Source organism: Marmota flaviventris, chromosome 14 (assembly GCF_047511675.1).
Source record: "Marmota flaviventris isolate mMarFla1 chromosome 14, mMarFla1.hap1, whole genome shotgun sequence".
Lineage (NCBI taxonomy): Eukaryota > Metazoa > Chordata > Mammalia > Rodentia > Sciuridae > Marmota > Marmota flaviventris.
In genome coordinates, this window is record NC_092511.1 from 49,372,878 (window position 1) to 49,517,056 (window position 144,179).

Sequence of the window (144,179 nt, forward strand, 5' to 3'; positions counted from 1 at the left end):
AGCCCGGCTTGCTCTGCCTTACTTTGTGCTGAGAATTCTTCCCTGATTCCATGTGAGCATGCTTGTTCTTGCTTCAGTCCATGCCTTCATTGTGAAATTCATCCCATGTTATGACCAAATGACAATCAACTAATATTATTATAGGACATTCCGGCAAACAAATCGCAAATAAAAAGCAACATAACACGATTTTTACAAATAGGAAAATCAAAAAATTCTTGAATCTTCTACCCAAAAGCCCATGGATCTGGCTGACCTACAAAAAACATACAGCTTTCTGTTCTTTTTCTAGCTGGGTTTATCATTCCGCTTTGAGACATGATGCTAAAGTGTTAAATGTTTGATGAGACACGATGTCTTCCTTTGTAATATAAAAATAGTCCACCTCTAGGATCTAACTGACCTGTTTGGGCCTCAGGGTCTGTATCTTCAGGATTCTGTTGGGGAGGTTTCTAACAACCATTAACCAATAAGAAAGACTTTCAGATGGCTTCTAAGGACAGTCTAAGATGAATCTATACCTGTGCAAATGGGGAATTTAGGTACAACTTCGAACACTGGAACTACTCTCTGTTTGAATGTGGCAAGGATAACTAAATAATTTGACTTAGACACCATACTTACAGCAAAGGTCTTCCTCTATGAAGGGCCAACACCCTCCACGATTAGCCTCCTACTGGTCTCTTGGCTTCCTTTAAGTTCCTCTTTAATTCATTCCATGCCCTGCTACCTTTGCCCTAAAACTTTTCTATGGACACGATTTTAAAACTCATTTATTGAGTATAAGTGTTTTTTTTTAATTTATTAACTATAGGATAAGATAAAAACCACTTAGCCTATCATTCAAGAATCTCCAGCTGGGTGAGGTGGTGCACACCTGTAATCCTAGTGGCTCAGGCTGAGGCAGGAGGATCATGAGTTCAAAGCCAGCCTCAGCAACAGCAAGGCATTAAGCAACTCAGTAAGACCCTGTCTCTAAATAAAAATACAAAATAGGGCTGTGGATGTGGTTGAGTGCCCCAGAGTTCAATCCCCTGAACCTGCCCCCCCCCCAAAAAAAAAAGTCTTCAGAATATGAACCAAGTCAGTTTCCAACATTATCTTTAATCAGTTTCCAATATTTTTATAGACAAATCTCTTTCTGTCACATTGCCCTCCAGTGCACAGTACTTCCTTGAACTAGTTTGCCCTCAGCCTTTCTCCCTATCATCTAAATCCTAGTCTACTTTTGAGGTGACGGGATTCTGGGAGAAATTACAAGCCCAGCATCTCTTTGGGCCCCAGAGAATGATATCCCCCTCTACATCCTTCCAGTTTGTATCTCTTGTTTAGGAATGAATCATCTTGCACCCCTAACCCTGGCTGTTGCATGTTTATATGCTTAAAATCTTATCCATCCAAGGAAGACTGACTATAATCTCTCTGAGGACAAGGATGGGTCCTGGACCTCCTACTAGTTCCCCAAGTGCCTAGGATGCCACCTTGTACATTGTTTGGTGGGAGAAATAACTATGTAAACACTGATGTTCTGAGACAGATTCTATTTCTGCACATGGGAGAAGTACAGATTTCTGTGTTGGGTTCCATTAGAAGGAACTAGCAGCAGGTAATCAGTTACAGGTCAACCCAGGGGGTTACAATACATGGACTTCTCCCCTGTATAGGTCACTTATCTTCAATCACAGGATGAAGACCATGTTTCTATTACCACACTCTTTATAAATCATCTAATGTTATTATTTACAAGTAGCAATGGGCCAAATACATGAGGAAACATCAATGTATACTCACCCTCACTATTTAAAAAACAACTTTTAAGTGTGCATCCTACTGATAAAATATAAAGAATAACATTCTCATTTATTCCAGAGTGCTGAAACCCCTTGTCTGGGACTGCTGTCTACATTGGCAAAGTGAATTATATATTAGCATTTTAAAAGGCCCACTGTTCTCACTGCATCAGCTTAACTGAGACCAGTTATTTAGTAGGATTCTAATTAATTTAATTCTCCACTGGTGGCAAGTTCTGATGGGCAATGACTGTGTCTTTTACCTCTTCACATCCCTTCCCCAGCACTTAACTCAGTAGGTTGCATATAGCAGGGACCTAATAAATATTTGTTGATTGAACAAATGGATGAGGTTTGCTGCAGATGGAGAAGATTCCCAAGTGAATTCTTCAGATATGCTTCACAGAATTGAAGTGGTCCTCCCAGCACAAGAATGGACAGAATCACAAGAGCCACTGGAAATCAGGACACCTGCCTTGCTCAATAGTCAATGGGACCAAACCTTCAAAGCAAAGCCACTTTGAATAGATTTCCTAATCAGTTTAGTTGGCATTGTTGTTAATATTTTTTAACATGGCACATTCAGCTTTTGGCATTACTAAGGGGGACAAAATTCTAGAAATCAATCTATACTCAATTTGTAGAGATTAGGAGTGAGGGTTCTGGAGCCAGATCACAGACAGTACCAGTACTAGGTTTATAAAGTTGGTTTATAAAATTACCAGTACTAGGTTTATAGTAGTTTATAAAGTGTCATTTAATCTCTCTTAAGTTTTTAGTGGAAGGAGAATAACAATAGTGACTATCCCATAGGATGGTTTATGAAAAAGAACCCAGAAGACACTTGTTTCTGTGCCTAGAATGTGGTGCTTTCTCACTCAACATTGGTGCATGTTATTATTTCTTTTAGCCATGTTTTTCCTCTTTACCAAGTTCTGGGCAGTCTGCCAGCCAAGGATGAGAAGGTTTATGTTCTCAGTCAGAGATGGCATTTTGGACACATCCTGGCCCTCCATCCCCCGGCAGCAGCAGATGTGTGGTGCCCTGCCCGCCTCAGGGAGATGCCCAAGGCCCTGTGGGAGAGCTCTGTTTTCCAGTACTGCACTTGTGCCACCCTCGCAGCCATTTTAAAAATGCCAGCATGAGGACAGCATTCGCTTCCAAATGAAAATCACTGCTGCTTTTTTTTCTGGGACATAAGCTTATAAAGAGTAAAAGTTGACTAGCCAAAAGCAAACGGAAGTCCACTAGGTTGGAATGGACCGCAACTTCACTTCCCCACCACCATCAAGACCCAATGGCAGTCCTCCCAACCCCACCCAGCATCCAAAACATTGAATGTCCATGCCATTGTAACTATCATGTGCTTCTGAGAAGCAGTAGGTAGCAAGGAGGAGCAGGCCTAGAAATAGATCAAGTACAGAAAGAGGGGACAAAAGTTATGCCTGCCTGGCAATGATACACCAGGATTGCAACCCTGAGCTTCAAGCTCAGAGACCAGCACCACCCATCCATCTGGACCATTAGAGTGCAGGAGGCCACCCCTGGCACATCAGCCTGTGTCCAAGGGAAAAGAAAACGCACTCACAAAGAAGGTGAAAAAACAAAAAAAGAGCCGCAAATAAGATATAATAACTATAGGTAAAGAGGACCACCATAAAGGAAAATCTCTTGTGTTCCTGAGTTCTGAGCTTTGGGTGAGTTTCTGAAGAGGAATATTTGCATTTTGGTTTTCCCCCCTTTGTGTAGTGAAGTGAGCAACAGGCAAAATCAGTCACTGAGAAATAGGGGCGTGAGCCACTCTCTGAAAATCCTAGAGCCCAGAAGAAGGAAGGTGGTCTTGAGTTCTGGGTTTGCTGTCTCCCTATCTGAAAGGAGAGAACAAACCAGCAGGGGACATGGGGTAAAAGGGACTGGAAACGCAGCAGGAGTTGCCTGTTTGTATTACCATCTAAGGAAATGCAGGGAACCATCACCAGGAGGGAAAATCAAGCAGCTTACTTCCTCTCAGACCATCCTCAGCAGGGACATTTGATTTGCTGTTGCCCAGCAAGGCTGCCCGCTGCTTTGCGCCATTCCAGGGTCAACTTTGCCTGTGCAGGCTCTAAACACCTGCCACGCACACCTGCAGCACCATCGGGGGCCCCTAGTCATTCAAAGTCCAACCGTGTCCTCTTCAAGAAGTAAATGTGAATCAAAGGGTGATAGGCAAGAAGAGAAATGACAGCGGAAGAGCTGAGCACAGCAGATCGAAGAAAGGGCAAAGCAGAATATGTACATCTCCAAACAGAACCAGGAGCCCTGATGGCAGGGGCAGGGGAAAGGAAAAAGGCTTCATCTTGCACAGAGAAAGCACGTGAGGCATAAATAAGTATGACAATCCTCACAACCCAGAGTTATAGGCCATTTCCATCAGCCCTCCCTTTAGTTCATTGCTATTTCATCACCTTTGAACTCAAAATGAAATATCCCCAGTAACAAGATTCAGGTCATGCTATTGGGGCTTTGGATTCCCTAACAGGATGTGATGTGGCCTCGAAATTTAAATTAGGTGGGTGTTTCTCTTAAATCCTGTCTAGAGAATGGAACAGATTGTGAGATCTATTTAAGTCATTTGAGATGAATCTGGTTTGATGAGTAGCTCTTTTTTATGCCCTTTTAACTTGAAAAGTCATCTCTCAGCAATTTTTGGTCCATAAGTTTATTTCTACCAGTGAAGGGGTGAATTAAAGAATCCTTCCAAGTAGTGGCCTAAATGTTCTCTATCACAAGGATACTACTTAGAAATCCTTGAAGTACAAATCAGACTGAGTGTTGCTCGCTAGGCTGGGCACCAACAAACAAGCTTTTGATTTATTCTTAAATCCTTCTGAGATGCACACTTTTCTGTCATTCTGGTTTCGAGTTTAGTAGGTCGCCAGGGAGAGATTTGCCACTTGAATTCCTTCCACTGGGGGTTTGGGTCCCAACTCTGGCTCAGCCACTAAGGAACTGTGTGGTCACAAGCTTGGCTGTTTTCCCACACCATGTGACCTTTCCCTTTATCTTTGGGCCTCTGTTGTCCCATCTGTGAAATGAAAGATTGTTCTGGTTCCTTTCAGCCTTAGCCTATTCTTTTCCTACCTCATTTTTATAGAGTCACAAGGAAAATGGATTCTATCTCCTATACCAAAGTGTTCTATAATCCTTACATATTCCCTTGGAGCATTTTTTAAAAATATATAAAGCAAGAAGAAAGGTAATGTAATTAGCGATAAAGTATTTTGATTTACAGGAAGGAAAATATCCTCTGCTTCTGGATTTTGCTGGAACAAGAAGTCCTTTGGCTTGTCACCCCCAGTGGAGTGCAAATGAAGAGTGTTGACCCTACTATGGAGTCAGAGGAGAGAAAGGCAAAGCCAGTTTTTTTCCTCAGACAGGATGAATTCTTGAAGAAGGAAGGTGTGCTTGCAAACATCTGTTGCTTCTAAACCTTCCACCAGACTCAAAATTCCTCAAATCTGTTTCCTTCAACCTGTATCCAATAAAGAGCCAAAGCTATGTCATGCACTCTGAGAACCAAGAACCTACAAAAATATTGTAATTCTAATCTTTTCTACGGCCACTTTTAGGACACTGGTTTGGAAAATAAGATTTTTAAAATAGGAACAAACATTAATACTGAGGTTTAAAAATTCTGTATTAATATTAATAATCTTCAACATTAACATCACTATCTGGTCTTCCAAATAAAATAAAATTAAAAAGTCAATGCACACAAATGCATGACTGCTTGAAACGCTTGGCTCTAATCCAAAAGCTCTTGAAAACTTGAAGCAAAAGAGCCCAGGAAATATTCTGCCAAGGTTTGAGAAACTCAGTTAGGCCTCAGTAGAATCTAAATTTGCTCTCCTTGTCTAAGATTTTTCTTTAAATGATCACTAGGTTTTGAGTCAATTAATTCTCAGTCACAGCCAATATTCCACAGGCTGGGTGCTAAGTGCTGTAGGGGCTCCAAGTTGCTCTCTGCCATCGTGGACCCCAAAGTCTTACAGACCTTTTTTTTTTTTTTAATGTGTGATAATCTGGGCAGATCACAAAATTGATGGGCATAGACCAAGATTAGGAGAGTAAGAAAAATGGCCCTACTTGGTCCCCCCCCCCCACCTGAGTAACTGGCACTGTGTCCTCTAATCTGTGCTCAGTGCATGCTGGGCAACCAATTAATCTCTCTGCAATGTGAAGTTCCACTCTCCAGAGAGGGCACAGTGAGGACCCCAGTCAGATTTGTCAGTCCCTTCCCCTGATTCCACCATTCTCAAATAACCATGACCTTGACATATTGCACAGAGATGACTTCCCAACTCATCAATTGTATGAGTTTCAAACCAACCCTAGCATAACACCATTTCATAATGAGTCCCATAAATGAATTTTTATTTTCTTTCAACTAAAAAAGGTATGAAGGAAGACACAGAGTGTTTTGTTTTTGTTTTTAGTGAAAGATGTTTCTTCTCTAAAGAGAAAAGAAGATATCCTTTATTAACTTTGGTTCCCTCCCCTCCAAAAAAACTCTACTTCTAGAAATACCCATTGATTTAGAAACTAACTCTTAAAAGAAATAAGAGATGCGGGTGGAAACACAGATCATATTTGAAAGTATAGAGAACAAACATCAAGTTCAGTTTCCAAGGCCAAAGTTATCTCAACCCCATGATTGTTCTGTTCCAGTTTGGGTCCACCTTTCAAAGTGGTACCATGTTTCCCAGGTATTAGCAAGGAGCTCAGCACATTTAGGGAGGATGCTTTCCTGGAATTGCTCTAGGTCCTAATTCTCAATGATACAGAGACAGAACATGAGGCAGGGAGAGAGTTTCTTTGTGAAATAATTTCTTGTCTGGAAGTCCCATCCTCACCTAGGAACTTTCAAAAATACATCAAGGAGAACTGTGCAGTCAGGGTTATTTACTTGTCATGGAAAAGCCACTGAGAAAAGAGATGGCAAGGGTGGGCCCTTGTTCCAAGTTCTTCAGTGCACACAGCTGTGAGTAGCAAGAAACAACTTTTGGTGCCTTTACCAATGGGCATCTTGGTCTCTGTAAACCACACATGCTTGCCTATGAACGTGTGTGGCCTGTGTGTAACAGAGAGAGGCACCCTAGAGAGAGACATTGCCTTTGATCAGTTAGAGTTCAGTGATCAGCTCTGGACTAGAAATCAGAAATATGGCTTCTCTGTTTTCCCTCTTATAATACGGTCTCCAGGAAGTCCTTCACCTTGGTGAGCCTTGGTCTCCTCATCCATACAGTGGAAGCAGTGAGATCTGTCCCAGTGAGGATCAGATGAATTAATGCCCCTGAGAGCACTGTGTAAAATCATAAGGTAGAATACTATTATTTATGATGAGTAAGCAGGAAGGAATCCAGATGCCAATTATTTTGCTATCTTTTCACTAGGCTAGGTAATCGAGCCAGAGGGTGGTTGGGTAATATTTTCCCCACTTAGGTTCACAGCCAATGTGTAATCTATTATACACAGGTATCTGAGTTCTATTATTTATAATATGTTCTATTATTTTTAATGTGCTCTATTATCTCTAATTCCCTTCTGAATCTCTAGGTAGTAAAACTAACAAACAGACAACCCCACCATATTGAGTAAAGGTTTTGACAAATTAACTGGGCCAGAAGGAATTTTTATCACCTGTTTGTAGATCTCACTGATTAGTGTCACTAATTTCTAAGGAAAGGGGCATTACTATGATTCCAATAGTCTATTCTGATGTGAACCTCTTTCCTTTTTGCATTTTTTCACCTTATAAAATCTGCCCCAAATGTCCTGATGTAAGTACTAAAGAAGTTTTATGTTTGTTTGTTTGTCTGCATTAAGATATATTTGCTGAAGGTTTGGGATCCTAAAATTAGAATATTTAATAAGCAACTCCTGACATTTATCACCTCTTTAGGATTTATCACTCACCCAGTGACATTATCTTTCTTGAGCTAAATTAAAAGACAAATTCAAATCCTGCACGGTAGCCACCAAAAGCATATATTTGAAAAACAGGATTCAGCGTGCCATATTATGCATTATTTAATGGTATGCAAATTATAAGTCAGACAGTTAGGAAAACCACACTTCAGCATTAATAAACAGCAACACTACTACTACATTAATTATGATATTGCTACGATTTATTCCCAAGCTTTGCATTCTGATTCTCCTTGAAAATGTATGCCATCTGATAAGCAGAAAGCCATTCCCCTCCTATACCTCCTGCCCATTCCTCAACTCTGTTCCTCCTACCCACCCGATGGGCAGCTGCAGGAAACAGGTACAGAAATACAAAGTCATAAGCAGCTGCAGTCTTCTGAGCATTAAAAATTAAAGAACAAGCAAACACCACCTAAAGCTCCAACATTTATTGTGTCAATGTTAAGCACACTTTTTAAAAGACAACAGAGAATGTATAGAAACAAGGGGTGGGGGGGCTCATGCTCATTTCCACAATACGGGTAATTAGGTTGGCTGGTTTCAAAAGGGCTTGACATCGCTTGGGACAGCGATGGTCCGAGGGCCCTCTGTATGGGACTGATTCACTGTTCCAATGGGGGTCTGTTTTTTTGTTTTTACTTTTTATTAAAAAATATAAATAAAATGGCACTGCAGGCCCAGGCTGGAAGGACTCCGCAGGATTCTGTCTTCGCACAACGGCTTCTTGGAGGCTACTGTCAGAAAACATCACAAACTAGCAGGATGACAGACCACGCTGAACGTCGGCTGGGCGGTACGGGTCCACCCCGGCCCTGGGGACTTCAAATTTTCTCAGAACTTAAGGGCTCTCGAGCTTCCATCCGAAAACTGCCACACATCTTGAGCTCTCTGGGTACTACGCCGAATGGGGGTGTGTGAAGAACCTAGAAAGAGGTTGGAGACAGAGGAGGGGGGAAAAAAAAGTACAGGTGTGACTTGGCCCAGCGATTTTCTGTTCTCTCACTAGCTGTTCAAAATTATGACTTAAATCAACCACAGGTCGAGCCACTGGCATCTTAAGCATGGTCTCCAACGCCATCTCCCCTCCCCAGTTATCTGACCTCTGAGTGGCTTTCCCACGCCTCCCACCACCTCTTCCCCCAAAGGACCCAGACCCCCCTACCCAGTGGTATGATAGCCCTACTAAACTCGGGACACACCTGGAAGGAAACACTTGCCCTTATGACTGAGAAAACTTAGTAGGAAAACAGTCCTTTGGTTGAGGACAGCAGGGGAGGGAGGGGGACAAGGGGGACATCTTCTTTAAAATAATAATAAAATTATAAAGAAACAAAAAAATCAAAATTGATGTAAAAGCAGCACAACGAAAACATGAAATGTCATCAAGTTCAACGTCAAAGCAGCCAACGATTTACAAGAGGCGAACAAATCTCTGAAGAGAAAACCAGAACCCAAAATAGTTGCTCTCAAATTGCACCCAAAACTGCCTGTAGTTTCTTTCAAACATGCAGTTTTTTCTTTTCCTTTTTTTTCCTTTTATTTTTAATTTTTTTTAATTGTTTTCCTTGTTTCTCAGGGGGGAAGGCAATGGTGAAGAAGGGAGTGGATATTTCCTCCGGGTTCCTCCCTTGCTGTGGACATTGACTTGAAGCAGCAGAACTGGGAGTCCAGATGTGCCGAGGAGGAGGGCTACCTCTGTGGCATTCCAGGCCTCGTTGCCATGGCGACCCGAAGCAGGGGCCTGGGGCCTCCTCTCCCCTGACTCAGCGCCGCAGGAGGCCTGGGGTCTGGGGCTCAGCTGCTCTCAGGCTTCCCCCCCTGAGCAGTGGAGACCTGAGCTGAGGGGCCTGCTGTGTCCAGGTGGGCTCTGGGGAATTCCATTCCCAGTCCAGCACTAGTCACTGTTGTTGAGGCCCCCTGAGCTGATATCCCAGTCAAACCCCTTTGTCTGACCTGCCACCAGTATTTAAAGCCCTAACAGACAAAGTATAGCATGGGCATGTACCACATTCAAGGTTATTTAAAAGCACAGCCCCCTAGGGATCTGGGGGCGCCGGTTTTAGAAGAAACTTTAGGGAAATTGCTTCATTGGCCTTTTCTGCTGCCTATATGAAAGACCTGAAAGATACATGTGCTTCCTTTACATAGTTTTTGACATGTTACAGAAAGGAAAAACAGTATTTGGGTAGACCGTTGAGTTGTGTTCAGCCAAGTTTAGGTACTTAAGTACAGTGACCCATGTGAACTGTATTGCTCTGTTTTCCCAATGGGAAGGGAGGAATTAATCATATTCCATGATCATTGATGACACTGGGAACGAGAGAGAGAGAGAGAGAGAGAGAGAGAGAGAGAGAGAGAGAGAGAGAAACAGTTTTGTCCCCCTGCAGGCCGATTCCCTGGCCATGAGCTGGAGTAAATGGTGAACAGCAGGCTAATGGGGCACCAAGGCGCCAGCAAGCACAGATCCAACCACTCGGGTCTGCAGCGTGAGCTCCAGGAGCCCTGGAGCAAACGTACTCAACCCCAACTCTGTCTATGTAATGTCCATTTCTCTAAAAATGCGTTCGTTTATTTTCCATCGGAAAGACTGACGGACTGCAGGAGACACCAAGGAAAATTTGCTAAGTGGCTCATGCCTTTTAAAAGTTAACCTTCTTTTCAAAACCAATTTTCCAACAAGGTTGAAAGAACATGGCCCATCCCATCCTCATATGGGCAAAATTCCCACAATCTCTTTAAGGGAAGTTGTTTTAAAAAAAAAAATGAGATGGATGCATTCTTGAACACCCTAAGCCCAGAGACAAAGGAGTGACAGATTCACAGTAGAGAATGCAAATGCAAAGTTCCTAGAGTCACCAACAATCATGTTTGTGTGTGTGTGTTCGGGATGGGTGGGGGGTTTAAAAGCAGAAAACACTGTATTTCCTCCCTTACTCACTCTCTGAGTAAAGTGCTAGAAGCAGGATAGCATTAGTAAGGCTTCTCAACCCCTTTTTGGAATGGTCCCAAATAATCTTAGTACCTTCCTGAAAACTTTTAGCGTCTATGAATAACCAACCTCTTTTTCTTATTTCTCCAATTGAAATCATATCTAAATCAACCCCTCTCTCTGCCACTTCCTTTTGAATTCTCACTTCAAGTACTATGGTTATATACAATATGGACTTATTGCATACACAAAAAAATGGTATTTAAATAAACAGTTCTAGCCACAGAATGCTCTGGGAAAAACTCAAACCACTTCACACTTCCTGCCACAGCTGGTACACATGAAGACCCACGTTCACCCCACCTCTTAGCAACCTTTAAGACATGTTGGTTTCAGTCCTTTTGCAGGTCCTGAATAACGAGAGGATAGCAAACAGGCTCAGAAAGGAGGTAGTATATGCCCTGGAAGAGCTTTGGGGTTCAAATCTGTGAAAGAGTATTTGCTGTATTCCTATTTGTTAAGTTGCTCTCAAAATGAAGATAAAAAGAAACATCTTAAGCATCAGGATTTTGAGTACATAGGGAACATTCCATCAGCAAGCGCATCAATAGTTACAAAAAATTAACTGAGAATTTAGGGGAGATATTACCGTTCTTAGTATTTCTTCATTTTAAAAATATATTAGGAATTCATCTTACTGTGGGACTTTTTAAAATATTATTTTATACTATGATTTTTAAATTTTAGGACTCCAGATGCAAAATGCCACTTACAAGTTTTATTTTTTTGACTTAAGTTTTCATGCTCCTATTGTTCAGTAAGCTTCAGAAATAATATTTTATCAGAAGGCTTCAGTAAGTCATGAGAAGTAACCTGAAGAACCTGTCTCCCAATAAATTTATTTAACTTTGGGACCATGTAAATCAAGCATAATCTGTGATTTATCATCAGATGTTTGCACCCCTCCCCGTTCCCCATTTGATTTAAGAAATCTGAACATACACGTATACCGTATCCACCATTAATTCTGTCTGTCAGATGCAAAACCTAATTACACTAAGAGCATCATATACTGAGAAATTAAAATGAATATTGTATATAAAACCTACACAGCTGCACTCCAGAGCTCCTAATAAAAGAGCAATAGGGACACACGGAAGTTTTATGGCCATTTAATATGGTGGAACAGAAGTCAGCATGTCTAAAACCGGCATGGCACCAGGGAATATTTCTATCTGTCTCAAACAGCATTTTGGATTCCATTTTGGAGTAACCTAATCTAAAACACACACATCTTTTTTCAGTTCACTGACAAACACCAAGTTCTCCAAGGTACTCTGCCCCCATCCCATCTTAGCTCCTGTGCAATGTTCTCCAAAATCCTCTTAGTGGACTCTGATTCACACCCAAACTGGCTTTAAAAAAAACAAAAAAAACTAGTTTCTCTATACTTTAAAAAGATAAAACTCTTCTTGCCTTAGACGAAAGGCATTACATGAAAAGACCACCTCAACTGGTACTAGGGCAAAGAACTGAGCAACAGAAAAAAAAAATGCTACCACAAGAAGACGACAGAACAGCTTTTGTTTTGGTTTTTACAAAAATAAGAACAATGTCGGATCCATTCATCTACACTGGGAACAGGGACACAGTATCACAGAGGCATGTGTTGTAATAAAGCAAATTGATGCTGCGACATGCAGTATTTGTAAAACCGACAACACAGATTGGTAAGAAGAGATTTTAAAAAATAGGCCTAACTTGCTTTTCAAAGGCATTGCATAAATCTGTTGGTTGGTCGAAAGATAACTGAAGGGTATTCCCACTCTCACTTGCTGCCAGCCAGGTAGACCCTAGGAAAACATGGAAACGATCTGTCGCACGTAAGGTCTGTGGGGTCTCAGAACCACAAAGCAAGCCACCCTCATCTCTAGAAAGCAGGGTCTGATTCCAGAATGTTGGCTCTGTCTGGCTACCCCTGGTCGCTACTTTCTGCTCATTTTTCTCCTCCCTCCTTTTTTGGTTTGTTTGCTTGTTTGTTTAGTTGATGCCTTTGTCTCTGGATTTTTAGGTCTGAGGGCTGGGGTCGTTCTTGTTATGAGGAATGACTATTAGGTAGAAACTAAAGAGCTGATTTCTTTTTAAAAAATCTTTTTTACATCACATTCTAAGATAGGACAATGATGGGAGAATAGAAAAGAACTTTTAGACAACAAGAACAGCAAAAAATCCAAAGGAAATAAAAGTTGAAGATGCTATTACCAGCAAGTTTTTCACTTAATAAGCTGAATGGATTTCTGCTAAGAGATGGAACAAAAGTTTTTAACATCAGACTGAAAACACCTTCAGTTTCTTGAAAATTATTCTAAAATTGTAAAGCCTAATAACTATATCCATGGTTTGAGATGTCTATTTTAATATAGTAAGTAAGTTCCTTTAGGGTATAAGACACGCATCAAAATGCCCAGAGAAATAATCTTGAAAAAGACTGACTGGCCTTCTCTTAAAACCTGTTATTTTCTTGAAGTAATTTACAGAGTGTGTCAAATGAGGACACAAGAAGCTTACATTGTGTACTTTAATTTTTTTTTATTTTTTTCAATAAAGGGACAAAATGGGTGTATGAACAGGTTAATGCAGACAACTGCCAAAAAAACACAGACAGTGGTTTTTCCAATAGAACTTAACAAAGACCAGAAACAAATACAATAAAAAGCCAGGTTGTAATGACCTTTGGTCATCCAAATAAAAAAAAAAAATAAAAACAAAGAAAAATAAAAGATCAAATTAAGTGCCTCTGTTTTGAACAGGGCACATAAGCAATAATAAATAGTGACTCCCATAGTAAAAGATAAAATTTCAAGTTACGACAAACAGCTTTCATTACAGGAATAGAAAAGGCCAATAACAAAATATTCTGCATTGCCATTTACAAAAAAGTATTGACTAAAGCGGGCTTTCTCTTTAATATGCTTTGCATATGAAATTCTTTCCAATCTAAATATAAAGCACCATTTAGTTTTTGGCAATGAAAAAAACTGCAAAACATTGGTTTTTTTTTTTTTTTCCTTTTTTTTTTCTTTCTTTCTTTTACTGCATATGAAGGTAAGATGCTGGAATGTAGGGTGATAGAAGGAAAGGGACAAAAAGCACACTACATAACAAACCAACGTTATTAGCTTGCAGTACTGCATACAGTATGGCAGCAGGAAAAAGGAACAAAAAGGATATGTACAACCCCTATGACAGCCATCTGTGTGACATTCTAGCAGGCTCCCCCAAACCGCCATTATATGGCTTCTCATCTGTACAATGTCACACTTTTTTGTTTCTCTTTTTTTTTTTTTTTGAAGCATACAAATAATTTGTACTATATTATCCTGCCAAATTAAAAAAATATACTGTGGCAGCCTGTCTTTTTTTTTTCCACTACCAAAAAAGGTACATTGATACCTTTTAAGAGAACAAGCAACAGTTAAAAATACAAGCTTCAATATAAATACTATAGTGCCTAACACTAGATGAACATTTAATTCAAATACCATTCTAGAAATACAGAAAAAAGACCATAAATGTGTTTTAGCATAGGAATCAACATGAGTGTGCATTTTCCTATATTTAAGTACTATATAATCTTAAACCTTTCCCCAATGTATGTTTTTTTTTTTTTTTTTTTTTTTTACAACCTGAAGAGCGGTGTGTAATCCAAGGCATAGAATTTCCACTACCATTTTTAAATGGATAACAAGTCTTGTAACACCACCAAGACAATGGAACCCTAAAATGCAGTTCCCCCCTAAACATAATGAAGTGTTTTTTTAAAAAATTTTTTTCTTAACATTTATATTTAAAAAAGTTTTGTACAAAAAAATCCTTGCACTGTAGAAGCGAAAGCAATCATTCATTTCTATGTTAAGTGTATTCTGTTTCCATTCACAGCGCTCGCAATGTTGCGTCCAAGTAAGTAAGCTCATTAGTCAAGTAAATGGCTGGCAAAGTTTTTTAGTTTTTTTTCTTTTTTTTTAAATGCTCATCAATGAGATTGTGTTCAATTTTTTTTCAGCATTCTTGCAACTTTTCCCTTAAGTATAGACCTGTAAACTGGGAAAATTGTACAGTGCACTTAATTGTCCTATCTGAGCAGATTTATTTTATACTCAACCTCTGTATCTCTGATTAGAGAAAAGATACAGGTATCACAGGCAGAGTCAAGTGCTATTTGAACACCAACTGGGGCAGATGCTAGCTTAATAAAAAAGAAAAACTTAAAAAAATAAAAAAATAAAAACAATGAATCCTCTTCCATGTTAACACAAATAGCACACAGTGTATGGAAAAGAAATGAAGTACAACTTTTAGGGAGCACAGACATATATACTGCTACTCTTAAAATTCTTTCTCTTCTTTTTTTTTAAGAATGTCACATTTTAACGCAAGTCTTTAAGAATTCATAGTTAATCATCATTGTATCAATATTAGCTTATATACCTGTTCTAGTTTAAAATGGCAAATAGTACCATGTTGTGCTAATAAATCACTTCTTTTTTTTCCTCTGTTCCCCTCTGTCAAACCTCATTGTCAGCCTCTTCTTTTTTTAACATAGTATACTAGGTTTTAAGTTTATCATGTGATTGTCCATTTGACAACCAAGTGGATCTGGATCTATTTCTTTTAGTGCCAGAATTTTTAAAAGATATTATTTCAAACAAGTATCTTCACAAAATGAACTCCTTACTAATGTATTTAATCACGTTCCGGGGCTTTTGCATGTTACACATTCAATTTAATCATTGTTTAAAAAAAATAAAACTTTGGGCAAAGCAGCCCATTTCTTTTAAGCTCTCACCAGGAGCAAAGTAGCTTTTATACTGGTATAATCAGTTTTTGTTCACAAAAGTTAAACTAAAGGGAAAATGATGATTAACTAGGACATAATGGGTTATATTTTTAGGTAGCCATTGTTGTGAGAAATACAATATAGAATTATATGCTAGGTCCTAGGGTTCATTACCTCACCCAACGCTGAATTAAGCTACAAGTTTATAACAAGTAAAAAGAACCATCAATGTGGTTTTAATAGATCCAAGGCACTCATATTTTAAAACCAAATGATAGAATAAACTTGTTCTGTTTTCTGTTAATTTGTCAATTCAAGGCCTTTCTTTCTCTTTCCTCTCCAATTGATTCATTTAACCCTTTAGAGACAGACATTTAGCTGATAGGTTTTTTTTTCAGTGCCATCTATTCTGTCTATAGAGGGTTAATCCAAAAGACTTTTTTTCCTTCTCACGTTATAAAATAAAACTGTACATGATATGTATTACAGAATGTATGCAGCATGGTCTTTCTCTCTCTCTCTCTCTCTCTCTCTCTCTTTTTCTCAGAACGGAACTGGAAACAGCAACATGTTTGCTCAGCAACGAATTAGGGACAATTTAAAATAGCCATAACATACCATACATGCTGTCTAAGTTTAAAAAAAAAAAACATACACAACATGTAAATTATTGCACAAGAGAAAGGCTCAAAGTTTGCGTAAAATGCAATAGTATTGCCCCATACAGATCATGCATTCAAACGGTGAGAACATAAAGAAAAAAAAAAAAAGGAAAAGAAAAAGGAAAAGAAAAAAAAAAAACAGGTGTGCTGGTGACAAGCACTCTCATATTCTTAGCTTCCGTTACTTTTGTTTATTATTTGTTTGTTTGTTTAAATCACATGGGACTAGAAAAAAATCCTACAGGGAGTGGGGCTGGAGGACTATGGGGTGGGGGGGGGGATGGTGAAAAAAGGAGGTGTCGGGTGGGAGTGAGGGAGGAGTATTAATATACCTCTATTCAGTTTTTATATCATTATTCAACACTCGATCACTGTGCCATTTTTTCATGTGTTTCTCCAGGGTACTGTACACGCTAAAAGGCATCTTACAAATTTCACATTTGTAAACGTCCTTCCCCACCTGGCCATGCGTTTTCATGTGCCTGGTGAGCTTGCTACTCTGGGCACAGGCATAGTTGCACAGCTCGCATTTATAAGGCCTTTCGCCCGTGTGGCTTCTCCTGTGGACAGTGAGATTGCTACAGTTCTTGAAGACTTTCCCACAGTACTCACAAGTGTCGCTGCGTCTGCCCTCTTTTGAGCTGGGCCTGCCCGGGCCCGGACCACTAATATGGGGCGTGCTCCCTCCACTTCCCGTGCCGCTGCGCCCCGAGATCCCTCCGTCCAGCTCCCCGGGGGGCGTGGAGAAGCGCAAGCTCCCGTTCTCCGAGGAGTGCTCCGATGAGGAGGCAAAAGGCGATTGTCTGGAGTCTCCGAAGCTAAGGAAGGGATCTTTGAGCTGCCTGGAGGCCGCGTAGCCGGCGAGCCACTGCGAGTACACGTTCTCTGTGTTGGGCATCGCGGCGGGGGGCAGGTCGAACTCCTTCTCGAGCTTGATGCGCTTGGAGAAGGGGCTCAGCGAGCTGGGGCTGCCCAGCAGCAGCTTTTTGGACAGGCCCCCTGAGGCCGACTCGCCTGGGGAGCAGCCACGGCCGTTAACAGTGCCATCGTCTATGCGGTCCGACTCGCCGGCCACCGAGTCTTCGTCGCAAGTGTCCCTGTGGCCCTCAGCCTCGGCCAGGTGGCCGCGCTTATGCTTCTCGCCCAGGACCTGGTGGAAGGCCTCGCTGAAGTGCTGCATGGAGCTGAGCACCATGCCCTGCATGACATCGGGCAGGGCGCGGCCCTCGTCGCCCACGCCCACCACCGCGCCCCGCGAGCTGTTCTCGTGGTGGCGCGCCGCCTCCAGGCTCAGCCCGAAGCCGTAGTCCACCCTCTCGCTCTCCGTCAGCTCCTCCTCCTCCTCTTCCTCCTCTTCCTCTTCTTCCTCATCGTCCTCCTCTTCCTCCTCGTCCCCATTCTCTGGGATCAGGTTGGGGTCATTCTCGCTCTTGAACTTGGCCACCACGGACTTGAGCGCGCTGCTGGCGCTGCCCACCAGGTCGCTGGTGCCGGGTTCCGGGGAGCTGGCGGTAGAGAGGCCGTCGTCAGACTTGACCGTCATTGGGGATGACTTGTGCATGTGCGTCTTCATGTGGCGCTTCAGCTTGCTGGCCTGTGTGCAGGCATGGTCGCACAGGTTGCATTTGTAGGGCTTCTCGCCCGTGTGGCTGCGCCGGTGCACCACCAGGTTGCTCTGAAATTTGAACGTCTTGCCGCAGAACTCGCATGACTTGGACTTGACCGGGGGCTGGGAGGGAGGAGGGGCGGATTGCAGAGGAGGGAGGGGGGGCGTCGCCAGGAAGGGCGGCTTGCTACCTGGCTGGAATGGTTGCAGTAACCTTTGCATAGGGCTGGGCCGGCCTGGGGACAGCGGTGGGCTAGACGTGTTCCCTGCCAGCTCTCTAAGTCTCCTAGAGAAATCCATGGCGGGAGGCTCCATAGCCATTGGATTCAACCGCAGCACCCTGTCAAAGGCACTCGGGTGATGGGTGGCCAGGGCCATCTCTTCCGCCCCCAGGCGCTCTATGCGGTGGGGGTCCAAGTGATGTCTCGGTGGTGGACTAAACAGGGGGGGAGTGGGTGGAAAGCGCCCTTCGGCCAGGCCGGAAGCCTCTCTGGATACTGATCCTGGTATTCTTAGCAGGTTAAAGGGGTTATTGTCTGCAATATGAATCCCATGGAGAGGTGGCTGGGAAGGACATTCTGCACCTAGTCCTGAAGGGATACCAACCCGCGGGGTCAGGGGACTTCCGTGTTCGCTTTCTAAGTAGATTCTTAATCCATGAGTGTTCTGTGCGTGTTGCAAGAGAAACCATGCACTGGTGAATGGCTGTTTGCAAGTTGTACATGTGTAGCTGCTGGGCTCATCTTTACCTGCAAAATAATACAACAGCAACATCAATGTTTAATCACCGAGGCGGCATCAGCAATTGCTTACTCATGTTCCACCCTCAGTTTTCCCTGCCGGCCCCTCTACCCCAATGCCTAAGCCCTCACAGACCTACCCCTGTGCCTACACGGTGCCTGGCCCATCTGGTGGTTGATGCCCAATAAATATATATGAGTCAGTCTTCCTGTCATTAAACTCTGTTCTAAGAATTCTGTATCCACACCCCAAAGCAGAAAAATTCCAACCAATTCAAGCTTGAGAATGAGGGTCCCTGTATTCTAGGGATCTTGGCAAATGTCTTATGAACCTTCCAACCTCGTAAGCTGTGATTGGGGGCAAACCATTTCATCTCTTTGTGCCTCTGTTTCCTCATCTGTTAAGAGGGACTCGGACAAGGTGACCTGAGGAAAGTTGTTTTGCTTCCCAAATCCTATGATCTTAGTCTATTCTCCTCTGAGTGGCAGGTGAATTTTCTAAATAGGCAATCATTCCATCTAGATGCCAAAAAGGAAGAAGAAGGTAAACTAACCGTCTCTGTAGCCTTACTGAGGCTTAACTTGAAATATACTAATTGTTGACATTGTAAAAATGAGAAGGGACTCAAAAAATTCTTCCACAGAACAAAGACTAGCAACATTCTCCCATCCCAGCCTATGTGCCCATGGGTGAGTTCTAATCTGGATTCTATTCATAATCCCCCACAGGGGACACCCATTTTTTAATCTCAAGGAATGTCATGAAAATCTCAAAAAGAAAAATTTAATTCAGATTTAACTGAAAGGCTGCACGAGATGCTTAGGAGTTGTCCCCCAGTGCAGCAAATGCAAGTCTGAAGAAGAGTTAGGAGGAGTGGCTGGTGCCAACTTCAGCAGACACAGCATCCTGGTTGAAGGAACAGTTAAGGCCGCCAACACCATGACAGGCAGCAGGCTGAGCAATGCTACACTAGCCTCCTCCTCATTATTTTGAGAGGCTAACAACGTGAACCAAATTATACAACATCCTGCGCCCTCGGCTGAGAATCGGCTCCAGTTGAGAAAGAAACAGAAAGATACAGTTCAGCTAGTCAACTCTTTGGCCAGTAGCCAAGCCGTCTGGAGAGGGGCCCTGCTTAAGTCACATTATTTCTCTCTTGCTGAAAAGAACCCGAGAGTGGTAAATGCCACTTTGGCAAAGAGGGGGCCAGCTTGACTTCATGAAATCATTCATTTTGGGAGATAGCTAAATTAAAATGTACATGTATGTGTTTTATATATATATATATATATATATATATATATATATATATATATATATATGCATATATATGTGTATATATATATATACACACATATATATATACGCATACATATATGGAGTAACTAACCAACAGTTTACCAGTCAACTGTAGCCTTAAAAAGGGCACAAGTGATGGTGGCCTAAGGATAAGGATAAGAATAATGGATAATGTCCCAGGGATTCTGAAAAAAGACAGAGCTTAAAATATAACTGAGAAATAAACTTTCTCCCTCTTTTAAAAGAGGGGCTAGCAGAGTTCCTTCAGCCCACAGCTAGCATTTGTCAGTAACTTTTTTAAAAGGACAGAATTCACCAGGGAGCTAAAGAGTGGGAATGAGGAATTCATCAATTATATGATTCCTCCATTTAGCAAGTCAGAAAAGCTGGCAGGGTCTTCTTAGGAGCCCCAAACACTCATATTCCAAAACAAGCCAGCCTTGCTCAAGCACTTGTCTAAATAATGGACTCCTGCCCTGACCTTGTAATTTACTTTACAATGCATTTATAATCTCACTCAATATATCCCACTCCTGGGTAAATCTCTTTAACAAGATTAGATGGTAAGATACCAAAATTAGGTTTCAAACATTTGTCTAATGTGGAAGGGGGGGGAGAGGGAGGCAGAAAGATTTTGAAAGAAAACGCTGACATTAGTATCACATTATCTGCCTATTTTTGTTTGCCTCTTTTCTTCAAAGGGAAATAAAAAGCTTCATTGAGAGTATTTTCATAAATTTTTTGTTGTTGTTGAACAATGACTTGGGTCCCAAATAGACAGGGACAAAACTATCTGGTTCCAAGTACTGTGACCCTCTGTGGCCTTCTCCTTTGCCCCCCTAGGACTTTGGGTTATTATTATACATTTAGCCTGACAATCAGAATTGGGGACATAAAAAGGAAACTTGTCAGCTAAAGCCAGCCCTTCACACTTTCACCACTTCAAGATGCCTTAAAATCATATTTTACCCTTATAATCTTCTCCTGAAACCCAGGACTGGACCCATAATTAGTGATGCTGGTTTCGTATGTGCCATGATGTTGCCACTGATAAATGCCGAGAGCTGTGGCATACGGCACTACGTCAAGAAGCTCATTTGTATCCTCTCCAAGAGGCTTCAACAAGAAAAGTCCATTTTATTTTGCTGTCCTGTGCTTCTTAAAATTTTTTTCAGAGCCAGTTATGTGATTATGTTACAGTATGTTAACACTATGATGCTATCCCTCCCCCTTTCATACATCAGGTCAGAGAAAATGGCATTTTATCTCATAATGAGGATACAACATAGAGTTTTCACTATCGCATTTTAGTATTCCCATCAACTAGATATTCTAGATCATGAGGGCAGCTAGTGTAATCATAATGTCAATGAGAAGGGCTGTTACGATTGAGACTAAAGATTACACGGAAAGAGCTGCTTTGAAACTGGTAATTATTACCAGTCCACTAATAGCAAATGATGCATTACAATTTCACCATATAATCTGTATTTCACTCAGCTCATGCCGGTGCCCCATATTATATTACAGTGCTCACAGATTCTAAATTCCTAAACTGCAGTCATCAATAAATGTGTTACTTGCCATAATTTGTGAAATTACTTTGTTCATAACATCTTTGATGGTTTAGAAAGACCAGAATTGATTTCCTGCGTGGCAAAATTAGGGCTACATTGATTTATTGACGTGTAAAATATAATAATATTCTTCATTTACTCTGATGAAAATCAACTTCTCGATTTGAGAGCCTCATTGGGCATTCACTGGGATTGTTTTGATTTGAAGCAATAAAGTGAGACCTGGCCCCCAAGCATAAGAACTCAAGGCATTGAAAGGGTTAAAGGCAGCTGTTAGCCCACCTCCTGGTTTTATTTTATTTTACGGGAAGGAATGACCCCCATTTCTAGTGGGTCACCAATACAAAAAAAGTCATGTGACTTAAGCCTCAAAATTTGGAAGAATGAGAAGGTCCGAAGTGGGACCTCTGGTTCTGTTATTTACTAGCTTGCGACTCTGGGACTGTCATTCAATTTCTCTGAGCCTTAGGACTCCTATCTGTAAAATGAGCATAGAAACAGTGCCTTTAAAGAACTGTTGTGAGGTTCAAATGACAGAACCATCTAAAAACCCTCTGTAAACCATCAGGTCCAACATGCAAGTGAGTTTTCATTCCTACCGGGTGTGATTAATCACTGAGGGTAATGACTAACTGCATTACATGTCCAGTACACTTGCAGAAGAAGGTCCCAGGGCAGGCCTACCCCAGGCTCTGGTTAGAGGGTCAGGCGGGGACAACTGTAAGTCACTCTTCCACTTTCACAACTGTGGGGGCCACAAAGCTGTGGGCTCTAAAAGCCAAGGGCAGCTGCTCAAAGCAGAATGGGGTGGGTATCAGCTTTGCCCTAGAACCCTCTGGAACCCCACAACCCATTTCCACATACCTTGTCTGCTCACTCCTAAACTGGTCCTGCCAGCCTGGGCATTGTCAAACTAAGGACTCTCCCTTTGTGGGTAGCGGGGAAAGTGCAGGGGTTCTATATCAGGCTCCCACTTTCCCACTCATCAGATCACACTCCCAATCCTCAGAAGACCAAGCTGAAGACAGAATAATAAACTGTTTCCCCAGCTAGCAGCCCTTGGCCTCTTAACTCCACCCTCCTCTCCATCTCCCCACTCCCTCGTTTCCCTTCCCTCGGAGGATGGCTCTGTTCCCACAGCCAAGTGCAGGCCCCAGGCACCCCCAGTAAAAGGAGTAGAGTTCTTCCCACCCAGCCAACATGTAGGGACTCGAAACCAGGAGTCCAACCCCTTAAACTCTCTGCAGTGTGTGACCTAACCCAGGCTAAGGCCCAGCTTGCAGGGAGGGCAGATGAGGTGCTGTTAACCCAGGCACCACCCAACCCTCAGGACCCAAGGGCTTCTGAAATTCCTATAATAACTCTTTGTTGCCTGGGATTACCTCGAGTTAACAAAAATAAACAACTGGCTTTGAATTTGGTCTCAGGGTGCATGCCCTGCCCTGCAGACACCATTCACAAGATGGGTAAGTCTAATTTCCCTCCTGCAGGAAAAACAGTTTCCTTTCTAGCCTTTACGAATATATCTTACTCTCTGTTACTCCCTTTCTATGATCCTTCCTTTTTTCCTTCCCATAGCAGGTTATTAATTTTTTTTCATGTACTTGCAAAATAAAAATTAGATGTCACACTTCTTTATTTCCTTGAATCTGCTTTTTTGGGAGGTGAGGGGTGAAATAAACCCCTCCCCCCAACATTCTAACCATGCATAATTCACACCACGTTTCTACATAAGATAGGCAAACTGTATTACCTTATAAAATAACGTTCAAAAAACATTTTCATAAATGAACACTAAATTTCAAAGGTCCCCACTATAAAAGTTAACTTAAACAAGTAAATTGGGCAATGGTGGTAGTGGTGATGGTGGTAGTGGAATCTACATTTTAACTACAGTGCTTGCATTTTCTTCTAAAACTAGAAGAAAAATAAGCAGAAATTATGTGTATGCATATATGTGCACATATATAAAATACTATATATATATCATGTTCAAATACACAAGTAAATGCATAAATAACATGAGTTAGAATAACTCAGAAGTAACTCTAAACTGATGCCTTGTGATTCTGGCCTCTGCTAAAGGGTATGCCATGGAATAAATTCAAAGTCTTCCATGAGGCCATGGGAATGAATGTTTAGCAATAAAATGGGCCCTGAACTCATGAGGTATCTAGCCACCAGCCATGGAGCCAGGAAAAACCCTAGGGAAAAGACTCTCAGAGACGAGAGGAGTGGGGGTATGGGTGCCAAGTGAGTAATGGAATAATATGTATGTGGGTGCCAATCTGTTTTAGATGTAACTCTGGTACTTAAAAAAGTAAAGGTGTAATTTCTAGAAACTCTCATCTCTATACACATAGACATTTATATAAGAAATAATGCTCAACTTACAAATACCCTGCGGGGCATATTCTGCACTCATCCCAGGCGTGGGGATTAGAGCTCCATGTGCAGAACGAGGGGAGGACAGGCCCCTCCAGTGCAGAAGTTTATCTGTGAAAGAAACCCAAAATCAAGCACTGCAGCCATAAACAATGTGCATCGTAAACCACAGGATATCACATTTCAATTCCATTAAAATAGATTAACATCATTACAACAGCCTTGCAGATAGTTAATAGGCCCAAGGCCTGAAACTAAAGGAAAGTGGTGAGTTGTTTCCCACCGTTTTTGTTTTGTTTTTTAATTTTGTACTTTTTGGACAAAAGGGAAAGGGTTTGTTTTAGGTATGGGGGTGGTTCTTAGGTTCAGTTGCTTGATTATTTGTTGTTATTTGTTTATTATTGCTATATAAATAGCAAGGAGAAAATTCATAATGTTACATATTTATGGCTGGAAAAAGGGAATTTATCTGCAAGGCTGGTTTACATGCATACATTGACTTGACTTTATAGATAAGCCCAAGCAAAAACCAAGATGCTAATAGGAAATGAGTGGGTTCATGAACCACTTTTATGGGATACTTTCACTCCACCTTCCCCATCCCACATCCCCCTCCCCATGCTATATTTACAATAGGACCTTCAGTGATGGGGAAGCCTCAGGCATTTCTGGACTTGGTTGGGCCACACTCTAAAATTCTATCAATGGGGTACCCTGTTGGCATGACTTCTCATCATGCAAAGCAGTGGAGAATGAAGATTAGACTTCTGGGACTAAAATAACTTTGGCTGGATCCCCACCTTGAAGGTGTTGGATCTTATCATTAAATGACAAGGAAAGAACCAGCATCCAATAATAGCAACATCCAGAAACTAGGGCCCACTTTCCCCATTCAACTGCATACCTGGTGGGGAAAAAAAAGGTAATTTTTCACACTAATAAACATAAATCTAGCAGTCAACCAAGCATTCCTAATGCTGATGTTTGTAAGAAAGGAAATTTGGTTTATGCAACCTGGGAATTATCTGGTTTCTGTGGCAAGTGTCCAGGTTTTCCAAATCTACCTTCAGCTAACTAATGATGTAGATATCCACCTTGAGACAGAGTGGAAGATAGATGGAGTAAGAGACGCTCCTCTAGAGGTTTGGAGTTTGTGTTGACTAGGGAAGGCAGGAGAGAAGAAAAACAAACTTTGAATGTGAGCAAACAGAGTATGTTTTGTATTAGCTTAATAATAAGAACACTTAAAATTGTTTGGGGGTATACTCTGGGATAGCAGATCCCAAGAGTGAAATATGTTCTATTCTCTTTGTGTTGACCACATGGACAAATGCAGCCACGGCAATTGGGACAAGGTTTCCTTTCATGGGGAACTTAATGTGTGGCTTGAGAAAGCTCTTACACAGATGGCATAAATCCATTGTCAGCAGGGTTCCAAAGGGAGGCCATCTAGGAGACGCCATCTAGCCTGAGACCATCTATGGAGACTTATCCTCCTCTCTAACCCAACACAAAATATAAACCACAAAATGAACCAACAAAAGTGGGAAGTCTGGACTTAGGAAAAACGTACGCCTAAACTTGCTTCCTTATGTTAAATGAATCAAGAGTTCACGATAAAATTTAGTCCTATCAATTTGCAAGAAAAACTTGAGATTCCATTTTTTTTCTTTTTTTGCACCTGTTCTTGCCTCAGCAAGTTTGTTGCAGAGACTAGAATCCTTTTCCTAGGAAACCCACACTACCTAGATATCTGTAACCCCAAGACAAAAGCCACAAGATCTTTGGACCCTCGAATGGGGAGAGAGTCTAATTTCAAATTCCCTGCCACTTATTCCAGAAAAAAAAAAAATGGGAGAATTGTTAGCCCATTCCCGGCTAGCCACTAGCACGTCTCTGGTTGGCTTGTCTCCTAACCCATTCCCACTAAATAAGCTGAGCCCAGAGCAGCAGCTCAGATCAAGGGGTTGAAGGGACATCTCATGAACTAGATTATCTGGCATCATGGTTTGTTTGGGGTTTTAGATTAAAAAAAAATACCTTTATTTTATTTGTCTATTTATTTTAATGTGGTGCCAGGGATCGAACCCAGTGCCTCATGCATATTAGGCAAGCACTCTACCACTAAAGCACAACCCTGGCCCATAGGGGTTTTAGTTTTTGAATAGTAAAAAAAAAAAATATTAGCAATTGCAAAGTCTGTGTTTCCATTTTATAGATGGGGGAACTGAGGCCTTGAGAAATTAAGTAACTTACTTGCCCATTGCATGGTCTTCAATGCCTAGAAACACCCACAAAGAGGGCTCTCCCGCACTGGGCAGCACTTAACAAACTCATGGGGGCAGCACTTAACAGCCCACAGGTATGAGGAGAGGGGCTTTCAAAAGGTCCCAATGAGCTGACTTGGTTTTACAACTGGCAAATACTGTCTGCTCTGAGCCTCTACCTCTGTTCACCCTCTACCTCTGTTCCCCTGAGAACTAGCCAGCTGAAGAGATACAAAGCATTGCTACCAGCCTAACACACTATTCACTTTAGAATGCGGCATGCTGTCTTTGTGCCAGAGACTTGGCCTTGCATTTCTCTTCCTCCAGGAAGAGGGTCAAAGCAGAGCCAACTGGGAACCCAGCTGATTTTGCTGCTTCTTCCACTAAACACGTCCATAATATTCTCTTTGGTAAGGAGAATTGACATTCCCACAAGAACTGGAAATGCTCAATTGTTAATAGCTTCCCTAGGGTTTAACTTCTTGCCTATGATGCCTTCAATTATTTCATCACAGCTTAGGCAAAGTAAAGTATCACAATTAATGCTTCTGAGCATCAAACCCAACAAGCAGCTCTGCCTTCCCTCGTTGAGAGGGAGAAAGAGCTGTGCTGATGGAAGGCTGCTTCTCTTCCCACCCTCCCTTCCATTCTCCCCAGACAGAGATGGGCTCCACTGCCAGCTGAGAAGGGGCGTGGTCTAGCTCTGCCCTCTATTTCTTTGTTGGCACACTCAGGGAAGCGATTCTCAATGCACAGAGTAGACCCAGCATCAGCACCACCCAGAAGCATGTTGGAAACACGAATTCTTAGGCCTCACCTGTGACTTACTGGATCACAAACTGCAGGAGGGTGAGGAAGCAGCAATCTGTGTTAAACAAGCCCTCCAGGTGACTCTGATGAGAGCCGTCAAGGTTAATAAGTCACATCTTAGATAAGGAGAGGTAAGGATCTGGGAGCTTTGATGTTCCCTGGGCAGAGATTCATGGGCCATGAGGTTGTCCTCCCCCTTCCACCAGGACCCACCTCCTTTAGGACAGGAAGAATAAAAATCAGGGTATCCCTAAGGGTCTCTCCATGTGGAATTAAGAGGTTCCACTCTCTATCCCTGGGTCGTTGTCGAGAACCAGGAATAGATCCAGTCTCTTCGTTAAGTAGTGCATCCTCTTAGCATAAGAAAATACCCAATGTAAGGTAGATGGCATCCTCACTACTGCATAAAAATTGAAATGTTTGGGCTGGGGCTATGGCTCAGTGGGAGAACACTTGCCTAGCATGTGTGAGGCCCTGGGTTTGATCCCCAGCATTGTTTTAAAAAAATCAAAGCTGAAATATTTGAACATGCTGCATGGACAGAGCAAGAACAGGAGTCCTGTCATCTTTCCAGACTCTAGACAAGCTACCTTCTTTGGAATCAGTCTCCTCCTGAGCTTTGGGTTCCCCTGATAGAAGGTGTGTCAGCCTGTTCTGTTTCATAAAGGTCTCTCTAGACCCATTCCACTTGGGTCTCAGAAATGCCTTTTGCATTATTAAATTGCAAAGTTCCCTCCTGGCTGAATAAAATGTAATGAAGCTTATTTGTATTTCATTAAAAATCTGCAACAAATCAGGTATGGTTTTGATTTCACGTTACACATTGGTCACTTTACATTTCTAACCTAATTTGGGTACCAACTTTTGACATAGTGGGATATCCCAGGAATTTAAGGTCATTAAATCAAGTTTTGGGGTTCCACCAGAATATCTTAGAGATTCCTCGACTATAACTTGCTGTTTGTTTCTGCAACTAATCATTGGGTGTGTAATATAACCACTTTAATGACTAATAATCGACAAGTAGTATTCTGATCTCCAAGTATGCAAAGCAGCTAAGATCAAAGCATCATTTCCAGCGCACTTAATGACTGCTTCAGGAGCCCAACTTCTATCAGGTATGAAAGGCCAGATCTAGGGACTAGGGATGTGGTTCAGAGGTAGAATGCTTCCCTAGCATGTGTGAGGCCCTGGTTTAATCCCCAGCACTACAACAAGGGAGAGGAATATCATTCAATCCCAAGCCTCTCCACAAGAATACCCAGACATATGCTCTTCATTGAAATGTGTGTGTATATATTTATTTTCTTAAACATGCGTTTTTAGATATATGTGTCCTCGAGTGGAAAAAATATATATCTTGCAAACTCTCTTTCACCTTAGGTCCTTGAGAGGAGAATGAAAGACAACCCATCAAGACCAGAAAGGATCTCTATATTGGGGACAAGCCAAAATAAAGGACTTGTACGTCCCTTTCAGCTCCAGGATTCTCAAGTCCCCCCATCCTCCCAATAGCCACCTTCTAGGCCACACTTTAAGTGCACACTACATGCTTGTAAAGTTCTCTGAAAAAATCAGTTCCAGTTCTCAAACCAATTGCTGGATTCCAGCCACAAAAACAACAGACAAGTGTAGCTTGTCTGGGCTAGAAGTTGCTTTATCTAACAGGAGAGTAAATCCCCCGAAATGTCCTTTCTGGTCAGCTGCTTCTACCTCTTGACCCTGCAGACTACCTTGATTACCAGCTCTTCTCTGAGGTCCTCTGACCAAGAGTATTCTAGAGTAAACACTGGCCATGCCTGTGTCTGGAGTTGTGTCAATCTGGACGGAAAATGTGCCAGCTTTATCACTGCTAACAGAATTCCTAATTAACCTTCTGATAGTGTCAAAATCACAGTCCCTTTTGTTCTAGAAATGAGCATTTACATGATCATTTTTTTTCCTTCATAGCATCTCTCTCTCTCTCTCTCTACTGGCTACTGTTTCCCCACATCAAAATGCTTTTTAAAAAGTATATTCTACAAAGGAGAAAGCAAGCAAAGATTTTAGATGCCATACCACAGAATTTCTTTGCTAAAACTTGTTCATGGTCTTTATATGACTTGATAGTTTACCAGCAACTTCAAATACATCCATCACTCATTTAAGTTCTTTTTTTTTTCCTGATTATATCCTCTCAGAGTCTTGATTATTCAAAAAACAGATTACTAATTTCACCTTTAAGAGTGCTCATCCTGAGTCCTCTCTCAATTGGGGGGAAGAAAAAAATGGCATCTTTCATGCCCCCTTTATCTATAATAATGAAAAAAGAGGGAGAGAGAGATACAAGGCACCAATCTGTCAGGCCTAAACAAAATTTTCTGCAATCTGTGTCTTTAACATAAGCAAAGCATATAATTCCAAAAAAGAAAAAAAAAAAGAGCTTGCTTTTCTGAAGAATAACTAAACCGAAGACATTGTGTTCCATCTTTGTGTTGAAATGCAGATTTCCCACTAAAAGGCAAATCCTTCATTTCAAAAGGTTGAATAGGATGGTACTTAAAAAAGAATTCCAGCTGGTTAAATTTAGGGTGTTGAAAAAAGTTCACTCCAATAATATTCTTTGGCTCTGGGCCCAAAGTATTTTCACTTGATCATGAATTAGATAAATTTTTATTACGCTTTAAGCTTTTGCCTTAGAAAGGAGGGACTTATCTAGGAGACTGGAAGGGCAGCTGCATAAAAAGACAAATTGTCTTAGGACAATTTTTTTTTTGTTTGTTTAACCATGTACCTTACTATGCAAAATGTGTGTTCCCAGGATAAATCCCATTCATTCATTCTTTCATGCATTTATTCAACAAATATTTACGGAGTGCCTACAATGCCCAAAGCAATGGGCCAGCCTCTGTGGGTAGCACAAAGAAAACTCAGAAGCAGACTTCCCCACAGGAACCTACATCTAGCAGAGAAGATAAGGCCTGCACAGAAATTGCCCTACTGCAGTGTAGAAAGTGTGTCATAAGAAAGGCACAGGAAAACTGCTATGGAAATTCAAAGAGAAATTACAGAGGGTCCCCAGTGTCCATAGGGGATGGGTTCTAGCATATCCCAATATGCATATTCTCAAGTCCCTCACTTGAAATGACACATTACATATGCCATGCAGTCCTCCACTTCACTTAAGTAATCTCTGCATGACTTATATTATCCAAAACAATGCAAATGCTAAGTAAATAGATGTATAGTCCAGGGAATAATGTCAAGAAAATATCTGTACATGTTCAGTATAGATGCCATTTTATTTTTTTCAAATATTTGCAATCTGAGGTTGACTGAGTCCTTGAATGCAGAACCCACTGGATACAGAGGACTGACCACATGTACTTCCCTTTGGAAGGGAGGGTATAGGCTTTAGGAGAGAATAACTTAAGAACTAGACCTAGAGAGCCAAAAGAATAACTTTCTGGACAAAAAGAAAAAGTAGGCATCAGTGCCCAGAGAGAAGCAAAACCCAAGATGTATAGGGGCTCAACAGGCAGTTACATTCAAATCAAAAAATTGCACACTCATTCATCCAGTTGACAGAAGAGGCTAAATTATCTAAATAAATCCTCTGAGGACTTTTGTGGAGTCTTTAGCTTTTGCAAGATCATATTTTCAAACACCACATTTTCTTAAAATAAGGGACACATGCTTGTGGATTATTGGGAAACTCTAGGAAAGTGCATCTGTCCTGTTTCATTTCACCCCCCACCTCGAATTTGCCTTCCCTGATGGATTGTGGGTGGTCTGCAGAATCCACTGTTTTATTCCTCTGAGTCAGACAAACAAGTGTTGATAGCCATGTTCTTCTTTTCAATACTGCCTCCCTGGCTTAAATAATCTATTTCAGATGTGTCATTGCCAGTTTAAGATGGGCTCATACTTGCTGAAACATTTTCAACAAATGACTGCAAGAAATGTTGAGATTTTCCTACACAGCTTTGTCTCTTCCATCATCAACTTGACCTTCCCTCCAAATTTCTCCTCATTCTGCTCTTCAAAGCCACCGGGAGGATGTGGGGGACACTTACCCCAGCTCTGAGCCCTTATCTGAGGATTCTGTGTGCACACACAAGCACTTTCCTCTATTAGAGGTATTTTTCAGGCTGTTTGGAGAAACTTGGGGACTAGTTTTAAAGATGCCTTTGCCCAAATGCCTTGAGTCTCACTATTGCCCCTCCCCAGATTCTTTTATTGCTGAAACAAAGCCAAAAATCTTGGTGTTTCCATTCTAACTGCCACCCCCTGGCCACTTCTCAATTTGAGTAAATTCTATCCACATTATGGCCTAAGTCTTCTCTTTTTCTTTTCTTTTCTTCTTTGTGGGGAAGGGTCATCAAAGCTGGATCCGATGGTGATGCCTGCCTCACTTCCCAGGCCTCTCTGAGCCTCAAAGGGCCATGAACCTCACCAAGGATGGGCCTATTCCCTGGGGACCTTGTGGGGATTAGAAAGGACCTATAAGAGAGCAGGGCTGGGCCTGAGCCTAGACCCTGAGCTAATTCCTAGATTGGGATGTGAGCCTGATGGTGAATTTCAATCTGCAGGGGCCCAGGCTTGCAAAATTCACCTGACTTAGCTTCAAGGAGGAAGCCTAGGTAAAGTGCTGAACCAATTAGAATGAAGGTCAGAGAACCAGGAAGAAACTTCCCACACACCCAGGCTAAATGTCAAGGGAAAAGGTCTCTGCAGCCAGTGCCAGAAGGCCAGTGGCAAAACTCGGCCTTGCGCCAGAGCCCGGTACCTACGCCAGAGCCCAGTACCTACTGTTCATGAGAGCATACCCAGGACTCTAAGAAATATAAGTCCTCTTCACAGCCATCTCCAACCAGGGCAGCAAAGCCCCAGCACCCTGTGGTCCCAGCCCTGGACTAGCGTAGAGGGTTCCTGAAAAGTCCTGCATAAAATGAATTTCTGTAAACTGAATCACATTTGCTAACCGACAGAACTTCAGAGAGGTTTCGTCACCCTCCCAAGCTCATCGAAAATTGGCAGGGCTTCTAACATTTTACCTTTTAAGTGCGTTCTCCACACCCCCCCCCCCCAACATCCTCTCTGTCAAGTAGTTAATGATCTGTAAACAAACACTTTAAATTCAGTGGGGGAGCTAACTATTAAAGGAACCCTGTGGTGAAACCTTTTGAAAAGTTAACAATCTTTCTGTAATGTGAAAAATCACCCTCTAATTTATCAGTTTCCATTGATGAGGTTTTGGTGTGTATTGGGCCTTCTGAAAGTGGGGCGCGCTTGCAATCAATGCCTCTGAGGTGAGAAGCTGCTCGCGACACTTTGCTTTTTCCCAGACTGTCCAGCGTCACACAGATGTGTTCACAGACACCCTGGCCCCGAAATGAAGAAGAAAATGGAAAAATCACAATCTCAGACACCTGGAAAACCTTGAAAACCACACAGGAGTGACGACAGCCCCTAGCCCCACCCACTTAAGCATTAGATGCCTGAGGGTAGAAGATGGAGCCAATGAGAATGACCATTTGCTTAGCAAACTTTTATTTCTGATAACAGCTGCCAGGGCAAAGGCCTTGTCTATCAAAGCCAACAGAACACACAACTCCCAAATTACTCTGAAGAGTCACCCCTCGCCTTTTTTTGTTATCTGTGTCAACTCAGAAAAAAGGTCATTTATGCCTCTATATCACCATTTTTTAAATTTTCTTTTAGTTGTAGATGGACACAAATACCTTTATTTAGTTTATTTATTTACTTATTTTTAATGTGGTGTTGGGATAGAACCCAGTGCCTCACACATGCTCAGCAAGCACTCTAGCACTGAGTCACAACCCCAGCCCTCTATATCACCACTTTAAAAAAAAAAAAATTATTTATTTGGTACCAGGAATTGAACTCAGGGGCACTCAACCACTGAGCCACATCCCCAGCCCTTTTCTGTATTTTATTTAGAGACAGAGTCTTACTGAGTTGCTTAGCGCCTTGCAGTTGCTGAGTCTGGCTTTGAACTCTCAATTCTCTTGTCTTAGCCTCCCAAGCCACTGGGATTTCAGAGGAGCGCCACCACACCGGCTGTATATCACGACTTTGATCAGTCAACTAAAAATATGAGAATAAGATACAGAAAACCAAACATGATGCTTACACAAAGACCACTGAGGTTTTGTTCTTGGCCCAATGGAGGAAGAGAGAAACAGAAAAGGGCAGATACACACAGTTGATGTAAGAAGGCCCAAGCAAGATGGCAGCCCAGCTAGCTGGGGAGCTTTCTGTCATATCTTCCTTGACTGATCTGTGCAACTCTTCAATGAAGAAGGGGGCCAGAAGAATGAGCAGTCCTGCCCAGGAAGACCCTGGCAGGACTCTTCCACTACTAACAGAGCCAGAGACTCCTGCCTCCCGGCCTTCTTAGGGAAGAATGTGCTGACCTTCCCCAAGAAGGAAATGGAAACTCTTAGAAGTATCCTGCTGTAAGCAGTGAGGGCACGATTGGGCCTTAGAACCTTGCCCCCTACGTGGGGACCACTACTCCTCACCACTCACCTCAGGAGCTCCCAAAGTGGGCCACTGGAGAATGTGTCATCACAGCCACTTAAGGGCAACTGTTTGCATTTCAGGGACTATAAAGTGGTCTGCATACTTCAAGGAAGGTGGGGAAGACCCCCAGTATGGAGCTATGACTCTGTGACATTCTTGGCTAAGAGAAACCGAACTGACCATTCTCCAGAATTAAAACCTATTATGTCCTATGGCTAACACAGAACAGCTTGGAAATTATGAGAACTAATTTAAGGTTTCAAAGCTAAAAAAAAAAAAAATGGTCTAGCAGGTCAGGCTCTGACATTTCTTCAGGAACAAAACTAGGCTGCCCTCTCGCCTGAGGTGAGGCTGAATCAAGGAGGGTTCCGGTGCTGGGAGGACAGGCCTTGTCCCATGACAGCGAGTCCTTCTTTCAGAAACAGGCCTTTGCCCGGGGCAGGCAGCAACTGCTACCGGTCTCCTCAGTCCCTCAGCACCTTCCCGCCTCCCAGGCACAGAGCAGCCCTAATCTCTCTGACAGCATCCCACAGAACAATAGACAGGCTTGTTTTCTTGGCTTCATGGTTATTTTCCTGGCTTTTTTATCCAGTTCCTAATCCTTCATTTATACCCCCAACCAATCCAGAAAGAGTCCCCTGAACAGAAAGGAGATGCCTGCAGGTAGAATCTGCAATCACTCAAGAGTCCCCAATCCATGGGGTGGGGTGCTGCTGGCTGCTCTGGGGGTTTATTAATTCTGCTGATGCAGCGGGAGTAACAGCCCAGGTTCCCAGATACCTCCAAGCTCCTCAAACCAAGGACACACCATTGTCAACACCTTTCTGTCCTTTGAGCCAACTGGGGACTCACGGATACCTAGCCTCTCTGGGGGAAGGGGCCATCATCCACAGATATCAAGGCGGGGGCTAAAGGTACCCCACAGGATCATTTTTTATTCTCAATCTCTCTGAGGCTGCTTGGGAAACAGGTTCCGGAGGTCCAGCATTCCCTGCAATGCTCCAGTTCCCCACGGTCCCAACCATGAGGCTGACCTGAGGCCACCAATGTCACGATCTCTCAGGTCTACTAGGAATGTGGAAGACTCAACTCTCCTGTAACAAGCCCCTCAGGCTGAAATCTTTTTGCTTCCACACCTCAATCTTCAACTGCCAGGTAAAAAGCCCCCTCTGTCACCGGCCCATAGATCTCCGCTGCCATGGTGCTCAAACCCTGTCAGGCGGTGGGGAGTATGGACAGCAGGGCTGACGTGGTTTCAAAGAGGCCGACCAGGCAAGAACCATCCTGTACTCCTGCCCCAGCTCTAACGCAATAAAATGTCTTTTATCAATGTAATTCAAGGCAAAGAGTCAAGGGTCTGTCACCATTTTAAAAAGGCTTATTACATGGCCACAAAAATTTGCCTCAGGCTCAAACCTGGCATGTAAGGTATCAGCGTGGGACAGGCTCTTTTGATTTGATTTTATTTTCTTACAAAATCTGAAAATGAAACGCTTCTGTCCCTCCCTTCCACCAACCGTTTTTTGATTTATGGAGAGGAGGAAAGAAATCTGAAGTTGACAGGTTGAGACAACTCCACTCAGCTTTCTCACTCAAAAGCTGCTTTTGTTAAATCGTACTTTGCACTGATGGCCTGCGGCTCTTGGCTGACTCTGGCGGCTCCTTCAGCTTGGAGCAGGCTGTGGACTTCCCCGGGAAGAGGCCCCACTAGGATTATTGCTCCCTCTGCACCAAGGGTGGGGCTGTGGAGGGGAGCAAAGGTCAGGGGGCTGCAGACACAAAGCCAACGGGTTAGAAAACATAAGGGGCTGCACTGGGTTTGCCTGTCTTCTGACCCTGGCTCTCCACTACATTTCTCTCGAATCCAGGACTCCAACTCACCAGCAGGAAACTATCATTGGTTCCCCAACTGAAGTTCAAGCCTTCTGAGAACCAAGACTACATCATCTACCTGTCCTGGCCAGGTATGCAGTGCTATGCAGTGAACTTTTCTTCCTGTTGGAGAGCTATTCTAAATGACCTGCTGGAAGGACCCAAACGTGGTCCCAGCGGTGACCAAGGGGAAACCTTCCTTTCCTTCCTTAATTCGTGGATATCTCCCTAGTAAATGATTCACTAACCAAGAAGCCTTCGGGTCAGCCTTGAACCAGGAGATGATTATAGCCCCTTAAAAGTGGCTTCTGGCCCACTGGTTCACTGTACTATTTTGGCAATCTCTAATTGTTTATTTACTCAATGGTTGTTATGGACAATCAGGTTAATAATTCACTTTCCAAATGTCATGTAATTACACAGTTAGAAGAGCCACAATGGATGTCAAATTTCCTTAAGTTTTCTGATGAATTTGTCCCAAATTACTAGTCTGGGTCCCTTTCCTTTCCCCCTTATCAAATTTTTCTAAGCATTCCTCTACGCTTTCCTCTATTCTCACTCCCTACCTCTACCCCTATCTTTCTGTCCCTAAAGAAAGAACAGTGTGAAGACCATCCATTCAAAAACTAAATAGTTTTGCTCTATTAAAGGGGCTTAAAATAAGGCCAGGAAGCTAGCTGTAGAAGTCACATTAAAGGTTTCCAGGCTGTGCTTAACTAACTGCCTCTCTGCCTCAGATGCAGGCAGGGCACCTGCAACAGCCCACACCTTGTCACCCAAGTTGCACCAGATTCTGGTGAAGCCCAGAAGTGACCATAAAAGAAAGAATGCAAAGCACTTGTGTGCTCCCAGAGGTCAGAGCTTCCCAGGCAACAACTGGCAAGGGGCCTGGAATAAGAAATCATGGCTGTGGACTTGAGGCCACCCAGGCCACAAGCGGGGGCGGGGGGGGGGGGGTGACAGGGACGACAGAGCTCTCCACAGCAGCCCCCTGCCCCCCACAAAGATAACTACAGCAGAAACAGCACCTCTTCTCCATGAGTACTCCACCCCACCGTCTTTTCTTCTCTACACTCTCTGGCCCATATAACCTGGGACTCCAGTGTTTCCAAAGGCTTCTATCCCCCGCCCAACCCCAGATGAGATTAATTCTCTAACAGACCCCACCACCACCGAGTGTGTTTTATGCTATTGGGGGGCGGGGATCTGGACCACCAGGATGCCCTGGAAAGATAAGAGCTCAGCATGCTGAGAAGTGAACTGAGGAAAGCCTCAATAGACAGATAGCCCTACAGTTCCTCAAACTCAGGAACCCCGCCCAGATACACAGACCTTCCATGGAACCTCTGGTCAGTTATAACCTGGTACCAAAAGGATAGGGATGGACTTTGGTGTCCCAGCTGAGCACATGGTTGTCACTTGCTCATCAGGGCACTTGTGACTTAGAAAGAGGCAGACGTGTTAAAGGGGGATTTCTACATGCTCAGTACATGTGGGGCCACTCTAGGGGGTTTTATTTGGTTGGAGTTTTTTGGGGTTGTTTGTTCAGGTTGTGGTTTCTCTTCCTCCATTTAAAAAAAAAAAAATTGGAGCTGTATTTCAGTTTCCTGTTCATGGAGCGGACAGAAGGAGGGTGTGCAGTGGAGGAGGTGTGTGGGGGGGAGACTGAGAGATGGAGCAGGGCCGAGAATATCCGGAACTGGAGAAAAGTGAGAAATGGAGCTTTTTCTTGGCTTCTAAACAGTTGTAATTTCCACGCCACTGCTTAGTTCCTGGGCACCCGGCATCGAGAGTGGGAAAGGGGCATGTGACAAGTTTGCCACAAATCAGGATTTGGCATTTAAATCCACAGGAAGCAAGAAGAATAGAGGGACTGCTTATTTATAGATTTGCAGATGAATTGAACAAGATAACCAAAATGTACTTCTTGTGTCTCTGAAGGAGCAATTCCATTTTCAGACTTGGAAAGTTCCCCATAATTGAGTATCACCTGACCCCAACAGCACACTGCATCCCAAGGTTAAGATCAGCTGCCTGAAAGCAGGGCAGAAGGCTGCTGCTTCTGTGGTAGCTCAAGAATTCTACTTTGAAGGACAGGTTGGTCCCACACTACATTTAACTGGATTCAGTTCATCTGATTATACAGTGCCTTGCTTTCTGGAATATGTAATCATCTCTTTCTGATGACATTTTAAATATCCAACTAGACAAATAATTGCCGCAATAATTGATAGCAGAGTCAAGCTGGAAGATCATTGATTGGCAGAGTCCCCACTGAAACAAATCTTTCTTTCAAACCTTACAGGAATGATGCTTAAATCTAACTTTTGCTGATAAAATGTTCAAAATCTGATTTACTGATAAAGACACTGCAAGAAAACCCGTATTTCAGCCTGTGATTACTTTGTGAGATGTTTGAGAAGAATCAAGTAGCGTGATTTATATTATTTTATTTCCCATGAATAATTGCAAGGATACTGTGGGTAGTTTGGGGAGAATCAATGCAGACAGGAGAGACACACTGCTCCTTAACCCTGCGCTTCCTGAACGATACTGGTCAACAGGGTTCACAGCCTTTTACCCTCTAACAAACATGCGAGAGAAAAGGTCTTGACAGGGGAAACACCCAGAAAAGAAGACACATAAATGATCAGCTTCACTCAGGCCTCTGAGAGCTAGTTTAAATCAATACCTTAAATCAGGACTCAAATGCAGCTGCCCTATGCAGAGAGCCAGGGCCAGGAGGCCTAAGTCCAGGCAAGCCCCAAATGATCTCAGGCAAGTCCCCTGCTACAGCTGCAGTTCCCTCCAACCCAGGTTTATTTCTCCATCCAAGGTAGAACCTGAATCAATTGTTGTCTCCATCTCATGTTTTGATTGTAATATTTAAGTTGGCACACCACGTTCAACAATTCAGACCCTGTGGAATGCTGCAGTGGTCAGAAATAACACAGAGGATGCTCGTCTCCAAGAAACGTCAAACGAATGAATTGGTATATTAACAGACATAGATTACAGTAAGGAAAATCTAAAACAGAAGATGTATCAGAATGCTTTGGCTAGCAACAAAGACAGAATTCAGTCAGGGGCTTTGAGCCTTCACCCCAAGCACTAGAGTGCAGATTTCTTTTCATTCTTCTTTCCTATTTTTTTTTCTAGTTCTTTCTTTCTTCCCTTCCTTCTTCCTTTTTCTTTCTTGGTTGCTTCCCCCCCCACCCTTGCAACTGAACCACATTGTAAGCGAGTTGGTCCCCATCGCTTCTGTTGAAAATCAGAAGCTTGTTAGATGTAATGATTATCTGCATCGCGACACTTACCGAGTGTGAGGGGGCTTGTCGAGCTGCTTTAGTCTCATTTAGAGCTCCTCCGTTAATTAGGAAGCCCTCGGATTTTCTGCAAATGCAGGTCACTATCGACAGCTCATGCTTGTGATGCTTCGCCTGTGACAGTTGTTGGGTGGCCCTTCCAGGAGCTGGCAGGGTTGTCCAGACTCTGCCAGTGTCAGAGAATTCAGCCACCACAGGCGCTTCATAGGAAGTTACAAGAAGGTCGGCACAGTCTGTTTCCCCATAGCCAAGGAGCCTAATGGAATCTATGCTCACATTCAGCTAAATATAGCTCAAATTCCAATGCTCCCTTGACCCCCTGTCCTCTCTCCTCCCTCCCCTTTCCTCTCCTTTCCACCTCTCTTTTCTCATCCTTGCTTCCTACAATCTCCCTTCTCTCACCCGGGTTCCCTTCCCTCCCCCGACAATCAAGGTCCTCTCCTATAGAAAATGGACACACTCACCAAAAGGGAAGTCGGTGTGACAGATAAACCAGGCTGCTTCTTACTGAAACAGTAGTGATTGTGGAACAGAAACTGGTCCCCCCACCTTCTCCTTTTTAAAAAATATTTTCCAGTTTTTTTGTACCAGTCAGCAGCTGCACCTAGGGAGGTTGAGATCAAGTCTATACTGCCAGCATGGCTCACATGTTTTGTTTTTTGTTTTCCTTATGGGAAAGGGGACCATGGAGGGACAGAAGAAAGGGGGAAGGTTAACAACTCAGGTAAAGTGCAAATGGGGCTGACGTTGCCCACCCTCATCACCATCCCAATGTAAGACCTCAAAAATTATAGGAATTCTCACTGAGGAATAGCTCATTATGGGATGTAATGGGGGAGGAGGGAGTATGTCCATGACCATGTATGTGTGAACTTGTATGCTCTAAATTTCATCAAGGTCAAGACAAAAAGAAATCCTCTGAGGCATTTGCTAAGGATGTGGCCCAAAGAGACCATTGTTTCAATCTAAATAGGAAATTGTAAAAACTGTATGCACATATTCCCGCTGACTCCCCAACCACCACCACCACCAACAACAACAACAAAGCCCAGTCCCCAAAGAGCAAACTAGCCCTTGCAGCCAGAGTTCCAGAGTTGACTTATCTCACCAGGCCAAAGCCTAGTTCCCTAAATAGTATCCCTTTCTTTGAGGTCCTTGTAAACAAATGGGAGTATGGCCTTATAATAGGTAGCTTATGACATGCAATGGGATGGGGTGGGATGGAATGCTATAGACCCCACTCAGAATGCGTTCACACAAAGCCAGAATTTTCTGTGGCACAGAGAGTAGGAAGGGGGAAACAAGGTGTCCCCAGCAAGAGTACTAAGGATGTTGTCAGCCACAGCTGCAGGGGGCCAGTAACCCCAATAGAGCCATGCCTCCAAAGACATCCTGATGCTGTCGGCTTGGCCAACGGCTTCCAGATGGCAGTCCCAGGAGAGCCATCCGTGACTTTAAGCTAACTGGAAAAAAAAAAAAAAAACAGGATTGTCCGAGTCAAGGCAGATCTCTCGTCACTTAGATCTTGCCTGGGAGGACAAAATCTAAATTTCTAAAACCAAAAAATAACATGAAAAATAGCAAAAACTGATCAATTCATTTAAACAGAATAACCCTCCATCCAACGTCACAAAGCTGCTGACTACTGGGTTCCTAGGAAGCTGTCCCAGCAACCTAGATATGAGAAACAACGCTTGCTATTCTGGGGTGAGAAGTGAAGTTGCCTTTCACTGGGGACTGTCACACATGGTCTATAAATATCAGCAATGCCCCTTGTGAACAATGGGCTGAGCTCAACCCAGAGAAGGCAAGTGTTTCCCTTCAGTCAAACAGCTATTACAGGTCCTCCAGGAGCACCCCTTCACCAAGGAGAGGGCTTTGCTGCCCTTGGAAATACATACTGTTACACCTGGGGCTGGGAACAAAGCTTAGTTGGTAGAGTGCTTGCCTCGCATGTACAGGCCCTGGGTTCAATCCCCAGCACCACAAAAAAAAAAAAAAAAAAAAAACTGATCCCATTTGCCATGTGAAGAGAAGAAATGAAATTGTTCATTGAGTATCTCCCTCCTCACCTTTCTTCTTCTGCTTCTCTTCTTTCTCAACAAGAAAGGGAGAAGATTTTTTTTTTTTGCATATTTATGGATCTATTTCTATAACTACACAAGGTTCTCTGAGCCCTTCTTCTATCAGCAGGGGAAGAGTAGAGAACTATGACAAGCTCTCTTCCATCCTGAGATGGACTTGACTGAATGGCTGCTGTACGAGGCATCCTGTGAAGACTAGTAGTGGGCTTCAGGGTCCTTGTTCTATGGGTGGACCATGATCCATTCCCCAAGAATGACTTGTGATTTGTTCTCTCCCCGACACATCAAATTAAAACACCAATCACAGTTCCTCTAGCCCACCTTGTCCCACCTCCAATTTGGCAACAGTGCTTTCTTCTCACACAATAAGGGAGAAGGGGTGGCCCCATTCTAGAGCTCACTTCATGCACATATGTGTAGTTAAGTACGGAAGTGAGAGACTGAAGAAACTATATTTAGACACACAGACACACACACACACACACACACACACACACACACAGAGTCCTAAGAGAGATAATTTCTAAAGAATATCAAACTAAGATACCAAAAGAAAATGGGTACATTCCAGAGAAGTCTTAACATTGTCCCTTTCCACGAACCCAGTGGCGGATGTGAATCCTTGGGCTTTGAAATAATGCACAGAAATGGTGGTAGCATGATGGATTGGCTGGTAGATTATGATCAGATACATGGAAACATCATCTCACATCAGGATTGACTAAGGTCTTCCTCAAGTTGACCAAAGCATGACAGTGTGACAGAGAAGTAGCCCACAACTTAGAATGACCACTCCCTTCCAAGTTTTGCAGCACCCTGGGACCACTCCTCACATGCAGCTTGAGACTGTGCCTTTTAAACCTGGCCACTGCTCTGCCCATTGCCCACGCCCCTTTTCCTTGCTGACAGAAATGGAATCTGAACAAATTAATACTTAATTTTGAGATGACTATTCTATCAGAATCATAAAGACTCAGGAAGTACCGAGCCAAGGCAAGCACCCCTTCTGGAACGCTCCTGGAAACCTCACTCGGTGTCCAGACATTCAGAGCTCTGTGAACAACAAGCTTCCAGGCTTTCAATTTGTTATATGCCACAAGGCAGGAGGGGAGCGACAGCACGACACCCCTAAGTGCGAAGTTCTAACCTTTTACCCATATAATGATCTACTTAATATAATATTTTGTCTTTAATCAGGGAAAGTGTAAGATAATTTGATATCCCATAAAACTCCCTAACCTATATTTTGCAAGTCAATTAGCCAAGTTCCTCATGCTAATGTCAGCACGGCCCAGGCTGTGCCTCCAGTCAGGCTTTTGGGTGTCCAGCCAGCCTTTGATTCTCACCGTGAGTATAAGAGGAAAACTCTGCAGTGGAAGTGCTGTAGTGGGCAGTTACTTTTTTGTCATCTGCATGGAGATTATCTTCCCATGGGATCCTTCCAGAAGACTATAAATAACAGAATACACTAATCAACGTTAGATACTTTAAAAGGAGCATAGATTGGGATTAAGGAAAAACTATACGATGCCCTAATGATATCCATAATAAAACTCCAAAAGGCATGAAAGAGGAGTCATAGCTGGTCCCCCTTGAGTTAGCCCTACTCTTTGGCAGCCAAACTGGCCTTTAATGAGGGCGTTCAAAGTAACCACACTCACTCCCTTCTTTATGAGCAGTGAATTGTAAAAAGCAAGAGGCTTAATTTTAATGCAATGATACTCCACATCAGCTATGCCATCTAAGGAAGCTGCAGAAGGGTGAAGGCTAGAAATTTATGAACCTTTTATGGGAAATCTAGACAAGAATTTGGTCCACATATATGAAGAGGAACACGGTCAGATAGCACAAACACAAAATACAGTTATTTCCAACTCCAGCTATCCGATACTGTCTGCCTTTGGAGGTTGTCTGACTCAATTTCCCCAGCTCTAGGATAGAGTCTCCTGAGTCTCAGAGAGCACCATGAAGAAGAATTAGATGCTAAACTCTCAGATCCTTCTCTTTGCTATTACTTTTAACCTTGGGTTTAAAAACACAATAATAACACTCATGATCCACTTCATTATGCAGGAACATTAAAAATGTCCTGGAAGAGTTTGTCTCATTGGCTATTGTTAAAAGGGTATTTCTTTCCTTCTAGGAACAACAGCAGTGAATCAATTGGGCTGTTTCATCAAAGCCTGTAAAGGATACTTGAGTCGTGATTTTCACTGAACAGTTTCTCCAAGAATTCGACCCTGAAGAGGGGTAAGAAGACCGTCTCTGTTGGGAACCGCCACAGCTCTCCCTGATTCCTCTCCTCTGTCCTTGGCAATCCAGTTACGATTTGACAGCATTTAAAGATGACAGTACTTGAGGTAATAGGACAATGCCATAACAGGATTACAGCAAATGTGAAAGAAAGGACACACGTAGGTACTGTCATTTAGGTAATGTCATCTATGATCAGTTTTTGTTTCATTTTTTTGCTGACACAGAAGTCGGTATCACTTATACACTTCATTGTAAACTCTGTTATGGCTGTAAATAGTTGGCTTCCCCGATGAAAGGGAACACTTACAACACTGCAGGGGGAGTCGTTGGAACTTTCTAGCTTCAGTTGATGTGAAAATAATAACAAAAAAGATCTCAAACCAATAGTCAAAGATTCAGAAATAGCCCAAAGTCACTACCTGCCTCCAAAATGAATTTATCTTCAAAGAAAGAAAAAAAAATGCTGTTGGTCACAAACAATAGGTTGGCCAAGAGATTTCTGAAGGATCTCTCAGACCCCAACAAAACTGCTGGTGTGGAGAGTCTGGGGAAGGTAACTGGAGACATGGGTGTACCTGCCAGTCACTCCCACCATCTTTCATCCCATTTCCTTTATTTCATTTTGCCCACAACACATCCAAATCCATATAGTACAAGCCCTTTGGAACCCTCTTCTAGTTTACATTCTAATTAACTTCTTTCTACCCCTGAAAGATGTCTCCCCCAAAGCCACCTAGTCTTCCAGAAGCCATCACTCCCTGCTGTGAACACATGCTGGCTGCTTCACACTGAAAGGGCAGGGCGTCATGCTACATGCAAGTGACCAACCAAACAAAAGCTCATGTGACCAATACCTGTGTCTCAAGAGAAAATTCGGCTAGAAGTGTGAAACTACCACAAAGGAGGCCAAAGAGAAGTTCTGACATTTTCAATGCCAACAGAGTCAAGTTCTCCTCTAGAACATTCTGGGTCACTAGGTTCTCTGTTTTCCTCATTCACTGGCTTATCTCCTAAGCCCCAGGCCCTTTTACCTTTCTAACTGCTTGTTTACTACTTCCTTTAGCAACCCTTCTTTTAACCCATCCAAGAAAGACCACTCAAATTCAAGCTAGTCTATCTAATAACCCTCAAAGCAAGAGGGTGCTGTTCAAAGGAGTTCACCAGCCTATGAATTTTGATACCTGCCTTGTTTCATCATCACATATCATCCAAAGGACAAGAGCCATCATGAAGAACTATCCTGACCCTGAACAATTCTCCAGCATGGATGGACTGGAGAAGAGGGACAGGGAGCCAAAGGGGAGCCCAATATGCTCATTCCTACCCACTTCCCCTTCCCAGCAGGGGCAAAGTGAGAACTTTCCCAGATTTCCACATTTTCTATATTAGTAACTCTCTCTACATTACTAACACACTAGTCTCCCACAATGGAGGCTCCATCCCACTTGGGAAAGGAAACCCTGCAATCAACCAGCTCTACTGTCTAGAGTCAATAGGGGCATTCTGGATATCAGCATGGGGGACAGCAGAGAGGATTTCAACCCCCACCTCAGTTCATGTCTCCTGGAGTGCAGCCTTTGTCCTCTGCTCAAAGCATTCAACAGCCTCTGGTGAGCTCCAGGATATGGACCAACTCCTCAAGCCACCATTCCAGAGCTCCAGAATCCCACCTCCAAATTTCTATTCCAGTCTTAGCTCCCTCTTCCCATCCGTGAAAATATTCCGCTCAAGTGAAAATCTCTTCCATCTTGGTTTCCTTTCTGGCTTTTCTTCTTCATCTCTCACTTCCTTCCAGGCCTTGCTAAAGTTCTACCTAGACACCTTTAGCAAGAAGAATCAACCTCTCCTTCTCTCAGCTCATGGAGTGCTCGGTCTGTGTATCACTCCCTATCACAAACCTAGGCCTCCCATAGCTCACCACTGCCTCTGCCTCTGGTTAATTCCATGTCTTCCCAATGTGCTTCCTAAAAGCAAGGACTCTGTCTTCTACTTGTTCTACTTGTTATTTAAAAGTGCCCACATAGCATGTGACAGAGGATATTCAGATATTCAAGGAATGCAATAAATTGGCCTTAAATAACTGATTTACCTTCTTAAAAGGGAAGTTGCTTTTCCAAATATCATTTCTGGTCAAAATGGTAATTTGAAACTTCTCAGCACCCACAAACAGTTCCCTTCTGATATCTGCTTGAACTCCCAGATAAAAAAAAGGCAAGTAGCGGTAACACGTTATGCTACCCAAAGATTAGTATTAATACCCACCCTCCTTAAACAGCCGCCCCACACCCTGGAGAAGAGCAAACATGAAGTTCTTGGGCCAGCCAAACCATGTTCTAGGTTGATCAGGTCTGACTGTCAGTTACCAAAAAATAACATCTTCTTTATGTGAAACCCATCTTTCTGGTAGTACAACTCTATAGCTGTATTTCAGCCATGGTCATCTGTAAAGAAGTTATATTCAAAGTGAGCACATCCTTGAATGCAAAAGCTAAATTTGAAAAATGCATGTTTAATACTTTTTTAAATCCATTACCATTAAAAAAAAAAAGACTTCATTTTAATGCCAAAAAAGGAGCAAACATGGACATTCTTGGTCCCCTCTAGCTACTGGGTGTGGACAAAGGGAAGCCCTAGCAAAAACTAAGATAGCCACTAATTTAACAATTATATAAAATGTTACATAATGAAAATTCTCCAGGATGAGCTGACTGTCCATATCGAAGCATCCTGGACATATTCCATTTTGAGAGATAAGACATGGAACAAGGATTGTGGCCAGGCAGAACCATGCACAGAGGTTTTTCATGTCAAGGACACAAATCTACAGAGTCCTTTGCACCCAGCCAGGGACAAAAAAAGGTACTTCACCCAAGTTTGCAGAATAATGAAATGAAAGAATGAAATAAAAAATGAAAGAAGTCCAGATATCACTTTTATGCTGTCTACTGTATGGGAGACACTTTGGAGAGGAAGATGTTTTTTTTTTAAAAAAAAATGTCACTTTACAGGAATTGAATAGACAGTTACACAGTTGGGACTCCACCCAAGGAGAAAGGGTATCTGAGTCTCACAGTCCCTCTTCTTTCTATTTTCTGAAGCTCACTGGATTTCTATGACATAAATCCCTCCTCGCCTCTTTCTCTCACACATTCACAAGCACACACACCTTCCTCACACACATGCAATCTCTGCTCACGATGGACTGCGCCCCCCATGGCCTCTGTCATTCTCCCATGGAGTTACCAACTTCTGTGAGGTCTCCTCGTAGAACCCCAAGGGCATTCTCATCTCCCTGAAATGTACCTGGGTGCCTCCTCAGAGATGGCTCGAGTCTTGAGAAGAGCAGAACAGTTAAAGGTCACAGAGAGAAAGGCAGTTTTCCATGCTGGTCCAATTCAAGTAGTGGTGCTAGATTTTGCTTTTTAAAAAATTTTATTTTACTTTTATTGAGGTATACTTTACATATAATAAGTCATTCTTTGTAAGCGTAAAGTCTGGTAAATTTTACTCTACAGTCATGTGACCTTCACAAAAATCAAGATGTAGAAAATTTCTGTCACTGTAAAGTTTCCTCATCCCTCTTTGCTGGGGATTCCCACCCACCACCCCAAGCCCTATCCCCTTATAAACACTCAAGTTTCTCCTGGCACTATAGTTTGGAGTCTTCTAGAATTTCATATAAATGGAATCATATGGGGTGTCGCCTTTCATATTTAACTTCTTTCATTGGGCAGAATAATTCTGAGACTCATCCATGTTTAGAGTACATTCCTACTTCATTCTTTTATTGTTGACATGTATCCCCTTGTACAGCTGTTTATTCATTCACCAGCTGATTGACATTGAGTTGTTACCACTTTTTGACTATGCAATGAACAATGCTACAATGAATATTATGCATATGTGTTTACAGGTGAGTACGTCTTCATTTCTCTTTGGTGGGTAAATACCTAAGGCATTTTGAACACAGAAAAGCTACTGAGTTTGAGTCTGTGGAGCCCCCATTTTGTCACCCTCTGTCTGCCCCACATCCACGCCATTCCCCAGGGAATTCAACTCCAAGGCCTGTGTTTCAATCATCTGTCTGGCTCAACAACCAAATGTCACCTTATTCCAAGCAGAAACCTCCCCATTACATTAATAAAATGATGAGAAGAGACCCCAAAACATCCTTAGAGTGGACACCATTTGACTGTGGCCCCTTCTGGGCTAGAGGTGACTATTTAATGTGATGTGGAGAGTTTCCTCACTGGGCCAGAGAGGGACATGGTTGACCTTACCTACTATCAGGAGAGTGGAACATCAGGATCCTGGAGATAACTTCTACCTTGCCAAAAGGCCTTGGGAAGGTGGACAACACCAAAGTCTCAGACAACACTCCTGGGGACCAGCTCCTGCCCCGTGTTGCAGAGAGTAAAGAATCAGTGCATCATTACCCCAGGTACATGTATGACTGCACATACGATGCAACTTTACATCGTACAACTTTTCAGAGAAATGAAAAGTTGTGCTCCCTTTGTGTATGAGGAATCGAAATGCATTCTGCTGTCATATATAACCAATTAGAACAACAACAAAAAAATCAGAGCAGGAAACTAAGATTCACCCCTCCCCTTCCCTCATCCACTGGGACAGTACAGGGCCCTAAAGGAGCCAGAGCCTCAGGACTAAAGCAATGGTAGAAGGGGATTAAGGGAAGGCATGGGGACCGGCAGGGAAGTGGACGAAAGAGGACAGTCATCTTAAATAGAAAGAAAAAAATACAAGAGGAAGAAGCTGAAGAAAACAGAAGGGAGACTGCTACTGGCAATAAACTTAGAAAGAGAAAGTAATTCCCCATGAGGGAGGCACACCTACATCTCTTAAGACACCCAGGGCAATAGATCTTTTAGCTAAACAGACTGAGGAAGCATGAGGAAGAGAGAAGATGGTGCCGACAGAACGCTGTGGGAGTGTGGGCAGCAATGAGGCTGGGAACTAGGGGTCTTGGCTTCTCATCTGTGCATTATCTGCAAACTGGCAGGTGACCACTAGGTCTTCTCATGAACCAAGATCTCAGACACCCCACTACAAACAAGGAAGTTGGAATAAATAGCATCTAATACCCTAATGTCTTGTAAATCTTTTACTATCTTTGCAGAATAAGAAGATAGGGAGACAAGGGTGGAAATGACCCAGAGCTAGCTGAGATGAGATGTGGAAGAAGAAGAAAAGCACTCATTCCATCTATCCAGTCTCTGATGGGCAAAGCCAGAGTTGGGCCAATGGGGACTGGTTCTGTGATGTCAAAAAACTCTGGCCTCACTCCTAACAAGTCACCACCAACTCAATTTCTCAGCTAGAGTATTAAAAAAAAAAAAAGATTCATCTATAAAATAATATCTGCTTGAAAAGGTTGTTATGAAAATAAAGCAAGTGCATATTCATGAAATACTTAGAGCAGAGTAAGTCCTCTGCACTGGTAAAATAAAACACATAACTTCCTGCTATTTATTAATTACATCTCAACAGAAATGCTGTCATCAACCTTTCTTCCAAAAGCAAGTTTGGGTCATTGGAAAAGGTGAGAGGAAGAGAAAGAAGGGAAAAAATATATGAGACTGGGGGAAGGAGTCAATCAGAAATGCAGACTCCAACAGAGTATCTGGTGCCTGACAAGTGCCTACATACAACGGATACACTAATGGACAGACAGATGGAACCGAGATGGGTAGTGATGCGGTGAGGAGAAGGCAGACCGGGGAAAATTTCACATTCTTTACAATTTGGGGAGGGATGATCTAGTCTACCTGGAAGGTCCTACAAATCAGTTTTATTCCCATCGAGAAATAAAATCCAATTCTCCACAGCAAAATAACCTCTGAAAAAAGCCACCTGAGCAAATGGCCATAGACCCAGAGATCTACCTCTTCTCCTTCTACCCCACCCAGGCCCCCACCCCAATCAGAGGCCAAACCCTTCCTTGGGGCCTAAGAAAAAAAAGGAACTTTAAGCCTGCACTAGACCACCTTTAAAGTTGTGTTGACCCTGGTGCACTGTGGCTATGAGTGGATGCTGTCCGTCTTTTCTGGCCAAGTGCTGGGAATTTGCTCTTGAATCAGCTCCTTGCTCTTGCTTATGCACACCTGGGGCAGAGACCACCCTGTGTCTCTCTTCAGGAATATCACTATAGATAGTCCCAAGTCCTGACTTCATTTCCTTCCTCATCACAGGAATGACATGCGGGCTCCATCCCTCAGAGCAGAACCCTCTAGAAACAAGTTCAACTCAGCTAGTGGGCACAGTCAGGCTGTTTCCTAGGCTGGGTGCAGACATTACATGTCTGTTGTGATGCATACACATCATATCAAAATTTATACATGTAGATGTTGTATGTGGTCCTTATGCTGTGAGACTTTGGGGCTTCCCTGAAAGTGGAAATAAGTGAAAGGGACCCTGAATCTGCATATATAGATAGAAGGCACCTAGAAAACTCCAATTCCCCTGCTGCTCCAACAGAAATGACTCAAGATATAGACCCCAACTCCACAGCCCAGCTGCCATGGGAGCCTGGGGGACATCTCCATGACTAACTGTCCTCAGTGGTGCTACCAAGTCTCTGAGTCTCCAAACTACATGGATGTTTTCACACTTTTTAGAATATTTTTTAAAACACCTAAGAAACATACTGCAGATCTGGGAAAGATTCCCCAAAAGGAAAGAATAAATCAAAGAGAAGGCCACCTTGGATGTGAAAACTTGATGAGGCTATTAGGGTAACATGTAGGAAGAGGACTGAACATATGCATGGAAAATGCATGAAGGAAATGGATCAGGGGAACGTGGACTTGCTCATGAAATTCCAAAACACCAGGACCTGGGAAAACCCTGGAAGCCAGAAAAACAAATCATGACCCCTGCAATTGAAGTCCCATCAACACTTACAGAATGCCTGGCCCAGGAGAGCAGTGCAGGCTGCCACAGACAGAGGGACAAGGCAAGGGTAGATCATCCCAAAGGTGTTACCAAAGGGGCAGGTCTGGGACAGAGGCAGAGTGCCAGGCTGGTGCTGAGACTCTGACAATAGGTCTGCCATTTTCCTTCTGGTCAGCTCTGGACATGAGCAAAAGTAAATCTAGAGGAGCTACAAGCAGGAGAGCAGGAAGAGAAAGAGAACTTCACCTTCCATACGACCCAGAACTGAGCCAGTTCCTCCTGGAAAAAAACAGGTTAATGCATGGCTTCCATCCTCTACAGCCCAGGCCTGGGCCACCTCTGGAGTGCAAATACTGACCACCCACTTACATTCCAGCACAGACAATTGGTAACTTTTCACACTCCAGATGCCATTATGAGCTCTCTCCATGCTCCCACGGAATCTTAGGTCTGGTGCTTCCTCAGATCTCCCTCCCTGTATGCAACAGGGATATTCCTGAAAAGCAGTGTAAACTGGATTTCCATACAGCAGGACCCACTTCCTATCTTCAATCAGGAGACCCGAGTGTACACAATTAGGCACCCAATGTCTGTAGTTGGGATTTCAAAGGGATCAAAAGTTCTCACGTGGAAGGGAGCATCCTCTCTCCTGCCCTAGAGAGTCCTCAGCAGACACCTGTTAGCCAACCGATTCTAATTTTCTTTAACCAGCCTCCCCTAAGCTAGAGTTGAGAACTACTTCCTTGTAGCTTTTCTCTTCTCTACCAAAGTCCTTTCACTGAGTAGTTAATGACCTGTAAACACTTAATGAGCTAGAGAAACAGTCCATGCAAAGGCAGACGACTGTGGATCCTTTTCTAAGATGAAGAAAACTCTTCTCTAAGTGAAACATCACCTTTTAACTGCTCTGTTTGATAAATTCAGATTTTTCAGAATATGAATAACTACCTATTTAAGTATAGATAAATTGTCTTCAAGTCGATCTCCAAAAACTAGCCCTCAGCTTAGCAGGCCAGGGAGGTATCAGAGAGCTTTAAAGTCTAGGCTCAAACCCCAGCTCTTGAATTGAATTCAAATGTCCCAGGTAGGCACATTCATGGCCTGTACCATCAGAAATGGGCTGGAAACTCAATCAGCACTCACCAGTCACCTCCGTCACTGCCACATCCTGTAATAGTGATGATAATGACCATTATGATGATGATCATAATAATAACAGCTTCCACGGATGGCACTTTGCAGCTTATAGAGCAATTTAACAACCTTTACTTCCTTTGAAGCCCTTCAAGACCAATCTTCTTCTACTCTCTCCCCTTTCTCTGAGCTACCATCTTACTGTCAGCACACATTTTCCCCCCAAAGGACTCTGGCCTCTTTTTGTCCATTTCTCTCTTTACTGATAATAGGGCAATGCTCTAGTAGAGAAATGATCAAAAGGAAGTTGTGCATTGTCCTAAAGGAAACCAATTTCCTTTACAGTACAGGAGAGGCCCAGGTGATAGAAAGGGAACCCTGGACCTGCCACCCCCTCATCCAAAGGCCACCAGGAGAACCCACAATGATGTGGGTGTCACAGAGATTGCTGTGCACAGAACCCAGTAGACCCAAGGAAGCAAAGGACTGAGGGAGCCATGGGGCCAACCCTAGAGAGTTGGGTCTGGTTCCCTTGGGGAAGGACATTATTCAGGGCTGGCATGAGTCCAAAGTCTGGGAAGGTGGGGAAAGGGGATTGGGTCACTTTTCAAGCAAGAGGGCCTCTGGGGAGAAGGGTGTGTGGCTCCTGGAGGGGACACCACAGCCCTGGGCAGAGAGGTGGTGAGTGCTGATAATGCCCACAGTGATAAGCAGAGAGCCCCAGCAGAAGAGGCCCTGGACATTACAGGCTGGGCACAGCCTCAGGGACAGCTCTCAGGACCTGCAGCAGTGTGCTCTGAGAACTCCTCCCCACCAGTGACCCCTATCAGTGCCAAACAAGCACACAAGATGCACGCCCAGGCTGGGCTGAACAGAGGGGTCCCTACAAGGTTGCAGGGCGTGCCCTGAGGAGGTGGGAGTTCACAGCCTCCAAACATTGCATCATCCTGGTACCAGGAAGGCAACCGACTGCCCCATACCCACTTCCTCTCCTAGAAGTGGCCTGGCACATTCATCATCTAGCCACCTCTGGCACTTGGCATTTCTTTTTCAAGTTTCAGCAGCAAATAGGTTAAGGGTGTTGAACATAACTGAGGAGTGATCTGTTCTCTCCATCTACTCACCAGCAGCTAAGATCAGCAAAGAGAGGGGAGCAGGGAACTGAGGGGAAGAGGCTAGAAGCCAGTGGGGGAATCTGCAGGTCCAGGATTGTTAGGACTCACCCCGTTGTTGGCCAGACTGCCGATTCTCCAAGCAGGCTACAGCCTTTGCTGCTTAGGAAAGCTTCTTAAATTTCTGTACTAATATGTATGTTCCTCATACATGTGTTCAAATCACCTATAATCCTTGGTCAAACTCAGATGACTGTCCAACTCACCCAGAGTCACACCTCTTCACTGGAATGGGAAGAACTAGGGTGGATGAGAGGCAAGGCCGGGGTCTCTTCCCATTTTCCCTTCCCCTGACTCTATCCACACACAGGCATTCAAAGGAAAGAATACAACAACTGCAGCCCAGCTATTTTTGCCTTTTCTGGAAAATGATCCTCTGATGTGTCCCTTGGTGCTCAGATTTCTAGGACTATCATTATCTTCTCCCATCTTTCAGGTCCAAGCCCGTGAGCTAGAGAATAATGGCCACAGAGCCTGGGCAGGCCAGGTGGAGCACAGCTCAGCCATGCATCAGGTGAGTAGACAGCATCCAGGGCCCAGGGGCACCCAGGTGTTCCCCTACCACACATCTGACCCACTGTGTTAGAGACTGAAGTCAGAAGACCCTCATGCCTCCTTCAGGAGCCCTGCCCTATAAAGAACCATATATTTTGTGTCACCTAGCAGTGATTATTTATCTGCACATTTCTTCCCAGAGACAAGAAAGAAACTAGCCCCATTTTATAGATTGGAGCATGAGCCTCACCCAAGGCCACCTGGGCTGGCAGGTCAAAACTCAGGGGTACCCAGCTTCAGAGCCCAAACTCCTTCAAGTCCTGCCTTTCTGAAGACAAGGTTTGCCACAGGCCAAGGCTGGCAAAGAGACCCTTCCAACAGCTCTGCCCCTCCCCATCAGCCCCAGGGAACACGAGCCCCCCAGGTCCAAAGGGGCAACGGTGGGGCCACAACCTGGTGCGGAGGGAACATGTTTTGAAGCTGGTTGACACTCTGCCCTCTCGGTTCTGTCTTCTCCTCCTTCCAACCCATAAGCAGCAGACTTCCAGACAAGCAGCTCCAGCAACTGGCAGGCCTAAGGCAGGACCAAGATTCAAGAGAACTGGCGCCAATCTGCCTCCTCCCAGGGCAGGCCAGCCTGGGCGAGCCCCTCCAGCCAAGGCACCTACCCCACTGCCAGGCTGTTTACTTGAGCTGGCTTTTGTCTCTGGTCCGCCCTGCTGCAGCTCCCTGCCCTCCTTCGCCTGCTTTCAGTCCTCTGCCCAGGCCTGCCTTAGGCTGCTTGCCAGAGAGATTGCATGTCAGGGCTATGCCCCAGGCACTGAGGGCTGCCAGGGTCCTGCTGCTGTGCCCTGGACTGTAAACCTAGAGGCCTGGCTCAGTCAGGGGGCAGCTCATAGGGAGCACAAGGGCTTTGTGTTAGAGAAGTGGCCCTGGGGTATGAAAGTCCCCAAGTCCAGCCTGGGCAGAGAGCAGGTAGGGGGCAGGTGAGGTTCCCTGAGACCAGTTCCCCTAGACCTTGCTGCCTCTGACTCCTCCGCCCCATGAACCACACCTCTGGGCTGACAGATAAGCTGGCAGAGCAGGACATGCAGTGGCTGGTGGCCTGGCCAGCACAATCCCCTTGGCAGGACTGGGTATTAGAGTGGGCACCCATGCAAGGGCCATAGAAGGGGGATGAGGCCCTGTGACTATGGGGGCAAGAGGCAGGGACAAGGTATAGCAGGGGATGAACCAGACACCCCATACTTCCCAACCCCTCAGAAGGAAGTCTAGAGCCTGGCTGGTGGCTACTACCTACAGAGATAGCACCTGCAGTCACTCAAGGTGTAAGACTGATGGCCTTGAACAGCAAACCTAGAGCTCAGAGTTGGGACACACTGCTTCAAGCCTTAGCGTGTCAGTTGGCTAAATACCCAGACTCCCACGCTGGGCAGATTAACTGGACACTTCATCTACTGCCACTTCCTGGTTATGGACTCTGAGCAATTCTTGAACCTCTCTGAGCCTCAATTTCTTCATCAGTCAAAAATGCATAACCCTATTGTGTTACCAGGCCCCTGTGGTTGCCATGGAGTGGATTTGAAGCATTCAGCCCTGTATCCACTTGAACTCAGGAACCTAGCTGAGTAGGCTCACAGGCACTCTGGTCATCCATCCTATATGTAGTATGGGGAAAATGGGAACTCCTCACCCAGTTCCTGGCTCACTTATTCCACAGCAGGCATCTCCAACTGCCCCACAAGTCCCTCCCAAATGAGATGCTTATGAACCATCTTCCCAAACAAGAGCTAGTTCTGAAAAGCGGTCAGTAGATACCCAACATTGCACTTAACTTCCACCATCATTTCAGAAACACTATCTTCATCCTGCCCGGTAGTCAGTGAAAGCCAATTTCATTCATTTACTTCAAACATGTGTTATTAATTGCTGGGAGAACAACATGGCAGGAGCCTTGCTGCTTGCCCTTGAGGAGCTCACAGTCTGGGCTCCGTCTTCCCCGATCTATAAATATGCATGTGAGTGTCCCAGGGAGCCATGAGTCCGTTAGGGAATTGAAGGATACCTCTGTAATTTGATTAATCACTTCCAGACAGTTTACCTGCTTTATATGTTCTCTTTCAAGTGCTCACCTGATACAGGCCTTCCAAAACTGTGACCATGCTCTGCTACAGCAACGTACTCGTCTCACATAAAAATTGAAGAAGAAGAACAGGAAGACACATTCTGAGAAGTTATCTTGGCCTCTCTGCCATCCAGAATGACTTCTTATTCCAATTATTTTTCTAGTGAAGGATGGAACAAAGTAATATTATGCTTCTTTCTACTTGTGTTGCCCTGGGTGAAATCGCAGGCTAACAGACCTTCAGGAGGGAAAGACCAGACTGAAAATAGAGCTCACACTGCAGAGAAGCTAGGCCACCACAAGTCCTGGAAATCTGACAGCTTTGCGCGTTTATAACAACGCAACTCAAGACTATCAGAATTATAAATATTTGTACAGACACTTATCTAAGCAACAATCAGAGATCAGGTCCCTCCACAAGTACTGATGGGCTCACAGTTTATTGTCCTGATTTGTAAAAGTCGGCAGAATGAAACGATGCACAACAGATTTGCTGAGCTCCGAAGCCAAAGAGTAGGTAAATAGTGCAATTGCATGGACTCCCTCCTTGGCTCTCGGAGCAAACGGAAAAATAAACCATCGGAAAAAGTCTCAGCCTAATAAAATTACACAGGCAGAGTAACTTCTTCGTGGAACTCTGGGGAGTAGCACAGTGGCTGTGCCAGCGCGTATGTGAGCTCTGCCAACACATGCTCTGTGCGCGGCGCCCTGGGTCTCAAGCCCTGCTCCGAATTTTCCCACTGGCTTCCTCTCTTTCTCCTCCTACAACAAAAATGATTCTTCACACCCAATCCTGTGCTCTCTTTTATGAAAATAGGAGTGTCAAGAAATACCCATTTAAAGAGTTATCTAACATGGCATTCTTTAATGTTCTAATGTTCTTTTGCTACAGCAATAAAACTTTGTTTTCAATCTTCATCATCAGATAAACAAATTTGGCTCTGATTGTGGCAACACAGTGGTCGACAGACATAAATTCCAGTCCTGTCACTCAGAAGCCAAGTGACCAGGACAAAGGCCTTATTCTGGGAAGGTGGGGGTGTCAAGTTTCACAAAGGTGAATGAGACTGGAAAGGGGTAAGAAACAGAAAGAATACAACCGTGAGGCTTCTTGCTTCCTCTTTCCAACAACCTACCTGTCTTCTAGTGCCTAGGCCTATCTAGGGTGGATGGCGACTGGCTTGGAGCAAAACCAATGCATCTTTCCTCTTAATGCACATGGAATATGTTTAAAGTGAGGCTCAAAGTCTGTTGAGAAGGTACTCACGGGGAGGTGCAGCGCCAGCCTTCACTGCACTTGCCTTGGCATTGGAGGCAAGGGAGGAAGCCACCTCCTCCAAACCTGGACCCTCCCAGTCCCATATCACCCCTGATGGTGCTGCCCCCATTCCAAAACCTCAGCAGTCTCCAAACAGCTGGGGGCGGGAGGGGGACACTAAGTCCAACCAGGAGACCAAAGACAGACTTAAGGGGCAGCTGCAAAGGAACCTCACTTCCCCAGGGATTCTGACTTCTTGTTAAAATCCTCACTCACGCCGCCCACCGCAGCCTGGGCAGGCATTCCAAGAACCAGGCCCCTCCCAGGGGGACAGCTAGCTCTTCCTCCTCTAAGCACTCTTACAGTTTTCTCTGTACCCTCTCCTGCATCTATTCCCGGGACAGGCATACAGTCCTACTTATGGGTCAGCCTGCTATGCACTGCCCAATTCTGTGAGAAAAATCTGGAGAGCTAGGGCCTGAGCTCCAACCAAGTTCCCAACACTAGCAGCAGTTTCAGGGTTTACAAAGCTTTAGTGGATTCCACACCCAGCAGTTCCTACCAGCACAGCCAGCCTTCTTCAAACACCCAGATGGCCCTTGTTCACCCTCTGGAAACCTATAGCTCCTGCCAGGAAAATGTGACACCTTGTGAGGACTAACATAACCTGTCTCGAAGATCTGGGAGACAAGATGCAAACCCAATGCCCACTGACCGAGACAATGTTCTGGATCTTTTGTCAGAGTTTAAGTACTTTTTATATAATTTTTGCAATTAAACTAGTTTGCATCCATCTAAATCTTTTGCAAATTGAAGAAAGGCTGCTTTATTGATTCTTAAAAAAAAAAGAAGTAGAAGAAGAAGCAAGGAAAGAAGGAGGAAGACAGGGAAGGAGAGAAAGACACTGAGCGTTTTAAGTTCCAATCAGACCAAATCCCACATTTTCCCAATACCTGCTGAAAGCATTCGTAGCTTTGGGCAGCAGTCTGAGAACTCTGGAAAGTATCATCCAGCCTACATTGCCCTGTGCCCAGGACCCTGGTCTCCTTTTGGTCTCACACTTGCCTGGCAGGACTCCCCACACAAAATACAAGTGCTCCGCTGAGATCAGGACAAGAGAACAGGGCCCAGAGCTCACACCACACGTGTGTTTCCCCGTACATGTGTGCAGAAGCAATTGCAATGAAGATGCACCATCTTCAGATCTGTCTGGATCCGCCTTTCCCTTTCTAAATCACTGTGGGCCCTCACCCAGCCAAGCCACCCACTACAAAGGCAGAGGAGGACAGGAATCTGAACACCAGGATATTACACACACTTGAAGTTGCCAGCCTGCTCTCCCAAGAAGGAAGGAATAAAAAAAAAAAAAATGGTGACCTCGGACTACCTGTGGTTTCTAGGTTTATACTAATGTTCCTCTTGAAATTGGAGCTCAGCATCCTGGAACCCAGGAAGCATGTATCTGCTGAAATGACCAACTGGGTCGGCCTCCCCCAAACTCTCCTATTGAAAGAGTCCTTGCTCAGCATTTCAACAAGACGGGAAAAAGCTCAAGAAACAAGTACTGCTTCTCACCTGGAAAGGTAGCTGATGTACTTACTGAGAGGCTTCTCCAAGTTAGCACTGGTGCTTAGGGACTACAGTGATCAAATCTTGAAATTATACAGAGAGGCTGAATGTCAGAGGTACATTTCTGTTTCCCCAAACCCTAAAAAGACCAAATTAAGTCTTATAACCAGCCTCCCCTCCCAGGGAGCACCCCACAAGCTTCCCCACTCCAAACAGCTAAAACGGCTATTTTATCAAAACTCAGCCTTCTGCTGGAATCCAAATCCACCCCTGCAGCTGTGTGAGACGACATGCCACTGAGCCTCTCTGGGCTTCAGATTTCACCTTCTCCTGCTTCTGCAGAAGGCAGCTCAGGAGGTGAGGTTCAAATATGACAATGCTCATCAAAGAGCTTAGTCAAGACCTATAAAACAACACTGTGATTTTATCTCTGGTGTTCATTACTAACAGCACAATGGACATTTGAAAGGGATGGGCCCAGTTTTTCATAAACAAACAAAAAAAAAAGTTAGAGGGTTGGAGAGGAGGCAAGGAGCAGATATTCAGAAATTGCTTTAAGGTTGTTCTTTAAGAGCTTCATGCTTCCAGATTCTTCCAAATGCCTGCTGCAGTAATAACAGCCCCAATAGAACACAGCACTTTGTCAGGACTTGTAGGTGAAATGTGCTGGAGCAGCTGTCAGCGTGGGGAAAATCACTCATCAGCTAGTCACCAGGTGGGGCTGCTTTCAGCTGGACACACACTGCATTTGAACGGGGAGCCCCAGCTTCCCAGTGCCTCCAGGGAAGCCAACCCAGCCCTCCTTTACCTTCCCATCTTACCTTGTGGGCCCCCTGCCCATGCTCCCTCCCTCCCTCAGCTCTTGTTCAGGGGACAGACAGGCCCCTAGACCACCAAGGCAAGAAGAGCGTTAGGAAATCAGGATCCCGTGCCCAACTCTCCCCACTTCCCAGGGGCAGGCGACACAAACTAGGCACTCTGTAATGAGAGTGGGGTTTAACACACCCCCTACACATATGTGAATCTATATATATATATATATTTTTTTTTTTTTTTTGTCGGTACTAGGAATTGAACCCAGGGCTTGGCACACACTAGGCAAGCGCTCTGCCATTGAACTGCATCCCCACCCATCCTTCATGGCTGACTCCTACACAGGGAGGGCCATGTCTACCTAAGGGAGGGGGCAAATACCGCCCACCCCCAAAAACAATGGTGGGCTGAAAATTTGCAATCAATAAACACCCAGGAACAACAGCAGACTCACCTGGTTTATCTACCAGACACTGTGGGGGTGGCAAAGTAGCATTTGGCAAATAACCCAAATTGGGTTCTGCAGGGTATGGAACACCATACTAGGCTTTGTCACCACCGGTGACACCAGGTGGTGTGAGAAGACAATGAATTACTTCTAGGCAAAGGATCTGTTGTTAGCACACCTAAAAATCCCTTTTTTTTTTCCCCAGACATAATTTAACACCCACCACATTAAATCACAGAGAGGTAGGGAAGAACATCTGGGCCCCAAATAGCTCATCATATTAGCCAAATGCCAAGCGCTCCCACTGTCTGAGGACATTAGGGGCAGGTGCTGACCAGTGGCTGGGGCTTCCGGCCTCTTCACTTAATTCCTTCCCACTCAAGGAAAAGTCACCTTCACAGGCAGGCTGTGGTCTGGCTTGCCACATCTGAAGCCACAAGAATCTGCCAGCAGCTTCCATCCTGGTTTGTAAAATCCCCTGGAACCTTGAGATAGCCTAGCTCAGAGTCAGGACAGAGCTGGCTTGGAGCGCCACAGGGGTAAAGCCAAGAACGCCAACACTTAGTCCCTCCAAGGTGACAAAGACCTCACTGGACTGTGTCTTTGTCTTTTCAGCCTCAGTGAGTCCACCTGAGTTGGCATCTCTGCCTCCCAGGAAAGCCCAGTGACAAACATAGCACCCAAAGTGCCTTTGTGTATTGCTGCTCAGAGAACCAAGGATAGAGGCGGCTCACTAGGGAAATGGTGCCCAGCAGTCTCCTGAACTAAGCAGGCAGCATTTGCCACAGATGAGAACACCTGCCCCCATGTTCTCCTTCTAAATGCCTGATATATATCCATTTTTCTGTCAGCAACCTCAAATAATGTCTATAATGCTGAGATTTATGCATGTGTACTTATAAATGTTATTTCATTATAGCCTCTGCAAAACTACCTTTCTGCCTAAACATTCAATTAATGTAATTAAATTGCTACCTGATGGCATTATCTAATTTAACTTGGGATCCAAACTATTGAAAAGCATGTGCCTTTTAACACCCTGGCTGGTAAGGCATGTGATGAACAGAGCTATAAACATGTTGGCGTAACTGAGCTGTTTAAAAATAAATTAGCAAACTATAAAAATAAACAGTAACATACATATGTACTCAATTATGAACTAACTCTAATTTTTGTTCTGAAATACTGTCTTTGACCTTAGTCATAAACAAGCACTATTAAAAAAACATAATATCCCCACAGACAGGAGGCCAAGGATTAAATGCTCTTCCAGTTCAGTAGAATGCAAAACAAGACACCAAAAGGAAAAAGAGACAGAAAAGAAAAGAGAAGGAAAATAAAAAAGCGCTTGTCTTTCCTAAAAAGCTGGGAAAATGTGTACAAAACCTACCAAGCCATTGCACTCTCTCGTTGACAAAGTTAAAACCTGGTGAAGTGCTTTTGCATTTTCAAATGTTTTGGAGGCTCTCAAGAAAAGAGGGCAGGCAAGGGGAAGAACTCTTTCCAAATGCAGCTGCTTCAACAGCTCACTGTCTGCATAACAGAGTCTGGGTCCTGCAGGGCCACCTCCCACCTGAACCAAGCTCCCTGTCCTAACTGTGCTGCTGCCTCAAGTCCTGGGCTTTTTCTAAGACCTATGGCAGAAATGTGGAAATTGTCTTTCAGATAGCACAAGACAGAAAACAGGAAGGGAGCGGGTCGAGAAGGAAAAGCAAGCTGTTGAAACTGTCCAAGGGCCATGTCTTCACACTAACCTGACGCTCCTATAACAAAGGACAGCAGACTATGGGATAATTACTATGGATTATAATTACAACAACAAATTCCACAAAAGACATAGGACACACGGGAACTTCTAAAGCTTTAAAATCCTCTGGTCTTCCATAGTTGGTTCCTATAGGGTTCCAGACAATGCCCAAACTAAAGCAGAACAGATACAAAGGCAAAAAAAAGAAATCACAATAAACCTGAAATTCTCTTATGTCATGGGGCTTACTGCCCTTTATTTCACAAACAAAAGTAGTTGAGCAACAGCTAAGTAATTATTCATCTTGAAGAACCAGCCTAAGATGACAACAGCCAGAGGGTTGTCCACCCCTTCCCCCAAGCAACAACAACAAATTAGACAAATAAAAACTAAGAGGAAACTCAACCGCATCCACACTTGGTTCAGAACTCGGAGGACACTGGGTGGGAAAGAGGAGCCAGAGAGAAGATTCTTGGTTCACAGGCTTAGGCCCCCAGCCCATGCTCACTGCAGTGACTGGGACAGGCCCTGCAGTCCAGCTGTGAGCCCAAGTCACAAACAAGGAGGTTGCCAGATGCTGCAATCAAAGTTCCTTTGCTTTGAAACAGCAAAATACAGCACTGAGCAGGCTTTTCCCTTTGTGAAGAAGAGTCGGCTTCCTCCAGGATGTGGAGACAGGACTGATGGGTGAGACATGAAAACTTATTTTAGGTCCCATGTCAACCTGGTCACAGAGACCTCACTATAAGGAGGAAGACAGCAGAAAAACATCTGGCTCAAGAAGATGCAGGCGCTTACCTACCAGGGACCATGGGGAGGACTCAGGCCTCCAGATTTCCCTGAGGGTCTTGTTGGTGACAAGGCTGGACCTGTGAGCTACAGCTGGGACTCTTCTAAGGGTTTTCCCTTGGGTCACCTGTGGTTCAAACAATTTATTCTACGTGTGGAAAAACCAGCACTATTGAGAGAGAAAAGCCAGGCCTAACTTGAGGGACATTAAACTTATGCTCTACACACTCCTATTTAAGGTCTTTCTTGAGAGAAACGAAAAGGAGCCCTCCCAAAAGGAACCTATCCTGGGGTCACCATTAATCCCCAAAGTCCTAAGAGGTTCAGACAGAAACACCAATTCCCATTCCTCATCAGACTCCTGAAGTCTCAGGCTTCTGGTCTGAAGATCTGTACTGAGGTCAGAACAAGAAAACAATTTGTTTGATTCAGGTCCTTGCAAATTACCCCCAAATAATTTACTTGATCTCAGCTTTGGCTGGCTTGAGTGCTGCGAAGATTCCAAGAATTATTTTACTTTTCCATTAGAGGGCTCTCCACTCTCCTTTCAAGGAAAAATGCTCTATCTGCCAGCCCTCCTCTTTCCAGGAATGGGGAAAGGGAGGAGGAGGATCTGGGGAAAAGAGGACAAGGGATTTCCACAAGAAATTCCAGCCCCTGAGGCCGACCAGCAGACCTGTGCCCAGCAGAGCCACCAAAATATCTGCAGACATACAAGACACAGTGGCAGCCAGAGTCCTGAGAAGCCAGAAAAAGATGTCGTTTTACACACTCATTTCCAAATCCCATGGAACACCAGCAGCCCCTGATGGTTCACCTGAGTCCTGAGGAAAGCTAAGTGAAGAAGAGCAAAAAATCAAAGCAGGTACTTCTGAGTCAAAAGATCAAGTTGTCTTCGATGGCTACAGAATGACAGAGAAGGAAACCCAACAAAAGATTGTGGAGTGGAGAACTGGCCTCCTCTCATAAACTGCAGTTAGATTTGACCTAAGTCATCTCAGCAGTGAGCAGTCAGCTGGAGGTCCCCTAATAGCCACATCTGAGGACCTCTCATTTTCCCAACAGGTGCAGAAGCCCAGAACCCACCTGAGATCTAACCTGCAAGACACACACCCATTCTCTTAAGCACCTCCTTGGCCTTCCAGGTCCCCCCAACACAAAAACGTAATTCTACCCTTCTAGTCACAGTCAAATATCTCAGGTCCACCTGTACTCCTCTCTTCCCTTCGTACCCCATGCCCCACCGGTGAGCAAGTCCTGTTGACTTTACCTTCAAAATATGTTCAGAATCTGGGCTGGGATTGTGGCTCAGTGGTAGACCACTTGCCTAGCACCTGTGAAGCCCTGAGTTCCATCCTCAGCACCACATAAAAATAAATAAAATAAAGGTATTGTGTCCAACTACAACTAAAAAATAAATATTTTTTTTAAAAAAAAATATGTTCAGAATCTAACCCCTTTTCAGATCCCCACTATCTGGGTCCAGACCTCCATGATATCTGGGTTTTGCCTCCCTATGCTTCTGCCCAACTTCCTATGTTCAAATCTCAAAAAGCAGCCTAAGGGACCATATAATGCCACTCCTCCTGTGGCTTCCATTTCCCTTGGAGTCAAAGCCAAAGTCTACCTGCCCAACAGCCTTCAAGAAGCCAGTCCCCCCCCCAGGCCCCTAGTGCCTCTCTGACTTCAGTACCACCCACCTCCACCAACTGGGCAGACTATACCCAACAAGGTCTTTGCATCTGCTGAATCCTCTTCCCCAGAAGCCACGTGGCACATTTCCTCACTTTCTCACAGCCTGTGCTTCTCAGGGGGGCCTCCCCAACCATCCTATAAGGAAGCATGTACACCACACACTCCCTTCCCCTCCCCGTCTTAGTTTTCTCCAAGACAGTTTGATTTGACATACTACATAACTCACATATTTATTTATGTACTAGCTGTCTCTCCCAGCCAGAATGGGGTTAACCAAGAGCAGGAGTTTTTAATGCTTTGACCACTGCTGTATGCCCAACAGATCACGGCACACAGCAGGTGTTCAAAATATTTGTTGAAAAATGAATGAGCAAACCTTACAATTCCAAACTGTCAAGAGGCTGCTCAACGCTGTATCTATAAAACTGTCAGGCAGTCCAACCTGGGGCATTTGGCTTTGGATTTTGGTTTGGGGCCAAATTCCATTTTCCCCACAGGCCCTGAGGCCTAGAAGGAAGAATATTTTCATTATAATATAAATGGCTACGTTCATCTGGTTTGGGAGAAAAAGAGTGGAGACCTTTGACAGAGACCAATAAAGAGTAATTAAGGTCTTTTCCCAAGGCTTATGAGGAGCCTTTAGGAAGAGAAGAGGCTAAGAACCCAGGGAAGAACTCACTCTAAGCACGACTTGGTGATCCCCACACATACCCTTGCAGATAAGAACTCGTCCTCAAACCCAATGCCATGCAAAGGACACTGGCCAGGCACAAACCCTGAGATGCCAGCTACCTAGCATTAATTTTCCTTCATTGATGCTTTTAGACTCTCCCTCCTCCTAGGAATGAAGCAGGGGAGAAAGGTGACAAAGTGAAGGGACAGATTCCTATACCCAAGAGCCCTGACGCAGCCAGAAGTGCTATCGTGCCCTTTCTTACCCCACCCCCACACCTTTTGACAGGTGAATAACTGCTCCCCAGTAGGCAACAGCAAGGAGAAGTCTGAATTAAAAGAACTCGCCAGTTTGGAAAGTAATGCCATTCTATGTGAGTCCACTCCATTCTACTACCAATAAAATACTTAAAGATGCTATTCATGCCGATAAAAAGTGCTAATGGCCACTTGTTAATATGTTTCATAATGCTAATATTTCCCTGATTTCCAACAATTCTGGGGTGGTTTTTTTCTTTCTTTCTTTCTTTCTTCCTTCCTTTCTTTCTTTTTCTTTGGGGGCAATTTTAAGTCAACTGAGCACTAATCTCATTTGAAACTGGAGATTTAAAGAGCTACACTCTACATAATGGTGCTATTAATGACAACCATTGCTTTACGTGTTGCACCATTTCACGAAAACAATCATCACTCAGTCAATGTATTTTTCCAATCCACAAAAAAAAAGCTGTAATAAGTTGGAAATGCAGTTGGCAAAGAAGCAGCTTATAAGGTAAAACACGTAGGGAGGGATGTCGTTCACTCTCCAAGCTTTAAGTACTATCGCTATGAAAGAAAGAGGAAGAGGAATGAATGACAAAGCAAATGGGATTAAAAAAAAAAACTTTTCTTTTTCAAATAAATAGATCAGTAAGATTGTGAGGTGCTTTCTCTGCTCCACCCAGAGGTCCAGGCACATGCACCAAGTTGGCCTTCTGACAATGGGGAAGAGAGATGTTCAAAGGCAAAAGAAAGGGAACAGCTCAGGGCTTGAACTAACTGGGCCAAACAAACTATAACCCTTCCCAGTGTCAGAGTAACTCCAAAATGGAGATGTGCAGCCACCTGGGCTTGCAACTTCCCGCCAACAACTTGACAAGCCAAGAATAGCTAAAGCTAGAGAGCTGGGAAGGACCCTTTGTGCTCACTATCCCCCAAAAAAAGCTGTCAAAAGAGGAAGTTTGCTTACCTAGGATATTTGAGAGGATTCAGAAGCATTCAGAGCCCCACCTATCAGTCTGTTGGGTTGCTAAAGGTGGCAGCCTGATGCACTCGAAAAAGCACGGGTTTGAGACTCAGAGTAATCCGTTGGGTTCAGGCTGAGTTCTGCCAGGTGGCTAGATGGCCCTGGCAAGTCCCTGTGTACTTTGACCCGTGTACTTTCACTTTTCTGGCTGCATGTCATGCTCTCAGGTGGAAAGTATCTGCCCCCTTCTATCCATCCCTGTTCCCCTATTCCTGCCAATCAAAAAAGTAGGCTTCAAGGGAGAAAGGCTGCCTCCAGTAACTTGGTTTATCTAATTTAAGATGGCTTCGAGAATGTCATTGTCGGGCCTTCCCTAGGTTACATGAATTTGGTTCTCATTCTGGTGATGTTCATGGTTTGGTGAAGGTGGTTTATTTTCATTCAGTTCCTCCTCTGTGAGTCACCTTTAATGAGGGGTGAGAGAACAAGCAAGTTTTACTACAATACACACCTAAAGTGAATGAATAAGTCTGACCACGTTGCCCACCCACTCTGTCTATCATCCTTTTGGATGATACAAGGAGAAAGACATTTTACCTCATAGACATCTCCAAGATTAATCTCACCCAAAAACAAATACTCAAGGTTAGTGAAGTCACATTGGACCACACCACCGTCCATGGTTTACCCATGAGAGATGACCACACTGAGGAACTCACGTGCTAATGAGGGTCCAGGTAAATCGCCATTGTGTCCCACTCCCCCATTTATGCAGCTGACACTGCTCCAAGGTGATGGAACAGGGCACAAGGAGGGGACAGGCATGTGGTCCCAGGAATGAAAGAAGAAATTGCCCCTGCTTCGACCGGTTCACTTCCTCACTGCAGGGTGGTGAGGGGTTGCTGCCTCTACCCACTCCTGTGAGGCTGTCTGCAGCAGAAGCCAGTGCCCCACATCCCAAAGCCACCACCCCAAGTGAGCACTTCACCAGGTGTGGAAGCTGAGGTGGCCCCTCTCCAGAACTCCTGCTGCTTCTCTCTTCTGGGAGCAGACCTTCCTATCTTGTGAGGAGCTTCCCATTCATTTCTGGATCCTCCCAGCCTCCCAAGAGTCACCCGCGTACTTAAGTCTCCCCACTCACACACAACAGAACAGATGATTGAACAGAAGAAAAGAAAGAGAAAAAGCCTCCACCACAACTAATACCCCCGTGGCGCCTCCACCTGAGGAACAAGCACTGAGACCTCGTTCTAGAGCTGAGCATCCAAAGGAGTCCCAGACTACAAACAGCCCAGAGTCTGAAGGAAAGGCCACCCCTCTTCCCAAGGAGCAGACAGGCACCTCCAGGGAGGAATGGCCATTCCCAGATTTGGTTGGGCAAAATATCATGGGCTATGTCAAGAGGCTTGGATTCTAGTTGTGCCATATGACATACTCCCAGTCCAAGGCCCAGCATTCCCAAAGAAAGGAAAGCAGATGGCTGCCTGAGCTCAGGCTAAGGCATGCACTGGGACTCCTGGTCACACAAGCCACCTCCTCCAGAACTTCCCTGACAGCACCTCACAAGCAATGGCAGAATTCCACGGTAGGGCACCTAGGACACTCCTACAGCTCTCCAAGAAGAAGGCTTTCAAGCTAGGCCACCTCCAACACCCAGGTGGAAGCAGGTAGAAAGGTATAGCTACACCAGAGGACAACAGGCCACCCTGCCAGTCCCGAGACAACCCATTTCTGCACAATCCTAGGACTTAGAGAACATGCCATTTAAAAGCAGAATTCAATGTAACATTTTGGGGATTTTGTGTTTTTGTTCGTTTATTTGGTTTTTCTGTCTTGGTTTGTTTTTGTTTTTTTGTTTTTTATCCTTGGGAAAGAAATCAGAGTTGTGCAAATAAATCTAGTCTGGCTGACTCTTTTCACAGCACACTGAAAAGGGTAACACACTGTAAGAGTCAGTGAATTCCATTGATAAGAGAGGATTTCCCTACTCAAATATCAAAGGTCTTGCATATACACACACACCAAAAAAAAAAGAGAGAGAAAGAGGACAGAAAAGAGAGAGAGAACCAGCTTTTAAATGCAATTCAGAGCCACTCAGCGCTGCCTAAAGGGAAGCAGTACACATTCCCAACTGAACCAGGACCACATTCCTCCAGTGAGGAGGGTCCTGGGCTGTGTGTAGGATACAGCTCCAGCTTCCTACACCCCCAGGGCATCCCCTGTTCCCCAGTGTTTGCCCAGCCCATAGATCCTTCCCCTTACGGTCTTCCAGATGGCAGGGGCAGAAGCTGCATGTAGGCCTCATTGCTTGTCCATGAAGGCCACAAAGACACCATCCACTATTCCAACCCAACCCGTTGGTCTTTTCCACAGAGACAAACGTGGGAAATAAACCTGCCCAGCCTCACATCATTCCATAACAAGGAGCCAGGGAATCCAGGGCAATACCTGGCCTTTCCATTCTCGTTTGCTTTGGAGAGAGAGCCTAGGCCCACATACCTTTGCTGTGTGACTGCTTCTCCATCTCCATGGGCCATTTTTCTAAGTAACTGAGAATGCCACATATGAACCAGCGTTATGTGAGGAGGCACCATGGAGTGCAAAAAATAAAATATGATCTCTGGATTCGTTAAAGGCTATAATTTAGGGAGAAGACTATATGAAAATTCATAAGGCCTATGAACGCTATTGACCCCCTTTGCTAGTCCCAGAGCAATGGCCCCTCCAAAGGGAAGGCTGTTGGTTGAGACACCTGGGCCACGCCCACCTGGCCATTCTCAGTGACCTGTGGAAGTGGCCTGTGGAGATGCAGAGGCACCTCAAGCCTAGCCCATTGCACTGAGGAGAGAAGGTAGCAATGCATGGTGGGAAAGCAGGGTCTGACCCAGGGTCCCTAACCAGGGTCCCACCCAGACGAAAGGGTCCCTAACCACTCCTGATTACCCAGCATTCCCAGCGTCTCCATTTCTGCTCCTGATTTGAGACCTGAGGCAGAAGTTCCCAGGCCACCCACGGTGAGGTCATCCTGTGGGGATTACCCAGTCACCTCTGAAGGACTTGGCAGGAGGGGAAGTGCGCAAGTCAGTCTGAGAAAAATCAGGGGATGTTGCCTGGGCGCCTCCGAGGCTGCACCCTCAAAGGGGTCCAGGAGTGAAAAAAAACCTTGGAGTGGGAAGAGCAGGTGGCCCCTCTTCTCACCACTTGAGTTAAATTGTCACTGAACTGGGGTGCAAGAAAAAAAAATGGAGGGGAGACAGGGACTGAAACTCTAGCCTTGTGGCTATCCGCCTGGGATTACTCATGCCCTGGTTTGTGTACTCTGAAATGCCTTCCTATGTCTGTAATGCTTTTCATATCATCCTACACACTCCTGGTCACCTCTCCTCACCCCAGCACATAGAAAAGATGTGCTTATTATGAGGACTTAGGTTGAGTTGTACTACTAAACACAATGACCAGTTCTTATTATTTTAACACAGATTTTGCTGGAAACTCAAAAAAGACTTGACTCCACTGGCTCGCAGGGAATCTGGGCTCCGCTCCTCCAAAACCTTTGTTCTCCAGATGTCAGTGGGAAGTTATGAACAGCTCTCCCCCTGAGCGAAGCTACCCGAAAAGTGAGGCAAGAAAGGCCACTCACTGTATTTCTCACCCTCGGCAAAGTTGTCACCGGGAGAGTTGCCAAGAGGGAGGAGGTGCGTGTCGAGACAGGATCATAACTCTACATCAGTCCGTGAAGCAGAGAGGTAGGCAGGGAACTTGTGTCAGCAGAGGAGAACCAAGTTCAGTATGGACAAGGACAGAGAGGAGATGTGGGAAGGGAGAAATGTGGCATCGATACAGTCGGGAGTGAAAGTTTAGCCACACTCCAAGATGGCTGATGAAGATCTAGGAATCCTAGTGGACATCAAGCTGAGCATGAGTCATCAATGAAGCATGGGTTTAAAAAAAAAAAAGCAAGCAAGATATAAGAATGCAGATGTAAGAGGAAGGCATATGGAAAACAGGTATCTTGTTATTATGCTCTGAAGTCATCAGACTAGTGTCTGAGTAAAAGATCTGGGAAACTAGCACGCTCTAAAGAAGAGAACAAAAATAAGAAATGGGTTAAAAGAAAACAGATCTATGAGTTCACCTTCGAGGGAGAGAGAGGACAGATACAGTGGCAGAGAGTAGAGCAAAGAATTCTAAAATACGAGAGATGTTAGACCACGCTAGTGATAAGATACTTTGTCTTCTCTGGGATAAAGAGGAAATGGGTTTAAACTGAAGTGTGAGGTATTGAAGGTAGACAAAAGGAAGGATTTCCTGCTATTGAGAGATGTCTTTAAAAATAGATCTGTGAGGTGAGGAAGAGGACAGGCTGGCTTGATTCTCAAGATCTGGCTGCTTCTGAAATGGTACCATTCCCCCACCATCCCGACACATCTACCTGGTATGCCCAGTGATCTGAATAAGAAAGTCAAGCTATTCTGTGGACATACTAAAAGTCTCAAAACCACCACCTCAGGACAGCCCTCTCAGGAAAGGTGGTGGGAAGGCTGACCTGAAAACAGGGCAGAGAAGTCAGGAAGGGAGTAGATGAAATGCAGTCACAAAGGAACAGGCACCAGTGGCCAGGTGTCTTGACTGAGCTTTACCAGGGGACCCTAGATGAGTGTGACCCTGAGAGCACCCAGTGCCTCAGAAGAGATGAAGTTCAGAGAAGTCCTCCAGTGTCACACATGAAAGTGTTGGCACAAGGGCCTCCGTGAAGCATGGAGGGAGGGGCATTCCCAATGCACATGGAGAGGCCCTGGGAGTTGGTCCTGCCAGGCAGGACACCAGGCAAGTGCAAAGCCCCAGGCACCAGGCTGGTTCTATCACTGCCCAGCCATTGGCCTCTGGAACATGCCTCCCCTCTTAGCCTCAGCCTTTCTCATCTATAAAATGAGAAGATTAAACAATACAACTTTGTGATTCTACATCTACATAAAAGATGCTAAAGAAATATTTAGCAAGTAAATGAATAAAGAAATATTTACTGGGCTCTTCTACTAAGGAAAACATCTGCGCTCAAAAACCTATACTTTCTTCCATGATTCCTCAGGTACTCTTGTCAATGACAGGAACAAGAGTCTTGCCCTAACAGTCAATTAAAAATAGGGGAAGAGAGAAAGAGAATTTTTTTTCAAACACTTTAAAATAATTACTAAGATTTAGCTATCTTAAGAATTAGGCCTTGATTTTTTTTCCCCCTTTCTCTACCCAGATTCCCTCCAACGAGCCTGGGCCTGAAATCATCTTATCTTGTTCCCTCCATTATCTGCCAAGCTCCCATACTGCATAAAACATGGCAGACGTAGGAGGTGTCAGATTGGACCTACAGTTCCACCTGGTGTCTTACAGCCTGTCGTGAAGTAGACCCATAGAATTTTGTTACTATTCAGTACGAAAGTTTAAAAACTATTTACTTTTTAAAGATCTGTGTTACAGCAGATTCTGGAGCATGTCTGTGAAATCACATTCCAACTCACCTGGCCTGCACTGTACCTACTTGAGGGGAGAGGAGTGGTGGGAACCAGGTGAAAAATATGGGGGAGTGGGCAACATTATGCCCCTGTCAGTTTCTTACACACATGGGCATGGGGAACAAGAAGCATGGTACTGGATCCAAGCATCATCACCCACCAGACGGGGGTGAGACAGTGCATGAGCCCATCAGAGAAGGTTGAGGGTCAACATACTCATCACTATGAAGTTCCCTCAAAAGTCCATCCAAAATCAGGACATGAGAGGGAACACCACAAGGATTTCAGCAGGGAGCACTCTATGGGTCCAGCAATTACTATTCAAGTTCAAGTTGAGCTGGACCGACCCACTGACATGCTGCTATTCAATGGGCAAAGACCATGATGCAATCATTCACAACCATATCTCCTAGGGCCGCTTGTTATGGCATTCTGTCACTTAAGTTGACACTTGAAGCTGCATTAGGCACCAAGTCAGCCTCCCTAGAATCTATGGCAATGGGAAAGTTCATTCTTTGAAAGAGTTGTGGCACATATCTCTCAGACCTTTAGAGAAAAATGAAGAGAAGCGAGACTGTTCAATCCTGTCACTTGCAGGAAGCAGGCAGTCTCAGGTAGATAGGATCAAGCAAAGAAGTTTCTTTTCAACCAGCCACACCAAGAGTTCCTCATAAATACAGGTGTTACCAAAAGAAAAAAAAGAAAAGAAAAAGTAGATGGGGAAGTGGGGCAAGAAAGAGAACCTAAGGACTTTGCATGCTCCATTGATGGGTAACAACATCTTTAAGGCATTTTGTGGTCTTTTTGATTCTATGCCCTCCATATTGAGAAACATAAAACACAGAACATTACACCTGTCAGGTGCTGCACCCTGAACTATCTCCAGGCAGCTTAAAAGTCAGTACATCAGACTTTTAATGACGTGAAAGTTAAAGATTAAAAACATGTTGGAACGCTTATTTTATTCTGTGCCAAAAATGTGTCTATAACTTGTAAAGAGAGATGGGTGTGGAGCATCCTAAGAGAAAGACGGCTGCACTCCTCATGCTGCCGGCAGAAATGAAGGTCCTTGTTTTCCTTCCTGGGGAAATTGCTGTTATCTGACATACTTTGCTCAAGAGAGTTAGGTTGGGGGGCTGGGGATGTGGCTCAAGTGGTAGCGCGCTCGCCTAGCATGCGTGCGGCCCGGGTTCGATCCTCAGCACCACATACAAACAAAGATGTTATGTCCGCCGATAACTAAAAATAAATAAATATTAAAAAAATATATATAAAAAAAAAAAAAGAGAGAGTTAGGTTGGAACCAGTGGAATCCCATGCAGATTTCTGGGTCCGATTCTCTCCTGCCAGGTAATGTTGGAAGTCACTGGTTTAGCCTCTCCTGTGGGCATGGGGACCTGTTTATTCAGACAAGGGCTCTCCTGGTCACATCCTGTATTCTCCTGAATTGCTCCAAAAACAATAAAAACCCACCGAAAGCAGAGAGAGATTTTCTTAGGATACTGTTATTTCCCAATCCATAACTTGGGAATTCATGGCTATGTTGGGTTTGCTCTCTCTGGACATGGAACATTAAAAGTTTGAACCTATTTATTTTCCTCTCTCTTGCAGGAGAATCTTGTCAGTGATATGCAATTATTGTACCTCCTTCAAACAATTCAGCCTAAATTTTCACTTATGGCTGTGTATGTCTCTGCATAAATGTGTACATTATGTAGGTTATGGCTTATTTTTCCATAAAATTGAAGAATTCAGAAAGCCAAAGTTAATGCAATATGCCATAAATGGCATATCCTATGGGTAGGAGCCAAAAAAACAAAACAAAACAAAAAAACTTACAAAATTATTTATGCAGGAGTATTAAAAATCTCCTCCAAAGTTCCCAGGCAAATGGGTGCCTCTTTAATTTTCACCCTTACAATAAACTCTTCTGCAGGTTTTGTTTATTTTGAGGAAACATTTCACTTTTTTTTTCCCCAAGACTTGAGGTGTGAATGATGCAAAACAGTATTTGGATATGTAAACTGAATTATTTGCATAATGCATTACTAATCAGTGAGTATAAATTCTGGAATCTGAAGAACTGAAATCAAGTGGCACAGAATTTTTTAAAAATCTAGATTATACAAGTAAAGAGCATTGCCCTTTGGTGGAATAACATATACATTTGCATTCCATTTAGAAGAAGGAGAAATTATCCCCACAGAGTTCTCTGAAGAATTTTAAATAAGTGGCCTTTGATGTCCACTGCTTTGCTCTAACTCAACATTATCAGGCATAAAGGTCCTAAATTCACACACTGAAGAAAGTAAAGGTAACTGAATCAAAAAGAGCAGATGTCCTTCCATCAGCCTCATGTTGGTCAGCCTGCTGGCCCTATAGGAATCTGCTGACTACACTACTGACAGACCAGAGAGCCAGTTCTACACAATTCTCCTGCTGATCTCTACTGGTGTTTGCATGCAAGCTTAGGCCCTTCTTTGCAGAAAAACACTAACAAGGATGTGCAAATAGTAGAAAGAAGACAAAAGAATTACTCCAGTTTTGATATTCCCCTCATCAAGCAATCATAAAACTGAACACTTTGGGGAAGCAATGAAATGGGAACAGAGAAAAAGGAGGTGTAGTCTAGTGGTCAGACCCAGACCGTGGCACCTTTCACATCTTCACACAGTGAGAGAGGCAGGTGACTCTTGGGAGGTTAGTCAAGTCCCTGACCTCCCACACGGGTTACCTGCATACTCAGAAGTTCTAAACATGCTCATGAGAGCCCACACAAGCCACCTGCACACACATACTACACACATACAGAGGTCCTTGAGGGTGCCAGGCTCCATTTCCACAACAGCTGCTCCTATTGTCTACTGCCAGTGCAGCCAAACCAGCCTAAAATTTAATTTAATCTGCTATAAGCCCAAGTGTCAGGCACTTAGATGGCAGCAAAAAGCACCACTCTCAGATAACTGAGTGACGCTTGCTAATAATAGCCTCTGCATGAAGTGAAAGCAGAAGCCGACATTTTGTACAACAGAAGGACCCAGGCCCAGGAAGGACATCGGGAGGCTGGTCTCAGCCTCCAGGCAGTGGATCCAGCAGAGACCAGGTCCACCTTGGCTCCCCTGTGTCTGGCTGTGCAAAGCCCACCAGCGGTCTGGAAAATGCCCCTTTCCAGGTCTTCAGTCACTGTCCTCTCCCTCTCCATCCTTCCTGGGCTGCGCCCCTGTCCTCCAAGAGGGATGCTGCAGAGACCTTGACTTCGCTCTTTGCCCCCTCCTTCTTTACAGTGAAGTCAGCTTCCTCTCAGGCAAATCATCTTTCTCTAAGGCTAGGGCTCAATTGGCCTTTGTCTTCATCAACACAGCCAGCTTGGTGGACACCTGCCCCTGATTTCTTCCCAACACCCACCACAACAAAAAGAGGCATCTGGGCTGAAATCCAGCCAAACTCCACCTCCAACTCCTCCTCAGGCACTGCAAAAGGCTCGGAGAATGGTGCACAGTGCAGACCCCAAGAGGGCCCCCTTAACAAGGAAGTTTCCAAACAAAGGATCAAGCTCACAGGTATTTTCCTCCTCACAGGACACCTGCCCCCTCCCTACCCTCAGCCATCCCTGAATGTAGAAACCACTGAGCAAGGCCATTCTGCTCCCTACCAGTCACATAGTACCTATATTTTGGGGGAGATTTCAATATACAAATATAGAGAGAATAGTCTAAGCCCGTTCCCGAGAACATATCATCCAACATCAGCCACTAGCAACTCACAGCTGTTCTTATCTATAACCCTATCACCTCCCCTGCCCACTGGATTATTTAAATTAATCCCAGACATCATATCATTTCATCAGTAAATACTTCAGTGTGTATTTTTAAAAGATAAGAACTTTTTATTTTCTCTTAAGCACAACCACAAAACCATTATCACACCTTAGGAAAAAAAAAAGAAAAAGAGTGAAAATAATTCCTTATCATCAAATAGAGCAGTCACTTAAAACTCAGAAATACTTTGCTTCCCATCTGGGTCAGGCTTCAGGGGATTCCTTCCACCAGGGTTCAAGACTGACGCTGCCAAGGAAAGCAATGGGGGAATCACACGCTCCAACAGAGCCACAGACCTTGTTTAAAGCCCCTTTGCACATCATATGTACAAAGCCCAAACTCCTGCCCCTTGCTGTCCTTTGCCTATTTAGGGCTTAAATGCACCCTTTAGGAGTCCTCTTTGACAGTCCTCACCCCTCTTCATAGCCCTGGGGGTCATGAGTCTTCCTCACACCCCACCACGTGGTCATGACCACATCAGATGAACAGGTGCACCCCCAGTGTTCACAACTGGTACTTGTTTCTCTTCTAAGAATGTTCTCTTGGACGGTTCTGCACAGAATTCATTCACAGAGCATGTCTTGGATCTACAGCTGACTAGATATGTCAGTTATGTTCCAAATGGGTTTTCACAGGTCAAGGTTCTGCAGGCAAGAGCAAATACTATTTTTAGACAGGATAAGGTCACAATGCTTTTAGAGACAGTGAGGTCTACAATAAAACCTATTGATCAGCCTCTGGAACTAGTGCTCCACAGAGACACAGAGATTGAAACAAAAATTGCCTGGCCATTTTTTTTTTTTTCTGTAAGCTTGGTGGGTAAAAAGCTTGTTGGACTCAATATCTTTCAGGATATAAAATAAGTAAGAAGTAACTGTGTACAGATTACTGAAGTCTATTTAACCAGATGCAGAGGCAGGTCACCGGAAACACACGGAAGATCTCTCAAGGAGGAAGGCTTCAACGCAACAAGTGTTGAGAGAAAGAAGAAAGACGAGCCTTCTCAACCCAGTGGAGGTGAAGAGGGCAGGCTGCCATGTTGGTCTTCTGCCTGGGACCCGGGTCCCTGCATTTGCAACTGTGACCCTCCATCCAGGGCTACATGAATAACAGACTGTCAGTCATAGAATACAAAAATGGGTTTGCCTAGGTTGAAATTTGAAGAAAAGCGGTGTTTTAACAGACAATTTTTAGAAACTTCTATTCTGACTTAATGGAATCGTGGTACATTCTAAAAAATTTCCGAAACATATACTTTCTCTCTCTCTAGATGTGTGTGTGTGTGTATATATATATATATATATGTATATACATATATACACACACAAACACTATACATGCATGTATACATGCGTATTATCTATGTATGTACATACAAGTATGCATATATGTGTGGGCATATATATATATACATATTTTGTGGGTATATATATGTATATTTGTGGGTATACATGTATATATGTATATATGTGTGGGTATATATACAAAGTATATATACAAAGTACGTACATAAATAATACACTATATATACATATATATACATATTTATGTGTATATATATGATTTCATGATGATAGTGTTGATGACTTCAAGGGTTTTTCCTCTGTGGGCACACCATACAAGACTTCTGGAAGAACTATCATTCATTGCCAGGTGGAACTTGAGAAATAAATTTAGAAATTGTACAAACACATGGGAGCCCAAATAAATGAATCACCGAGGCACAAACAGCCACTGTTAAGTCATTCATCTAGCCCAAAGATTCATGAATTGACCACAGCTTTATCAATAAATCCTAAATTATTTGTTTAAGTTAAATAGGAGCTTTAAGCAAAGGCATTAATGCAATGGATTATCACATCTTAAACTTGAGCCAGAGATCTCAAACTCTGAAGTCAATTGTGTCCCCATAAATACCTCTCCATTATCAAGGGTGCTTTACTATTTGGGAGACTCAGGACCACAGAAACTGGTGTGAAAACCGTAGGGTCTCTTCATTTATCTTCTGCTCCCATCTCACAGCCCAGTTCGCAAACAAAATATGCCATGGTAAACATAATCCATATATCACACTGTGACACAGCTGACCCCATTAGCAAGCCAAGACTGTCCTAGCAGCAGCTTCCTATCATACATTAACAATACAACGGCCGATACATTTGCACAGTACAATAGGTGTAGGAAGAGAAGAGAGAATATCAGGCTATGAAATCCTAAACTTCTTGTCCAAATACATATTCTGTCCCTTATCTCTTTGGCATGAATGTTCTCATGCTTTCTCTCAGATAATAACCAAAGGGGAAAGCAGAGCCTCTGGTAGCTGCCATTCAGTCCATAATCATATCTGGAGGAGAGTCAAGGCCAAACTTTATTCTCCTTGTTTTTTTTTCCCCTTGATTTTGGGGGTTTTGTTTATTTTTTACTTTTTTGCCAGATAGAGGATATGAAACAGCTCATGCCCTTACAGAGCACCTCTAATAAAAATTCCCAAAACATTATAAATTAAAGAGGCAGTAATTTAAATAAATTACTTTTTTATTGAAGCTATAGATCTCAAGAGTGCCTGTGTCCTGCAAGGAACACATATTTCACAACTGGTTCATCTTCCCCTTCTTCCAAGCACAAGGGATCATAAAAGAAAGTTTCAGATAATTACTATCCAAAGGATAATTTCAAATGCTCCTTTTTGGCATGCTTCTGAAAACATCATCTTATATCTAATTTAATGCCATGTATAAAATGGTATTTTCTGGACAGCATGGAAAACGGAAACATCCACACTAAAAGTCAATGGTAAGCACCAAGTTTAGAAAGTAGATTACAAAGATCACATGTCCTAGAATAGGCCATATGCTTTTACCTACATGAGGAATAAAAAAAAAGAACATTTTCTCTCAATTTATGTTGCCTTCCAACACTAACAGAGGGAGAGTTCTTCTAAACATGTTGCATCCGATGCCTTTAACAAGCAAGAATGTGAAACTCCAAGAACTCAGCATATGCGGCCTATGTCCATACAGAGAAACCAGCTTTTAGAAGAAGGAAGGAGGAAAGTATCATTGAATTCAGTCAGTTAATTGAATTTAAAATACCTGGTTGTTTGAATTCAACTGACTTCTTTTTCAAATGTATTTCTATTTTGACGTAGTTACAGTTGCCCCAAAAAAAAGAAAGAAAAAAAAAAAAAAAAGCAAGCTTGGAGAAAGTACACATTACATTCTTTGGAGTTTATCAAAAAAAAAAAACAGCTTGCAACAATTAAAAGATGAAGAACTTTTATGAGGCTGGAAACTTCTGTGAATTGTCACCATTCCATTACACCAGGCTTCAATTGTGCTTCCAGCAATTTGAAAGATGGCATTAAGCTTTCTGCTAGGGGATCCTGAACCCAAACCTTCATCCCCATCACAGCTTCTATCTATCTTCTATCAGAAAATACTCTGCCCTTTTTGCAAGTGAGCCCCATTTAGCAACTAGATTCCAAAAACAGGAGGGAAGACATTGGCCAGTGGTGTCCATGGGATGAGATCCACCCAGTTCAAATGACCTATTTTACAGATGAGAAAACCAAAATGCCCAAATGTAATGGGAACCCAAGTTCCCACAGCATGACACAACCAGAGTCAGAACTCAAATATCCTAGCTCTCAGATCATTGTCTTTCCTCTATCATTGTAAGTCAATATTTTGTTCTCCAAAAGCTGGAATGCCCAAAGACCACAACTCACCCCTACCTCCACCCAGTCTTAGTAACTTTTCCACCATTTTCATGGGAGGGTAAATATCTATTTGTAAGGCCTTTAGTAATTTTTACATGATCTCGTTCCTAATTTCTTGTTTGGTAACCAAAAATAGTTTTGTCATAAGGCTCTCAGCTGAAGTATCTTCACGTGACAGGCGGATACTGTTATTTTCTAGGAGAGGATCGCAGCAGGTTTGGAAAAAAGGATGCAGTTTCTCTAAACATTAGAGGCTTTTTTTTCTGTAACAATGATTTAACTTTCTAGGTACAAAACAGGCATGGTTTCTCTTACCCTCAACTCCTGCAAAATCTAGATTTGATCAAATTCAGAAAGTGGTGATTTGATCAAATGCAGAATTCCCCTATTTTAGGATGATGTGTTCTAGCAGAAAGCTATTGGTTGGCTATATTTTGCTCTTTCTTTTCCAAAAGATTTTTAAATAGTTTTCATTTTTAAAAGGATTTCAACTTCGGATTGTGCCAATGCCAAAGTCTCTATACATCTAATCAATCAATAAATAAGACAAACAAAGCAGCATATGTTTATCCTTTACCATTTGGGAAGTGTACATTAATTACCACAGATTGTCTCCTATGCCTCCTCCCCCGTTGCAGACAGCAGTGTTCAAAAGGGTCCGCAAAATAAAAATGTATGGGGTAATTAAATGGATATTTATAATTAGAACTTAATAATTTGCATCAGGGACAAATGAGCTCTGATTTTAATCTGCAGCGCATTTAGATTAGCCCGAAGATAGTGTAATTTGATGGTTTATAGGCCTCCTCTCGGATTATGAAACAATAGCAAGCCTTCGAAGGCAACACGTCAGTGTCAGGACTGTGTTAAAGAAGAAGATGCAATGAAAATGTTTGACAACGTGAAAGCAGCCATAAATTACATGACAACTGTGTAAAAGTCATGATGAGACAAATAAAGGGCTGACCTATAATGCGTCTGATTCATAGTGACACACACAACTCCCTGCACTAATCTCTGCCCGGCCAACGCATTCTTAAGCGGGGAACTACTTAGCGCCAGGAATGTTGTAAATTATCACTAGTCAACAGCATTGATTTTTAGTCGACATTTCAATCAGGTTGAAGTAGAAATACTACCCAGTTCATCCGACAGCCTCTTAACCAGTCCACTGCCCCTCTGAGGTCTCCTCCGTTATGGCTTTGTTAAATTTCCATTGCTCTCACCATTCGATATTTATTGTAGCTTTGCCACATCCAGGCACTTGGCCTGAAGGGTCACCAGCCTGCCTCTTGGGACATTAAATTCGTGCTTACCTTAACGAAGGCAGAACAGGAAAAAAAAAAAAAAGAAAAGAAAAAGAAACAAAAGGCCACCATCAGAGATCTGGCCTGATTTTTAAGGAAATAAAAGGAAAAATGGGGGGGGGAGGACTTTCTAAAGCAATAGCATTCCTTTTATCGTTTTGGCTTTCCAGTCTAGGAGTCTCAGCAAATACAACCCAAAGTTTATTTTCTGGGGCCACCAGGGAGCCCCACTCCACTCTTGAACCAGCTGGATGTACAGACAAGGAGGAGCATCAAGTGAAGAGGCAGGGAAGAGGCGGAGCCTTGACCACAGCCATGCAGGATAAACATGCCATCCCTGGGCAGATTGCAACTGACAGCCTGGAGCGCTTTACCCACATGTGTTCTCAGCAGCCACCTCCATCCCTACCTCCAATTCAGAAGGCCCCTTGGGTCCATGCAGATGATGACCTCTCAGTAGCAAATCTGAACAACCTCCCCAGGTGGAACAGGACTTTCCAAGCGACAGCACTCTCTTCTGCCAACCTTCCACTCCCCGTGGGGCCTCTGCACACAGTAGGTGTTTTCTAACTACTGCAAATGAATAAATGGATGGCAAATGGGAGGAAAACACAGACACTTGGGTTTGGAACACATTATGTTATCCCTCTGCAAGGAACCTCAGGTCTTGCTTCAGCAAATATTAATGGTGTCAGAGCAGCCCTTGGAATGAATGGGGGAGGGCCACCATAGAGCTGAAAACTTGCCTGGGGGAAAGCCCCATGTGGATCCTATGGAGTTGTTGACTGCAATTTCCATTCAAAACTGCCCTCAAGTCTGCTAGCCTGCCTGCCGGGTTTGCTCTACCACAGTGCTTCTTTGGATGGAAACAAAAACCTCCCTCAAGTAGATTACTGCCCCCAATACCCATTGTCCCCATCAGGCCCGTCCCCCCACCCACCGCACACTCCCACCGTCTCTCCTTCATAGGGTAACTCTGCCTCCATGCCCTTTAAAGGTGTGGCCAGAGAAGCTTGTGCCAAAGAGACTATGCACAGAACTGCTGAAAGCCAGAAAACCAGCTTGATTTCTTGGTCAGTCCACTGCTATCTTCCAACCAAAGCATCACAAAAATCCTCCCCCTCAACTTCACAAGACCCTCACCCAATTTCTGGCTCATTGGGAACACATGGGGAAGTAGTAACTACTTGCAAAGCAGGATTCCTTACATTGTAATTGTTCCAACTGCTCCAAGGCCCTCCAACGAGCGCAGGACATCCGCCCCAGGCTGGATGGGAACATTCTTCTCTTTCCCAGAAGACTGAAAAACTTGACCACAGAACCCACGGGAGAGCCAACCGAACTTCCTGTCCAGTGGGTGCCCCGCCCCACCTCAGAAAGCTGCAAACCTACCGAGAAGGTAGCAAAGGGTAATGACTGGAAGCCAAAGGACAAAATTCTTACTAACTGTGGCCCCTCAGGGAAGTCATCCCACCCCTGATGAACCTCAACTTCCTGGGGCTGCTGTGAGCACTTCCCTTCCGGGGTCGATGTGGGTGGAGTAAGGGTGCTTTGGGTGCAGACAGATCCCTACAGCCACTCTCAAGAGCATCCTGCCTGGCAGGTGATTTTATGTGCTATCATTTACCTCTCTCATGGACCCTGTAAGGTAGGGACTTTCAGTTGTCTCCATTTCACAGAAAGGTTAAATGATTTTGTCCAAACTCTCTTCAACCAGTTGGAGAAGCGGAAATCTGAATCCAGAGTGATGACATCACACCCCAAAGATGATGCTCCTTATAAGACAGCAGGTGTCTATGGGGAGAGAGGAACTCTATGCCCTCTGGGAGCTGCCAATGGTCCTGTCCTGGCTCTGTCCCCCATCATCCTACCTCAAAGGATTTGCTATCTGTCCCCACCCAAGGACTTATCCCCATAGCCTCAAACAGAAGGAGCCACCCCGAGGCATAAAGAGACTCTGGGTTCATCAGAACCCACATTTCCTGCTCTCCAATTACCTCAACCTAGCACCCAGCTCCAGCTCTTACAGGAGAAAAAAGTCCCAAATCATGAGTCAGATCACAATAATAACTGGCCCTTTGGTAAGTGCTCACCCTGGGCCCAATACTGAGACAGATGCCCCCAGAATTCTCATGGGACCTACAAGGTGGGTCCTAAGATTCCACCCACTTTATAGATGAGGAAACTGAGGCTTGGAGAGATGAAATCTACACAAGGTCACACAATTAGAAAGGGCAGCACCTCTTCACCCTCAGCCCAAACCCTGGTACTTCATGTAATCAGAAGCCAAAAGAGTTTTCAAAAGAAAGGAGATTGAATATATATTTAAGAGCTTAGTCCCCCTCTTTCAGCCTCTCTTCCCTTTCCTACCACCTCAGCTTACAAAGAACCCTAGGTGGAAGAGCAAACTGTCTCTAAGGCTGAGTTTTGTGCATTATCTGTAGGAGGAGCCCAGAGGCCCCCCAGTTTCCCAAGTTTCTATTGTCCCTAAAGAGGAGGCTAAAAATCTACCTCCCTTATGAGGCTTCGGCCTGGGGACAGAAACACGATTTTATCACATTTTGTACGGAGGTTCACTATGATGCCTTTTAAAGCTACCGTGGGGGTAGAAATGTATTACCGTGTAAATAGCATTTCGGACAGGTCCCCAAACCACTTGGAAGCCCTGGTGTTCCCTAGCTGGAATTCTACGAACCCAGCTTTAGCCCCAGCAGCCCCTCTGGTGGGAACCAGAACATGCCACCTGCCAGTAGTAACAGGGAAATTCAATTACCTCGCCACTGGTGGCAGAAGGGCTAGGACTGCACATTAAAAGAGCTAAAAATGTCAGGAAGTTATTGGGCTGATGACTCGTGCTTGCCAACACTCATATGTGGAATGCGTAATGTCACAATAAACTAAAAAACACAGAAACAGACCAAGAGAGATAAGATAATCAAGAACAAAACCAATCCAAACACATGGGTTTGCCATAATCAGCTCTGCGCTTCCCAGGGCCGCTTTTTCCCATCCCTGGCCTTTCCTGGGCCTTTCTTGAGTATTATCTTTCTCAGCCACCAACCGATTAATTCACAGGTCCTTTCCAACAAGTTAAATTTCAGCCATTTTAAAAAAATTTTGTGTTTCTTTCCACCAATTTCCTACCTGTACATACAGGCCCCACCAGCCAGGCCCTGCCCAGCTGCAGCCTCGAGCTCACACATGCTGGTCTCCTGAACATGGCCAACCCTTCCCATCCTGGGCCCTTGGGTTACTGGCGTTATCACAACTCTTTTTCTTTTCCCCTAGTCGCACGCCAGGAAAGATGATAGAACCCCGTGTGTCTAGCCAAAAGACTGGCCCCAACTGGTTCAGAGGAGAAAAAAATAATTGACCTGTCTTTTGATTTAATTTATTTATTTATTTATTAATTATTATCATTTTTTTTTTGCCTTTAGCCAAAAGACCTAAGAGCATTTGATGTACAGTCAGCAGGTATTTAAAAAAAAATAGAAGGAGAAGAAGAAGAAAGAAAGAAAAGAAGAAAGAAAAGGCGGGGGAGACACTGAAAAGGCTTGGCTGCACTGGGGCCCTGACATGCTCTCATCTAAAGCCTGGCCCTTGGCCAAGTTCATCTGTTAATGGACAGCCACAACCAGGGCCCGCACCTCCCCCACATCCCCCCTGCCCCTCCCAGAGTCTTCTCTGTTCTCCTACCTCTTTAGAGCTCCTAAAAACTAGACATCGATTATGTCTGCGCTTTTCCCTTTCTATTCAAGATAAACAAAGTGCTTCAAGTTCAGGGCGCACCCTGGGACCCTTGACAAAACAATCTATCATTCTGTCTGCTAAACCAGTCTGGCTACACCACGGCCAGGGAGAGCAACGCTCCCAACGTACAATTTTCCCTTTGTGCTCCTTCCCTCTTGCCACTAACCTCTTTTCTTTACCACCTTCTCCAGAGCAGATGGACTTGACCACTTTGCTTAAGCCCCTCCTGGCAACCTCAGAAATTAAAGAAAAGACGGGGGCTCCTGGATGGCCCTCCTCCTGGGCAGGTTTTCCACCCTCCCCCTGTGCCCCCACCATCCTGCACATACATCCCCAGATCCCCATTAGACCCTCCCAATCCCTCCAACCCTCTCACCACTGACACTCACCCAGAAAATAAATTAAATGCAGGGGGCTGCCCCCTCCTTTGCTCCTTGCAAGAATATTTTAAGTGAGTTTTGTTTTAAATCATATCCATTAATTTATCCTGACTTGCAATTAAATGCAAGTACACTTTTTACAACCAGTACGGAATGTATTAATTATAACTACAAATGGTCAAATGAGAGCACGGTCCCTCCTAAAAATATTAATAAAATACATAATAAATAATATTAATGAAACAAAAATAGATTCATAAGCCTTGGCCAGGGTTTTTATTATTTCACACAAGGGGAAATGCAGCCAGCGAAACTTGCTGCACACACTTTGGCAGAACTCTGAACAACCACCACCCATTAAACCCTCAAGAGCATGTTTGGGCCATGCCCTGGTGTGGGGTTCTGCACAGATGCCACCATGAGAAACCGATGGCTCCAGAGCCCAAGGTGGGGTACACAACATCTTACCCATGTGGCCAGGAAAAGTTAGCTACAGGCTACTTCCGCTTCCTAAGTCAGCCCCAGCTGTTATGTCAGTGTCCACCCGCCCCATGAAGGACAAATGAAATCCCGGCGCCATCAGCATCTGGCTCAAGGCACCCTATACTGCACCAGCGCTGGAAGCCGCCTTTGTTCCTGCCACAGCGCCTGGCCCTGCTAACCTGTCTCCAGTCACTCAGCCTGGGCCTCACCCCCAGCACTCCCTGCCCCCACCCCTCCCCCCAAATCCAACACATCCACCGCACAATCGAATCTAATTAAGATCAGGAAGAAATTTGCATTTTCTTTTCACTGTACCCCCAGTAATCACAGAAGTTCTTCAAATTTTGAGAATTTTGTTCCTCTGCTAATTATTTCCCTCGTTTTGCATTTCAAGGCACAAAGGCAGTCTATCTCACTGGTGGTCTATTAATAGTTTGAAGTTTTGAGCATCAGAAGGTAGTTTTTTTTTTTTTTTTTTTTCCTTTTAAAACTATTCTGTCATTTCCAGTTTTGTAAAAAGGGTTTTTTTTTTTTTTGGGGGGGGGAGTGTTGTTGTTAGTGGTAGTGGCGTTAATGCTTCTTTAAAACAACAGCTTCTGAGCCATTCTGTATATTAGGGTTTGGCCTCCCCCTTACAACCGTCATTCTGCCTGGTTTACTGATTTACAGAACCTTGGTATGTGAATGGTGAAAAAAAAAAAAAAAGAATGAAAGAAAGAAAATTCCTTGGCATAAGTATATGTTTGCTGATCAAATTTCACATCATGTGTTGTTCATTATTATGACTTTACTTGAAAAACAGTTTGCCACAGTGAGATGGATTTGCTTTATATGCTTTCTAGCCCTCCACTCCCTTTAAGTACTTTGAAAAACTACAATTTTTTTTAAAGGTACATTTAAAGCATGAACTGGTTTGGATTAAAACAATGTTTCAACGTCTGTAAATTCCCTCAAAATATGTTTCCAAAAGGCTTATGCAAAGCCACACGTGATTTGGAGGGAGCTAATGAGATTGTCCCCCAACAAAATTTAATGGTGATTTAAGAAATTCTAATACTTTTCATTTACTTCCTGTAAAATTATTTGTGTACTTGACATTTATACAGTTTCTCCATTATATAACAATCTACCCTGGGTACACTAGATTATGCCAATCTATTAGAGTGAAATTTGTACTCCATATAAGCAGAAGTTCCCAGTCGGTCTTGACTTACCATTATGTTTCAATGTACAGTGTTATTATAGCTGAGTATAAAGCACAGCTACTCCATGCTTGCGTTTTTAACTCTAATACTGTAATCTTTCTTGCTGCTTCGAGGGCTGTGTCAGTGTTTACATTCCTGGAAGTTAAATAAACCGACATGGCAAAACTCCTGGATAGACTGAATAATAAGGCTTATGATGACTAAATTGTTTACTTTTTACCTTGTTAGGATCCCTTTCTTGTAAAGTTTGGGGGAGAGACAGAGAGAGAAGGAATGAAGGGGGTTGATAGGAGATAGAGAGATTTATACACTGGCTTCCATATGTCACAAAGACCTTCTATCCACAGCCAACGTGGCTGAGGCAGACGCACCCTGTTTCAGTCAGTCCTGGTTGTTTTGTTTTCCTAACTACCAGGTCACCTGAACACCCCCCCTTCTCCACTCCCCACCCACCCCAACATAAAGTATGAAGATTTTTTTTGCCCATTTTCAAATAGCAAATTATCCATTAGATTTCATCATATCTTAGTAAAGCAATTACATCAAGAAAATGATAGTGCGTGTGGAATCAATTATGCATGCAGTTGGCCGGAGACCAAAGGCTGTGAAGTCGGAGAGGGCAGAATCGCTCGACACACACAAATAAAAAGCCCCTGGATCTCACAGATGGACCCCATCAGTTCATCTTACTGCCTAAAAAGTTCATGCACTTAATAATTTATTTGTGTTCTGGATACTGTTTCCCAGCTGAATATTAACAACTTTGAACTGAAGCATGCTTTTAGCATGGTATGGATGGAAGTCACGGTAGGGCAAGGCTGGGTCCCTTGGAGGTTAAAATTATAGTTATGTTTCTTACACACTGTTCGTTTTCCATCACAATTTATTTTCTTTCATTAAACATTCCTTTTAATCAGAATAGCAGTTTCAGTGTTCTGATTCTGCTTGTTAACCAGTGATAAACTCATAAACCAAAGACGAACATCAATAATGGAGCAGAGGCTATTCCACAGCAAACGCCCAAATCACAGGCTCTCCAAAGTCAGAAACCGTTAGTTAACACCTTGTTTTCACAAGCAGGGCACTGGCGTACCTTGAGAGAGGCATGGGGAGGAGGGGGGGCAGCCTGGGGACCATGATTTACTTTTAGCGACCAGAGGAGAATACCCTATAGTTCAGGGCAGGAAAACTTAACTGGACCTAAAAGATTAAAAAAAAAAAGAGTCATCCAAACCCAGGCCCAAAACATTGTTGAGGTGCTAGCCATTTAGTTTAAGGAACCCACAGCACTGTTAGAAAGGTTTGTAGCCTTCTCTCTTCCAAAGGAGGAGCCTGATGTCTTAATACTGGAACATCTAAGCCTTCCTGCCATCCTACTGCTAACAACGGAGCTGCCCAACAATGTCTGTGCAGGACAGACAGGCAATTCATAATTTCTGTGCATCTCATACTTAATTTTTACAGTCTTCCCAAATGAGAATGATTTCCAACCAACACGTCCACCAACTGTACTTAACATTAAAAGAAAACGGATAAAACATATGTAATTACTCAAGGTTAGACTTCTAATTCCTCAATTCACTAAAGGAAACTTGGCAAGAAGAGGCATCATTTTGCTTCTTTCTACTGGGGCATCTGAGGAGGAGAGCCACTGAGGCAGCTAATACACAAAACATGATCAAAAGTGATTAACAACAGCTTCATATGCAAATTGCATTAATGAAGGAGTGCAAAGTCATCATGTAAATTAAATATGTCAAATCTCTTGGTGAACTTTCAATCTTGAGAAGAAAAAACACTGCTTTAATTTTTTTACATCATCAATTTTGCAAGATTGAAAATCTAAGAATCTTGGTGCTATAAACAATTTTCACCTTTTTTTTCTCCTTCAGCAGGCTGACAGGCCAGCCTGATGTGCACCGAATGTACATGTTAATAGGCCAATCAAAAATGCAAAACAATTCGCAATTACTGGAAGGACCTAATGGTCATTAGAATTTACAACTAGGTAATGAACTGAAGTCTGCCCACACCATGCATATTCATAAAGCAATTTAGCCTTTGAAGATTAAAGAAGTGCTTAAAATTCAAATGAGCTTTAGCAAATTATCAGTAAGATTCATCCAAAAAGCAAAGGGTTTTTCTTCCTATGATTTCCTCATTTTTTTAATGCAAAATTGTTATATCTTCCAGACTGAGCTTAAACTAAACATAGAGCTTCTAGTCAAGCCAAAGGGGCTAAGAGACAGACAGAGGCTGCAAACATCGTTACGGACTTTGTTCATAAAACTAAGCCCTTAAGAGCCAAACCTATCTCTAAACATGGTAATTTATCAAAAACAGCTCAGAGTTGCTTATAGGCAATACTGCACGAGACTCCAACAGCACAGATTAACACGCGTCCCTCCACCCTCCCAGAATGCCTTTTTCCCCTCGAGTTGCCTCTCCTGTGTAAACATCCACTATGGTAGAAAAACAGCTTTTTCATCGGCTTGGAGTGGCATTAATTTTAGAAGTTTCTGTTTCCAAAGGGAAGAGCAAGAAAGGAGAGGTCTGCTTTACTTCTGAGGAGTGAAAATCCTGTCCTCTGCTATTTGTGGTCCTGATTTCCCCCATTCTGCTCTGACAGTACTTGATCCAAGAAGAAGGGGTCATGCAGGCATCAGCTGACATTCAGAAAGTTGTGATGTCCACCCACTGCCACCAGCCCACCCCAGTTATTAGAGAGTACCGTGGGAATTTGGGTTTTTGTGCTTCCCAATTACCAGTCCAGAGAAGAATCCTTTCTCTGAACGCTGACACCTTACCAACCTCCTGACATTTTGAAAAGTATCTAGTGGCAGAATTCCCAATGAACTCCTCCTGTCTCCCCACCCCAAACACCCCAGCCCAGGTGAAAGCATGCAAGTGTGTGGAAGTCCCATCCCAACCAGGGTACAAGTCAGACTGAGAAGAACAGCCACGTGTCCATGCTGAGAGCTCCACTGCTAGACCCCAAAGGCTCTCTGTTGTGGGGATTTTGTTTGAACTCCTATTGAAAAATATTCCAATAACTTCTTTCGGCCACCCTTCCCCTCTCCAGCCCGCAGGATCAGACTTCTTCTAGAGTTTATCTTACTGGAAATGTGGGTGCATCGAGACAGGGCAAAGAAAGAGAGAGAAGAAAACCTCCCAGGTACTATTCCTGATTTCCTGACTCTCTTATCCAAAGGCCCTGCTCAGAAGTGTGCCACATTTTAACATTTATTAGAAAGGATAGGATGCAGAACGGTATGGAACCTGCCTTCACCACCATCTGTATGAGCCACAGGTCCACAGTCCTGACCAATTCCGTTTGACACTAATGTTACTCTACATGAGTAGAGTTCAATGAGGGTTGATATGGGATGTGACAGGGTAAATCAGAATTAGATTAAAAACAAAAGTTTAGAAACTGATGCTACACTGCAGAGCAAATGGGACTTGAAGGCCAAATTTCCCCTAACTGCCTTCAAGTCATTTTCCCTATTAGAGCGTCTGCCTGCCACCCCCCTGCTGGCAATGCTACAGTCACATCAGAGAGTAGAGTGGAATGCCTATAGGAGGACTTGGGATATTCCTCTTTAAATACAATACCTATATATTTAATATATAGCAATTAACTTCTGGTCAGGAGTCTGCAGGCAGCAGGCTGCCCCAAGCAGATAGGAGGGGAGGAGGGCCCAGAGCTGGGACAAGCACAAAAGACAGGTCCAACAACAATGCCTGCTGTCAGCAGCTGAATTATTTTTATACAGGAATTTTTATCTCTATTGTACAAACAAGTACGTGTCTGTGCTGACTTGTTAAGCAATCCACTTGTATGTAGAATAAGATTTTTTTTTCTTTCTTGCTACCAGTCACACAGCTCCAAGATCAGAAGAAATACATAGTCTTTGAAGCTGCTCAAATGTTTTAGTTAAAAGGACAGCAGTTGTTTTCAAAGATCCAAGAGTATCTTTATCAGAATTAAATTTTTCCTTATTGATTTTTTCCCCTTAACATAACAAAAACATAACATGAGAAGGTTACGATTTATTATTAAAATTTTTTTCCACCTTTAAATCATTCTTCAGTAGCCAATGTTCACTTTTAAATGTAAAAGAATAATTTTTTTCTTTTGTTTAAGTCTTAAGGTGGGATGGAATAGGAGAGAGAAACTCCTGAGATTTCAATTTTAACATTGGTTAATGCATTGTTTTAACTGTGACCTCAAAGGATTTGGGGTAGAGGAGTTAAAATGGGCAGTAAATGGTTCATTATGGGCTTGCCTTTAAATGTAAATAAATCATGAAATCGTGGTATATCTGCAATTGGTGAAGGAAAGTGCTTCAGGTTCTGTTTTATGGTTTTGGGGGGTTTGTGTTCTTTTGCCCAAAGAGAAACTATATTTGAAACATAAAAGATCAGACTTGCCACGTAGTACATTGTGCTCCAACTAAACTAAGAATCCAAGATTCACCTTATTTCCCTAAAAATTAACAAATGTGACCCTCCTCAAAGCTTTTCTTTTTAATGCATTATTACATATCAAGAAAATGAACAAATGATGAATATACATTTAAATGCCCTGATGCTTGGCAGGACCCTTCCTGGTGTTTTTTAGAAAGTTCAAAAAAAGAAAATAGAAGGGGTTGGGGGTTTGTTCCTTCTGAAATCACCTTTGCAGGTTTCATAATAATCCCATTCTTTATGTTAATAGGAGTTTTTAATCAATGGATTTACCTCTATCTAAAACTGAGATCAAATTGTGGGTGTAATTGTTCAGCGCCAGTGCTAACAACAGTGAGGATACAAACAAAAACTCATTGTGAGTGACCAAAGGTCCCCAGGTATCCCCTTCATCAACATACCTGCTCCAGGTTCCCACTGGGAATTGCCTGGCGGAGAGCGATTCGGTTCTGAATAACACTCTGCCAACCCTATCTGGAAAAGGGTGTGGGAGGCGCCTTCTCGCCTCTTTTACAGGAAGTTTAAACCCGATCATCTCACCTTTAGGTGGATATAATTTGTTGTTTAGCACTCTTAAGAACTTGATATTTTATCTATATAAAGAGATCCAAAAGAAAAAAGGAGGGAGCAGAGGGAGCGAACCGAGGCCCAGCCTACCTCATGTGCACACGTCAGTAGCACACAGCTTTGCCTTAAGGAGCAACCTGCTCAAGTCCACCTCCCAGCAGCATTGCATCAGATCTGCTCAGATCAGTCTCTAGGGCAAACCAAGAGACTGAGCCACTTCAGTTCCCTGTCTGCAAACTTCTAATTTGCCAGTTCTTGGCACCTTATTTTTCCAAGTGTTTTGTTTCAGGAAACGTGTGTATTTTTCTTTATACGTTTTGTGGATTTACCACAACTGGTTCTGACAGCTGTTGATTCTGTTAAATGAACACATTATCAAAATCCTCTTTAAAACCTCAAGCAACAGCGGACTCAAAAATAAAATGGTAAAACATTTTAATGGAGTTCCAATTGAGAGTTGGTTAAAAAAAAAAAGTACAAATGAAGGTGAAGTCCTTTAAGTCAGCACTAGATTTAAACTGTGTGTGTATGTGTGTGTGTGTGTGTGTGTGTTTAATTGGAAAGAGGGGTGTTGCAAATCACCACAAATATTTACACTGTAATCCCTTTGTTCAAATCACATACTTTTAACAGGAAAAGCTGGAACTGTGGCTATTTAAAATTTTAAATATTCAAACGCCTGTAATTAACCATATGAAACAAATTATGTCCCATTTCTCCATACCAGCACATGCAAAAAAAATTCTGGTGGTAGATGGGAAGGTGGCAGAGTTGGGGAGACAACTCCAAGAGGAGGACAGGATGATGTTTTCATTTTGCTATAGATCAAAGGAGAACAAGATGGAAACTGTGGCATAGCGAGCATTCTTCCATTGCTGTCTTTCACACTGGGCTATCTAAGTTTATACAATTCCCCAGACTAGCTGCATATTAAGCTTGCTGTGTACAGCTTTATTATGGCGCGGTGGTGGAAGAAGCATTAATATTCCGGCTCCGCATCTGACAGGGCATTTACATGCGCCCATCTGAGCGGCACCTGAGAGCTCCTCCAAGGTGCAGTAACTGTGCGCCTATTGTAAAGGCAAATGAAGCTCACCTATTCCCTGCTGGGATCAGAAGTGACCTCACCACCCCCCATGCCTCAAATCCTTCCCTTGCCAACCTAACTCAATGCCATCGCAGAATGACGAATGAGCTCAGAAATAGACCCCAAGTTACTAACCCTGCTAAGAACAGCAAAAGCCTTTGCTGAAATGTTTTAAAAATGCATAGGGAGTGCAGCTGGCCAGTAAAAAGCAGGGAGACAAATTCCAGTGAACCCAATTTGGAATACGTTACATTCTAAAACTGATTAGAAATACAGCCTGATGTTTACTGGCTTCAAATTGAGTTTGGCATCAAGCATACTGGCTTTAATAATGCTGGCCTTTTTTTATTATTATTATTTTAAATCTGCCTTTGGTCTCTAGGAGCACATGTGGAGAGCTGAAGAATTCTTATTCGTCAGGTTACATTTCCTGGAAATTAAGTTTGTGACAGAAAATGACTCCAGTAGCAATAATATGGTTCGTGCTCAAATTAATTAGGTCATTGTTGTAAAAACTACATGGCAAATTACAAAGGTAAATTTACTGATATTGGCCAGTGCTCTATACCCTGGCAGTAAAGGGGAGAAATAGTTTAAGGGTGCTTATCTACCTGAGCAGGAAAAAAGACAGAGGAGAAAAGGATTCGATGGTCAATTTTCTAGTCATATTATAAATAAAAATACTAGTCATTCTCCTTTAAATTATATACTCTGGACATATTTTATGAACTTTATTAATGTCCTCCAAATTGACACATAAAATAAAAACCTGCTTGATTTAATATTAAAAGTGGGCCCTCAGTTAAAATCTTTTTTTTTTTAAATCCTTGAAATAACAACACTGCTGACATAGCCATGACCCAAATGAAATCTGAACAAGCAGAAAGGTACTAAAGATCCTTGGTGATTAAATCTCATGCTAAAAAAGTGGCAAGGTGCCAGGCTGGGTCCAGCTTGATGCTAAGTGCTTTTTATTGCACAAAGCTGGTACTACTGTATGTAAAAACAGACTTGGGCTTGGGGTAAATTTTGTCAAATGATTTCTTTGTGCAATAAAGGGTGTGAACAGACCAACCAAAGTGGATTAAATTAACATCAAGTGACGCAATCTCAGTGCATCTCCCTAGCTGGGCTTTCTACTTTCTTTTAAATTTAATATTTTCCCCCAAAGGAAAGACAAACTTTCTCCCTTGCTCACTGACTGGTGTGCAAAGCCAACATTCATCTCTTCTCCTTTATTAAACGCCTTCATTAAGAAATCATGAAAATCTGAAAAATGTTGCCCCAGGATTCACATGTTTGTTAGGTACCCCCATTTAGCCCTCCCACATTTACCAAACTACATGGAGACTGCAGTGTGAAATTAATGATTTTCCAGGAATCTAAAATGTGCCATTAATATGCATCCAACTCGCCTCTTCCCTGAGCTGAAGGTGCCTATCCTGACCCTGCCTACATGTTTCTACACCCAGTTACATTTTTCAGCCCATGGGCAGCTCCACAATTAAATTCCACATTCACTGGGAGAAAGGTGTGCAAAACATATTTCAGATCCTTTAAAGGAAAAGGCACAACCTGCAACACAACAAGGGAAGGGGTGATTTGAGAAATTACAGCACTGTTTTTTTTTAAGCTTTCACAGAATAAACACAGAGAATGGGAGGGAAACTTTGTCCCCCTCTGCTCCTGTTCTTGAAGTGAATACATATTTGTGTTTCCAATAAAAGGCCATTTTTACATTAACTGTCTGTAACAGCAGGAGACAGAAAAACTAACACAATCTCCACATCACACACAGGATGATCTTCGTATCACGTGGACCTATTCTCAAAACTATTATTTATAAAAGACAACTCAGAAAATGCACAATGCATCTTTTCTGTGCCACCAAAAGGGCACTGTCTGAAGAACTTTGGGATCTTTGGGATCTTACACATTTTAGATATATATATTTTTTTCTTTTTGGCTTTCCAAAGTAAATTTAGCAGCCATGCGGGCCACCGTGTTTAATTAAGCTTTCAAAAGTCCTCTGACAATGCCAACAATTGTAGGACACTTCTGCGGCTCAATCATGCAATCACTGTGACAGTTCTATTTACAATTTGTCTTAGAAAGAGTTTCTCTGACATTGTACTTTGACAAAACATCCAAGCTGCCAGTTCACAACCTTTCTCTGTCTTATTTACAAATACAGCTTGTATATAGGACTCCCAGTTTCATGAACATGAGTCTTTGGGTAGGGGATTCACAAACAGAGCTCCCTATGGAAATATCCTAGGTATTTATTAGAAAACAATATTCTCAACTCTCTGGATTCTGAAGGTAAATAAAATGTTTGCCAGTATATTGGTTGATTTTTTTTTAAGTGCTGATGTTTTGGTTTTTTTGTTTGTTTGTTTGTTTGTTTGTTTTAGCTGCCAGGCTTGAAAATTCACTTCAGAGGTCAGTAGTTTTTATTCAGAATCACACAAATGAAGAGAAATGAAAAATAAGTAGTTATAATAGGATACTATAATTTATACTCTCATTTACAATTATACCATAAAGTATACAAATACATCCTCCAGTCCGAGTTAGGAAAGAATTAAAATGGGTACAAAAAGAAAAGGCAAGTTGATTTTCTAAATTCTGAAAAGCACAAATACGTTATACTTGATTTACCTGTAAGCAACATGCTAATGTTTTTCCATTTAAAATTAGTATAACCCCCTTCATGAGAGTTTCTGTCTTACATATCATTATCTAGATATCAGCTATACTGTCTAGGCAAATATTTCCAATATCCTGATATGTTTATGTTCAATATTTTAAGGAGAAAACAATGTTACATATCAATAACACCAGACTTGACTGCACTTTATGGGATTTATTATATTTTCCCCATTTCCCTTAAATACTAACTTCTATGACAGTCGAACCCTAATTTAAAGATTCCTATGTGCAATAAGTCAAAACTCCAAATCTGACACTGTGGATTAATATTTTTGGCCTTCTCTGTAAGAAAACAGCAGTTTCACATCCACTAATCTTCGATGAATATTTCCCCCATTATAAAATAAGAGACTCAAAAACAACAAAATCCATATTGAAAGCTCTGACTGACAGTTAAAGCTGCTTGTATCTGATGGTGAGTACTTCCACACACATATTGACAGACTGGGCCCACACAATATAAGGTATATTTCCAGTTCAATTAATACTATTTCAGTGGTCTCTGTAGATCACAATCACACAATATGCCACATATCTGAATAAAATGGAAAAAGCAACCCTGACCTGGGCACAGGTAACACCTGCACGTGGATGGAGTGTGGGAGCACATACCATCTATTCACCAGGTAAAAAGCATCTTCCAAAAACCACTCAGCTTTGGGAGGCCTGAGCACAGTCAAAATGCACACTATTTTACAGAGCTTATGAACTCTACCTTATTCTCCTATTTGAAAGCCCCAAATTCTAAGCTTTATTTATCTGACGAAGATCTGTCACGGTTTTATTCCTGCTTTCTTTCTACAAAATGGCACAGAGCACACTATGAACTCAAATCCAACTTACATCAGTTTAATAAAGCCTTTCCTACACAGCGTGCTTAAATGACTACCTTTTATGTAGTTGCCAAACATATTCTTCCAGAGATTCATCAATATATCTCTTTCCTAATACAGACATTGCTTCTCCTTTCTTTTTGTGACACACAATTCAAATATCTACTGAATGATTACTGTTATTGTTTCCTTCCTCATCATAAGAAGGAGGAGGAGGAGAAAAGCAGACTTAGAATTGTGGAGATGTGCATTAGAGAAATGGGCTGGGAGTAACACAGCCGTCTTTCCAGAACTTCACTTCAGGGGCACCTGGGGGCCAGAGCATCATAATTTATGTGCATTGGTAGAATGTTAATTTCACCATAGGAAACTCTTAGTTCATTACTGTGAATTATGATAAGTCATGATTCTAGTTACTGACATCTCACTTTGAGATGTGACCATGCTATTTATGTTCAGCCAATTCCAGGGTGGGAACCGGTGATTAAACACAATGAAAGCAATCAAGACTTTGTAATTATTCCTGTTTGCAAGGTTTACCTCACCTGGGTCCAAGCACTTGTGCACCCATTGACTATCTTAGATAGCTTTCCATCTCAGTGCAACTATGTCGGATTAGCCTCATAAAGTATATCTTGAATTTGCTTTATTTGTTGTTGGTGGAAGGGACTTCTCTAGGCTCTGCTATTAAACCAGTTCCAAAAAAAAAAAAAGGAACTGAACCATTATGACAACCAGAGAATTAAAGCCAATTTCTTTCCCCATGTAAATTCACAACTGTAAGAGTAAAAAGCCTTAACTATTTATAAGGCCTTCCCCAGCCTCAGAATCCTCCTCTAAATACAGAGGTCCAGAATTTCAAGCTGGTTAATCTGAGACTGAATAACTATCTGGAACCTCAGTAAGAAGTGTGGTTTTAATTCTTGCCTGACAGACACTGTGTTTTGTCTTTTAAACGAGCAGCTCGATATGTAAATACGGTGTTACATCACGCAAGCGTTACTCCATATTTGGTGATTTAGCAAGGCTTTGGATCTCCAAAGACGACAAATCCCCTTCCGCCTGCTCTTGCTTCATTAATCATGCCTTACACTTCTGTTCATTTTCCTTCCAGTCACAAGACAGCACATGGAAATGGTCATTGCCATATCCTACTGTGGGGTGGGGGGAGATGAAAACCTTAACCTATGTGTCACATAAGCTAAATGTGGTATATTTAAGAAAAACACTTCACAAATGCAGCTTTTCTGGTAGCAGACTTCTCATTTCACTAAAGGAAAAGTATCTGAGTGTTACTACAGAAAACATTTTTTAAGAAAGAAAGAAGATGTCATGTTTGATTTTAATGATCAAATTGGGGGGTGGGGATTATATGACATTTACTCCTCTCTAGGCACTGACCTATTATGGTTTAACTCTGTGGTCAAACTATGTCAGAGAGACAAATTTCAGGGAATCCATTGATTGATTATATGCACTACCTTTCCTAAAACCGAACAAATCTTCTGCTTGGGGTGGGGGGGTGTGGAAGAAAGTGATCCATTCATTGATAGGCGTGGTGTTTCTCTCACCACTTGCTTTGTCTAATGTGCTAAATCAAAAAGTATCTTAAGGGTCACCATATAGTGTTGCTGTTTATCACTCAGAGTAAGGAATTTAAGTCCCTCTCTTAGCCTTTAATTACTTTCCCCTTGAGCTGCTAAGAAACCCACACATCTAGCTACCTCCCTGGTAAAATTAACCGAAGGAGAGAGAGCTGTTGAATATGTATATGTATTTTTTCCAAGAAAAATTTTACATTGTGTTATAGCAGAAACAGTGGAGTCTGGACTGGACATTTGTAAGGGTGACATGTGGTTGTGTAAACCACAAACAAAATCAAGATACATCTGTCAAAACCACATCAGAGACAAGAGAGAGCACAGAGAAGCATTTATCATTGAGCTGAGGAGGCAGGCTGCAGGGAGCAGCCGTTCCTGTCAAACCAACCTTTTGAAATTTCCAACATGCCCTTAAACTTTTCGAGTAAGCATGTCTGTGCGCTTCAGCAACTGCCCTCTCTACTCTGGCCTGGCCAGTCGAAAATGGCATCTTAAAGTCAAGGTCACGGTGTCATCCCACCACGGGGCTGTGTTTAATTACAGCCCCATACGGGCTGACAGCCAATATGGATCCAAGGCTAGCCCTGGAGCTCAGTTAACTCTTTCCATCCTCTCCAAGCCACCCTGACAGCCCACCCCACTTCAGGGAAGCCTTGAGAACTGACTGCACTCCTAAGGAGGCCCAACCAGGTATCCTGAGTCAGGCAGGTCATTGGCTGAACCACAAATGTCTATGTGGCCGCTTTGCCTCTGACAAGTCACCAAGGCCAGAAATGGATGTTGAAAGCTGGGCTGGGTGTAGTTAAGGTTCAACACTTTAAAATGAGAAGAAGGCAGGCATAGAGAAGGAAAGAAATTCAGAGTCAGCAGATCCATAGAGAGGGTGTCAGGTGTGTGTACCTATTCCACCTACATCTGACTCCATGAGGTGGAAAATATTTATTTTCTGTGTTCTGGACATATGCAATAGGAATGATTATTTTAACGTTACAGGGCTGTCATGGACAGTCACATGGAGATATACAGAAAGCACTTCACCACTCCTTACTGCTTGGCTACAGCGCCTCTGAAAATGAAAAGAAAACATGCAAACAGCTTTTCTCCTTGCTTCTCATTTACCTGCTATGTGTTCCTGTTTGGGGCAAATTCCTCTAGATGACGTTGATAAACAATCGTCATCCTCTGGCGTGACCTGGATGCCAACCTCCACAGGATTGGATGCTTTTTTCATCTCGATTGGTGAAGGGGAAGGTGGCTTATCCACAGCTTTTTCTAAGCAGAGGCTGCCATTGCATTGTTTCCGTTTGTGCTCGATAAAAATAAGAATGTCCCCCAATGGGAAGTTCATCTGGCACTGCCCACAGGTGAGGAGGTCATGGTCCCCTTCCGGCGCTCCCAACGGGCCGTGGTCTGGTTCATCATCTGTAAGAATGGCTTCAAGAGGTTCGGCTGTGGTTGGAAAAACAAAAGCACAATTATTAAAGTGCCAGAGGGGAGAGAAAAGGGGGAAAATACATTCTCAACCCCATCCCACCCTTGCACCTCATGTTAAGTGTTTCTAGATTTCTCTATGTAACAGAAAAATTTGAGCATGCAAAATGTATAACGATGTGGAGGTTATCAACAAGAAAGTGCACTTATCAATGAAGCAAATCATCATGTATTCAAAAAAACCTGTCTGACTTGTGTAACTCCAAAGGAAACACACACACACACACACACTTCAAATAGGTCTGGTTTATAAGTTTTGGAGGAATGTGACTTAAACAAATAGTTAACACAAGGAGCATAAAGAATGCTTAAATAATAACTACCAAGAAAAACTGGTAAAAACATGGATTGAAACCAAATTTGTTTCTTTTTATCCTGTACACCAAGTTGTTTATTATGCCAAAGAAAAAGAGAGGTGAATAAACACATATACTCTTTGTGTGTGAATGTATATACACTTAAGTATACAGACACAGTTTCATGAATAAGAAAGCTACTATAGCACAATGTGCCACATTTACACTGCTGTAACAAAAAAAAAACTACTGGATTCACCTGTGAAACGGATCTAAGTAATAATCATAACGCAGCATAATTCACTCTGCCAAAAATCTTTCTGATCCTACTCTCAGCAGTGTCACAAAATCAAAGAAATACCAAATTCACTGGCAATTCTTCTCAGACACATTAGCTAAATGGGATACTTTGAGTACTTAAGAAAATAAGCCAATTAGTCATTTTTTCATTCTGAAGAAAGGAAAGCCTAAAATATTCTAAACATGTTTGCACTTGGTGGCATCCATGACATAAAAATCAGAATGGTCAAGCAAACGCCACATTTCAGAAAAGGGCTGAGAAGTCCTTTCTTTAGACTTGAAATACTTCGCCTAATGTTGTCAAAGTTGACTAATTTTCTGAATGAGCTCCAAAACGCTTCATTATGGGACTATTTCTGCACACATAATCACCAGCGGATGGTATAACAAGGTAGACATGTCTTTCTGTCCTGTTTTTCTTTCTTTCTTTCTTTTTTTCCCACTTTATACCAAAATACTCCAGCATCTATTTGAACCGCTTCTATCATTTTTTTTTTAACCTTCCAGAGGGGAAAGGAGATCTGGGAAGTCTCTGCTTGTGAAACATTATGCTTGCTCTATCCCCCACAAAAATCATAAAATACAAAACACCACCAGGATGTTGCCAGTTAAAAAAAAAAAAGTGAAGCAGAAAATGTACAAGTCTTAAACAGTTAATCAGTCTGACCTTCTTTAGCAAGCTGCCAATTTCACATTTAATGAACTTAAAGCCACAGAGAATCAAAAAATAGATTTTAATTTGAGTGTAGAATATTGGAACAGATTTTGATAAAGTGCAAAAATCCAGTGAACTCAGGTTAAATTTATTTCAACCCTACCCAGGCTGAATATTGAGGGGGAAGATCTGGAGTAACTCCCAGATGTGCTGGGTGAAATAATATTGAGAGAGCCCTGCCTAGCTGCACCTGTGCTCAAGTAGGACATGTCATAATTTCTAGCCTCTGGTACACCTCCTAATTTAACATAAGGTCACCACAGGAATATGAAGGTTATCTCCCTACTAATAAAGACAGCAAAGTAAGCACTTAAATGTTTCTTTGCCCAACATTCTGGCCAAAAGGTAAATTCAAAATGCACATGCATAAAAGGAGAGGAATGGAAGTGCTTTTGCTTTGTGTCTTTCTGTCATTTTTCTCCTACATTTTGCTTTCATTTTGACCAAGTGAAGAATGGAATAGGGAAATCATCTCCAAGATCCCTGCTATTTGAATTAAGTACACACTGACAAATGTTGGCTTTTTGCTGTTGTTGTTATTGTTTAGCATTAACTACAGGTGCTGAGGTTTGCAGACTGAAAGAAGACTCAAGGAAAAAAAATATTTTATTAAAGTTAAAACATTTTTACAAATGCCACCATTAAGAAATGGGTTTGCTTGTTTTTTAATTCCCAAGGCCTGACATGTTCCTGAATGTGAGATTATTATTTAGAAGCAAAAGGAAATATTCTCCTAGGTATCAAATAGTTAAAGGTAATTCGGTACAAAACAGACTTGGTTAAAGTCTTCTAAATGTAGTGACTGAACTGATTTACAATCAAAACCAGGAAATGAAGTGGTAATTCACAGGTTGCTGATTACACCTCCACATTTCACCTAATTAATTTTATAGGAGGCAAAGTTCTTGAAAATAACAAGATGATCAAATGTACAGATATAAAACCTGTAACCTCAACATTTTCTATGCTCTTAACGTAAATTATTGCTAATTAACAAGAATTATATCCTAATGTATGAAATACATTTAACATCGGCTCCTTGAAAAACATTTGGTTAGAAATGTTCAGAGAAAGACTCAAACGTGTTTTTATTATTGCTGCTATATTATTAAAAATCAGACGAAGTGGGGGACAAAGAAAATATGAAAATACAATTCTCTTGTTGCAAGTCTACTGATTTACATTGACATCTTTTCTCAGTGGCAATCAACATTTCCTTTCTGGGCATCAGATAATTTCTCTGTATTTTAATGCAAATTCCTCTTTCCCTAAAAACATTCCTAACCTCAGTCATTTTACCCCCTCCCTCAACTCAACTCCATCCTCCTTCCCCCCACAAAACCATCGTTTCTAAGCTCCGGCCTAACTCTAGCTACAAAGCGGGGAGTCCTCGATTGAAGTGGAGGGGAGTGGGCAAATAATCATAATAATTAGCCGCGAATTCTCTCTACAAGGGAAGGAAGAAATAGAAAATAAAATGCTTCTGCGTTCAGCAAAACGTACTGGAACGTCTCAGTGTCCCGGAGGCTGACTGAGATCTCTTTCCTCTTTTCTGTAGTTGCAAAAGAATAAATTTTTTTTAAAAAATCCTTAGAAAAAATGTCGGGAAGAAGCAAGGGAAATGAGGACTGCCGGGGAGGGGGGAGGGGTAAAGGGAAATGTGTCTTCAAGTTTGCTTTCCAAGTCCTTCCCCTAGAATTTTCCTAACAGGGTAAAGCAAACGGGAGGATGAAATGCAAAGGAGGAAAAGCAAAGAAACAAAAGCGAAGCCAGAGGCTGCAGGCCCCAGGCCGGGGGCCCAGCATGGGGTGGGCAGTGCAGAAAGTGAAGTTGGGCCGCCCGGACTCTGAGGCACAAAGCGATCAGCCTCCAGGCTACAGGATCTGGCCGCGCTAGCTGCGAACACGTGCAGCAGCGGCCTTGGGACCCGGACCCAGGGCCCAGCGGCGGCGGGCAGCCAGGGGCCTCCACTGCAGCCTGACGCCCACAGCCGGGCCGCGGGGTGATGGTTCCCTAGGCCCGCCAGTTGGTGAAAAAGGAAGTGAGGTTTGGAAAATTCGGCTGGTTAACCTGGTGCAGTCTTGGTTTCATATCTCTCTCTCTCTCTCTCTCTCTCTCTCTCTCTCTCACACACACACACACACACACACACAGCCAAGAGCTGGTCCTGAAATTCATTCTCCCACACGCTAACACTTTTTACTTTACAGGATCTGTGCAAATGCTTTTTCCCCTCGCAAGTCTATGCACCCGGTGTGCGTCAGGCGGCGGCCACGGTTATTCATTATTAATGACGCTGCTTGCCCGCATCATTATGATGATAACTATTACTATTGTTGTGATTTCGGGCTCCGAGGCGAGAGCTGCGGGAGGCGGGGAGGGGGAGCATTGGGCTGCAGAGCTGCCCGGCATGCCTGCCTTAGCCGCCGAGACCTGTGCTTTGCGTGGGGAAGAGGGGTTGAGAGAGTGAACCTGGAGATCAAATGCAAACTTGCTATATATTCCTCCCTTCGGGGGTGCCCTGAAGCCTGAGAGCGCGCACTACCCTTTTCTTGGTACCAAAAATGCCTGGCCCGAAAGAAAGCGAAAACTGCACCCCGCTCCGCGCCCGATACACTGGTCTCCTCTGCTCGCGCACAGGGGTGGCGGCCGCGCGCCCGGTCGCCTCTTCCCGGCCCTGGCCAGAAGCATTTTTAAAGTCAAAATGAAGAACAAAGACACAAGGGGTGATGGGGTGTGGGGGAAGAAAGGGAATTCTGCCCAACCGTTCGTTACCCCCACCCCCACCCTCGCAAAGCTCGTCCCTCCCCGGCCAAGGAACGCCGGGCAGGGGGTGGGGGAGGCTCTGGTACAGGTTCAAGTTCGCTGAGCTTTCTTGATCTTGTTCTGCCTCCTAGCGACCGAATGGCTCATTCAGCCCACGTAGCAAAGTGGGGGGGGGGGCGTTCTTGAGGACCGGGAATGGCTCCCGCCCCCTCTGCGCACCCAAAAATTAGAGAAAGGAACGATCTCCGTACCCCCACAAAATCTGGCCCCCTAACCCAGTGCCCGCACTGGGACTGGCAGGGAGACTAACCCTCCCATTCTGGAGTGTCCCGAAATGGACCCAAGAGGGAGGAGGTACCAGGGAGCAGTTCGGACTGCGCGCCCCAGTCGATCCTTTGAGCCCCCACTGCATCCTTCCGAATGGCCCGGCTTTCCCGAGTCCAGCGAACACTGCCCTTCCTTCCCGCCGGTACCTGGCCGGGTAGTAACTTCACACCGCCGCGCGCCGCGTCTGCTCCGCATCCGGCGCGGCCGGGGGAGTGGGGGCGGGGGAGAGCGCGAGGGAGGGATGCGCGGGGGTGGGGAGAGGGAGGGCCCCGCAACGTGCCCGGGCGGGGGAGCTTCCGAAGTGTGTGACAAGTTCCAGGGCCCAGTGAAAAATTCAATTCCCAGTGCTCATCCCCCCCCCCCCTTTAAAAAAAAATACAGAAGCGAGTATAGGTGGTCCTTTAAACTTGCATCAAAAATTAAAAGAGGAGTCAGGAATGCGGGAGCAGGGTTTGATGAGGGCCTTCTCACGCCTTTCTCTCTATTACTCTCAAACTTTCCTAAGTGCCTACGCCCGCCTTTCCAGGCGCCGCTCAGCTGGAGTTAGCCACCACTACCCCTCACACAGGCTCACGAGGACCCCCGACCAAGCCAGGCCCAAGGTAAAGGACAAGAACCTAAAGGTGGAGCGTGCAGGGTCCTGGGATCCAGTACCCCCAAAATGCATATTCGAACACACTTCTCCCTTATCCCACCCCCTCCGTTAACCTGGTCTGGCCACGGTAGGGTGCTGGAGGCTGGTGGCCGGACAGAGTGGGAGAGGGGCAGGGAAAGCACGTGGTGACCTCCCCGGGGTCCAGAGCAAGAGAAGTCCGAGAGAGTACCCGGGGCTAAGTGGAGCGGGCGCGCAGAACGCGCTTTTACAGTTGCTTTGCAAAATAAAAATGCTTTACAAAACCGAATTTCAACCAGCCGATTTCACAGTCTGGGAGGTCGGGACCGGAGATCAGGGCATTGTGCTGGGGATGGACGGGGACCGCGGGCCGGACTGGCTCCCAGTCGCGGTTTGGCCAGCAGCGGTGCCTGGCGGGTGGGCGGCGGGCGCGGGGTGGGCGATCCGGGGTTAGACTGGGGAGCGGCGAGGTCGCCGAGGCCCGGTCGAGGCCGCCGCCTGCTCCCGGGCTGCCGCGCCGCGCACGGTCCTCTGTCTGTTTGTTGGCAGGAGGCTCCCGCACACGCGGTGCTTGTAAACATTCAGACACGAGATTTTTCCCAATCAAAATCCACTTCCACTTTTTTTGAAAATCTTCCAAAAAATAGTAAGAGGAGGGAGTTCCTCGCTCCCTCTCTGTGCCGCCGGCGCTTTAAGTTTGCAACTGAAGGGGTTTGGGGGAAGGGGGTGATTGTCAATGCCCCCCCTCATTAGAGATTGTGAGATTTTTAAGGGGGGGGGGAGTCAAAGAGGAAAATGGTGAAGAAAAGGGCTGGCAGAGCGTTTGACTTCTGTTTGAGGGCAAGAAATCTTACATTCTCTTGCCTTGTTTAATTTAATTCAAATTTTATTTATTTATTTTGCACGTCTTCTCCTTGCCGCCTCTAAGGTTCGGCCGGGAGGGGCGGGCAGCCGCAACCCGGCGGCCGCGGCCCAGGCTCCCTCCCTCCCTCTCCCGCGTGCCCCTGGCTGCCTCCTCCCCCGGCCCTAGCTCCTGCCTTCGGCGGCGGCGGCGCAGGAGGGCAAGCTCTAGGAGCCGGCACAAAAGGCAGCGGGACAAACACCCACCTCCGGCCGGAACAAAAGGCGGCAGCGCCGGCCGCTTCTCCCGTGCTTCTCGGTCACCAGGCTTTCCCCGCCACTGCAGCCCCTCTCCCGACTCCGCAGACTCAGGAGCGCCGGGGGCCCCTTTCCACAGTCCCACTTTCTCACTATTGTGAGGATGACTACTTTCCTCCCGCTGCACACTTGACCGTGAGCGCTTTGGTGTCCAAGGGCCGATCTTACCTCTTTTTTTCCCCAGGAATTGTTTTTTAGACTTAGAATGCCTCCCCCCCCTTTCAGTTTTCCTACGGTGAGTGGAAGCAACCTCCTTTCCCTCCAGCTCCCACCCCCAGGTTTGCCTGTGAGTTGCTCTCATCCTTAGCATTGTTCATTATTTTGCAAAATCGGGGGGTGGGGGATCATTGCATTCCTTTTTGAAAAGAGAAATAAAGCGGCGGAAAGGAGAAAAGAGGAGGAGTCAAATTTTTGTAAAATTAAATAAAATTGAAAGGTGCGTGCTATCTCAAAAGTGCACACACGGCTATGATTCAAGAGGAGATGAGGATTTTTTTCCCCTTTAATCTCTTTTACTTCGACTCTGAGGTTTTTCACGTGAAAAATTTAAAAATGCATGCACACACCTCTCTCTCTCCCTCGCTCTTGCTTCTCGTCCTGCGCGCTCTCGTGATTATTAATAATAATTATTACTATTATTGGGTTACTTACGCGAGAATTCCCGTTTGCTTAAGTGCTGGGGTTTGCCTTGCTTGCGGCGAGACATGGTGGGCTGCGGGGCGGGCGGGCGGCGGCGGCGGCGGCGGCGGCGGGCGGACGACGGCTCGGTTCACATCGGGAGAGCCGGGTTAGAAAGAAGGAGACTCCAGAGAAAATATCTTCATCAGTGCCTTTTGACATCCAAAATAAATTAGAAATAATACAAAGATGGCGCAGGGAAGATGAATTGTGGGAGAGCCGTCATGGCTTTTTTTTTTTAAGCAAAAAAAAAAAAAAGAGAGAGAGAGAGAGAAGAGAGATAGAGGGAGAGAGAGAGAGAGGGAGAGAGAGAGAGAGAGAGAGAGAGAGAGATGAAAAAAATGGCAAAAGCCCCCCTGAGCTGCAAGTTCAAGTGCGGACGTGACGTCCCTGCGAACTTGAACGTCAGGAGTCTGGATGGACAGAGACACACAAAACATGGGCAGGGCGAGCAGGAGAGAAGGGGAGGAGGGAAGGGGAAGCTCACACCAATGGACACACATCAGGGGCTGGACATGAAAAAGAGACCAGGACAAGCCAATGGCCAGTGCGGGGCGGGGGAGGTGCCGGGCGGGGGGCTCTGCAGACGCCAGACGCGGCCCCTGGGGGAGGGGCGGGTAGAGGGGAGGGGGCTTGGGGCCGCTGGCTCACCAGTGGCCGCAGCGAGCGCCGCGGCGGTGGCGTGGCCAGGAGAGAAGAAAGGGGTGGCGGGTTGGGAGGGGGGGAGCAAGACTTGCGCCTTGCTCCCCCCCGCCACACGCGGACCCTAAAATGAAAGATTATTTAAGAGGGGGAGGGGGAAAGAGTGCCCCAAGAGGCTGCAACCCAGGGCCGGGGAGGCGCGGGCGGAGGGAAGCCAGGTAGAGTTGCTCCCGGACACCCTCTCGGTGCGCACACCCACTTCCCCTCCCCGCCGCCGCGGCTCTCGCTCCCTGCCTGCTGACGCCCGGGGCCGAAGTGAAAGCCTCGAGCCCGCGGCAGCGCTCAGGAAACTTTGCCCACGGAGAGGATAGGAAAGAAAAATCACCCGAAGTTGAGAGCTGAACCTCCAAGTTACAGCTCCGCAGCGGGCAAGGGGAGGCGGGAGGGAGCGCATGGAGAAGCGGAATCCAGCCCAAGTTTGGAAGGTTGCGGGTCCGGAAGGGTAGCGCCGGGGCCTCCTGGAGCCTGGGCGGCCTCGAGGGAGGGGGTTGGGGAGAAGGAAACGGCGCGGGCCTGGGCCCAAGGGCCGGGAGGGCGCCCCCAAAGCCGAACCAGGGACTGGGATATGAGAGCCCCAACAAGCCTCTGAGTCTAATGCAACTGGATGCACCGAGTTCCCAGCTCTCAAGGGTCGTAGGGAGAGAGACCGAGGAATAAAGACCGAGGAGCCAGAGTCAGGGCGGGTTCCAGCCCAGGGAGGGGAGTGCTGGGGACCGGGTCGATGGAGGCACTAAGGCTTCCACCTCTCTGAGCAGCCCAGGGCCGGAGGACAAAGCGCGGGCAATCTCAGGAGTCCCAGTCCCTGGGAACGTGCTCCCGGCGCCGCGGGAGGTCCCGGAGCCGGGTCTCTGGGAGGGACACACCCCCTCCCATTCCAGAGTAACTGCAAAAGCGCAGAGGGATAAAAAGAAAATGATTCTTACGGGCGAAGCACAACAGTTCCTGTGCTGTTACCCAGGGAAAGAGAAAATGGGGAAAGGAGAGAGTGACTGGCTCTCAGGAGCCGCGGGAAGGCCACAGTGGCGAGATGACCGCCCCAGGTCAGCGCCTCACTGACTCCCCAGGCGCCCGCAGCCGTGGCGCACAACCCTGAGCCCGCAGCTCCTTCTCGCCTTTCTGCAAGACGTTCCCTGGAAATTAGGGAAGACCTGTTGGAAATAAACCCCTGTCTCTTTAATGCACACACGCACACACACGCGCGCTGCCGCTGTCAAAAAGCGGGCTTCACTCTGGCGTGGGATACTTTCAGTTTTACGTAAAATGTACAGCAACAGCACCCCCTGCGATTGGAAAGTTTATTCAGGAACGTGCCTGCAAAGTCCCCCGGCGTCTCCCGCCTCCCAGCCTCCCAGCCTGCCTGCACCACCCTGCAGCCGCCGCCGCCGCCGCCGCCGCTGCCGCCGCCGAGGAGATCGCGCTCGGATTCAAAATCGGGAAGGGCCGGCGGGCGGGGGGGAGGGCGGTGGAGATGGACTGAAGTCCGAGGGAGGCACGGAGGGTGCAGCGTAGAGACGGGTGGCCGCGGCCCGAGAGACCCCCGAGCTGCAGGTGGACATGTGTGAGTGTGTCTGCAGAGCAAGGAGCCTTCCTTCCCTCTCCTCCAAGCGGCTCCACATTCCCTCGTGTTTTCTCATCCCCCTCCTCAGCCTGAGAGGTGTCGTTTCCGTAAATTCACCCAGCCGGCGGGGGGCTTTATTGTTTTAAGCAAGGGCCTCGGGCTTGCACGCGCTCACCCACCTCCCAGCTTCTCCGGCAAGCGGCTGTTTTTTTTTTTCCTGCGTCGTCTTAGGAAAGTTTCAAACCTATTACAAAATGACTGGCTCGCCTAGCTCGGTGAAGCTTCGGGCCCCTCTAAGCAAGGAAAGGAGGTTTTGATACCCAACACGAGGAGAGGTGTGGGCTGAACTGGGTTTGTGTAAATGGGGTTTGTTGTTGTTATTGTTTCCCTCCAGTTTAAGGGGGGGGGGGGAGGACCTCAAATTCTTTTTAAGAAGCAGGAAGATTCACTCGCAGTAAAGCTCTGTGGCGTGTGCGTGACACCATTTCCCCTTTTCTCTGAGTTCTTCAGAGCAGGTCAGCGTCTCTTCCACTACTATCTGGGTTTTTGTCTTGTTAAATCAGTCTCCGAGCTACCAAAAGAATGCTACGGCTGGGGTTGGAGGGTAGGTGGGACACTGAGTTGGATGGCTGGAGGGAAGGTAAGGAAAGGGAAGAAGAAAGTGCAACTGGGAGGCCTTTGAAAAATAAATAAATAAAATAAAAGCCCCTTCAGGTAACAACGGTGAGTCAGGTTCTTTCAGAATGGAGCTTTTCAGATTTGAATCTTGTTCCCATCCATCCATAAAAGTTCATATAGAGAGAAGATATATAAATGGGAGGATTGTGTTGTGGAAATATATACTGTATATGTGTGATTTATATATAATGGTGTGTATAAAGCTTTTCAGGGTTGGCTGTAGTGTAAAAAGTAATGACTTTATTACCTCTGAAAGGTTCTGTGGTTCACATTTAACAGTCTTCTGAATTACAATTCATTACACAATTGTGCTCTCTAAAACCGGCACCCTATCAGGGCTGCTATCTGTGGTTATTTCCAATAAATAACTGGCAACATTTTATTGATTTTCTTTAAAAAAAAAATCATAGGAAATTAAGCACTTAGTTACAAGTAGGTCTGCTATGTTATTGCACTTGTTTCAGATTCCAGGGGGTTCCTTCCGAAACCACATCTTAAAACATACATTAAAAAGCCAGCTTTGCAGCTGCTTTCCTTGGGTGCCAATGGAGAGGTAAGGAGCGACGTTTCCACCATTAACATATATTTAATTTCACCATCATAAAATGCCCAGGGTGAAATGGGGACTGCCCTCCTCCTCCGCCCCTCCCCCAGCCAGATTTCACCCAGTCTAGAAAACTAGGGCTGTGCGTTGGCACTTGATCTCTCCTTGTCGCGGACCCCCCTCCCGCGTCCCTCTAGCTCGGCGGTGCGGGTGACGCCCCCCTCCCTCATCGCTGCTGGATGCTCGCTACAGAGCCCAAAAGTGGGGGAGGGGGAGAGTTCGTACATGTGCTTAAAGAAGTAAAAATGTGTTGTTTTAAGAGATTTTAAAATATTATATAAGTATTGATTAATGATGCAGGTGGTTTTGTGGGGGGGGGGGGTGAAAGGTCACTTTAAACGCACACACTTGGATACACAATTAGTATATTTACCTTTCCAGAAGTGGCTTTTAGAAAGCAATAAATTATGACAATGTTAAAATATTTTTCTGGTCTTTCAGTTAACTTCGTTTGGGGCTGTAGAACCTTTTCTGCTTGCCTTGAGAGGGTAATTACGCTCCGTGGGCTCTTTCCCAAACCTTTGGTGACGACACTGCATGTAAACTCCAGGCCAACAGACGACCCCTCCCCTCCCCTCCTCCCACTTTTTATCTTGCCGGCGGAGGAGACTCCCCAGTACTTCCTGCAGTATATATTCTGCCTCTGATCTCCGTACTTAATAGCCAAGTCCTGGTTTATGCTTTATAATGTGTTGACAAGTTTTCTAACAGACTTTCTGAAATAATGCACATATATTCACGTCGGTTAGAAACCCACCGTATTTTTAGAGTCGAGTAGATCTATACCCTAATGCAGCGAGAGAGTGTAAATCATAGAGGATTTCATAGTCCTTTCAGTAGTTTTCGGTATGAAGTATGAGCCGCGTGGCCTCCAGACGTAACCTTTTAGAAAAAAAGACAGTGCTTTTATTTTATGGTGTAAAGTGCTTTTAGCTCCAGGGCTCTGAACGTGAATGTGGTCAACAAACAGCTCGAAGAGGGAGACTTAATACAGCCCCAGCCCTCGTGCGGAGGATCGCCTGGCGCTGGGGACTCGGGCTGAGCTGGAGAATGAAGGGTTAAAAGGTCTGTCTCGATGGAAACTACAAGATTAAAATAAAATATTCACTTTCTGCCTTTAGGGGAAAATACTTTTATAGACTTAAAGATAAATAAATGAATGACTGAATGAATGATTAAAAATATAGTCAGTTCCACCTTGCTTTTATGACTTCATCCTTTCACCCTTTTTTCTTCCTGCTTTTCTTTATTATCATTATTATTATTTTGTTTTTCCTAATTGTCAGATCAGAAAATAGAAAATGGGCAGTTTTCTTCATACAAATAAAACAGGTTTCAATCCTGCATTTGATGTAGGTTTCCAATCTGGGGCTGTTGAGGATGGTGTGTTAAGGTGTTAGACAATGGGAAATGAATTTAAAAGGGAGGGAGATTGTGTTTGAGGAACCAGGTAGGCTTCCTCTTCCTCCTCTATCCCCAGTGTCACCCTGAACCTGAGACCCAAGAGATCCCTGGAGAGCAGCAGACACACCTCTGTATGGACACAGACTTCCCCCAGGAGGCTCCTAGTAGATCCATTACTCACTCAGTCTAGCATCTTTCTTCAGAGGGCCCCTGGGAGCTGGAGAGTTCCTTCATATACCTGGATGGACCCATCCAAAAGGAAAGAGAAAAGAAAGGAAGGAAAAAGCTGAATTGGCTCTATGTAAGTCTATACTTGCCTCTAGACTGGGTTGTGTGCTGAGTCAATAATGTATGGGGGAGGGGCAGTAGTCTCACCACTTAAGAGGCCCCTTTGAAGAGACAAGGAGTTCTGGTTAGAACTCTCTGGGTGAAATAATTTAGAGTCCTAACATTGACAAGATGCACAGTGCTGGGCAGTGTTGCCAGTTCCATATATATTCTGTGCTAGGATTCCAAGAACAATATTAGGCACACAGTAGATGCTCATTGAATGGTCTTTGAGTGAATAAACTAATAAATCCTAACACAATTCATGAAAACATCCAAATTCTATTCATTTCCCCAGAAACCAACAGGGCTTGGATCAGGCAACCCTACTGTGAGAGTGCATTTAAACCTAAAAGTGATTCCCAACAAGGACAGTGAGCTCAAAAAAGATTATCTCAAATATCAGAGCAGCTGCACAATTAACAATACAAGGCAAGATATTTCCATCATATTCAGCAGGCTACATTATCACATATCTTCCAAATAAGCCAGTATCAAAAACCCAGTATCAAATGATTCATTTTTTTAACATTACTTTTTGGATAAGTACAAATCTGCCTTCCCAAATGAGAGCACTTCTAACAGGGGGAAAATGCAATCAAAACAACCAAAAATAAAAGATATTTTGGACTTCATTCTCTGTGCCCCTCCCATGAATCTTTTGCTTCTAGCAAGGGAATAATTTTTTTCAATACGTATTTTTCACACCCAATCTTAAAAACAACTTCCATCTTTTTTTTCTTTTCTTTTTTTTGGTAAATAAAAGGAAACACACACACACACACACACACACACACACACACATCTGGTCTGACATTTTATACAGCAAGTTTCAGCCCAATGTGATTTAAAACAATGTGAGTTAAAAACCTCTTAAAATTTGGGTTTATAATGGAAACGCTGACAGACTCTTAATTATAGCAGCCTCGCCAGACACTGCTATAATGAAATAGTTGTGCTTTCATTACTATAGAGGCACTATAGTTAAGGGTCTGTCAGTGTTTCTATTATAAACCCCAAGTTTAAGAGGTTTATAACTTGGGCTATTTAAATGGCACTGGGTGGAATTCAAGTTATCAGTCCAGATGTGAAGTTGTTTTATAAAAGGCAGAATAACTCAGCTGCAGATTTTGGGTATCTATTCCCATTCTCTCTCTCTCTCTCTCTCTCTCTCTCTCTCTCTCTCTCTCTCTCTCTCTCTCTCTCTCTCCTTCTCTCTCTTACAGAACATTGCAGAAATGATTTTTAGTGGTTTCAAATGGTCTTATTGCCAAGTTCTAGCTATGACCTCACTGTCTAAAAGGAAATTTTATAGGCAGTTAGCCCTTTATTTGGACAAGTACTTTTTGCTCTTATTGCAAGTTTTATTATTTTATTATCCTGGAGTATATATGTGTGGGGTTTGTGTGCCTATATTTGTCTATCTGTACACACACACACACACACACACACACACAACAGAAAGAGACAACTTCAAAATCAAAACTAAATGTCAAGGAATGTTTCAACCTCTTACATATACAGAGAGGTATATATTTGGTGTTACATTCTGATTTTTTAAAGGTATGAATTTTACCAAAGAAGAGAAATTGACACACATCTGCATTGTGTATATATACTCCCAAAGACTTGGGAAGCTGAGAGAGGATCACAAGTTTGAGGTTGGCTGGGTAACTTAGAAAGTCCCTGTCTGAAAATAAATATTAAAAAGGTCTGGGGATGTAGTTCAGTGGTAAAGTGCACCTAGAAAGAAAAAAAAAAGAAAGAAAGAAAAATAAATTATTTTAGATCTTCTTTATATCATCTACCAACTATGTGATAAAAATAAAGGAGTTAGTATTTTTAAACATTTTTATTGTTCATTGACATATATTAATTGCACATATTTATGGGATACAGTATGGCATTTCAATACATATGTAGTGTGTGATGATCAGATCAGAGTAACTGCCAAATCTGTCACCTCTGATATATATCATTCGTTGTGTTGAAAACAAAACTCTCTCTAGTAGGTATTTTGAAATATTCAATTAATTACTATCAACCATAGTTAATTTATGGTGCTATAAAGCTTTAGAAGTTGTTTCTCCTATCTATTTGCACCCCTATACCCATGAACCATCCTCTCTCCATCCCTCTTCCCAGGCTCTGCTAACCACCAGTCTATTTTTACTGTTTTGATGCCAATTTTTTAGCTTCCACGTGTAAGTAAGAATCTGTGGTATTCGTCTTTCTATACCTGATTTATTTCATTTAACATAGTGTCCTACAGTTCTGTCCATGTTGCTGTAAATGACAGAACTTCCTTCTTTTATGACTGAAAAATATTCATGTGTGTTTGTGTGTGTGTGTGTGTGTGTGTGTGTGTGTGTATACTCTGCATTTTCTTCATCCATCTGTAGACACCTAGGTTGATTCCATATCTTGGCTGTTGTGCACTGTGCTGCAGTAAATGTGCAAGTGGAGATGCAAAGAGTATTAACATATTATTTTATAAGTGTTGTAACTTTCCTGGTATCACTTGGTTGGTTTGGAAAGCAACAGCTTGTATGATGTAGCCAGCACTGAACTACCCTGGGACTGCATACAAATACCATATATTTCTTTGCCTGAATATATTGACAGATTGATGAGGAATTTATCTTGGATTGTCTAATGGACTGAAGTTTTGAAGTATATACTTTTTACCTGGTATAGAGCCTCACTGTAGTGTGTAATTTATATTTATTAATGATGATGTGGAGGGTGCTGATTCTATGCATGAAGAAAACAGGGATGGTGGTGGTCATGGTGGTGATGATGATGATAGTAATGGTAATAACAGAGAAGGAGGAGACAGTGGTGGTGGTGGTGATAATGGTCATGGATGGTAATGCTAAAGGTACTGGTGGTGGAAGGCGATGATGATGATGATGATGATGGCTTTTCTAGTTAACATGTCCGCCAGAGGGCAGCAAAAATGAAAGATGAAAGGTTAAGAAGCTCAAACCATTCTCTGAATTTTGTTTCTTTAGAAAAGCCATTTCATAAAGATCAGGAAGAAGATGAGTTAAAATGAAGTTTTTAAATGCATGCAGCTCCGTGCCCACCACCAAGATGTGGCCTTGTCTAGGTATACTGTTGGCACTTCATAAGGTCATTGATTTCACACAGAAAGACCCACCAAGAGCTGTACAGCAGCCACATCTGCATTTAGAAACCTTTTCACTTCCAGAAGAAGAGCTGTTCCTTTTCTCTGCTCTCTCTGCCTGCGATCAGACGGCCACATCAGGCCAGCAAGCACCATAAGGCTTTGATCATTCTCACTTCACACTAGCTTTAGTTGGTCTTCTCTGGAATTAGCTGGGTGACAAAAGAGAAGCAGTCATTGAAACATGTCACCAGGCTCGAGTTCTTTCTCTGCCAGTTTCTCATAAACCCCACAAATGCCTAGTCCAGATGCATGCCAATCACTCCCAGGAGCACTGAATATCTGGGGCTATTCTAGTCCCTTTTCTAGAAATTAAGGCTCCTTATTTTTTTTCCCCATGATAGTCATTAGTATTTTTTTCCGACCAAATTCAGCAAAGGGAACCTTCCTGGTAGAAAATGCTTATTCCTTTCTAATCATTCTTTGGCAGCTTAGGTAGAGACAAAATTCTCTATTCTTTCATTCCTGGTTGCATAACAATTTGTCTGGTTGTTTTGTTTTGTTTTTTTTTTCTCTCTCTCTCTTTCTCTTTTTAAAAAATATTTCATACACAAGGTCAGTCTTCTAAATCTCCAGGTTCCTATAAAATTAAGAATCTGGTCGTAAGAATGTTATTCTTTCTTTATGGAGCACAGCACTGAGCAAACATGAGACATGGTCTCTGCTTTTGTTTTTTGTTTGTTTGTTTGGTTGGTTTTGGTTTTGGTTTTGGTTTTTGTATTTTGCACTAAGACACACAAAAGCAAGCATGTCACATAAAGTTCACTACACATGCCGAAAACAAATGAACAATACCCTCCTTGCTTTGTGTAGCCTTAGCTTCATATTCCTGAGAACAGTCCTAAGAGAGTAGCAAGGATCTGTGTGAGTTGATAACAGCTCTGGTTACTTCTGACACCAGATTTCTACTTTCTGGATAAAGAACTTGATTTTCTAGAAATGAGAATGGTTACCAAATAATGAAGTTTGGTTATAAATTGCTATGGTAATCTATTGTTTTCACAGTTGTTATAATGTTATGAAATAGCTTCACTCGTTACTTTTGAGCTTTCTATATTACCATTTGTTATGGAGGCAGTATCACAGAATATTCCTGGCATGCATTTGTACATGTATCATTCTTAAAATGACATTGTTTCGGTTTCCTAACACATAGTAGGCATTTAATACATTGTCAAAACAAAGAATGAATTCCATAAATGCATTTTCAGTTGCTGCTGCTGGCAAAACACACAGGTATTTGTATCTGCTCACTAATAAATACTCGCATAATGGGAAGTTAGATTATTTTACTTCTTGAATAGTTAAAAAAGTAAGGGTCATTTACACTGCTGTCCAACCTACTTATTATAAACTACAGGTCCATTTGCATCCGGTGGAAATTATTACTTGTCTCTATGTATATTTCATATGATAACTTATGTCATAAAAGGCACTGCCTCACCCAAGTCCTGGGTTGTTAAGGCTTATGATGGCCTATGTCTCTTTTTTATCTTTTTCCCCCTCAGCACAAAGTAGGAGCTCAAGAAAATGTCTGGTACATGAATAAAGACTTATGAAGTAGACCATTTAGATTCCTAAGAACTTTTTAAAAAAATCCCATCTACCATAAAGAAAATGTCCTTTTTATTATTATCAATTCTCAGATTTTGAAATGCAGTAAGATATTCAAATAGTCAAATTTCAAGTGCATTGTAACACAGAGTAACTCTGAGAGATTCTTTCTGGAGCCTGATTCTCTTAGTATCACCTTCTTTAAATATCAAGACCATTCTAGCTGGTTCTCATTTGAGTGCCTAAGCTGGTTCTCTGAGGTGACGCTCATTGCCTTACATTGGCAATGAGCTCACCTATCCCCAAATAGTGACAGGCTCAGCAAGCAAAGATATATCACTCTGTGCTCTTCAAATATGATTGATAAAGAATCATGGTCATTTATTCTCCAAATATTGAATCTTGAACTCATAGCATTATTAGTAGGAGAAAGCATGAAATTAGCAGATTTTCAAAATAAACTCAGCTTCTGATTATGACTATATTAAAGGGATGCATATACATTGATTATTTTAATATTAAACATGTAAAGGGAGTTTGATAAAGATTATGGGTCTTTTGCATGTGTTGATTTAAAGATTCTAGAAAATTAAAAATATGTTCACCTTAAAACATAAGTTTTACAAATCAATTCTCTTGAATGAGCACTAGCAACTCTCAATTTTTTTCTTTTATTTTAGCAAAAATAAACCAAACTGAAAAGCAACCTCAAGCCAAGCAGGAACTACTCCTTTAAAAAAAAAAAAATTGATGTGGCTTTAGCTTTAGCATTATCCTTAGAATTCCAAAAATGGATTGCTTTATTTCTACTGTCTTCACATTTAAGGGTTTTGATATCTTAAAACTGATGTAAAGAAGAAAGAAATTTACATATTGAGGCCAGGCCTGAGTTTTCAGCTATTTTACCCTCAGTAAGACTGAAATGATATCTGGTTTGTAGAAACATCCACAATAAATGCATTTATAATGATGCTAAAAAATTGCAATTCATTACTTCCCATTTTAAAATATTCTCAAAGGAAGAAAATTTTCACTCTGGAACCTGAAAGGATAAAGACTTTAGTTGATACTTTTACATAATTTTTTTAGGGATGACAAATTGACCAGCAGCAAGAAAATAAATATTAATTCCAAAGTATACATATATATTTTTATCATAATACCAAAAATGCCTAAATGTTGTGAATAAACTTGTACTGAAATAATATGATGATGGCAATAATTATTTTAATGAGAATTTCCCCAGCCAGAATAGCAAACAGATATATCACCTAATGTTACACTGAAAGGTAGTATACAAGTACACACACCGTAGTGACTAATGTGTAATAAGAGAATCCTTCTGCTCGCAGGCTGGGCATTTATGTCACCACACATTATTGATACCATGTATTATTTTTACTACACGGTGTCGTTATTACATAAAGTCTAATTGCAGTAAAAATTATTTTTATCCCCTTGATTTTGATAGGCATTCTCATGGAAAGGGTGAGACACAGAAAAAGCTATGAATTGAATCCCACTATCAATGGGGGTATTTGCTGATGACCCGTGATAACCAGTTCTACGAGCACTGTTCACTGGCTTTTTAAGAAGGAAGGAAATTAGGTACAATTTCCTAATTGTACCTAATAATTAGGAACAATTGTGATAAAATAAAGATGAGGTTCTGATGAAGATACACAGAAGCAGGAGGACTCCAAATTGAAGTCTACCTACCCCTCTACCACCCCCCTCTTTCTTGCATATTCCTGTGTTCAGAAATTGCTAACTAAAGAGTATATGAAATCTTTTGCTGAACTACAGTCCCTGACAAAATAGCACATTTAAGAGCGTCTTGGTCCTAAAGTGGAGATAAGATTCGATTTTTCTGGGTTTAATTTCAATCATGATGCTTACTTTGGTGGAATGCTTTTCAAGAAAGCAAGCAGAGGAACAAAAACCTGGCATCCAGAACCCAACAAGCTTGAATGTCTAGACCATGAAGCTTTCACAAAGAAGGTCAAAAAGGGCTGAAAGAAAGGTGTATCCAAGGTATCCTTGGAACTCAGAGCCAATAAAAATGAAACTATTCTCTTTTGAGACCTAATTAACTTTTATATCCAAAGGTACACTGCATATTTGCTTATGATGAGGACTGAAAAAAAAAAAAATCTATGTGCCGTGGAGCTAGGCTTTTAAATGATCTATTGGGTGGCTTTTCCTTGCCTGCAAGAAATTTTCTGTTTTTCAGAGGTAGTCATTCAATGAATAAGTAAGTCTATGCTAATTTTTTTTTCCCAAAACATTAAGGGTTTTCCTGTATCTATTTTCAGGGATTCAGAGACTTAGTCCTATAACTTCCAAAATATTTCTTTCAAATCCTAAGACAAAACCAAAACAAAAATGTTCAGGAAACAAATTCCATGCTACAGGCTTTATAAGGATTAATCTCCCATTAGAGTCACTGTTCCTATATGATCCTTTTTCATGTTTTAAAGGAGGATATATATTTTTCTGTTACCTTTCCTGACTGTAAAGCAATCACAGGAACCTGCAGGAGGCACCATAAATATGCAAATTTCTGAGAGATAACTGTTTTCAGTGGTTATGCCTCCAAGTGGTAAGGGAAGCCAGAGACAGGAGCTGCCTACTTCCAAGTAATTCGTATGTTGGTGGTGCCCCCTGCTGCAATCACAGGTTGTCCAAGAAAGGGAGAATAAAATTCAGAAGCATGTATATCTGGTTAATAAGTCAAGTAAATGCCCACTGTCCCTGCTCCAGGAATAGCCACATCCAAGTTCAGAGTTCCTCCTGCCCACCACAATTCCAATTTAAACACTTTCCCAGCATAACATTTGGAAAATTCACTTTTATCTTAAACCCTTTTAATATGCAAGTTACATAGAGGTGGATTTTCTCAAACACACACGCACAGATTTCATCAAGATCCAAATCAGCATTTTCAAAGAATGAATTGTTCTAGGAATTTTCCTAGAGGTTACCTAATGATAATAAATTGTGAATTAGAAGAATATCTTGCAACCCACTAGGACATTAAAGCTGAAAGGAAAAAGTTAGTGTTAACAGTGTGTGGAGCTATTACACAGTTTTAAATGGCTTTATTTATTATAGAAAAATTTTGTGGGCCATTAGCTCATAGTGTGGACTGGACATTTTGATATTCAAAATAAAATGAAATAAATACATGAAACAACTAAGTTAGGAATATTGGAAAAATGATTACAGCAGCTCTATAGCCACTCTGTTACAGATTTTCATATTAAGAACTTGGGGGTGGGGGGCTGGTAGAACAGAATAACATGATACAATTCAGACCTGTGACGCTCTATTGAATACATAATATACATTTTAAAATTGCCTGAATATATATTCACATGACAGAATCTAATGGGTTTAGGAGGAACCCTTGCTCTTGATCAAATCATAAAAACTGTTATAAACTTGTCTATCATATTAAATCACATACACTTCTATCAAAATTGTTTTTTGTCTTCTTCTTTAAATACCACAGTTGAAACAGAGAAGAGAAAATTAAACCTACCCCCCAAAAAATATCAGTTTGGTGAATAATAGAAACTCAGGATTACAGTCACCAAAGCAAGCCTTGAGGACAGACCCTCAACTTTTTCTGTTGGAGTCTCCTCAGTCTCCCTCAATACCCCAACTCCCCCACCCCACAACCAAGATTTGCTATTTTTTAATATCAGTTTTTGGAACCATAAGCTCTGTCCTAATGTAAACATTTTGCAGTGGCTGTGTTCTGGAGTTGGTATTTCAACTTAGCTCCACATCTCGTTTCCATATTCAGATCTTCACAGCTAGAACAAAGTAGAGGACTGAGGAAATTACCTACATCATTTCAGCAGCGAGCCTGCCTTTATCCACATCTCCCAGGAATCTTGTATCCTGTCTGTTGAGCTCTGACCTGAGAGCCCATGACAAAAGAGGAAGAGGAGCTGGTGACTTCTACTTGCCAGGCAGAACTCTTTAGAAATAGATCTGGAAATTAAATAGTTCCATCTTTCCCTTACTCAAAACTTAAATAAGTGCCCATTACTCTTTATGATTAGGGGAATATTTTCAACCCCCACTCTGGGTTTTATTGCAACGGAAGGTGAACTGTTAGAAAAAGAAAACTGGTGCACAAAACGGCAAGCAGTTGGGAGTCAAAGCTCCTCTTTACCAGAACCCCGGCCATATATGTTGTGTCACTCACCTTCTAGACTCTCACTACAACCATTCAATCTATTGAATCAAGAGACTGTTTGATCTTATCTGCATCTGTGAGCTGACTGTCAACCTGCTTAGGCTGCATATTAAATCATCTATAGTAGCTGTATCAAGCTGGGATGATCTGTTAATTCTAAATTTATTAACCCTTGGAGTGCAGTCATCATGTTTAATCTAGTGTAGCCCGCATTTATTTTACAAGACTAAATCCTTCTTTAAGATATGGCAGTACTGTAGGTTAAAAACAGCTAATGTGGGTTTCATTATGATAATTGTGGGGAGAGACTGTCTGAAAAATGCTAGTGTGTAGGAACAGACTGGTCCCAGGCTCTCTCCTAGGCTGAGGTTTCTGTGAAATGAAATTTTCTCCAGAAACAGTTCAGTCTCTAAAAAGAATGCAAAAAGAAAAAGAGGAGAGGAGAAGAGAGGGAAAGAAAGGCCTCTGACCCATTTCCAGTGGTCCAAAGCTAGAAAGAATGATTGCCATGGTGGTGTCAACCCCTACTGTAATGCCTGAGAAATAAATTTCCAAAGGCACACACCTGGCACAAAACACCAACAAAATTCCTTGAGTGAGTCAAACTTCTGGATCAATAAGGAACACTTATTTCTGGATCAAAATATTTTTCACAATCCCCTCCCCCAAAGAATTTTAAGCAATTCAAAGTATGGGTAGTCCTGCTAAAAAAGGAACAAACATGTTCATTTAATATGTTAATGTGGTTTTCAAGGGGGGAAAAAAGATATCCATCTCTTCTACTTGCCCATTACTGATGTTATCAACATATTCATAGCTTTTCTTTCAGACACAAACTGCTAGGCATGCTCCCTTTTTTGGTAACCACGTGCCTGATATCTCTCTAATGTAGCCTAATAACAATTTTAGCATTCAGATGAAGCGATTTCATTCTGTGACTGCCTTTTCTATTAGATTTGATTTTGAGAAGCCCCAGTGGGTGCCTTCGAGGCAGAGATCTATCTGTGAGGCTGCTACCGACTCAATAGCAGCCTGGGCTAACCTTGACCTTTCCCGAGACCCCGCTCCATCTGGTGCCAGCCTGCTTTCCACCCCCCCCCCCTCCTTTCTTGCTTCATAGTCAACATTGATCAAGGCAGAACGGAGCGCTTCGTCTCCTGGAAGGGCTGGGCAGACTCAGGAGGACAGCACATCTCAGTATATGGAAATGATCAAGCCTCTTATGCAATCATAAATCTACATAGGAGTCTTGTGATTTGATATTTCATTCACCTCCAAAGATTTTTTTTTTCTCCCTCCCAACAGGGATTTATAAGCTCTGTAAGAGCTCCTGGACAACGGCTTTCCCCAACACCTGGAAATTATCAAGCTTGCTGCTTGCTGAATGATGCTAACAGCTCTAATGCTGCAAATTCATTTTTAACAACTCACTGGCTTTTATCTAGGATTTGTGTGTGTGTTTGTGTGTGTGTGCGCGCGCGCGTGCACGTGTGCCTTTCTTTAAGAAAAATCTACCAAAGCAACGGATAGTATCAAAGACACCAAAATCAAATCTGACTTGAATATCCTACATCTCCTCACCCATCCCCATTATGTATTTAGAGATAGATGGGTTTTTCTCTCTGTATTCTGTCCCCTTTCTAAACCGTTAAGAGGGGAGAGATGAAGAGGACAAGAGGAGAGTCAGGGAGAAGGGGGAGAGAGAGAGATGAGAGGGGAATGAGGGAGAGAGATGGAAAGATGCCAAACAGAGAGAGGTGCCGATGTAACACTCGATGCAGCTTGAAACCCACCTCTCCCCTCCCTGGGCCACATCCCCCCCACCCCCCTTCCCCGGCTCGCAAAGACCCACACAAACGTCTCCTTCTCCAATAACACACTACAGCACCCAGCTGCCTCCTGCACCTCACACTCTCTTTCTTTCCTCCTCTTCTCCCTGTATCGGGGGGCTGGGTGGTAAAGAGGCTGACTGAGGGGGAGTCACGTGGGCAGCCCGTGGGCAGCGGCGGCAGCAGCTCAAAAGAAATTGACTGACTGGCCGCTTGGGCGCATTTCAATATATGGAAATGACCAGAGGCTTCTGTAATAAATCAGCACTCAACACTTTGTCATTTTTCTAGTTCTGCTTCATTTTCCTATTTTCCTCTGCTCCTCATAGAAGCTTCATTTCTTGCATTTTGCCTTGGCGCGTCTCTTCCCACCTGCAACCTACACCTTCTCCAAATCTTGCCCCATCCTTTCCATCCTCCCCCGCCCCGCCCCCTCTTACTGTTCTCTGGTTCCCCTGTAATTGGAAACATCCGGTCGACGACGAGTTGTTTTTTTTTTTTTTTTTCTTTAAAAAAAATTTTTTTTTCTGACAAAATCGAGCAGTATTTGCTGTCGTGCTTAGATTTTCTACAAGAGACGCCCGGAATGCGCTCACAGAATCCCCAGGACAGAATCCTCAAGCTCCTTGTGATAGAGACAGAGGAGAAAAGACCCGGGTCCTCGGTTCGCCTTTCCCCACCCCAGCCCCCACTCCCACCCGCGAGGAGCTCCCTTAGCAAAGTTGAAAGAATATCTGAAGCAACTTGTGCCAGGAAATGGCCTGGATAGCGCTAGATGGGTGCCCAGAAGAAAAGGGAGGGATGCTGCGCGAATCTATGTACATTTGCAGGTTCCTGCTTTGCTTTAGCAGATCCTCCGTTGCCCTCCACCTAACCCTGCCCCTGTGCCTCGGGTCTTTTTTGAACTAAAGCTGCGTGTCCCTGCAATCTGCAATTACTCTGGATGTTTCTCAGAAGCTCAAAGCAGCCTGAATTTCGTGGCGCGTGCAAAACAGCGAAATTAACAAAACCCCACCACCGCGCTGTGGGTTTCTTTGGTCTTTCTTCTCTCTCTCTCTCTCTCTCTCTCTCTCTCTCTCTCTCTCTCTCTCTCTCTCTCTCTCTCTCTCTCTCTCTCCCCCCCCCCTTTCTTTCTAGTCTTTGCTTTGTTTTGTTTTTATTTTTTCAAAGTTCAGTACAGAAGCAAACCTTACCTAGCTTTCTCCACGCCCCCCCTCTCAGCTCCTACTTGAGATTTCTAATCTTTCAACTTGGGTCCCTCTCTTGTCCACTCTTTTTTTCTTTCTCTTGGATCTGGGAACAATAGACATGTAAAGGGTCAGTGGGCATCACCCTATAAAGCTCAGAACCTAATTAATTTTATTAAAGGAGGATCTGTTTATGCAATATGACAGCCTGGGGGATTTAACCATTTGAGTACCCAGATGCTGTTCACACACCAGAGATTCCCTGCTCACATCATAAGCTATACTTCCTGCCCCGTTTGATCCTGGGCAGCACTGATCTGGGTCTGGTTTTTGTTTGACCTTGTTTGAGCTTGTCTAAATCCCCGAGTTCTGCACAACTGGAGGGACACTAGGAAAATTCATACACTCCCATTTGCCAGGGGACAGTTGAAGTGCTCACCCATTCAGTTTATTGCAGTGACAGTTCAGAAAGTCTCACTACTGGGAATAGGAGGGGGTGGAACCTTTGGCACATCCTAAAGTTGATATTGGATGCTCTGAAATACTCTACTTGGAAATCACCTTGCATGAAATCCAATATGCCTTCTCAAGAGCAAAGGAAAATGTAACTGCTTTTAAGTTATTATTTTTTATTTTTCTCTGCCACTCTGGTAATTTGAAATACATTTTTAATAACCTCCTGGAAAAAAAAAAAACAATTTAATAGTTCAGACATATTGTTCTTTGACTTAATATCCCTGTGCATTCTTTAATTGCCAAAACGTAGTTTATTTCATTTACAGAGGCTAACTTTATATCTCCTAGGAATTCTAATGTCATAGTCTTGTGTGTTTTTTTTTTTTATATCACCTTGGATTTTGTTCAACAGGGATCTAGAAATGTATAGCATATGTATAGAAATAGATATGATAAAATATTCAAGAGCTCTCTGAAGGAAAATGTGCTTGAAAATAACCCCCTCTTTTATGGAATTTGTTTTGATTTAGATCTATAGATAGTAAAAAGAATGAAAGAAACTGTGAATTACACTGAATATAAGATGTTTATCACTTTAATATTACACTTCCTAGCTTCCATATTACAGAGCTTTAGAAAACTCCCCAAACTTTCAGATTGAAGCTCTGTCTTGTATGGTCTGAAGATCATCTGGAAAGACCTGCCAGCACATGCCAACTAAAAATGAGTGTCAATTAATAATAATAAAAAAGCTCCCTTATTTCTACACTCATGTAATTTAACAGGTTTGGAGAGGAACATGGGACGACAACAGTTGTGAGAACATTCCAATATATGCAGTTCTAACAGCTTTCATTCTAAGACGCCAAACCTTCCTAAAATAGAATGGCTTAACATTTCTTTTTTATATTAAAAGTCCAATCTACACTTCACATAAAATGTTTTTTTATCACAAAAATATTTGTCTCTAACAAAATGCACTTTTTGTTCTACCAAAAAAGCAAACATCTTGAAACAGATTCTCCCAGCTTTTTACAGCTCCCCATTGCAATTTTCTGTAGTATTTTCAGTTGCCCCTCCCCAACATGAGATACTTTGAATACTAGAATAAAAATAATTACTCCTGAAATACTGAACCACAATGCCCTGTTTTCTAATATTGCTAACAAAATCTCTAATTCTCAAAATGCTCTGTGATGGAACTAGGCAAATCGGGGAACTTATACTGATATTTCTAAGTGCAGTTTGTTGTTTTAAAAACATATTGTACTGATTAATAAAAATGTGAAATAATTTGAGTTACAAATTTTGAACTACAGATCGCCATCTGCTCAAATGGGGGAAAACCAAAAATTGCCGAATATATTTTCTCACCTCTTCTTTTTTTTCATGATAACATAAACAACATTCCTGAATAATTAAAAAAAGAAACTGACTACACTTAATGCATTTTTATAGTTCAACAACTGCTTGGTGAGTCCACCTTCTCAAACGTGCAATTATTTTTTTCTTAATTACTTACATATGTTCTATCAAAAGATTCAGGTCCTAGTGTTTTTCCAGTGTATACTACAAAGCTTTTTAGCTCTGTCTATTAGGTCTGTAAGCCCCTGCATTGAACTGATAGTGTAGACTGTATTATGCAGTAACCCCAACTTGGTCCTAGATGTCACCTATATCAGAGACCAGTGAGAACCCTCAGTGTCCTCTGGGGTGGAGAGAAAAGGAAAAAAACTCCTTGAACTCAGTCTTAGAGAAAATAACACAATCCATTGACTAGACATATAGATTCAAACAATTTAGCTTATCTTTTGAGGGGAAAAAAGGTAGGCAGGTAAGTCTCCAAGCTGTTGTTAGTCTGGCATCCAGGACCCAGTGGAATTCACTATTCCACCAGCAGAAACTGGGAAACTGGAGAGAAATTATCTAGGACGTATCAAGGTGTTCTCATTCAAACAATGCAGATGATAAACCCAGGACCCAAAAGCAAGAGGAGTCTAACAGGACAACCAATGGAGTATCAAATATATTGCTTTTTAAATGTTATCCAAGGCTGAAACATGTCGGATAAAGCAAGTTGGTTTGCAATCATCCTAAGAATAAAAAAAATCAATGTTATTAATTATAGAATAATAGAACACATTTTTCTTTCTTTCCTTCCTTCTTTCTCCCTCCCCTCCCCCACCTCCTCCTTTCCTTTTCCTTTCTCTCCTTTTTTTTTTTTTTTTTTTGTTAATTTTTTCAGCCTCACTGTATTGGGGGATAGGATGCCCTGTTTTCTGTTGTGTGTGAGTAGTGAAGCCAGGGCGGGGTGGGCGGGGGCAGGAGGGGTTGTAGTAAGACATTTTATCATAATCAAAGAGCCCAGAATCCATAGATTGGTGTCTGTATCGATCAGGTTGTTCCCTGTGGTAGGGAAGAGTGGTCAGTCATACCCACCACCATCAATGTCCAGTTTCAGTTTAGGTAAAAATGAGAACAGGAATCCCCAGGCTCTTGGAAGGATGTGGAAGTTGCTTCATTGTGTTGGAGGTGGTTAGAAGGAAATGAAGAACTGGCCAGAAAATGCCTCCTAATGACCCTGAATGTCAACTGCTTTCACTTTTTTGTAGTCCAAATGTAACATCCTTTTTTTTTTTTTTTTTAGAGAGAGAGAGAATTTTTTTTAATATTTATTTGTTAGTTCTCCGCGGACACAACATCATTGTTTGTATGTGGTGCTGAGGATCAAACCCAGGCCTCAAGCATGCCAGGCGAGCGCGCTACCGCTTGAGCCACATCCCCAGCCCCAAATGTAACATCCTGAACAAGATAGCTGCTTCTTTTGTTTTGCTTTTCATTCAAAACCTACTTCTCTTATCTACAGAATATTGGATACTACTGTGTATACCATGAAATAGACAAGCTTCTTATTTAGAGTCAATATAATAAGAGGTGATTTTGAGTGTCGGGGAACTGTCACAGGTGTAAAGGGAACAGAAGGTAAGTTAACAATCAATAACAAACAAAGGTCCATGCCTTGGAGTGGATCAGAATCCAGAGGAGCAACTCACATACATCTGGCTATGAAACACGTCAGAATGGGGAACAGGTGGTACAGAAGGGATCAAGGAGGCACCCTAAAGCAGGAGTTTCTCAACTTCTTAGGGAAGGATGAGTGGGGATTGTTAGATGGGAAGATGTGAGAAGAGCACTCAGGGTGGACATGCTGACCTGAGCCAAGACCAGGTGACACAAATGGGCTTGGGGAGTTTTGGGGCTCCAAGTTGCCTGATGTAGGAAATCATAGAGCAGAGTGACAGGTGGATGTCTGGAAAGGGAGGCTGGGGCAAGTTTGAAGACAGCCTGGAATGTCACCCTTCACTGTCTCCACCTGATTATAGGCAGTAAGTGAACCATCTGAGGTTTGGGAGGAGAGGTGGTGGGTGATAGGCTCTTTGGAGAATTGGAAGCAATTTGGAGAATTGTTTGGGGCAAGTTGTTCTCTGCCATTCAAGCCTATTTTTCTATTGGCCAGTCTACGGAAAGTGGCAAGTGAAATGCCTTAGACCTGCCCAAGGAAATGGAATATCCCCTGCTTTTTCCTTCCTAACCGAAGATGATGCTTCTCGCAGTGATTTCTATTCATGTTCACAAAATGGCTGACTTCAGAATCTTCAGTCTGCTCTTTGAATGCTTCTATATTTGGAATCTTTATGTCTAGGAACCTAATCTGTTCTTCCCTGAGTTCACCCAAAAGCTTTTACCTCTGTTCCTTACCCTCTCTCTTTTGTGCTGGGGATTTTCCAGGGCCTTGTGCATGAGAGGCAGGGCACTCTACCAGCTGAGCCATATCCCCAGCCTGGAACCCTTCTTCTCTACCTCTGAGATAAACATTGAAGGTATCTAAGTCTTCTCACTGTAGGATCATATTTACTGTAGGATCATATTTGCCAAATCCTCTTCTTTAAACAAAAAAAATTAGCTGGAACACAGATATTAAGAAAACGATGAATAGTGAGTGCATGATGCCATTATAAATTTTTAAAAAATCACCTAAAATCAAGTGATTGAAGAGTATCAGTTATGCTCTGTTAAAGGGTTGAATAATGAACTGGATTTTAGCTCATCATTCCTGGTATAAGATAGGTAAATTTTATCAATAAAAACCCAAAATAAATTCTCTTTTTACAGTGCTGGAGAGACTTGTAGAACTTTAGCTGTGAGGTTTCATGGTTTTTGTTTTACTTTTATGGCTCTGCCCAATAGAAAATAACAGTAAGAAAAATGGGACACCATGCCGCATTTCAAATAGCCGTCTGCTAATTAGAAAATTACCCTGTCTCATCGTCAGGGCTGCCAGCATTGTTTTCATATGGGTCTGCTAATATTCCATTCTGAAGGCCCTAATTTAAAAATCTTGTATCTTGGCTGCTAAAACCACTGCAGGCTGAATCTTGTCAAACAGGAAGAGACTTTGTTTTGCAGTCCTGGACATGGAATATAATGGTGTCATTTTTAAATGCCTGGAATGGTGGGGGGCAAGAAAATTGTCCTTAAATGCTTCCCTCTCAGCACACCTTAGCTGTGATTCAGTTCAGAACCTAGTTCTCCAGGGAATGAAGGCTGCTTTGACATTTTGCAGAGGAAAATCTCAAGTCACTCATGAATTCCTTGTACAGAATGTAGCTAAAATATATATATTTGTGTGAGGTTTCGTCCAAGTGGTTCCTGTTGTAATGTTTACCATTGTTGTTTGTTTCTAATTATTTCAGTTTATATAAAACGTCTCCATGAGAAGGATCAAAACATGTGGATCTCAGTTATGTGAACACATATCATATGTGTATTAACAAATTTTATAGAATACATAGAAATAATGTCTACTTTAACATCAAAATTGGACACTTATGGTCTAACTTTTGAAAAATACTAGGAAAATCAATATAAATACTTACTTCCATTCTTAATTATTCCATTATGATTTGGTATTATCTTTCTATCACTCCCTACTTCAAATATCAGAGAGTAGAATATTTAATTCAACTTTCATATTATATATACCACAATGTTAAAATAAAATGCAAAATCACTATAGCACAAGAAAACTTTAGCCTGAACCCCCAAACATCAGGCCTCACTTTATCTGGTTAGAGCATTATTTTAATATAAATTGGTGCACAGATGTGATGTTTATTATTCAAGGGGAGTGATAGTTTTATCCTTATTGAAGATTAACTCAGAAAATTACTTTTGATCTTTTCCTGTTTTTCTTTCTTTCTTTCCTTCTTTTCTTTCTCTTTTATTGCTAGCTGTACTAGAAAGTTTTATCTATAAGCAACTTCTAGCTAAATGTAAACTCTGATTATTCACTTGAGTTATTCTTATTTAAATTATAGACAAATAAACATCGCTATTCATCCTTGGTAAAAAAATTAAAAAGAATCAACTTAAAATGTGAAGGCATCTCTATCTAAGAAACAAGTTTAATAGTTTACAGTATGTGATAATTTGAGTGCAATGACTACTTCCGAGCTCTGTAAGCACTCATTAGCTTAGCTTCCTCCCGTTAGCTTGCAATAAAAATAATAATATTTGCCATTTAGTAGGGGCTTTTCACCCTCAAAATGCTTCGCAGGCATCAAGTGGTTTATTTATTAATAATCTATGCTTCTGCTTAATAAACTAGATTTCTATTTACAATCAAAGGGAAAATTAGAAAATGTTCTGCTTGCAATAAGTAAAAAGAGTTGCTAACAGGCTATCAAATTACATGTTTATTTTGCCCTGGACCATTATTTTTAAATAACTTTCTGCTGGCCAATTAAAATTTTCAAGGTCCCAAGCAATGAAATATAGAAGTCTGTTTCATGTCTGTTTGTTTTTCTTATTTGGGAGGAAGTAGGTTATTTTCAAAGTTTTAACTCCCCCCCCCCAATTTATTCATGCAAAAGGAAACTTGATTTTAGATACTACAGATTAAGCACCAAAGAGCTCTTCTTTCGTTTGTGTTTTTAAGAACGGTATCAAGAGCTCCATGCTGGAGGGAAAGTGTCCCTGGAACCCCAGGGTGTCAGCTCAGAGGCCCTCAGTCCTTTGTCATCCTGAGTAAGAGCTACAAGCAAATGTTTTGGTGCCTTGAGGCCCCCAGGACATTTTAATTGTGGTTCTTGGGTATTGGCTTCAGGGTAGCAGGTAGGTGTAGGCAGGGGCTTACCTACCTTGAGGTAGATGACCCCCACAGGGGAAACCAAAAAAGCTGGAAGGGGCACTTAAGTGACACCCGTAGACTCATAAGCCACCTCTGAAATATGCCCACACTGTGTTCCAAATCCACCTTCTCATCTCAAGACAGGCTGTTCCCTGAAAACTAATGTTTAATGGGAACTACTTATGATTCTGTTTTGACTTTACCATTCAGAGTTCTCATGAGAAACATTTGAAGTGTTCGCAGGTATCTGGAAATTCCTTTGAGGCAGCACAGAATAAAAGGAAGGTAGAAACTGATTTTCACAGAGTTTAAAATGGCTACTGTCCTGCAACTTAGACACACGAATACATGAAGCATCAGAAAGCTGGAAGACATTAGGAAGCAGTTGTTCTCAGGCTGGGTTACCTTTTAAGGCTCAGAGATAATTATGATAATAGGAATTTTATCTTAAATGTGGAGAGACCTTACAATTTTTACCATAGAGTCGCATATATTCTCTCTTTCATTTAAGCCTGTATTCATCTCTTTTCACATTGATTTCGGCTTGTTTGCTCTTCAATATTTTTTTGTTGTGTTTCTTCTGATAGGAATGGGGTAATGTAAACATCACCCTAGCATGTTTGCACAATACTGCCTTGTTATAATTAAGTATATTTTTCAAAGGTCTCTAAACCAGTCATAAAAATTTACTCAGAGCTAAGCTGGGAATGTTAGGGTCTGATCCTGCAAGCAAATTCTTTCGAACCCCACATCACCCTGGTTTTTTTTTGTTGTTGTTGTTGTTTTGTTTTGTTTTCTTTTGTTTTTGTCATTTAAAAACACACACATATGAAGCATTAACTCTCAGAGGGTTCTATTTTACAGAATGACTTGGTATGCCTCCTACTCTTATTTGTGTAAAGAGTAGATGTTTTTAAAAGTTAATTTTGGTCTTTTCAATGGCTGAACACAAGTGCTAGAGGCAGAAATAGGTTTTGTAATTCAGTTTAAAAGTGCTAATTTCTGTTTCTACTAGTGTCTTTATCACAATTTGTCCCCATCTTTGGCATGGAATACAACCTTTCAGGGAGAGGAGAGGAGAGGACAGAGGGACCAGCCCCCTCACCCAGCATACAGGCCTCCCTCTGACACTGTCCAGGAAGGAGGAAAAAAAAAAAAAACAGAGAAACAGTTTGCAAAATATTCACAGGCAAGACAGCAGCAGGGTGCCCTCCATGTCACCATTGCGTCTGACCGACACCCATGGAGGTCTGTCTCCTTACACACACAGGGACTCCAAGCACCTTTAACAGCCTGGTAGAAACAGAAGACTAAAGAGCTGAAAGGCCCCACCTCTCTCCATTTAACAAGCCACTTGCTGTCTCATTCCTCATCTTTTTTCCAAAAGCAGCATTCAGATAAAATAGAATTGCAAAGTTGGCCAGGAGTGGGAACAAAATTGCAATTCAATTGCTTTTTTATGTTTTGTAAAATAATGGCAATAAATTAAATAATCAAAATATTTAGCTGTATAAACTGGCTTCTGCCACTTGTGCGGTTGCTTCTTTTCATGAGGAAGGTTGCTTTACATACCAATAGGTGTTTTTAAAATTATCTCAATGTCTATTTAAACATGCTGCACTAGGAAGGTCTTCTGATTTTTTCAGTTGAAATTAATATTTGCTAATAAAAGAACTGTCAGGACTTTGAAGTAAACATTCATTTATGTACCTAAAAGAACAGAATGTTTCTAGTTTTCATGTACACTGTGTCCCTCTGCCCCAGCCAGTCAGTATGGCCGCTGCCGGGGCCACAGCTGGACACCCAGTTCAAGACATCAGCTCAAGAAGGCCAAGAGGTACCTTCTTGAACAGGGAACATAGAATATGGAATTAATTCATTTCACCAGACCCGAATGATCCTGGCAAAAACAAAGACAGTGTGTGGGCTGGATTTTGCATTTACTCATAAACTTTGAGGTGTTGGCTATCAGAGCAACTGTCAAAAGGCGATTGTAGCATAACCCAAGAGAATAAGCAGGGGAGAACTCTGGAGGAAAAACTCAATCTCACACCTACTAAATTTTCATATCTATTTCAGGCATAAATGGATTCTAAAATTTTGTGGCTTAAAAAAAAAAAAAAGTTCAACAAGCACAGCAGAAACTGCAATGCTGAGACATTTCCATGTGGAGATCTGGAAGCACAGATCCAATTGTGGAGTTGACTTGGGCAGATCACGGTCCAAATCCAACGTCACAGACCGGATTATCAACCAGGGGCTGCACCTCCAAAGGTCCCCTCCATGAGGCCCCCAGCATCTTAGCCTGGACTTCAAGTTCTCTTCCCAGGCCTTCTCTTCCACCCTTGGCTTCCTACCTCAGCAAGGCCCACACAATAATTGAAAAAACTGATTTTGTAATACTTTTCAAGGATTACCAAGTCAATTACTGAGACGGAGAAAAATAAAAAGGAAATAGTTGAACGTTGCATGCTAGGGCACATTCAATTCAAATAGCTCCCAGGGAGTTAAAATTCTCTCTATATGGTGAACAGTGTGTGCCTACATGTCGCTGGCAAGCCCACAGCAGTTTAAGGTAATATTTTGGTCAGCAGGTGTAGACCCCAAATGAACAGTAGTTTAAGACCTGGATTGCAAGAGGCAGGCATATGCTGAAATTAGAAAAGCATTCTCGGGCTATTATTTAACATTCTACATATGTGAGATACAGAATGAAAGAATGAGAATTATCTTAAAATCCCTGCTAAAGCAGGGCCTGCTTTCTCAAGGCAATCTCAAGCTTTAGTAGTTCAGACAGATTCTCTAGCTGACAATTAATATTAATGGGTAGATTTCACAATGTGGCATTATCACACGGGAGATGGGTGGGCACACCATCTGGGTTTTGGCAGGTATTAGATGTAATCAAAGGGATTACTTGGCTCAGGGAGAAATAGAAAACCTTGGGTTTGTTTAGTCTCTTCCCTCTTTTGTTTGGACGCAGCTCTAGGTGTGCTTAACTATTTTCCCCCTTGTTCTTTATTTGTGGTTGGGAACATCTCCAGGGGGAAATGACAAAAACAAAAAAAGGGATGGACAGTCTGAAAAGATAGCTTGGAAAAGGAATCACAGCCCATTTCTCTTCTCACTTAACAATGACCAAATATTTGTTGAATGCCTACTATGAGAAAGGAACCCTGCCAGGACACCTCAGTCAGCTCCAGTACAGTTCAAATAAGATGTCAATGGTCACAATGTCTATCTCTGAATACTTTAGAATAGGGAAAAGGGATGCTGAAGTGTGATTTGAGATGGTCTATCTTTGCCCCTTTTAGACTATTTACCTCCATCACCCTGCCACCCCATCCCGGCCACTAAAGCTAGAAGATAAAAAGGAAGCATCTACCTCAAACTGTACAAAACAATCACATAATTGGATTACTAGTTGGAAACATTCAAAACACTATAGACTAAAGGGCCTCGAGAAGGTGCACATGTTTATTTTCAATAAAAATAAATGGAAAGGCTGGGGTTGTGGCTCAGTGATAGAGCACTTGCCTAGAATGTATGAGGCACTGGGTTCGATTCTCAGCACCACATGTAAATATGAATAAAATAAAGGTGCATCAACCACTAAAAAAATTTTTTTTAAATAAATCAATGGAAGCCACTGACTGGTTTACACTCTTGGAGGAGACAAGTGATTAGGGAATCTTGAGGTATCAGATGCTGCTGTTGCAGATAACTTGTGAATTTTACTCTCAACTTTGGCTCTGATGATGAGTGAGAAGTAAGCTCAACACTTTGCAACCCAGGAAAAACATTCCTAAGCACACAGTTTCCCTTCCCAGGATCATCTTGCATCCCACAGATGCACGACTTCAAACACGCAATGATATTGTCTTTGTTTTATGTTTATCACATGCCCAGGGAGAACAGCAGCAACCACCACAGCCAGGCTGTCAAGCTAAAGCAGATACAGGCCCTCCTCCTCGCCTCCTCATGAGCACACAGGATGGCAGAAGATCCCAAGTTCTGTCAAGGTTACTCCTGGGTCTGATTATCTTGTCCCAAGAAACCCAGCATGTGGGATGTATATACTTAGCCACTTAATAGATGATAGTGATTATGCCCCAAAGTTTCTCTAAAGATAGATCAAAGATGGGGCAGTCCTATTCCCAAGAACAGCAAGACATTACAAGGGCCTATTTCCTTTTCACCTGCTTCCCCCGGGACCTCACCCCACACAGGGCAGTCCCTGCTCGGCTCCCCAAACAGTCGAAATGAACTGTGATTTGCAGCCACTGCGTTTAGAGATTACACACCATCCCCCTCACCCCGTTCTTTCCAGGCATTTTTTCAGGTGCAACAAGCAATGCTTCATGTTCTGTGTGAATCTTTATAAAATTTTACTATTAACTACAAATTCAACTGCCCAGATCAACTTGAACTCTGAAAGGTGCCTGGTCCCTTACACAGCCACTAGCCACTGAGGCTATTTAAATTCCAGTTCATTAAAATTTAATAAATTTGAAATGCAGTTCTTTGGCCACATTTTCAAGGCTCAATAGTCACAAGTGCCTAGTGGACACAGAAAACACGGAACATTTCCACCGTCACAGAAAGTTCTTCTGGACTGCCAGACCCGCTGATGTGAGGGCAAGAGAGAAGTTTTCCTGAGCCCTGACGAGCCGTGCTTGGGACAGCCAACCCCAGATGCCCACTAGCTTCTAGTCAACCTAAATGTAAGGGTCTCCCTCGAGCACAGGTCACGGGGCTTTCTAGCCCTCCAAATGGGGAATCTGAGCTCTGATGGAAAACCTCCACAGGGTGGAATTCTGGAGCAAATGCTTTGCTAATTAGTGGAAAGTAAGGGAGGCTCCCTGGGCAGGCTCCCGGGGCCGTGCCCGCTCTGGCGTTTCCAGCCTCTAGCCTTTACCCCAAGCTCGCTCGGGGTCCGACGTGGGTCTCGAGTGGGTGCCCGGTTGGCGCCACCGGCACCCGGCGCCCTTTCGCCTTCTCCTTTACACAAGGGCGGGCAGCACAGGACAAAGGCTCAGGCGGCAGCTGCTGGGCTCAGCGCGCAAGGGCGGCCGCGGCCACCCGGGGCGCCCACCGCCTTCACCGCCCGGCGGGGGAGGCCGGGCGCCCGCCTTTGTCTGCGCGGTCGCTGTGGGCCGGGTCCGCAGGAAGCGGGCGCCATCGTGCGGCCTGAGCCTGGCACTGCGCCCCCGGAGGCGCCGTGCGAGGAACCGAGGAGCTGGCCTTGAATCCTCCCGGGGATGTTGGTGTCATCTCGGCGGCGGTGACTGCATTTACTGTTATGGTGCATTCTATTATGTTTGCTATGTGTTGTGTAAATATATAAGCACTTCTAATAAAGGCAACGGAGCCAACACCAGCAGAAAAAGTAGAAAGAAGTGGACATACTTGTCGATGTATAATGCATACAAATATCCATAATCATGATCAAGAATATTTAATAGTTGTTTAAACACGAATGGAATATCTGTGGGACATCACAAATGAAGCCGCTTACAGTACTACCCAGATGACGTAAGGGAAACTGTCTAGAACACAAGGGTTGGAGAGTGTCTCTTGATTCTTTTGACTTTTTTTTTTTAATCACATGCCCTTATTATCTGTTCAAAACTAAAGCATTTAATAATTTAAAGATATATTTAATAAAATGGTTATGTGATATGTATCATGTGCAAATGAGACACCAAAGTTAAGTAAATAAACATGCCAGATCCCTGCCCTCTGGGGACTCTAAGTACATGGACAAGTCACAGGAATGTAATTAAACCATATTTCTTATTATATTTAGTTAAGTATTTAAGGTGTCTGGCAGGCAAAGCTTTTGCAATCTAAGAGAGGGTGGAAAATGTTTGTGTCCTCCTTTTTTGGCCAAACTTCTCTTACCATTATTTTTGTTTCAGAAAATGGTCACTTGGGAAAGATGAGCAGAATAGGGACATTTGCCCTCAAACTTACCTTAGAAACCACGGTTCAGAAATGACACCGTGGGTGTGGGTTCAAAGCATGGCATGGCATGGGTTCAAAGCATTCCAACAAATTTAACTAAGAGGTCATTAAACAATTTAGAATTGGTTACATTTAAGCTTCTTTCAATTCCCAGAGACTTGATTCTTGATAAATTTGCAAAACTGAGCTTTATAAGTCAGGCCTAGTCCTGCATGGCCCTTGGGGAGCATTAGATCTGGCCAAGGCACCTAGGCAAACACATTGGACAGTGGAGCTCCTCTTCCAGGTAGGGACCTCTTTGTGACTCTACAGAGCCTGGTAGGGTACCCACGCTGTATTGGACTGAATTATAAACTCATTATTTATTTATATGGAAGTGGTCGTGGGGGGGGGGGGTCACAGAAAATGATGAGGCAGGAAGATCAGCATCTCCTCAATTAGGCTGGAAGGAGTGTGGACAGGAAGGCGGGCCTTAAGGGTTAAAAGATTCTAAGAAGACTTAATCTGCTTGCTAAGTGGGAATGGCTAGAGTCCTGAGAGCAGGGACAGCCTCCTCCAGGAGGGGAAAATTCAGTGGGGTTCAGTGGCTGTATCTTAGTCTGAAAAGGGAGTCTGAGTGTGAACATGCATATATGTGTATGGCTGGGTCTGGCTCTGAGCATCCGGGAATCCTGTTTCACCCACCTGCTGGGAGCACAGGATCTGATTCAGGAAGCAGGTGAGAGCCACAGTTTCTCTAAAGCCATTCCTAAGACAAAAAGTGCCAAAAATGCAAGATTTAACTCAAATATGGATGCTGGGTCTCTGAAGAATCTCTGAAGATGGGCAGGAGAAGCTGAGCAGGAGAGCAAGAACAGTAAGGGAAGGCAGTGCAGGTTATCCAAGAACTGCACAAGGCGTGAGGTGGGTCCTATTTCCTCTTTAGAACTCAGGGTAAGTGCACCCTTCTGTGTTCTCTGCTCCTGCCATGAAGTCTCTCTTGGACCTGCTGTGATTATCCAGGGTCCTGCTTCTAATGGGACCCAAAAAAGGAATCAGGAACAGTAAAGAGCCACTTCCTGGAAAAATCTGCCCAGCCAACTGGAATGTATAGTCATCTCTCAGTATCTGAAGGGGACTGGTTCCAGCAACCCCTGCAAATACCAAGATCTGAGGGTGCTCAAGTCCTTTAGATAAAGTGATATAGTATTCACATTTATTCTATGTATACCATCCTGTATACTTTAAACCACATCTAGAGTACTTATAATACCTGATACAGTGTAAATAGTTATTATACTGTACTGTTTAGGAAATAATGACAAGAAAGAAGTCTGAACTGTAAGACAGGTTTGTTGTTGTTGTTGTTGTTTAATATTTTGATCCATAGTTGGTAGAATCCATGTATGGTAGAACCCATGGATATAGAGGGCCAACCATACTTACAATCTAAACCATCCACTTGGAACAGGGGACAAAGTCAACTTGCAGCAGATTCTGATAAAAGATTAATTTATTGAATACTAGTTGGTGTCTTACACTGCCTGAGCACTTTCAAGCACAGTATCATTTTCCATTTTGTTTTATTGGGACCTCTGTGACCTAACAAGGGTAGTCATAGACCCAATTGTCTCCATCACTCCAGAAAAGATGACAGATCCAAAAGTGCTGTGGATGGACAGTGTCCTTGGTAATTGCTGGTTGATCAGGTCTTTGGACTTGGTAAGTGATTAGTTGCCTTTAGTCTCCAGTTGAGGCTTATAGGACATGTCAGGAGCCAGAGATATCTGCTAGCTCCTTACCACCACCACCACCCCCACCCACCCACCATACTCTTTTCACTTCTCTCCATGAAAAAAAGATTGTCATTGGCTCCTTGAGGAAGACTTTGGCCTCCTTGCCTTGTCTTCCCGGTGGGGAAGTCCTCTGCACTCTCTATGGGGGATCCATGAAGTTTCCAAGACTTGCCTTGGGCTCCCCTTGGGCTCCTGGCTCATGGGAGGCAGAGGTTGGTGAGAATTAATTGTGAAGTGCATTGAGAGGCACAAATGAAAACCAGTCCCGCGGCGGAGAGATTATTACTGTTGGCAATTTGGGTTTTCTGAAATAGCTCTTAGGATATGACTGTGGCAGCCCAAACCCCAGAGGTGAGCTCAAGGCTGATAGATTTTCAGAATGGCCCCGTTTTGCTTCAGCCTTCAGCTTTCCCTCCTGCAGGGCCAGGGGGTGAGCAAGGCAGAGAGGGTCCTGGGCTGGGGAGCATCATCCCACCACGGGCTGGAGAGGGGAGGGCAGCAGAAGGCTGACCCCCACGTTCTTGAGAGAGGGTCCCCAGACTTCGTGGCATCATTTCCTTCTCACTTCACTGTTCCCTTCCCTGTCTGAAATGGCAGGTGACCTAAGAGGGAGCGGTGTGCAAATTGATTTGGAGGCGATCAATGGCTCGGGGCGCGGCCCGGCTCGCTGCCGTGTCACTGATCCTCTCCGAATCGATTCACACACCATTCTTCCTCACACACCTGCCATGTCAGATGGAGAGGGACGCGTGAAGTGAGAAGAGAATTTCATGTTCGTTAGACACCGCCGCCGCCGCCGCAGGCCCTCTTCTCCCACTCTCCACCGAATGCCAGCCACCGCCACCTGCCTCCAGAATCGGGAGAGCCCCTCACCATTCACGTGGACAAAGGACCCAAGGGCATCAGAGCCTCAAGGATCTGCACTGGGAGCCTCTAACCCAGCCTAAGACATTTGCCTCCCCATGGTACCTGACTTCCAAGACATTTATTTGCCCAGCGTTTTTTATTTGTCTCCTTTCCTTAAAGACTTTTGTCTTTAAAACCAACTTAAAAATAGCCAACTTATTCAGTTGGCAATATTTGAATCAATTCATTTCAGTTAAGCCACCCATCTATCCAACCTGTCATTCAATAAGAATTCAACTCTGTAGAAACCCCCAGGAGTGTTCAACACTGGCCAGAGATCAGGACTGCTCCTCAAACTTCTGACCAGACAGTCCACTTTGAAGAAGACAGATCATGTCCACAGCACCCTCCAAGGACAGACCAAACCAGTGTACATAAAGAGAGTGATTAAAATCATGGGAAGATCCCTGTAGCTATTTTTTTTTTTAAGAGAGTGAGAGAATTTTTAATATTTATTTTTTAGTTTTCGGCGGACACAACATCTTTGCTGTATGTGGTGCTGAGGATTGAACCTGGGCCGCACGCATGCCAGGCAAGCGCGCTACCACTTGAGCCACATCCCCAGCCCGATCCCTGTAGCTATTGCAGACAGAACTTGGAGCAGTCTGAAGCTGGTCTGTTAGGAGCTAGAAGCTTCCACCAGAAGGTAAGTGACTCTGTCATGAAGCACAGCTCTTCTGTAGAAAGACTTTCTCAATGAAGGAAGCACTGCCTTGTACATTCTGGTGCAAACATTTCTGGACCAGTACTTAGAGTCAGGACCAGTTTATCCATGGATCACAATAGGTACAGTGCCCAACTCCCCATGCTTTCATGGATTATGATAGGCTGAAGAATGTTCCCACCAGCAAAGAGATCTAAAGTCTAATCCCCAGAATCTGTAGATACTTCAGAGCAAAAGGGACTTTGCAGATGAGATTAAATTAAGGATTTGATGATGGGAAAATTATCCTGGTTTATCAGGGTGGGCCCACATGAAGACAAGGGTCCTTCTAAGAGAGGTGGGAGGGAAAAGAATCAGAGAGAGATGTGATGATGACAGCAGAGTTCAGAGTCAGTAAGAGACTTGAAGGTGGAAGGAGGGGCCACAAGCCAATGAATGTGGGCAACCTCTAGGAGTCAAAAGGGCAAAAACAGATCTTGCCCTGTGTCTCCAGAAGAAAGCAGACCTGCCAGCACCTTGATTCCAGTCCAGCGAGACTGATTTTGGACTTCTGGCCTCCAGAACTGTAAAATCATAAATTTATGTTGTTTGAAGTCATTACGTTTTTTGTGGTAGTCTGTTACAGCAGCAACAGGAAACTAACACAAGATCCCACAAAAAAGATGTTTTAATTTCTTTTTAGAAGAGAAAAGAATGAATTTTAGGTCAAAGAAAATACTTAATATGTAATCTTAATATACTCCTCTTTATACCAATATAGCTAAAAAAAGAGAGAGAGAGAGAGAATTTTAAATTTTTTTAATGGAGGAAGAAGCTCATGAAGACAAATGCACCAATGATCTACAAGAGTCACAATGTAACTCTGCTTTAAATAGCTATGACCTTGAAGACCCCTTCCTCTAGCAATTCTAGAAGGATAAAAAGACACAAATCTGATGTAGAACTAAACAATTGGTTTCATCACCAATCTTCAAATAGCTATTCCGTAAATCCTTCATAAATCAGTATTTTTAAAATAACATAAGAGTATGCTATTCACTTGCCAAAATACACACAATGACTTATTTAGCATAAAGGAGACTGAGTCTGCCTCCTCCTGTCTCATCCAATCATCTGTTACATAGAAATGGCGTCCCTCAAGATTCCTTGTATTTCTCTATTTCTCCCTTTATAAGTGAGGACTCCTTTTGTTTGAAAAGCACCCTGGAAGATTTCTGGATGGTTCCAAAGCTAAATAAACTAAAAGGTTTTTTTTTTCTTTAATCTTTTAATTTGGCTTGTACCTGTTCTTGAGCCACTGAAATCAAGATTTCCCCACAGGCAAAGGACCAAAGTGACTCCTCTCGGCAAACACTTTGACTTACTGTCCAGGTTCTGACACATTCCTTTGCCAACAGCAAATAAGTGAGAATGCTTCCAAGGAGCAGTGGCACTTCTTCTCATTTGTAGAAGGGAGTGTCAGCCCTAAAATAGTGGCCAACTGTTTTAACGTAAAAAGCAAGAATTTCAGACCAACTGCAGCCAAGTGGGCTATTCTTAGATGTGCATAGGAGGCTGAGAGGTCCCTGTGTGGGTGGTTGGGAAGTAGTTAGGGATTTGTGACTTTTAAGTGGCTCTTGAAAATGTTTAGAGATGAACAAACCCCTGCAGATCCCCGTTCATCACAGATACTCCAAATCTACCTGACATTCATGGCCCTTCTCAAGCACCAACTTGTTTCTGAGGTCTGCCCCAGTAACCCAGAGATTAAGATGAATTGATCCTTCCCACACCTGATCATCCTTGATTCCTTTGATCAGTGCTGTATTTATTCTGGAATGACAGCCTAAGCAGTTCCTGGAGGCAACCTTCACAGAGTCTTCATCCTACTGGTATTCTCAGAGGTATTGAAAGTGGTTGACCACTTCCACTTCCGTCCACTCACATATATGTGTATGTGTGTATATGTGTACATGTGTGTGTGTGCGCGTGCGTGCGCACGTGTGTGTGTGTGTGTGTGTATGGCAATGATCTTGAAGACCCCTCTCCTCTAATAATTCTAGGAGGATATATATATATATATATATATATATATATATATATATAAATGTGTATATATATGAATGTGTATATATATGAATGTGTGTGTGTATGTGTGTATATATACTACATATATATGGTAATGGTTCTGCTTCTCTGGTTGAACATGAGTTGAGGTCAATATCTTAAAGGCATCTCAAATATCTTGTGGTCCAAACAGAATTGTTCCATAACTCCTCCCCGCGGTAAATGACAAAAGGAAAATCACAAACTTTTATGAATTAGTTCTTTCAGCTTTATCTCCATACCATACTGCCATTATGACTGCTTCTTATCACCCTTACTGCTGAAATCCTGGTTCCAGCCACCACCATCTCTCACCCAGATGGCTGTAACAGTATCCTGATGGCTCTAGTTACTGCAGCTCACCCTCCACACAGTAGCACGAGAATCTTTCTAGAACTTAATCCAGAACCCTTCCTTCCTTTCTTAAAACCTTCAATAGCTTCCCATTGCAATCAAAATATCCCCAAAGCCGGTGAGTTCTTCCATATTTCTTTCCCTGATGCTCTCTGGACCTCATATCCCATACTCTTTTACTTGTCTACCTTTGGCACACACCACTCTCGGACATGCCTGTTCATACCCTAGAGTCCTGACACCACTTGGTCCTTCTGCTTGCAATGCTCTTTCTCCAGATTCTCATATGGCTCCTTCCTTCTCACTGTTCAGTCCTCAACTCAAATGTCACTTTGGCAGAAAGGTCCTCTCCACCTTGACTCATTCATTCACCCTCCATCTTATGACCCCAGTTTGTCATATTCATAGGACTTCACTGAAGATGAAGTTACTTTATTGATATAGTACCATTCGTGGGCTTCTTGGATGTTACCCCTCTCTGGAATGCAAGGCATTTGAAGGCTGGTACTCTGGTTCACCAGGAGCAAGAAGGGCACCTCCCCTGTGGCAGATGCATAAGAAATACTTTGACTATTTCTTCTGTTCTCTAACTCTTTACCTCTCTGATAATATGGTACACATCTTGAAATCAAAAGCATCCTCACTGTCTTCCCGAGGGCCCAGCTCAGGGTTGGGAATGTGGGAGGTAGATTCTCCATGGAGGTAACAATATAAATCAATGTTGGTGGCCCCCTCTGCCCCATGCCTAAAAGTAGTCTCCCCTCCTCCGGGCCTGGACTTTGCTCTCTTTGCAAAATGCCTAAGAACATTGGGCCAGAGAGACAGGATTCTAGGCTGAGCTGTGCTGCTAAACATCTGCAGACCTCTGAGTCAGTGGCCTTTTGTAGATTTCATTTGCTGAAATTCAAAAACTGGGGAGGACCTTGGGGTCACATAAATGTGAAAAGAGGTCTGGCAAAGAACAATGAGGAGTGGAAAGGGCCAGAGAATTCCAGGGACTGCCAGTATGCCTAGCTTTCTTGTCACAACCTCTTATATCCACTCAGGTTTCCCTCTCTGCTGCTTGCCTAAACAGGGCCCTTTGCCATTTCTTAATTCAGTTAACTTCTCCAGTAAGATTCTGTAAGTCCTTCTTCCTTTCCATTCGCAGGTACTGATGGAAATTTCAGTCAATGCCTGCTCTTCTGAATGGTACCAGCCACCTAGGATCTGAGCCACCCTTCGGGACACTTGCCCATCTCTCTCCTGGACTGCTACTTGTGTTTGCCTGGGTTTATAAGAAAGCAACAGAGAATAGAGAGCTAAGGATTTGGGTGTTTCCCAGAAAATTCATGGCAAAAGCACCATTACTAAGAGGAGAGACTTCTGACTTAAACTACTCAAGTAATTGCTTATACATTCAGAATATAACAACAAAAGCATGTTGTCTTCAAGCCTTCAAGACAAGGCTATGAGATCATCGTCATGGCTCAAAGTCCTTCAAAACTATTAGCAAAATGAAGGCAGCAAGGGGAGCAGAGAGGACTGCAGAAGATGAGCTGCTACTCTATTTTGGGAACTCTTGTGTGTTCATAAGAGCCAGATTTCTGAGACAGGGCCATGGACCCAATGTCCTGATTCCTTTGACCCCTGAGCCCCAGCTGCTGGAGCTCTACACTGAAGACCTACCTCAAAAAGACCTTGTGGTTTGGGGATGCTGTGCTTCCTCCTACAACAGCCACTTTCTATCTCTCTGGGCTCATGATACCATAGGGGACATCGAGACTCCGAAGGGTTTTGGTCAGCACCTCCTGGGATCATCCTTAGCAGAGTACCCAAGACACCAGATGATTAAATAAACACCATGAGCCACTGAACGTTGATGCCTCATCCAAGTTGCTCATTGTTCTATTCTGGAAACAGCATTTCTTTGGTCAGGCTGAGCAGAGCCATGGCCAAACTAAAACCAATATTCTCTGTGTTTTTATTAGGATTATAGAATGTGGGAGTTCACAAGGGACATAAGGGATGATGTTATAGGTTGCATAGTGTCTCACAAAATGAATTTCAAGTCCTAACCCCCAGCACTTCAGAATGTGACCTTATTTGGAAATTGCAGAAGTAATTTTTGTAACAGGGGAGTCATTGAGTTATTCCAAAATAACATAATTCCCTTCACTATGCAGACGAATTCATATTACTTATTTCGTGATGTGTGTCTGTAGTATCAGAAGGGCAGGAGATGAGCCTTGTAGGGGTGTTCCATCACATTTATTGAGGTCTTTTGTCAATCTTACACACCAGACACTAAGTAGACTAGCTATAATCAAAATTCCCATTGTCTTATTACTTGCTTTGAAAAGTAAGTGAAATTAAAAGCAAGAGTTTGCTCAAAGAGAAGTGTCCAGAGATGTGGTTGGTGCAAGAAGAAACAGAGGAGAAAGAATCTGAAACTACATTGGGGTCCACTAAGACCAATATTCCCTGTGTGTGTTTGTTTGGTTTTTTGTTGGGGGAGTACCAGGGATTGAACTCAGGGGCACTTGACCACATCCAGAGCCTTATCTTGTATTTTATTTAGAGACAGGGTCTCACTGAGTAGCTTATCACCTCACCTTTGCTGAAGTGGTTTTGAACTCGAGATTCTCCTGTCTCAGCCTCTAGATCTGCTGGAATTACAGGCGTGTGCCACCGAACCAGCTATTCCCTGTATTTTAAATAGGATTATAGAATGTGGGAGTTCACAAGAAATATAAGGGGTGATGTTATGGGTTGAATAGTGTCTCCCTCAAAATGAATTTTAAGTCCTAACCCCTAATACCTCAGAATATGATCTTATTTGGGAACAGGGTCATGGCAGATGTCATTATGTAAGAGGTTATAGTAGAGTAGGGTGCATCCTAATCCAATACAACTGGTCTAATAGGAGAGACTTGCAAACAGACCCACAAGGGGGAATGCCTCGTGATCAAGAGCTCAGACAGCAGTCAAGGAAGGTCAAAGACAGACAGTAATCTTGACCAGCAGCCAGGAGAAAGTCAGGGAACAGATTTTTCCTCAAAGACTACAGAAGGAACTGACCCTGCTGACACCTTGATTTTGCATGTCCAGCTCTACAACTGTGAGACAATAAACGACTGGTGTTTAAACCATGCAGTTCATGGTCCTTTGTTATGGAAGCCCTAGAATGAATACAGATGTCCTAGTTAAATTTCTCCTTTTAGAGCAGTAATTTTCAACCAGGGAAATTTTGCCCCCAAGGGAATATTTGTCAAAATCTGGAGACATTTTTGGTGTCTCAGCTGGGAGGTGCTACTGGCATCCAGCAGGCAGAGGCCAGGAATACTAGTTAACATCCAGCAATATACAGAACAGTCTCTCCTAAGGAAAAAACTTATCTGACTCAAAGTATAATTACAGACAGTCTCCAACTAAAGATGGTTCAACTTACAATTTTTCAAATTTATGATAGTGTGATGCATTCAGTAGAAACTATGCTTCCAATTTTGAATTTTGATCTTTTCCTGGGATAGACATATGGGGTATGATACTCTCAAGATGCTGGACAAGAGTAGCAAGTCACAGCTCCCACACAGTCACATAATCACAAGGGTAAACAACCGATACTCCAGCATACTGTGTTGCTAAGCTAGGATGTTTAGAAAGTTAGGTGTATCAGAGCTGGGGTTGTGGCTCAGTGGTAGAGCACTTGCCTAGCATGCATGAGGCACTAGGTTTGATCCTCAGCACCATATAAATATAAAATAAAGATATTG

General features: G+C 43.3%; 1 protein-coding gene and 1 long non-coding RNA gene across 12 annotated transcripts; one reads left to right on the top strand and one right to left on the bottom strand.

The window, feature by feature from the left end:
• Nucleotides 1-8,176: 8,176 nt before the first annotated feature.
• Nucleotides 8,177-105,325, bottom strand: Bcl11a (BCL11 transcription factor A). 11 transcript variants are annotated; one of them, XM_027934287.3, is made up of 5 exons: nucleotides 104,758-105,325; nucleotides 97,560-97,889; nucleotides 23,809-23,910; nucleotides 16,804-18,546; nucleotides 8,177-8,686 (listed from the first exon to the last, which is right to left on the bottom strand). In XM_027934287.3, exons 1-5 carry the CDS (start codon nucleotides 104,810-104,812, stop codon nucleotides 8,595-8,597), a joined length of 2,322 nt encoding a protein of 773 aa, XP_027790088.1. In that variant the 5' UTR covers nucleotides 104,813-105,325; the 3' UTR covers nucleotides 8,177-8,594. The 11 variants fall into 11 exon arrangements, with proteins under 11 accessions (XP_027790088.1, XP_071457695.1, XP_027790089.1 ...); XM_071601594.1 differs by having other exon boundaries at nucleotides 16,652-18,546; nucleotides 104,758-104,937; XM_027934288.2 differs by having other exon boundaries at nucleotides 18,404-18,546; nucleotides 104,758-104,924.
• On the top strand, nucleotides 52,607-55,717 carry LOC114091802 (uncharacterized). The gene is made up of 2 exons (XR_003582555.2): nucleotides 52,607-52,677; nucleotides 54,784-55,717. It is a non-coding gene; the product is annotated as an uncharacterized lncRNA (long non-coding RNA).
• Nucleotides 105,326-144,179: the final 38,854 nt, after the last annotated feature.

Excerpts from the sequence above, each read along its gene's own strand:
- Bcl11a (XM_027934284.3), bottom strand. The coding sequence starts at position 104,812 with ATGTCTCGCCGCAAGCAAGGCAAACCCCAGCACTTAAGCAAACGGGAA. Across the intron at positions 97,890-104,757 it reads AAGCAAACGGGAATTCTCGC|CCGAACCTCTTGAAGCCATT; the intron begins GTAAGTAACCCA and ends TTCCAACCACAG. Across the intron at positions 23,911-97,559 it reads CAAACAGGAACACATAGCAG|ATAAACTTCTGCACTGGAGG; the intron begins GTAAATGAGAAG and ends TTTCTTTCACAG.